This window comes from Strix aluco, chromosome 8 (assembly GCF_031877795.1).
Source record: "Strix aluco isolate bStrAlu1 chromosome 8, bStrAlu1.hap1, whole genome shotgun sequence".
NCBI classification, from domain to species: domain Eukaryota; kingdom Metazoa; phylum Chordata; class Aves; order Strigiformes; family Strigidae; genus Strix; species Strix aluco.
The window spans coordinates 16,709,724-16,831,619 of NC_133938.1; the positions used below are offsets into that span (position 1 = coordinate 16,709,724).

The 121,896-nt window shown below is 44.6% G+C and overlaps 4 protein-coding genes and 1 long non-coding RNA gene across 6 annotated transcripts; 1 reads left to right on the plus strand and 4 right to left on the minus strand.

The window, feature by feature from the left end:
- Positions 1–4,712: 4,712 nt before the first annotated feature.
- Positions 4,713–7,386, minus strand: C8H1orf52 (chromosome 8 C1orf52 homolog). The gene is made up of 3 exons (XM_074832413.1): positions 7,030–7,386; positions 6,629–6,836; positions 4,713–5,421 (listed from the first exon to the last, which is right to left on the minus strand). The coding sequence occupies exons 1-3, from the start codon at positions 7,288–7,290 to the stop codon at positions 5,339–5,341; spliced, it is 552 nt and encodes a 183-aa protein (XP_074688514.1). The 5' UTR covers positions 7,291–7,386; the 3' UTR covers positions 4,713–5,338.
- A 560-nt stretch (positions 7,387–7,946) lies between these two features.
- On the minus strand, positions 7,947–16,165 carry BCL10 (BCL10 immune signaling adaptor). Its single transcript, XM_074832414.1, has 3 exons — positions 16,036–16,165; positions 11,483–11,771; positions 7,947–10,388 (listed from the first exon to the last, which is right to left on the minus strand). Exons 1-3 carry the CDS (start codon positions 16,117–16,119, stop codon positions 10,021–10,023), a joined length of 741 nt encoding a protein of 246 aa, XP_074688515.1. The 5' UTR covers positions 16,120–16,165; the 3' UTR covers positions 7,947–10,020.
- Positions 16,166–19,530: 3,365 nt separating this feature from the next.
- Positions 19,531–78,884, minus strand: DDAH1 (dimethylarginine dimethylaminohydrolase 1). Its single transcript, XM_074832415.1, has 6 exons — positions 78,473–78,884; positions 39,725–39,824; positions 38,486–38,559; positions 37,770–37,889; positions 24,519–24,662; positions 19,531–24,083 (listed from the first exon to the last, which is right to left on the minus strand). The coding sequence occupies exons 1-6, from the start codon at positions 78,776–78,778 to the stop codon at positions 23,967–23,969; spliced, it is 861 nt and encodes a 286-aa protein (XP_074688516.1). The 5' UTR covers positions 78,779–78,884; the 3' UTR covers positions 19,531–23,966.
- A 2,198-nt stretch (positions 78,885–81,082) lies between these two features.
- Positions 81,083–118,183, minus strand: LOC141926515 (uncharacterized). 2 transcript variants are annotated; one of them, XR_012624139.1, is made up of 4 exons: positions 117,930–118,183; positions 117,164–117,343; positions 114,802–114,896; positions 81,083–85,231 (listed from the first exon to the last, which is right to left on the minus strand). It is a non-coding gene; the product is annotated as an uncharacterized LOC141926515 (long non-coding RNA). The 2 variants fall into 2 exon arrangements; XR_012624140.1 differs by having other exon boundaries at positions 114,802–114,975.
- Positions 118,184–118,816: 633 nt separating this feature from the next.
- CCN1 (cellular communication network factor 1) lies at positions 118,817–121,373 on the plus strand. The gene is made up of 5 exons (XM_074832416.1): positions 118,817–118,931; positions 119,072–119,288; positions 119,633–119,980; positions 120,128–120,330; positions 120,439–121,373. The coding sequence occupies exons 1-5, from the start codon at positions 118,872–118,874 to the stop codon at positions 120,736–120,738; spliced, it is 1,128 nt and encodes a 375-aa protein (XP_074688517.1). The 5' UTR covers positions 118,817–118,871; the 3' UTR covers positions 120,739–121,373.
- The last annotated feature ends 523 nt before the right edge of the window (positions 121,374–121,896 follow it).

Consider the following 121,896-nt stretch of genomic DNA (forward strand, 5'->3'; position numbering starts at 1 on the left):
GGAATTATAGAGAGAAGAGTTGGCATCTCCTCCTGAGCACACCTCGGCAGTCATTTGCACTCTGCTGCTGCTAGAGCAACTAGGCTGTCAACAAACTCACCTCCGTGGGGCACCGCTACAACCATGCTTGTGCCCAGGCCTGATGGTGCTGGGATTTTCCCAGCTATTTGGAAACCAGCCTTTTAGATTTTTCCGTAAGTGTGGATCTCCTTAAACATTTTTTCCCAAAATGGAAATGCTGCACAGCTGTAGCCATTGCCACAGGTCCCCTTCAACTGGTACAGCCGTTGATCCTTGAAGAACGCACACTTAAGCTGTAATCAGCTTCCATGCTTTTAAGACAGTCCTGCATTGTTCACACATCAAACCCACACCCAAAGCAAAAGCACAAACGTCTGTGACCAGTAGTCAAAGGGGTCTGGAAAACAATCAGCAAGCTAAGACAGAAACAGTCACAGGAGCCTTTCAAGCTTGAAAAGAAAATCCAAATTGTATCCTGCTGGTGGCTGAAAGCATTACATCTTTTCATCCAAGTTCTGCCATGATTTTGCAAGATTAGCAAATGGGCACATGAGCTTCCTGTCACCAGAAAAAGAGAGTCAGCCAGCCACTACACAGCTTCTGTTTCTCTCCGTTGATAAAAATCCTCCTTCTGCGCTGATTCCAGGTTCATAACAAATTACTCTGTGTGGAACACACTACATTTCCCTGGATTCACTTTCAGATTGGCAGCCTTAAGGTTATCACAAACCATTTGTAAATGAATCAGTTCTTCAATAGCATTAGTATGCATCAAGCTGTCACATAGCAATATCGGACCAAGGGAGGGATGCTTTGCAACAACCTCTCCATTAGCATTTCTGGAAGGAAGCTCTGCCTGCCATGAAATCATTATCCTCAATGGCTGTACTTCTACACCGATGTGAATTCTTTCCCTGCCTTTCTTGGAAATCAAAGTAATGTAGCTGCTATTGTGTCAACATCTGGAAGCAATGCAACGTGTTCACTGCAAATCACTTGCCTTCCAGCCACCGTTTTTCTAAGAGAATATTCTCAAACTTGTACGCATTTTATACTGCCTTTTCCCCCCCTGTTACACATAATGATCATAATCACATTTGATTCATCATAAAAACAGTGCAATGATGAGTTAATAGAGGGCTAATTTTCAGAGCCAATCTTTCCCATTTGTCAGCGGGGGTGTATGTTCACTGTCACCATCTTCTCTTGAAAGACAATCCAGGATAAACTGTTCTCTAGTTAAGAGATTTTTTGAACATCTGAGCTATCAGTTTAAGTTTAGTAAGTGTTCACTCACGCATTTCACAGATCCTGATGCACAGAGTAGCCAATTTTTCATTATCAGCTGTCCAAACCTGAAGAAAACCTAGAAGTCTGTTTCTTGTTCCAGCTTCTTCTACTTTCAAAACAAATGAGAAAATCTTCTTATTGCTCATTTCTTCACACTTACCTGATCTGCTTCCTTTAAGCACTGCATTATTACCAGTTTTTCCTGGTATGTATATCTGTGCCACTTCTAATCATGCAAAAAGGGGATGGAGAAGACTTGAATGCCCTTTTGGGGATTGTTGGATGCACGCCTATAATTGCAAGGCTTATCATGACCACATCTTTCCTGGTAATGCTCTCTCTAGTGACTTACTGAGGAACTTGAATGACAGCTGGTAATTTTACAGCTTCATAGCTATGAATGCCATGGATGTGTTATCATTAATCTCGACCTAGAAGCCCAACTCCAAATGAGCATTCATAATTTAGCCTAGTACCCATTTTTCTTGGAAGCTTTTCATGGTGTCTGAATAAGATCTTACAGATCCTTGGCAAAATCAGCGGGCTTCCTCTCCTTTTCTTCCTCTCCTGGCTAGTAGCTACATTCTATCTATCTCAGTCCAGCCATTTTCAAATGGCTTCTTTGTATCAGCTATAGGTACCCGTGCTTTTTTCCCCCGCAGAAGCAACTACTGCTTAGTAAGTACCATACTATCAAAGCCGATCACTGGAAACATTTTGTGCCTTTCCAGCCATTTTCTCACCAGAGTTAGGACTCTAGCATTTTTTCCACTGTGAGGAATTCTGTTGATGTTTTGCATTACAAGTCACTGATCATACAAGCATAACATTTCTTTTATGCAATCTCATTTACTTACAATAAAAGGCACATGCTCTTATCTCTAAACTGAGAAAGGTCAGTCCCCTCCCTGCTCTGGGGTTTTTTGTATACCCTATGGCAAGAAATCTTCTGAGTTGCTTCAGAACCTGCAGCACTAGCATTCCTCTCATCATCTTCTGAAGATGATGCACTGAAGCATCTCCCCCAAAAAAACTTCCAGCAGCAGAACCAGTCCACCCAGATAACTCAGCTTCAGACAGGCTCTAACAGCCTTGTTTCAGATGTCTTACTTAAAAAAAAGAAGCATAGTTGCTTTTGCCATTTCTCCTGAATAGGGAAGCTGCCATGGTCACTGCTTACAATGAAGATTTCCTCAACCTGTAAATAATACAATTAATCATTCTTCTCCGAGATTAGCCACACTGGTTTTCTCCTTGGAAACTGAGTATCAGATGGTGTTAACTTTAAGACAACTGGATACCACGTATATCATATGATCTCAAAACAAAAGGAATGATTAGCATGGTAACTTCCTGAGCTACCTGGCAGAATAGCAGAGCAAACAATGTAAGGACAAAAGCCTCCTTGGTCACGGCAGTCGTGGGAATGCATCCTATTTCCAGAGCTGGTGACATTAACCTTCAGCTGCAATGCTCTTCCAGGAGCACTTCAGTAGCAAACAGAACTATTGTAAGACTTGAGAATTAGGCAGTCCATCAAACTGCGTACCTCATGTCAAATCCTTCACATTTCAAGAAATGGTACCGTTCATTCCACATAACCCTGGAATAAATTCTGTACATATAGGACAGCAGAGGCAGATTTCTCAAAAAGTGTCTTGCTAGACATACTATAATCTGCAACTCGCTGCCTGGACACAAAATGAACCTTTGGGAAACCGACCAAACATCTGATTTTCATATCTGAACAGGAGCTTGCTGGTATTCCCTACCCTCAGCTCTCTGTGCCAGCTAAAGTATAAAGACATTCCTGTTAAAAAAGGAGCATAAGCAGGCTTTTCTTCTACCACATTCTCTGAAGATTAGCACCTTCAACCTAGCTACATTAGGACAGCAGGTACAGAAAAAAAAGCAGATCAGAGTGAGCCTTTTAAATCAGAGACTCAAGTTCAGCACTTCAGGAAAAACATCCTTCATTTCTTTGCTTACAAAGCTCACAGAAGCCATTTGATCTCAGACAACTAGGACCTAGAGACCAGCTACCCGAGTAGCTTGTGACAACCCACATCCAGAAGTGGATGATGTAAGGCTGCATTACCTGCATGGAGACAACTATTCCTGTAAGAGAACTGGTCTGCATTAGATGGTAATTTTTAGTGGAAGTTTCACACACTATTGTTAGAATGAAGGAGAATTTACATTAGCATTCTAGACAAAGCGAAGTACAGGCATTTATAGTCTCTCAACTCAAAAAAATGCAGATACACACAGTTCCTGAATTGTCATGCTACACTGGCTGTCCACCTAGTCGAAGCTCCATTTCAACAAGCAGTCGTATTTGACTGCTGCAAAGGGGTCTCCATCCCAGCTGGAGCTCAGCAGGGCTGTCATTAAGGGTGTGGGAGGCTTCCCCTTGCATCCCAGCAGCCAGCTCCGCTCTGCTCCCTGCTAGCCGAGTCCCTGTTCCAGCCCAGTCACAGCAACCTGAGATTCTGAGAAACTACACAGATCTGGCACTTTGTAAGTTTTGCCTGCGACACTGTCCCTCATCTTGGAGCTTGCTACGACAGTGTCAGATATTTGGGTTTGTGCTAAGAGAGCAGGGGCACACGGAACCCTCAGCTGTGTACAAGTACCATTTTTCAAATCGTTGCCAGACTGGCAGCACAGAAGGGGTGGAATATATCCCAGATTTGGCCTGGCAGCCTGTGAAACTGGCAAGGAGCAGTTGCGGAGTCTGCAGGTAGAGAAGGATCCAGAGAAAGCATTATCACACTGCCAAGGCTAGAATTGCGTAACTTGTTGTTAAATTCATGTACTCACTAAAAATGAGTAAATTTTTCTATATATCGAGGTTCAAAAGAATTGTTTCAAAAATCACTTTAAAAAATATTAACATCATATTAGCACATATGCATGCAAAACCTGTTCTGTCAAATTAAAGCTAGTCCAAGACAGAAGGAAAATAAAAATTACGAATGCTTACATTAGTAGTTTAATTACATAAACTTCTATCAGTAGGCCTAATCTCACTGCAGATTTCCTAAGGCACAGAAGCTTTATTTGAAAATCAACCTAGAGCAACCCTCCCTCCAACCCAGTTTTGCTGGTACTTTTTCATATACAGACCCAAAAATCCATGCAGCAGCATATCACAAATGCAACATATACTGACTAGCACTTTGAGATTACCAACTGTTTGAACTGAAATAATACAATTTGGCAGTAAAGACTCTATCACAGCTTTGTCATAATTTTTTTCCACATAAATATCTAGATTCTATTTGCAATTTTAGGAAAAATACATTAAATACTTCAATTCTCCCTGCATCAGTTAGTCTCATGTTTCACTGATGCAGATCATATAACATCAAAAATTAAACTCCATTACTAGGTCCGTGTTTCTTCAGTTTGCAGTTGTATATTTATTACAAACAAAACCCTGAGGAATCTGTTGCGTCGTAAGAAATACATCACTGAAATGCATATGGTACAGAATTCATCCCCCCTTATTCACAAAGCATGCAATGTAATATTTATACTGCAGATGTTTTCAAATGTAGTTTTATTCCAGTGACCTATTTGCAGTCTTTACATACATTTCAAAACAACATTATGCAAACATATCACAGGACAGTACTTAAAGAATCTTTAGTATATACTCCTTTATAAAAGGTTTTGACACAATGAAAGTCAGTCCAGATAAGCTCACGTTACTAGGTTTCTTGATAAACAAAATACCATGAAGCCCTGTAACCCGCATGAGCACAAGTATCCATTAAAATGGATCCCTCTTCCAAATCCCTCTTTTAAATAAACAGGTTTAAATTTTGTTCAGTAGATGAGTTTCTATCACAACACTGTCCACTTAATTTTGTGCTTTCCAAAAGGCAAGCATACTACAGAAATAAAATTCCCTACCCGATAGGAGAGAGAAATTCAGTAAACATGTATTTGTTTCCCATTCCAGCAGAGGAATCCAAGTTCATTGAAATCCTCATTATGGCTAAATCCAGCATGCCCTGCTTTATAACTTCTTCTTCTTTGTCTGCTCCCCAGAGTCTAGTTTACGTTTCTTAGCAGAAGCTGGTTCATCATCTTTTTCACCATCTTTAAACAAAAGACAAGAGTTAATCAAAGTCAGCAAAGCCAGTATCTGTCTTAAACACCATCCTCATCTCAGAACAACTGACTTAACCGCATCTGAGATATCTGGTAAAAAGACAGTAGTATTAACCAACATCATCATTTTTGGAATGTGGACAATATGTGGACAGAACAGGAATGATTACAGAGACCATTGAGGATAACTAAGAAGAGGCCTTGTTATGATACTGTACAGTACCTGTTCTAAAAAAATGTTATTTGGATAAGACAAAAATCTAGAAGATGACATTTTAGAAGCAGGAAGTAATGTCAAGGTCAATTAAGTTTTATTTTTTTAGTTTTTGGATGAAGATTGACTAAGAGAAACAGGGGGGTGGGGGGGAAAGCATACAGAACAAATGGAGCAAGACAGAGAGGAAAACTGTCACAGGAGAAGGAACACTCAGAACAGAAAAAGGAGCAAGACAGCAAAAAAAACCCTTCCTTTTGGAAAGGTTTGCTGACAGCTTTACTGGTGAACCAAAACGTTATTGTGTGTCCTGAAAGCCCAGAATTTCTTCTTCTGTTTTTTCCCTCTTGGTTGTTACTGGCTATTCTCTTTCTCCAGCAATTTTTTAAAAAAATAATTCTTCCCTCCTGTCAAATATTTCTTTACTTCCTAGATTACTATTACAGCTTGTACCATGATTAAAAGTGAAAAGGATAGTAAATATTTTCTTCAGTAATCTGTCACATGGACATTTAATTTAATTCCTCTCTTGGTCCCCATGTTTTGCACACATGATAAAAATAACCCGACCTACATCTACACCTCGGGTCGAGACAGCAGTGCTTGAAGAAGCTGTTGTACCACCTTCTGTTTTAACGGCACCATGACCAAACCTGTTATTTCATACAACCACAGTTCTACAGACTCTCTAATCGTTCCCTGCTTCCGCTAACGCCAGTGGAAGGGGAGCAGAGAGGTTGCTGGAGACTCTCGGTTGATTCTAGGAAAGCCCGAAGCCAGGGGCTGAGGCCGAAGGGTGCCTGCAGCGGGCGGCTGCTCTGCCCTAGCGGGGCCAGCAGAGGCCGGCGGAGCTTCCCGGGGGCGGGGGGCAGGCAGGGCTCCACCACGGACCGACCACCCACCCGCTTCGCCTCCCTGCGCTCACGAATTTGAAACACACACGCCGGTGCAAAGCACCGCTGCCTCACGCCGGCTCCTCACCCGATTCCAGCGGCTCCTGCTCCTCCTCCGGCAGAAACCTGGCTTTGCTGGCCTGCCGGGGCGCGTCCTCGCCGTTGTCCTCGTAGATGTTGGACCACTTTATGGCCATGTCGAGGGCAGGGGGCGGCGGGGGCTTCTTCTCGGGCGGGCTGTAGGTCTCCGGCGGGGGCACGGCGTTGCTCTTCCACACCTTGAACTCCTTGGGGGGCTGTAAGAGACGGCGGGGCACCCGTCACGCCGGGCCTCGGCGCCCGGGGCGGCTCCAAGGCGGCGCGGCCCGGCCCGGCCCGGCCCCCCCGGCCGCCTCGGGCTGCCCCCGCGCCCTTCCGGCCCCCTCGGGCTGCCCCCCGGACACCCCCGGGCCCCTCGGGCTGCCCCCCGCGCCCCCCCGACCCCCGCACCTCCTCGGGCGCCCGCAGGACGCGGCTCTCCCAGTCGATCTGCTTGTTGAGCGGGTTGTAGAGGAAGGCGGGCGGCTGCGACACCCTACGGAACAGCTCGTCGGGCGGCGGCAGCCGCGGCCGCCGCCCCGGGCTGCCCCCCGCCGCCGCACCGCCCCCCGCCTGGCGCTCGTCGTGCTGCGGCTCGTCGGCCTCCGAGTCGGAGCTGGAGCTGCCGTAGGCCGCGAAGTAGCCCAGCGGGTCCTCCCCCTCCGCCGCCATGGCGGGGCCTGCCGCCGCGACACCGCCCGCACGGAAACCGGCGCCGCGCCGAGCGTTCCGGCCTGCCGCCGCGCCGGCGGGAGCCCGAGCCCCCCCCCAGCCCCGCCGCGGCCGCCCCTGATGCTGCCTGCCCGGGGCCGGTCTCCGCGCTGGCCCCGGGAGGCGAGACCCACGCGCGGGTGAGGTCCCGGTTTGCACTGGCAGGGGCTCCGGCAAGAGGAGGCGGTGGCCAAATCGGCGGCCGCCAGGGGAGGGGGGGGCAGGGCTCGCCCCCAGGAACTCGGGGATTTTTTCCCCTCTAAGAGAGCAGAGACAGACACAGAAAATCAGACATGAAACCGAGACAACCTCCATTTCTCCTTTTTTACACCTGCAGGACTATGTAGAGAGAAAACACGTTTTCCTTAGTGTTCGAGTGTAGTTAAGCAGCTGAGGTCTTAATGTCACATGCACGTTCTCCCTCTGCACTGCTCTTGTCCTGCAGGCACAGGTGTTTCACAGCAAGTCAGTCTTTCCACCAAAGACAAACCTCTCTTACAAAACAATGAGAAGGAACGAAAGCCTCCCGCACACACAAAACCAAAACCACACATCCAGATACGGGCATGAACTGCTCTTACAACCTATGCATTTTAATAATGAGAGGCAGACAGGAAAAGAGGCAATTATACAAAAAACTTTATTCCAAAAGTGATAAAAACATTTCAAACTTTTAAAAAAAATGTATGCTATAAACATCTAGTAAGATAATACATTCATTTAAGTCTCAGGTTGATAGGCTCCGCTGCAGCAGCCATCCCTGCAGAGGCAGGCTTCCTGCAGGATGCGTGGCACTGTGGCAGGCAGCACACCTCAGGGGCTGAGATTGAGATCTGCAAGGCAGTCTACACCCTGCTCTTTCTGAGTTATGGCCAAGCTTGCTCAATCTCCTCCATTTACAGGAGCCCAAGAAGGGACCCGAACTCAAGCACAGCTCTAGGTGGTTACTGTGGGCATTTAGACAAATCAATTTTCAGACATCCTGAGTATGTGTAACTACAGTTCAAGTTAATGGAAGAGAGGGATTTAAGCCTACCCTTAATTTCATGTTAGAGAGCAAAATTTTGTTTGCATATTTAGGCACTTAACTTCAAGAGTGCCTTCTGAACCAAGCAGTTTTGTTGAAAAGCATTTTCACCATCCTGACAGCCTATGACCTTAGATGCATACAAGAAAAACAAGGATTTGTATAAACACTAAACAGAAGCCCACATCTTTATCAAATGTAAGCTATTCATATACTAAAGTATGGAGTGTAGTTGAACATTGCAGTTTATTTTAACCTACCTCCAAAACCAGAGTAAACATGAAAAAAAATTTAGAGACTGTACTGAGGTCCTGCAGATGGGCCTGTCTCCACAAAAGGAGTTTATGAGTATTACCTGGGTTTGAATTTCATTGGAATTACATGGCTATAGCACTGTATGAGAGCCAAAATAATTTAAAGCCTTAAATTCAAACCTACGCTTTGATACACTGAAAGCATCCCCTCACTTTCAAGTGTAGCACTGCAGAACACAACTGTACACATTTCCAAGTAAGAGTTTGTCTTTGCCTAATAATTTCAAAGTGATTATAGGCCAACTTCATAAGAAGTAGATTGCAACTCAAGAGTAGAGTATGAAGGGCATACAGCATGTTACACTGTGTCAAGAAATGAGAACCTTCCCATGTTGAAATAGTTTAAAATGCATTTGACTCGAGAAACCATTTGAAATGTAAACCTGTGCTATCTGCTTTGAAGAGTAGGTATCTGAAGTGCAGCATTTCCAAGAGTCCTTCAGGTATGGATACTTCTTGCTACAGGACTCCTCCTCTACTTACCTACTGTAACAAAACATACAAGATTTGCTCCTGAATAGCATTATACAGTAACATTTTCTTACAGCCCACATGATGCTGTTACAGCAGTTTACATTCCTTTTCCACTACAAAGGCGAATTTATATTTAAAGTGCATCTCAAATCAGAAACCTCTAACTAATATACAAGAATAATATGCTAAGACTTGTGGAAGTGTATTTGCTAACTCAAATCACTGCAATACCGAGTGCTTTCTGATTTACTAGTAGGACAAAGTTCAAACAATTAAGAGACTTCTCGCAAATAAGCATAGCTACAGATCTGGCCAGATTCAGGGTTTTGGGGTTTGGGGTTTTTTTTTGCAAATGGAGCTGCACACACATACATAGAGGGCAAAATTTATCCTACAGATAAACATTTAATTTGGTAAATGAGTAAGCTGTTTGGTAAGTGAGCCTAAGCTTTTAGTTCAGAAAGTTATTTTTCAATACTCACTACTTCTCCTAACCATCATTCCCAATTCACCCATCACAGAAACATTAAGAAAAGCAGGTTTGTTAGTTTCTGTAGGAAGAAAAAACCCATTTGTTCTATAACTGCAGCTTAATTATCTGCAGCTTAATGTGCTATCTTAAATACATTGGTTTAAAAAACAAACCATTGCCGCTATAATAGCATGATCTTTTGAAAAAAGCTCTCTAAAGAACATAAAACCAAGCAGCTCCAGAGTCATTCAATTACAAAAAACCCTACTCCTTAGAAACAGTAAATAGCATATTGTTTCCTCTGATTTTGCTAATTAACGGTTTTACAACTTTTTTTTTAACCTTTATAAGACATTACACAAAATTTCAGTACTATTTGGATGAACAGACAAAAGTCACTATGTTCACTGTGGTTGAAGAGAACGTGATCTTAAAGGCAGAAAGCAATTGTCACTTGAACTAGTACACGGTTCTTGCTGCTCTGACTGGAGCTCTGGGGGGAGTGGGGGTGCACCGGGGTCTCCAGGCCCTGGAAGGGTGGCTGAGAGAACAGCACTCTCTGCATTTCCCATCTCTGCAATTGGCAAATTCATTGAATGAAGAGACACAGCAGACATAAATGCAGCAGTGCTATAATCTTCTTCTGGATGATGTATCTGGGTAGATTCTTTGTCTTTTGATTTATCAAAAAAATTAGATTCATCAGAATATGATCTGGAAAGATTATTCGTTCCTCCATACAGTGAGGTCATACAGGTGCTGCAGCTTAGACCTAAGACAAAAAACAGAGACTGGATTTAATTACAATATGGTGCAGTCTTAAAACTGTGCTCTGATTTAATATCAGTAAGATTGCCAAAGATCAGTTGTATTTTTAACAGATTAACCTGTTCATCTCCCCTGTGACGTCCCAATATTCATGACAAATTAAAAAATACATGCAGGCTATCTAGGCTGACGTGAATGATTTCTCTGTATCAGCTATTATTTGACAAAGATGCACCATAATTTAAGCTTCATTTTAAGAAGTCACTTTAGCCCTCTGACCCATCTTTTGATAGATTTCTCTCACTGTGTTCTTCAAATTTTTAAAAGCTTCAGCTACATGGTTCTACTCTAAAGCGGACTACATTTGGAGGCTGTTTTACCTGAAGCCAGAGAAAACTTCAGGCCTTTCATCTCTAGTGTTAAAATATACTTCTTCCTTCTTTATTTCTCTTTTGGTGGGTGTGGAAGGGGAAGTAAGGGTTTTGGTTTAGAAGGCTTATACTTTCTTTATCTGCCTTAAAATATGAGTATATATGGTCACTTCAAGCCTTGTGTGTCAACAAAACCTCTCTGCCTGTATGAAACAACATATGCATACATTCACAGTGTCTAATTTTAAGTTTTGGCATTGACGGCATACAGAGAAATTCCCCTCAGGTTGCACTTGCTGGCTTATCTTCTGCTGAGGTGTAAAGTTTAACAAAACCAGAGCATCCTGCCACTGCAGTAAATTGCTTCAAGAGAAATGCAAGATGGAAGATAACCACCTATTCTGAGTTCTGAACTAGAACCTCGTAGAAAGCAAAACTGAAATGTGAAGAAAGACTTACCCATCATAACAATACGATAGGGTCTTCTTGCAATTTGTTATTTCTGATGTGCTCAGATAGTAAAAAGACAAAGCCAGGATACATGCACTAGGATCTTAAACCCAAACTGGTGATATTTCCAAGAATGTTGTCCTAAACACTAGAGGAAGTAAAAAAAACCCCCAAAACCTGTACTAAGAAACATGATTTAAAGAACTGCTGGAGTTTAATTTTGCAGATCCTCAAAATAAAACTTATGTCTTACAAAATGTCATTATAAACTTCTCACCTTTGAGAGCTTCAAGTTTTTCATTTTTGACTTTTAACACTACGTCAGTTATCTTTTGTAAGAGGAAGTTTTGTGTTCTTTCTCGTCTGATAGATTCAATCAAAGCATCTAGTCCCTTTGGGTTTTCTGCTAAGTAGTCCAATAACTTCCCAGTTTTTTTCCTACTGGAAGATCGAGAAGAAATTTCTTCCGTGTCCTCTCTAGTGAGTATTTTCTTTGAACGTAGGTAATCAAAGTGTCTCTCAGCTATGATTTTATCACACAGGTAAGGACGCATCCTTTCTAAAGCCTGAAAAACAAAACAAACTAGTATTAGCCAATCTTTCAATTTATTTAGAAGCCTGTGTTTAAAACCTGTATGATTTTGATACAGGTTAACGAAACAATTTTTAAAGCTGCCAGCATGTTACCTAGCAGAGATTTTTCTCAGTGTAAAAGAAAAATTAAAAAGAACAACCCCACACCTTATCGAATTTACTTATCCCTTTCATTTGTTTTTCTTTGAGTGAACTTAGGAGTTTTAATACATGTTCAAGTAATAAGGTGAATACTTACTGAAAATGTTTACATCAAGTCTGTGGTTATCACATTTCAGAACAGTCACCAAGTAAAAATGAAGAGAAATTATACCAACAACACACAACAGCACCTACTCACTTTGTGTACAGATACACTCATTCTCACTGACTACCCAGCTGCAACATTTCCATACTATTTGCATTCATGAGGCACAACTTCAAATTATTGCAATTACTAATGTTTTCTGTACATTAAGTAAAAGCAATCTTGGAGCAACAGCACGAATACACTCACTGTTTAGAAGGTTTGTTAAATAAACACCATTATTTACAAATTCAACAGATTACTGGCATCCAAAATACCTGCACTTTCATCCACAGATGTACCTGCTCTCAACAACTTTACTGGCTGCTTTTTGTCTTCATCAAACTGCCTTCTTTTGGTTTAAGATTTTATATTAAACACCTGAAGCAACTTGCACACCTCTAACATGCTGTACAGACCACTGAAAGTTAGCGCAACTGGTGACTCTGGCCAAAGCAAAACGATTACTCTCTGCAGCATAACCTCAGCTTACAAGGGTAAACCGGTTAAGTCCTCTCTACAACCAGCAAAAAGAAAGAGGTGGAAGAACCTGCCTATGGGATGGGACTCCATCCATCATCTGAAGACCCTAACATGCAGTCAATTAACATGATGAAGCACAGACATCTGCCTTGAGCACTTCGGCAGCAGTGCCACTCTGCATCTTCAGGAACTGTAACACTTCGTATGGGATCATATTTCCTCAGAGATCTTCCTGGAGAAGCATGCTATCTTTTGTAACTATATCCAATTCTAACCTGACTACCGATTTATTTCAGGGGAGTTTTATAGGAGCCACGTCAGAACTGAAGACTGCCATGTCACCACTTTGATTTCCTCCTTGGAAGATCAAGTGTCCTCTCCTATACTGACCAATTTATTTTTACAGTTATCAAACCAAAAAACAAGCTTCCTCCACCTTGTTCAGAAGGTATATACAAGCACAAACATCACCAAAATGTAAATGATATTCATCTTATTTCAATCTGTACATTAACAAGGCTGCTTGATATCAACATCAAAACAGAATTAATGCATGTGCTCACAACTCTCTGGTTTCAATATCTACTACTCTGTGAAGATGAGAGTCACAAATGACATCTCTGTGCTTCAAAAACAAGCTCTCATTTTATATAATACTACAAAATTGGCAGTTTCCCCCACCAACACTTTTCACTGTGCAGAATTACAAAAGAAGCCAGATACCCACTACCTGAATATTACTGATGTGAAAAAACTACACCCCCCCAATCTCATTTGATTCAAAAAAAAAGAAAAAAATATTTGACAGTCAGAAGGAAAACCACCTTTAAGACATGTGGAGATGGAAAGAAACAAAAACTTCTTTCCTGAAGAAAGTTTTCAAATATCCTCCTGCTTTTTGAGATTAGATTCCATAACAGCAGCATTTAAAAATTAAAATTTGAAAATGCCCATCTGCCTTATAGCCATTTACTATCTCAGCAAATAGAAGCAGAGGAAAAGCTAGATATAAGGATGCACTTTAAGACATTATTTCAAACAGTAAAGTTCTGTCTGGCATACCGGTGCTTGGGAAAGCACCAAGAACTCTTAAAGAAAACACTTCCTGGACTGCTCCTCTAAGTACAGCAGAAGATAAATGTGTTCTTCTAGTTGCTCTTTAGGATTCAACAAATACAAATCAATGAACAGCCTGTGGTCACACAGTTGTTAAAGAAAACATCAGATGAGCATGCATGGAAGATAAAGAAAGGCTTTTGGCAGTAGACTATGACCACTAGATTGAATACAACATAAACCCAAACATGTAAGGGTGCAGCCGCATGGTGGCCAATTTAAGCGCAAGGAACACTCCCCCCCACATGACAGCTGCGTGCTCCTACCCCTTCCCTTGTACTGGTGGATGAGAAGATCATCAAGAAACTGAATTGGTGTCTTTTTTCCCCCCTCCCACAGCCAGATTAATTACCTGATCTAGTTTAAAGTGCAGTCACATCGGCACTAGTGGTGGCATAACAACTGTGATAAGAGCAGAAAAGTGCAACAGCGCAGCTTATACCAATTTAGGAGGCTCTGGAATATATCTCAAGAGTCCAGCTGCAACAAGCCCATGCCTGAATGGTTACGAATGTAGCAGGCAATACAGATTTCTTCAGTTCTCATGGAAATCTCATCCCATCACCAGAAGGATCAATCAACAATCAATCAACAATGTAAGTCAGTCCACATTTCAACATTACAAGAATAGAGTGAGTTGTTACTGAATAGAAAGACTAGTGTGTTTTGACTAACATCTTCCTGTAATGAGTCTTTCACTGTATAAAGTGTATCAGTTCTGAATTCCCCTCTGCACTGTCCTCATAGGTTAACAGTTTATGAGGAACAGAAAGAGTAAACACATTAGAACAGAAACTTTAAATATACTTTGCTCTGTATTGATGATTTTGTGTGGCTCACTGCCTCCTTCCCAGCTTTCGAATTAACGACTCCAACCTTTATAATTCCTCAAGACAGATTTACCCAGACCTAGTTATCCTTGCAAGTTAGCTTCCTGAGGTATGATGCCACATAGTATACACAGAACTTCTGGTAATGCAGCACTTCTGTTTGAAGTGATCCTATCAAAGTTACTTGAAGAGGTTTGAAACAGCTAAGCGTTCACACTGAACCAGCACTTTGTATCATGAAGCCGCAACATTTAAAATCCCAGAGAAGCAGCTCTGAAGTCAGATTTATTGGATCGTATTTTGATGATAAAACTAGTGTTACTTCTTTCTACATACTAGGCTTCCATCAAGTCCTCAAATTACTGTAGGAGACCCTGTAAGAGTAAGGGCTGAAGCAACAAACATGCACTTCTGTGAGATGCAGCCATGAATTCAGTCACTGACACAGATTAACATATATATCATGTTATATATATAGTCTGACTTAAGTAATTCTTATCTTTTTTTTGGTGTAACTACTGGATGCTAACTATTGCAGTATTACCCTGTGGTTCCACAGAAGCAAGTAATAACTTGAAAAACATGCCTCACAAAACTATGACAAAGCATTTAAAGAAAATTATGTATGCATAAAGCTAGTTTGAAACCAAAACCGAACTGCAAGCGCTCTTTATTGTACTTTAAGGGAACACAGAAAAAACAAATAAGTCAACACACTGTAAGTTACAAACAGAAACTGATTTTGTTTTGAAATTAACGAATCACTTGAGTTTAGTTAGCACATTGCTTGCTTCCCAGTCTAGCAAAGAGATAAGTAAATCCAGACTGAATCAGGATGAAGTCTTCCCTCAGATATCAGACATCAGTGATTAAATATGGGGAGAAAAAAATCAGAAAAGTATAGAATAAAAGGCCTAAAGAAAATTAGTATTTAATCCAAACACTCATTCTCTGTAAGAGAGAATCTTTTAACACCGAGAGAAGCATACACATTTGCAGCTAACCTTCGGATGCCGTATTAGTTACTCATCACCTACTCCCTCTCCTACGCCTCATCGCGGTACAGAGACACCACGAACACCAAACCCTCGCCACTCCGGCCTTGCGACGCGACAAGGGAGCAGAGCGCTTAGAAGAAACCAAAAGAAAACGGAACGCTCAGGCGAGTACCTGGCCGCAGGCTTCAGCTTTCGTAAGTCACGGTCAGCCTTCTACCGGGAAGCCCCCCGGTGGCCGGAGCCGCGGGCTGTCGCCGCGGGGCCCCAACCCACCGCCGCGGGGCCCAGAGCTGGGCCCGCCGCCCCCGCCCTACGGGAAGCCGACGGGGAATTCCAGGCAGCGCGGCAGGGGCCCGGCCCGGCGGCCCTCCCGCCTCCACACCGGCCTCCGCTCCCGGACTCTCGCTCTGGCAGAGCTTCCGCCTCCCCCGCCCGGGCCCAGGCCCGGGCCCCACCCCGCCCCAGCCCCAGCCCCAGCCCCAGCCCCGAGCGCCCCGGCCTCTCGGCCCAGCCCACCACTTACATCCTTCTTCACCTCGGCCATCTCGTCCTCCGTTAGCAGCCGCCCCGCCACCCCCGATCCCGACCCCGGGTCCGGGCCTTCCATAGCCGACACGCCGCTGCCGGGGAGAGCCGCTCGGGGCAGCGCTTCCGGCTCGGGCCCCGCCCACGCGCGCCCACGCGCCAATGGGCCCTCAGGGAAGTCACTCCGCCCCCACGGCGGCCCCGCCCGGCGGCGCGTGCGCGGGGCGGTCCCGCCCACCCCCCTGGGGCTTCCCTCCCGCGGGCCGGGGAGCGGGGAACCGCCGGGCCTGGCGCAGGGAAGGCCCCGCCCTGCTCCAGAGCTGCCGCCGTGCGCCCCTCGCACCCCGCCGGAGGCCGGACGGCCCCACGCTCTCGGGCTCGGCTCCAGAGGGTGCCGCGGAACCGCCGGGAGCCGCCGCCGAACCGGACCCGCCCCAGCCCCCGGGGCCGCCGCGGGGCCGCCCGGCCCTGCCCCACGCAGGAGCAAACTCTTAAAGAAAGAACAGAAGACAAAACTTAATCGGTATTGTCTCAGCTGTCAAAGGTAAAACTCGGGCTATTGCTGCAGTCTTGAAAACTTCGTTTCCAGCAGATAAACACGAAAGTGTGTAGAAGTAGAAGCAATCCATAGTGGGTTTCGCTGTCAGCAAGGCCAACTGCCAGTTTTGCAGTATTTTGCAAAGTCCTTTTGCTCGATGTGCCCTGTTTATATGCCTAGTTCGAATAGTAACTGCAACGATACCTATTTTACAGTGATAGCATTCCCAGATCTTCTATAAACACATTGGAAGGCAAAGGTTTTGCCCAGAACATTTTAAAAATAAAGGACTAGTCACTGTTCTTACCTGGTGACAGCGCTGATTTCTGTAGAGCTGGGTGTTAAAATCACAGCCAGTCCTGGCTGCCAGAAAACACCCAACCAGCTGTGCCCCTGCCGCTGCTACGAAGGACCCTTCTGCCCAGTGAAAACTTCAGACTCACCCTCACCATCCAGCTCTACAGACCTGACTGATGGTAGTTTGGCAGCACACACCTTTGCTCACAATCCAAATCCTTCTGTGCTGTTAGTCCCACCCCAAGAAGCCTTTGTTTGCTGTAGTGCATTTGAATTTCTCAAAGCTGTCTGTGTATCTCTGGATTAAACATCTGAAATACCAAATAAATGAGTATTTGTCTCCTGTTTTCCTGCTCAGAGGGCTGCAGGGCAGGCCATTCTTTTCAAGTCCAAGTGCCTGCGTGGATTCTCCCTCATAATCTGTGCTAGGCACCCAAATACATGGAAAGGTTTTAGATTCTCTGATGCTTTCAGTGAGCGGATGGTGGCACTTCTGAGACAGAGCCAGGTGTCTTCCCAGCCCCTGACTCCCATCCTTGCTAATTAAACAAATGCCTTCTAGCTCCTCCTCTTCAAGGTGAATTATATTGTAGACTTTGCTGGCTCTGTACAGTACTGCTGATAAAAATAGCTATCATGCATTCTAGATTTAGAGCATTTGTTAATAACCTTGCTCAAAGCCATGTGATGTCTGGAGGGCTAGGCTTCTGGATTCCTGAGCCATGTATGAGACAAACTGAAATGAATTAACTTCAGCAATCAGGAAAAGAGCATGTGGTTAGAGAATACAAGAATAGAATATATTTTAGTAGACTTAATGCCAATAAACCTTAACAGGATTTAATGGTCCAGGCAGCTGGAAGACTACTCTCAGCATGAAACTCATTGTAGGAAGTTAGCATTAGTTCAAGATTAAGAAGTGTGCCTCAATGAAGAGCAAGTTAATTTCTTTCAGGGGAGCTGGGAAGATTTTGGACACTGTATTGGTTTTATGAGTAGGTACTTATGTAACATCCATCTAGAATAAGTTTCTAGAGTAAATTTCCAGATAAGTTTTGGAAACTGCTTATGACCCAGAGCTGTTAAAATCTTTCACAATATTGGTCCTAGAAAATGTTGTAACACTGTCACAGTTTGTGAGAAGGGGCTGGTTGGCTTTTCAGAGCTGTGACTGGCTCCAGGTTTTCTTCACCTTCTGCCCTCATTGATCAACCCCTCTCCAGGCAGCCTGTCCTTACTGCAGAGCAGGGCCTCTACGTGGGAGCTTCATGTGCTCCTATCCCATTCTCCCTCCTGGTCCTTACTTGAGGGTCTGGGTCCTGCCTCAGGGCAACCCCTTTTTGAATCTGGCAGGACCCCCCACTCCCCCTGCCCCAGGCCCCTGTGAGAGCATACACCCAAGTACAGAAGTCTTTACTTGCTGAATATTCTACATCTAAATTTTACAAAGGGCACTCCATTTTAAATGGCTGTTATGCTTTTGCTGTTGAAGGTTTTGATATCCTATGAAGAACTTCTTAATGTGGCAAGGCAAGGAGTGGCAGCTTGTATAGTTTTTGTTATTTTTAATTATTGCTACTTAGAAACAAATTCAAGTAAATTGGTACCAACTCTCTCCTGTAGATAGGGGTACACAAAAATGCATGTAAATGCAGTAGTTTGCTACATTAATTGCACCAAGCTAAATGTATCCACATTAGATGTAGTGCTGATATAAAAATCAGTATAAAAATCATCCTTTTAAACAGTGTAGTTAAATTAGTACAAAAGCTGTATTTAGATCTGCCCTAATTAAATCTTTCCTTATTCCTGTTTTTCCAAAAAAAATAGTATTAGATTATCGTTTATTTCAAGTCCTATTACTAGCCAATCTGTACAGTTTGGAAGTGATGTAATTCTTTTTCTGCAGTACTGTTAATTTATGTTGGGTTTCTTAAAAAGTTGAAGCAACAATATTGAGGACTTGACCAGTTGAATCTTGGATTGCCACAAGGTGGCACTGAAGGCCCATGAGCACTTACATGTCCACGAAGCATGGAGTAACTGCACTGTCTCCCGAGATCATTAATCCTAACATCATATCCTGATGATATCAGAGCACAAGGGTACAAGCAGAGATTAGCCCCACACGCACTGCTTGTAGCACACAACAAGTAGTATTTAGATATAAAACATGCGACCATCTGTCCTGTTACCACAAAGCAGTGTCTGAAATGTAGTCACCTCTCCTGACTTCCTGGGAGAGAAAAGACACAAGAGCTACATGAATAATTTAACGATAACAGTTATGCCACTAAACCTTTGTAGTTTCACCATTTGTAATTTACAGTAAATACAGGAACTACTGAGAAAATACTGTACTACAGTAACATCTGTTTAGGTATCTTGGACAATAACAACATTTAGTCACAACTATTGTATCTAGAACACACAGGTAATAGCCCCTGTCTATACATTATTCTCAAAAGTAGAATCTAAAATCATGAGTTGTTTTTAAATAGTCAAGATTTCTTCTAACAGGGTTAAAGGTTTCAGCACTAGTGTCTATAATTGGCTTTATTTCTAGGCATGTAACAAGCTTCCAAGTAAAAAGATGGCATGAAACAGTATTAAATGCATGTTTTCAGTTTCAAAACAAGAGGCAAAAACTACACAGTGCACAGTACAACTGACACTTTATTCCTTCGTGATGGGGATAGATAGTATTGAAACTGCAAGAGTCACAAAAAAAAAAATCAAAGTGCAAACCTCTATTAGAACAGATTATGGAATGTATTGACGTTTTTGGCACAAAAACTGGGGAACTAGATACTGCAACAAGATTTTAAGTTTAATGAAATGTAACACTTCTGTGTTCAGTAGTCATATTTGTGCACTGCAGAACAATACAATGTAAAACAGTGACTAACACGATTCACATGCAACTCTATACAAGTTACATCATACGTCCAGTTAAAACTTTTCTGAAAATACAGAGGTTCAATGATACTTTGTTCACAATCACTTAACAAATACCATTCTTTAAGCAGTCTTATCTTTTCAGCTTCCTTACTGATAAAAGAAAAAACAGACAATCTTAAATAGTAAATTATTTTCCCCAAATGGTTCCATGTGAATGTTGATATTTTCTGTCAAAGTAATTTGGCTCTGACTTCTCTGATATAATGTATAAGAAGCTGAATGAAATCAAAACCTCATTTTTTCCCCATAGTTCATCCCCAATTTGCTGTCAACAAACAGCATCCTGTGCACTGACTTTTTGTTTTTAAAACTGGACGTAGTGTTGTCATCTATGAGCTCCGTACCTATCACATGGAAATCACCAAAAATATCAGAGCATAGCTTCATATAGTGGCATCTATTTAAGACTGAAAATGAGTATATTAGCATGGAAAAGACAAAAATGCAGAAATGGAAGAATTCAAGTTTATCTTATAAGGTACAGTATGCATTCACATTTTCATTGCAGAGAGAGACACTGTATTCACATTCTGTTGAAGAAAGAAACCCACATATCACAGCTCTCCCTAAACTCTTAGCAAAGATAACATCATGAAAGATCTATAATGCACATAGTAGCACTTTCATTTGAACTGAGCTAAGCTGATTGCTCAAAGGAAAAAAAACACAAACCTTTCATGAGTAATTCAAGCCCCATTGCTGAGCTATTAACCACAAGAACTTCTGTGCTGGCCTGCTATGTCATACAGCTTGACAGTTGTTATCAAGCGTTTTATGTGGGCAGCTATTAGTGTTCAGTGTCTCATCTCCTTTTTTGGTTTGGGATTTCATTTTATTATTTATATTAATCAAGGATGATGATTTATATCAGGCATCTGAGAAATGTTCTGGTGACAAGATATACAGGATGCCCATTAGATGCATATGTATCACAGCAGAAATGTCCTCACAACCAAATTCTTCATTTGGGCAACAGAAAAAATAGCAAACAGCAAGAACAAGAAGCATTTGGTATGACTTTAGTTCTTACTACCATACTGCAAATGCACAAATTGAAATGCTCTTAGTGTTTTTGCTTTATGATGCCAGAATAAAGAACAATGCTAAAAGCAGAGAGGTGAGGGCAATCCCACTAACCAGCTTAGGTAACTTTTGACATCTGGCTAAGATATAATTTAGAGCATCTGTTAGGAAGCTATGATACCTACTGAGACCAACAGAGAGAAAGCAGGTGTGATTTAGAGCACCTAAATTCTGTGCCTGAAGTTAGACAGTTTGAATACAACTTGAAATCATTACCTGAGGGAATTCAGGTCTCTCAGCCACTCCCTTGCTCTTTCTGTATACCAAAGTGCAGCCCTGAAGCCAAGGAAATCTAAATGGCAACAACTTCTCTGTCAATGCAGATGTTTCTCAGCTCTGAGATCCCAACTTCCTCCCTTGGAGAGCCACGGGAATTCATTGTCACCTATTCTATTGCTTTCAGGGACACAAGATACAACAATGTCCACCACAAATGTTTCTCTTTTCTGGAGTAATTCTAAAGAAGAGGAGTCACCCTTGCCACTCTCTGGATCTACAGCTTCCGTTGACAGTCATCCTTCCAGCTCAGAAGTAGTCGCTCAGAGCCAAAGTGGACCCCTCAGTTTCTCCCTGCTCCTGGCAGGGAGAGAGTGAGTTTAGGATAGTCCACTGTGGGTTGGGATACTTTGTAGTGCACAGCAAAGAGGGAGGAGTACAGAAAAAGAAGATTCAAGGAGGAGAACTGAGGCAACAGAAGGCAAAATCACTTGGGGTTAAAAGAGGAAAGTGCTCATCATGCCATAAACTAGAAATGAGAGTCTGAGGAAGAGAGACAGGTGGAAAGAAAAAAAAAAAACACAACAGAAAGTTTAAGAGATAAATTGAATTGAAATCCACCAGCCTAACGCTGTCCCATTGTAGCTGGATGGTCTGGTTCCCTAGCAAGAGGAGGGAAGAGGGACTGAAGGACATGGATGGGGGCCAGGCCCCAGGATGCACACGGACAGGTCAGGAGGATTCTGTTCCGGTTTTGTATGACAGCTCCCATAGCTGCACAGGTTTTTAACAGAGTACAGCTTGCCTCTAGAAGGTCACAGTTAAATGCTGCAGGGTCACTTTTTGGCACAAAATCTTTGCTTAACATCAAGTCATTTTAAAATGCAAGATGCTTTATCAGATATTTAAAAAGCATCAAGGGAAGGTAGAAAAAGAGGTTCCCCACTGCAGTGTTTACATCCTTAGAGCCTGCGTCAGGCTTAAATGATGGCGCATGGGAATGGAGGAGACAAAGGGGAAACATTAGGAGAACGCTTTGGGACAGCACACAGCCATAAAACCAGCACTTGCTGTTTGGCTGGCTAAAGACTTCCTTTGGGACATGCTCTCTTTTCACATACATTATACTCACTCGTCATTGCTCTCTCCCTTGCACTACCTTGTGTCTTCACAATGTACAGCGTGCCCACAATGCATCAAATGTATTCTGGTAGCTGCCAGGAGGTTTCTTCCTCAGACACTGAGATGAAGCGAGAGATATGCTGAGGAGTACCTACGGATATGAGTACTTGTGTTTCCTCCCTTATGACTGCACAAAAAAGTACGCAGGTTTCCAAAGGATATCCAAGTGTGTGCTCGGTTAATACTGTTTGTTTTCCTGCAGACCACATTGCCTGAGCCCCGCCGCTTGCTTCCTACTGTACCTTAGCAACACGCCGCAAGTGGTTCAGGAAAGGTGGAGGAGATGTCTAGAAGCTGATAACGTGTTCAGACTATTTGTCAGTCTCTGGAGAGTTCCTACTACTGCCTCTGTTTGGGAATTTCTCCATCCTTAGTTTACAAATGGTTTAACAAGAAGCATGTGAATACAATGGTGTATGCTTCACTTTACTGTGGTGAAAAAAGTATGACTCAGTGGGTAAACATGTTGTGGAATTTGCTACAAAATTTGTATTTGTTTTAACTGAATACCACAGTAAATATTCATGCAATTAAAAAAAATAAGATTGTTATTGTTCCAAGGAAAACTGTCCCAAGGGCAGATAAAGTACAAATGCCAATCTTTCAGGAAAAAATAGCTTCCCTTATTCATGAGCATAATCCAGGAATAGCTGTCCTTCAACTCCTTCTATCACCCTTTCCTTTTGAATTTTGCTAGTAAGTGGCCTCCAAAAGAGGAGAAAACAGAAAGGACAGACAGACATGAATAAAAACAGTAAACAAAGAGAATTTAAAACCCCCATATTTTAGATTACTTTTGTATGTTTAACTTTTCCAAAAGCATCTCAGTCTTTCATTTTTGTGGTCTGGGTGCTCCTGGGATCTGGCCTTTTTAAAAAATCCTCTTCTGTTCTCACCAAATTGAAAGTCACGGCATTAGCAGCAAATTGGGACCTGAACTTGCAGAACATACCTTGTGTGGCTGCACTACTCCATTTTTGTCATTCAAGTTTCCCAGGCAGACACTGCCCTTAAACATTCCTGTCGGAGGAAGCATTTTCCAAAGTTGCTACCTGGCCTCTGAAGCTGACTCCAGCCACATGCTCTGCCCAGCAGCAGCAACGTGAAATGGCTGAGACAGTAAGCAGAGTCCACTGCCCAGTGTTCCAGCTAGTGCACGGAAAGCTTCCCTACCACCCAAGACACCAAGTTCATGAGCCCACTGAGTTCTCTTCAGTCCCCCCCACTGAAAGCAAAGAGGACTAAGAAAGGAAAAAAAGATGCAGAGCAAGGAAGCAAGAGAAAAAACACAGGAGAAGATAACATTATAAAGACAATAGAGGTGCTTGAAATACTGAGAATTAGTTGGTTTTCCTAAAATTTTCACACAGATATGTTAAATCACTAAAGCTAGGGATTAGCCATTATAATTGTCTTCTGCTAGCCCATAGGACTAACATACTTCAGAGTTATGTGCCCCCCAAACCATACATCCACCTTATATACCATCTGCAAGGACATAATAAAAATACACAAAGCAAAAAATTTGTAAACAAGGGTTAGTAGCACAGTGGTACAGTAGATTGTCAATAAAAACAATAAAAGTGTGGATACAGATTCGTCTACCTTGTGTGTAACATTATTGCCAGTTACAAGGGAGGGACTCTGTAAACTCATAATTCTGAAGTTTTGTTAATAAGCACAGAGCAACAGGTGAGTGACCCATCTACTTTCTCCAGTTCTGTGTTGGCTATTGGAATCAGCATATGGTCCTTCAGTTTTTCAAATACCTGTTTAGGAAAGAAAACGGAACAGAAATCATTACAATTTATGCCTCTCTATTTTCCCTTTTCTCTAAGTATTTACAGAATGAACAGGCATGGATTTATCAGTGGATGCTAAGCCGTCCTGTCATTTGTAATCAACACTAACATTTACAGCATACATGACCTTCTGGCTATGGGATTCATGCACATCAATACTGCAGTCAGGGGAACTGTTGCTACATTCAGTTGTGCAGAAGCAGCACCAAGGGCACAAGAGACAGAGTAATTAAATCAGTAGTGGAGATGAGAACAGAGTCCGGGCCGCCCACCTCTCACCACCTGGTATTTCCATGATGGGATACAACAGCCCATTCTGGAAAGCACCCAATTTCAATTCCCACTGACTTCCCAGCAAGGCTGGGATGTCGGGGGTCCAGGCACCCTCAGTGCGGCTCTCACCTTTGCACTCTCTGGGTACTCCTCAGGGGCTCGGTGCAGCAGGACATGGCCTTTGCTGGGAATGTTTAAGTAGATGCAGTTTGCTGCGGCATCATCGGGCACTGTCAGCTTGTCGTAGCGGTGGTCACTCATCTGTTGCATGGTCTGCCAGGAGACAAAGTGCAGCTATTTAGACCAAACATTAGCAACCCCAAGAAATGGGAGAACAGAGCCTTCAAAAAATAGCTGTGACTGCCAAGTCAGCCAAGCGCCATTTTGCTATGCAGCAAGTAAAGAGATCTCTTTTCATCTCTGACCTTCAAGGAAAAATCTACTAACCCTAACTGAAATGAGCAGTAGAAAACCTTTGTGAAATGGTTCCTGCAAGCAGCAGGATTAATCAGGGCACTCAAAGTAAGGTCTTTTGCTCAAGGAATGCACATTGAGCATGCAAAACTTCTGCTCCCATTGATGGCAACTATAGGTGCTCAGCACCTTCAAAAAAAGCAGCCATCACTCAATATTTATAAAATGAGTGTGAATTAACATAAACAGGACAGGAACAGTTCCCAGCTTGGATATCAGCCCAATCTTAATTCTTTTCAAGAACCTCCTTTCTGCTTTCCAAGCAGTTACTCTTTCACTAAGCACCTGTGCCGGGGGAGCGAGAAGGCACGTCTGTGCTAATCCTTGTTCCCAAGGGGACAACACAATAACCTTCTCAGAACAGCAGAGCTGGTGGGTTTCAGAGGTTTGGTTTATAAATATAGGGCTCATATACAAATTTGGATCCTGGCTGGAATTTCAGAGACAGAGACTCTAAGCACATGAGAAGCCTGAGACCCCATGTTTTGGATCAGACTCAGCTTTTTAATAAAGATGGGAAAAGTTTGGAGACAAGATGCCCGACTCCCATTGTACCATTCCAGCTTTACATCAGCTTCACCCTGACAGAGACCAAGAATAATGCAGAAGTGAACAAAACTCTAAGTCAAAAACTTCAGTTCTACTGAAAACCTAAGCAAATGCAAGTGTTTCAGTTTCTCTCATAGCCAGCCCCCCTACGTTCCCATGTACATTGCAAATATGCAAGCAGAAAGAAGAGGCTTTTTTTCAGCTTAAAATGCTCACACTAATATTATCTTAAAAATAAACTGGTATTCTGTTAACAAATTTTTTCAACTAAATCCCCTTCTTGGGGAAACACCACAGACTTACATCGCATAGTGGAGAGCAGACCTTAATTTTAGGCACAGTTAAGTTTATAATTAAATTATTTGTAAGGTCATTAATTTGTACTACTTCTCATTCATAAAAAAAATACAATATAGAACTGAACTATAACAAGGATCTACAACATATTGGGAAGCAAAACAACTCATACTTGCACACACCTACAGTAAGTAATTTCTTTATAGGTCTGGATGCATTTTTCATGTTGTAGCCTGAGTCATTCACATCCCACAGAGAACATGAAATTCACAACGCAGAATGCCATGCATTCTTGAGGAAGTGTTATCAGATTGTCATTTCTGGTTCCTTCTGAAGTTATGAAACTTCCCAAGGTCACATCTACCTCCATAAAAGGTTAATGTGTTTTTCTGGGGGAAAATCCTCGCACCTTTACTTCACCAGATGTATTTTTATACTGTGCTTACCATGGTTGACTTTCTTATTTATAATTTTGTTTCTGTTATATTGCCAAGATATATTTTATTACGCTTTCCTTGATGTTGCAGACATCTAGCAGCAGGTGACATGTCCGCACTCAGTGCAACTCTTCTCCCTGGTAACCAGAGCCAGCTCGTCCTCTACCTGCAGCTTCTCTTTTCTTCCCTACATAATCTTTAAGTCTCAATTAAGAAAACATATTTATTAAATCGGCACTAAAATACATGTATCAGTAGAAGAAAAGTCACTGCGCCTGTATTTCACTCAGCTCCCAAACAACTCTTTTCTCTAGTCCTTGTTGGAAACAGAATCCTGATATTGTAGGTTTTCTGTAGGAACAAGTCATTCATCAGAAATATATTGTGAATCACTGAAACATTTCCATATGAAATTATGAATAAATTCTTAAGCAGAAGGATATGGACACATCTCCCATTCATTTGCTTCTGGAAAATGCTGAAGTGACAACAGCAGCAGCAAGCAGAAATGAAGAACAAGTGGCAGGGCTGTAGCTGTGCCTCAGGAATCAGCTTCGGGAAGCCTGGGAGATGGCGGCAAGAGCACATTAGAAGCATTGTTTTCAAGATTAAAAAGCACAGGAGTGGTGGCTGAATTAATTCAGAAACACATGAGAAAAAATGAGGGGGAAAGCGAGATGAAGCAGCATGGGAGTTTGAGTACACAGCTGCAACAGTGGGAATAGGATCTCAGCTAGCTTGAACAACACTGCAAGAAAGCATTTATTAATAACTGGACATTTGACAATACAAGATTACTCTCTTCCTTGGCTATTAAGGAGGAGATCATATTTGCAAGCTTTCATTACTGTTACAACTATGCCTGCTCGTTGAAGTAAAATTTCAAAAACCACTTTGAGAGCGCGCCCAGGCAATAACTCAAACCTGCCCCATAGGGAGGTTTCTGTACGCAGCAGAAATGCACCAATATGATCCAACCAGGTTATTTTAAAGACCTGTGGGGTTTTCCATGTTTCTATTACGTAAAGTCAGTGAGCACATGTGCCTAGCCAGACAGGATTCCAGGGCAGAGAAAGAGATAAAAGCAAGGTCCTTTGATTATGTTTTCTATCAGATACACCCCAAAAATACCTATTTTTTTGGAAGTTTACAAAGACTATAGCACTCGCACAATGCGTTTGTGGAGGGCTGGCTTTCTGCCCACAAATGTTGTATGACCAGCTACGTTAAGGGCCAGGCATTTCCCGCATGCCTAGTTTTTCTGGGAATTTTCTTCAGCCTGAAGAGGGTAATTTTCATTGCACATTCTCTCAGCCCTTAGTCATGCTTTCCTTATATTGAAGTCATTCGCATAGCCTAAAATGCCTTTTCTATAGTTTTTTACAGTGTGTCCTCAGACAACTGAGGTAATGGATAAGCTAAATAATCCTAAATATGAAGCAGCATTAGGCATGAAGGAAAAATGCGTATGCGTTTAGGGCCTATTATCACTGACAGAGTTAAGATGACAGCATGCACTTTTAAATCAGGCCAAGCCTAGTTACAAGTTTTCCCCACTCCTGAGGACAGCTCCAGTCTGAGCCCTGCTGCCACCTGGGACCTACTCACACCCACATTGCTGCGGGACAGGCATCAACCAAACCCACCACACTTGCAATGCACCTTTGGATCTTCAACACTCCACAAGCAAAACCAAACATAGAGTGAATGTTCCTCTTGCTAACATGGCAACAAACACTGCAATTAAAAATGCCTGTGTCATGTTGACAGAGAAGCAGAAATGCCAATTTTCACAGTCTGATTTTTGTTTTGATTAGACCCCAACATTTAAAAGAAAAATCAAAGCTAAGGCCAAGTCAAATGCATGCAACCCTACACCCACAGGATCATTCTCTCACCAGATTTCAGCTACCCTTTCCTAAATCCTTCAAGTCACAGTATTCTTAAAAGAAAACTATTCACCTAAAACTATTTAAGATATTTTTTCCACCCACTCTCTTTTCCTTCTTTCTAAGCACATTAAAGTTTGGTCTGTTCTACACTGATGCTTAAGTAACATTTGGCCTGGGGTACAGAGCAAATTGGAATATTTTAATCCAAGAGGTTACAAATTGTGAGAAAAGATTAAGCTACATAAAAATTTTGCCTACAACAATGAAAATGAAGTATTTTTGTGGTGTGGGGCAGCTAACACTGATGAAAAGAGTAATTCAGCAATATGCAGCCAGCAGCCACATCCCCCCAGCATGGCTGGGAGTTTGGAAGGACAGCATGCTTCTCTTCTGCTTGGAGGAAGGACCACTTGTCTGGGAACAACATCAGGCTGATGCCCTTACACACTTAAGGCAAAAGATGAGGACGGGCACCTGACCAGGACATTGCCATCTGGAAGGAGGACAGAGAGAAAGGTAAATTATTGCTTGCTACCTGGAAAATAACCCTGATTACCAAACCTACCACTTTTTAAGGCTTGCAGAACCTGGAAGAGCTTTTTTTTCAGTGCTGCATGATGCGGGTCTCCAGTCCCACATGAGAGGTGACAATATCCCACTTCTGGATCCTAAGACAGGGACTGGAGGCAACTGAGATTCGATGTGTGGTTCCCAAGAACTCGTCAGCTGTCATACACAGCAATACCACCTACAGCACTGCCCCAGGAGTTTGTCCTGTTCACTTTTGAACCTGTAGCAAAGTAGCTTAAGGGTTCAGACACATACTGTGTGAGAAAGTATTTATTTTCCTTTCTTTTTTGAACTTACCCCTTGCCTTTAGAGCTCCCCTGGTTCTTGCACTGGAAGGGACAGAGGACAATTGATCCCTGATCACCTTTTCCACATAATTCCCGATTTTATAGGCACCTATGATCCCATCTTGTTGTCTCTTTTTCAGGTTATAGTCATAGCTTGCTTAGTTTGTCTTCTTGGGCAAGCTGTTCCAGATATCTGTCCAGCCTTATTGCACTTTTCTGAATCTTTCCAGTTCTACTCCACCTTTTCTGGAATGAAGGGATTATGCATACAAAGCACAAACAACAGTCAACACACAGATGCACCACAGTTTTAATCAGTGGCATAACTATGTTCTCCATTTGGTTTCCAGTTGACATGGCAATTTCAACAAGCCCAGGATCCTATTTCTGTGGTAATGATCAGTCAGAGCCCATTATTTTGTATGTGATGTTCACACTGTCATTCTCCCTGTCCCTGCTGCACATCACTTTACACTTACCTATACTGATTTTCATTCATTACTTTATTGCTCTGTCTCTATTAAGTTCCCCCCTCACTTCATATTTGGAGAAACAATTGGCACTGGAGAGAGAAAGCAGCAGCCTTAGGGTTCAACACAAGAAAGTGCAGGACAGAGTGGGGCTGGCAACGACGCTACGGTGCTATACACCTGGGTGCAGGGACTCAGCCTGCTACACAAACCACACTACTCAACAGCTTCTCAGAGTTTCCTTGAAATGCCGCAGTGCCAACAGTGACCATAAAGAGTTGGCCAGGGTAACCAGAGGGGACAGAAGAGCAGAGCTGGAAAAGCCAATGACCTTGCTTGAACGTCAAGATCTATCAGCAGTATCACTCCCAAATGCAGACAGGTGGCAGACAACAGCAGGGTAGACTCAGTAGGAAGGGAACAAGACAGCCACTTTGAGCAGCATAAATCGCAGTAGAATGATCTAAGGCTTATTGTTGGGTACTGAAAAGCCTGCTAGAGATATAAGATAGGATAGGATAGCACAGACCCTACAGATGCAAACTGCATTTGAGATCTATTTCAAACCCGCAATGCCCCAGTCTGCCATGGTCAATACACCAACTTTCTTAGCCTATACATAGCCAGAGCATTTAATTTCCACCTACCACCCACACTCTCAGCAGCTGGGCTTTTGGCTTTTCCTCCCTGCTGCACCCTTGCAGTCATGTTTTCCAGACGGCAGAGTTCCTTAAGCAACCTCTCCCACCCTGCTCCTCGGCTTTTCCTGGCGCAGGACACCTTTTGCATCACTGCAGATGTGATGGGTACCACGCGCCGTTCACGTCCACACCTGCGTGCTCTGCCTCTCTGAACCACCCTGCGTCATGGCCATGCTGTCACCTGCCTGCCAGCTCTGCCCAAGGGCCGCTGCAAAGGGAAACCATGACCTGAGGAGGGGAAAAGGAAACAGCGTATGTGTGTTGTTGCTTTCAGTCAAGAAGGCGAGAGAACGAGCATCCTGTCTTTTGGAACAGGAACGCAGGGAGAGAATAGTCAAAGAAAAAAAAGAAAAGCAAAGGAATAGAAACATGAGTCCCCATTTACGCAAGTCAAATGACATCTCAGTCAGCCTCTGACCCAGATCCTGTGGCCTTACTGGGGATGACAAATATGTATCAAAAGGGACACGTTCCTCTCCCTTAAGAAAAAAAGACTCACACAACAGTCTCTATTCTATAAATATATACTTTTGAGTCTGTATCTTCCAAAAGACTAGATTCTTCTGCATATATGCAAACTGAACAGCACTGACACTCACTTAAGCACAGTATGTTTATTACAACATCTAACTTTAATTAAAGAAAACCACAACTAGCTGCCTTTTTAAATAGCAGGTCATATGGTAAAGACCTACGTCCTCTGAGATGCTGTACAACCCTAATTCATAAAGTAATGGAAAATCAGAAGGAGCTAAAAGAATTTATAAAATTCTGTGCACTTTGACTAGTTTTCCTATATATAAGGCTGAGAGCAGCAAAGCCTCATTTTTTAATTTTTATTTTTAGGGGCAAGTTATCAATCATTCTCTGGATTTCACTAACCTTTCTTTGTTGCTGCATTACAGAAAAGTCAGCATTCATCTGCACTTTCTGCTAATTCCCTACCTGATGTCATCCTCTTTGGCTTATTAATATTAGTAATCATTTCCACAGCAACCCATTGTGATATCGTAAATAGGGGATTATGACTTCATGTAGGGAATAAGCAGAGGCACAAATGATGAATTCTTAAGGCAGAAGAGATAACGTTTTCATGCAAACTTATGCATTACTAGAGAAGACAGACACTATACAGACAAAAGGAAGAGCAGATTTAGCTGAGCCTTTTCATGCTGCCTGGGAGTACAGGCTGCTTTCTAAGAACACGAAGTTTTCCCTTAGGTGCCTGTTCTGGAAGCACTTCTGTGGCAGAGCTGGGAACCCCTCAGCTTTATGCAGGCACTATAACCCTGCTCTCATGCAGGGAAACAGTACTCAGCTTTTTAAAGCTGGCACACTGCAGAGACTTCAGTTATACAAGATGGAATAAGAACTAAAGGCATTTAATCACAGGAATGGGGGCAACTGCCAATGCTGGAACAACTCCTTGCACCCAAGTCTTTAAAATCACTGCTCTGATCATAGCTTTGGATACAGACCAAGGGCCTAGTTGCCCAAAAGAGACTCCTTTCTATTTTATCCTTAAGATGTGGTTTCAATAAGCCTCCCTTGACCTCTGTCAAAACAGCTGCATTTGCAACAGCATCCTTCAGGGAATAATTTAGGGGATGAATGAGCAGCTCCACTCCCAATAGAAGATACTGAATGGGAGAGTCAAAAACAAGGCAGAGAAATCACGGGCAATCTTTTATTGAAAGTGGGGAAATAAAGGTATTTGCTGAAGTCATGGTGTTGCACTACTGTACATATTCCAATACACTCCTGACCATAATGAAATCCCATTGACAAATGAGGTTGAAGCTTGGGATACCAGGGACAAGCTCAGAGGTGCAGATGTCACCACCACTCCGGGTCCTGCTGGGGCATGTCTGTCCAGGGAACACGAGGGGTTGAAAGCTTAGTTGTTACCTGCTCTGCCTTGCACCTTGCCTGGCAATGCCACTCAGCCCTGACATCTGCCATGGTCACGCTGCCTCTGTAATTAATATCTGTTCCTCTGAAATGACTAGCTGAAATCCCAGACATTTTGCATGCAACTCCATTATCCCATATCTCGGAGAGAATACCCCAGACACAGCTGGCCACACAGACCAAGCTCCAGCTGTACGGTGGGACAAGTGCTCTCCACGATGCAGCCCTCACCCCTAGGCATCATGCTGGGTTTCCTACCTTCCCTCCAGGTCCTCTGCTCCCTTCTGAGACCCACCAGCAATCATCAGGCACCCAGCATTACCCCAGAGCAGTAGGTTCACAGCAAGGTTTTCTTTACCAGTCCCATGGGGAGACCCTGGGGCAAGTCCTTTGGCGAGTGTCTGACATCAGAGCCTACTCAAAGGACAACCTCATTTCCCAAATTCATTAGCAGGCACTTGCTACAAATACAATACACACTGCCTGCAAGGGAATAGTTGAGCTTGCCAAAGCTGGGAACAACACACATAACCCTCAGATTTGAGATTGCTACTGAGTTACCCAAAGGGTATGACCATATGAGAATGGTTTGACCATAGACAAAGCTGCTTAAACTAAGGACTGTGTCCATCATCATCTGCCGCTGTCCAAGTCTTCACTCATCACAGAACGCAGAAGGGATCTGTGATCTGTACCAACACAAACAGCCAAAGGACAGAAGTGTGGCTTTTCAGGATTTAGTATAGAGTGAGAGAGTACAGAAAGGAGTGTGCAATAGATGCTGTGTCACGGTTCCCATCGTCATCTTGCCTAGCATTTGCCTGGAACCTGAACAGGATTACGTCCTTGGCCAGTTCCTGCTCTTCTGCTGTCCCAGCAAGACCCCAAGACTGTGTCCCTCATTATGGAAAAAGCAGTGCAGAGTGTTCGCTCACAGCACTGCCCTGTCACCTCCCAGTGCTGGGGCCAGCATTGTCACAGCCCAAATTCACCCTCATGGTAAAGGTCAGTGACTCCAACAGTGCAGGATCAGAGCCCAAATGTGACATGTTTGGAGGAAATCCTGGCCTCACTGAGGGAACAGAAAAATAATCCCAGGCTTTACTGGCTCAACATCCATGGCCAATGTTCAACTACGGAATTACGCGTATGGAATTATGAACGGGTTTAACTACAAGAAGGAATTAAATGCATGCTGAAAACAGCAGAGGGAAGTTAAAGTTTCAGATGTGATAGCCACTACAGGCCCCAGTACTTTCTGCAGTTCATTTGTCTCTCTTTTTCACCCTGTTTCCTCAAGTGCCACTTTTCAGTTGCAGCCCAAATAAATATTCTATACTTGCCAGAGCCTGAAGAGGATTTCATGGTTAAAATGTCACTTCTGATTTATTATCTGCTTCCAGCCTGTGCTCTATAATCCTAAACTCTGTGCACTCATTTCCTAGCTCACTTGCAGCACTTTACATTACGCACACCACACTAAACTCATAATCAATTGCACTCTGCCATATGTGAGCACCAGATTCAATTTCTTTTTCTATTTTTAAAGTATTGTAAGGATACATGAGTTGCGCTAGTAGAAGCAATCACAAAAAATTTCTCTTTTAAGCAAGATTGTTAGTAGGAAGATAAATCCTATTTTAAATATAAAATGTTAGCATAGCATGACGTAGCAGTTCACTTGTTGCCTAACAAGACACACTACAGCATGAAAACAACTCAACTATGAGGGATGGTTAAAGACAGTTTAATCATTTTGCTTATACGATTGCATTTCCAGACATGAAAAATGGGAACAACAAAGGAGAGGTCTAAAATAACAAGCTATCACAATAAAGGAGTGGCATGCTGGGCAGTGCCAGGCAAATGACTTGGTAGAAGCTCAGGGGACCGTACTGTCACACAGACTGCGACGAGTAACGAGAGGAGCAGCTGACAGCACTGCTATAGCTCAATCAATCTAATGAAATCTAGGGAGCAGCTTTTAATTCTGAGTATCAGTGCCTCATAGAGACCCTACTGCCTTTGCATGTCCACAAGACTGCAAGAAGCTGATCACCAACTGAAATTTTTTCTTCGGAGGCAAGTGAACAAACACAAAGAAATCACACAGGTCAAAAATCAAGAATTCAAATGTTAGAGGAAGCTAGTGATAAGCAGCACTGACAACTCTGACATTTCCAAGACAGAGACTTTACCTATTTGTTTTCCCGTAACGTCTCTGAAGAGATTTAGATTCCTGCAGGAACAGCTAGAGGTTCTCCAGAATGAGAGTGGAGTAGGATCCAATACACTGAGCAAGAAACACACTCTGGGTAACTTCATATGTTGGTCTGACTGTGACACAGTTGCCTGATGTAACCTGTCAGCTCGCTGGGAGCATGAGAAGGGCACATGCTATGGCACAAAACTGCTGCACCAAGCCAGAGTCCCTAACCTCAGCTGGCAGGGTACGAGCAAACACTACCATCACACACATGTAAACATGCTGCTAAATGTCCAATGCAGATAAACACACTAAAAACTGACATAGTTGATTTATTTTTTAAAAGATATCCACCAACAATCAAAGACTGCTGGATTATCTTGTTAATTACCATCTTCTTTTAAAAATGTATCTGCTTTTTACTGTACCTTGATTAATGCTGGTATTTACTTGATGGCTAGTTACCAGCAACATTTAATCAGCTTATCCAAAAAATATTTTTGGCTACAATAGCTAAATTGATGCACTGCAACACGATTAGCCGAGCCATGCAAAAGGCTTTAATCAAACTGATGAGTTCTCAGATTAGTCCTGGCTCAAGTTCAAATTGCAGCTCTGAGCAACCAGTATTGTACTTGAATTTTGCTCATGTTTATAAACACTCTATGCAAGCATAGGGCTGTCTGGATATCTGCAAACTTCATCAGGCTGCTGCTCAAGATGCATTTTGAGTTTAAGCCTGAATATTTGGGATAGTGTATATTTCACAGGGAAAGATGCAGGGCACTTTCCATCCCAGAATAAATCAATCTCACAGCATCAGGAACATTAGACCTTTACAGATAAAACTGTTTCTCATAGGTTTCTCAGGGGAGAAGACATGGGTGATAAGCTGGGAATGTACTCCCAGAGCTTCACGTAGTGATTTCTAATAAGAGAGTAACTTTGACAGCTTTTTCAAATGAATGAGCAAACTTAAAGCCACTCCAACCTATGTGGTAAGTCAAGGGATTGTCCTCTTGTTTAAGAGCTCCCCTAAGCTCATGCAGAGCAATCAGGCTGCTATCCTATTCCCTTAATTGCTGCCAGGATGCAAGTCTAAGCCAGCCAGGACTGCACTTTCCTGGCCTCCATAATTCAACTATGTCCAGCAGGGGAGATTCTGAGATTTGAAATGTTGGTTTTGTCTTAGCTGGGGACTGAGACATCTTAAATCTTGAAGTGTCACAAGATAAGAGAGGAAAAAAAACCACCAAATCTCTGCCAAGCTCTGATAGTAAAAATAACGCTGCTGGGAAAAGAAAAGTCCTAGGATTATGCCCACGAGGAAAATGTATAAGATACAAAAAGCAAATGTGTAATGAAGCACTGCAGCATGACAGTAAGGACAAGAAGTCTCTCAGGCCTCCATCTTGCAAATATTTAAGGATGTTTTAAAGTAATAAATATCACTAGCTTACTGAAGCCAAGGAGATGTACAAGACATGCAGAAGGGGTTCCTAAGCTCTTTGGGGGCCAGGGATGTTGATTTCAGAGTTACATACTATTTCTGTTATAAATGTTCTGCCTGGCAGATTCAGATCAGTAGCCTTGGGCACCGATAGCAGTGCTGTTCTTAAAAATAATTCATGCTTTAGAAGCAGGGCAAGAGATACAAGCTGGGTTGCATAAGTAGCATTTAAACTGAGCAGATTTCAGAGAGCTTTCTCACTAGCACAGCAGAGCTATCTTCACTCCTCCTCATTTATTGCAAGGGACACACAGCTGGCTTCCTCCATGCATTAGTGATCATGTTGCAAAAAGGAGGCTTCTGCAAAGCCAAAGAGCAAAGCCTGCACTTAGGTTCTTATTTATTGGCAAAAGAATCAGTATAATCAGAAGCTGAGAATTTAGGACTTGCTGCTATCACTGAAAAGTAAATTTTGGTTTAATCTTTTGGCCTGAGTTTGGCTAGGATAAAGTTAATTTTCACAAGAAGCTGGGAGGGGACACAGACAGGACAGCTGACCAGAACTAGCCAAGGGGATATTCGATACCATATGACGTCATGCTCAGGATATAAACTAGGGGAGCTGGCCAGGGAGGGACCCTCCTATAAACTAGGAGGGATCATGGCTTGGGAATCTACTGGGCATCAGATTCCAGATGGTGAGCAATTGCATTGTGTCACTCACTTCACATACTCTTTTTTTATTATTATTATTCCTCTCCTTGTGTTGTCCTATTAAACTGTCCTTATCTCAAACCACTAGTTTTTACCTTTTTCTTCTGATTCTCCTCCCCATCCCACCGGTGTGGGGGAGGAGTGAGCAAGCAGTCACATGGTGCTTAGCTGCTGGCTGGGCCTAAACCACAACATCTTTGAAGGCAAGTTCTGATAAAAATGCATAAGACACTTATCTGTAATGCTTTCAGACATGCTCTGGCTTACCTCCATCTTCAAACCAAAGTGTGCCGGATGGTAGGTCCTAATTTATCAAGAGGGACAAACTCCCTCAAGCTTCACGTCAGGTAAAGTCTCAGTTGCACTTTGCTGTTTTGGTGCCCCAGCCAAAGTTTCTGCTGCAAAGCATCAGTGCCTAAAGCTGTGTTACCATGCAGGAGCAGAGATGCTGATCTCTTGAGTGAGCTGTCTCATTGCCTATATGCATAATGAGATTCATGGCCTCAGGTGTCTGCACCCACATCTCTGAAAAAGCTTGATTTGGTAGATTTGCTCTGAACACACCCAGCAGGCAGGAAAGCCGCTGAGCCTAGTGCAACCTGCAGCAGCAATAAATATTTCCTATTGAGGATGATGGTGTAGTAGAGGGATGACCTGCTACACAACAGATTACTGGTGTGCAAGTCTGCCAGAGAAGAGACACCCAGATTCATGAGGCTTCTTAGCCCGAGGGTTCCAACCCACACCTCCCACTTTAAAGGAAAATGTTCAGAGACTCAAATTATTACCAGGTTGGGTTGAGACTGCTCTCCCTTCTGCTGAAGCCATGCTGTTATGAGACCCTCATGGGACTAGAGAGGAAAAAGCGTGACCAGGAAGGAACTTGACTTTGTAGCCAGGTGATAGAGGAAGGCAGGATGGGGAGTCCTGGCCTCTGGTCCCCATGGCTGGAGTTACTTACTGATTTTATCCAGAGAGTCAACACTGCAAAATGCATACACAGGTCATCTTTGCAACAGGGATCAGACCCCTCTCCCTCTTCCTTCATGCCGAAACTTTTTACTTCCCCTCCATCAGTTTTAAAAGCCATATTTCCTCATGGAAACATCTGAAGTAAGTATCTCCACTGGTCTGATGATATCTTCTTCCTCCCTCCTATCACCAAGTTATCACCTTTTTAGTCAACAAAGCTGTAAGTAATAACCTGCATAATCTGTTTATTTCCTGAAAACAGCTAAAGCTAAATTAACATCACTATTCTCTTACTTGATAAAAACTTTATGGTTTGCACATACAGGAGACCCTGAGGTGATTTCCTCTTTCATTGATCTATACCTATTTTAAACTTCCAGCATCCTTGAGCAGAGATTAAAAACAAAAAACCCAAGTTTGTTGATTAGGAAATTTTCTTATGTGCTTTACCTTGAGGGCTTTCTGTGCAGCTTCACTTGATCCGATAGCAATCAAGTTTGGTCCAGCCATGCTGCAAAAGCTCTTCAGATGCAAAGAATCATGAACAGGGACTGTGGAGACAGCATAATCCTGTATGGGAGCAAAGAGTAGCTGCTATATATATTTTTAAGTTGTCCTATTTCCATAATTATATTGAGACATTCCATAATTAATTTTACTCTCTGCAAATTAACTATAGCAACATATCCCAGGGCACAGTGTCAACTGCTTAAGTATGACATACCCCTCTGGACCAGCTTGTCTTGTCTGGTGCACTGGAGTAAAATCCAGAACATGTTTCAAATATTACTATTGTTGCAACTGTAAAGAAATACATTAAAATGAGTAATGAAAGAGTACGTACATAAAACCTCTCCAGGGACCAGCAGTAAGAACATAGCCAATACATTAGAACATTAAGAACATGAGTGTTGATATGTCCTCAAATAATAAGAGCCTCCCACTATCCAAGTTACTTTCATGCAGCAATCTCACATTTCAGATCCAACTTCAGCATCCTGTAAAGTGACAGATGCTCAAACCTTTTCAGTAACTTGTACCCTTTTTTCTTTAATAAGTCCTAAATAAAGCACTTGAGTATAAAAATTATACTGGCCAAGACATTTGTCAAATTGATTCAGTGGGTGATAGCTTATATTCCCTGTGGCAGGAATGAATCTACAAACCTTAAATGTGTCAGCCAGAATTTCGGCACCACGTTGATTTGTCCGCCTGGAAAGACCCACAAAAAATTCTCTGCCTAGAATGAAAAAAGTTAAGGGCAAAACAATTACAGCATTCTTTTTTTTAAGCCATCCAAAAAAATCACCACATTAGCTCCTTCATCAGAACATACACATTTTAAAAACAGGCCTGCTTTAGAGACATTTTGAAGCAATCTTTCATGAATATCGTTTTCTAGCTTTCTTTTCTTAAGTGGAGTACTAAAACTGAAAATTCAGCATAGAAGAATGCAACCTGCAATTGTGAGCTGATAATATAAAGCAATTATCTTTTTCCAGAAGACACATTTCACCAGAAGCATAAATAGCTTCCTCTTCTAAAGCTCTGCAATGGTCATTGAGTCAGGAAAGAGAACAGCTGAGCTGGATTAGCACAGCACTGATTGACCATTTCCCTCTCCCTCTGAGATTTCCTCAGGTCTCAAAGGCAGCTCTGCAGCCACTGGATCCTCCAGCTCAGAGAAAATCAGTGCTGGATCTGCACTGCCTTAGAAAGGCCTCCCTTCCTAGACTGCCTCTTTTGAGACCCTTCTTTCCCCTTGGTGAACTAAGGCAAGCAGCCAGTCTACTGTGATGCTGATCAAAATAAACAGGCTCATTCAGCACAGGCAGGGAGCAAGCGTGTGTGCAGCCGATGTGAGAAAATGCCTAATGGGTTTAATGACATAAAAAACACAGCCAGTATCTTCATCTTTGAAGTCAACCATGCATATAAGTTGTCTAGCACATGACATCTGGCAGGCAACTCCACCACTTTCTCCATAAACTAAAAATGCATTTTTTGCATTTGATTCATTGAACTAGTGACAATTGTCTGCATCAGGCTTTTGTAAGTCCTGAAAATGAGTCTGGTGAACGTAGCTGCTTGTAATAAGAAATATGAAACAACTGCAGGCAGTTGACTACTGAAAACATTTTTCTTATTGGCACTTTACAAGCTAAAATAAAATTTACATGCACAGTGCTGCTCTTTGTACTGTGTGTACTGCTACTTCATTTATTCAGGCATTAGGCAGGACATCAAGGGTTGCATTGAAAATTCATTTCAGGTACCTTCATAACATTTAGTAAACAACTGATTTAACAAACCACACGAATGACATTTTATGACGCAGACGACAGATAACATGCAGTCTTCGAGGCAGTCAGAATATGTAAACAGCAAATTCACTACCACTATACCTGTAAATAAGACGTCTCCACCATCCAAGGTTGCGTTTTCATCTACCATCTCTACTATATTGAGGTTGAGACTTTCTAGTACTCTCTTCATGGTTTCAACCTGTTTAAAAGAAAGTTGTTTAGAAAATAATGTATCATTGAAAAACTTAAAAAACTACCAGAAATACACATCATTAAGATAATTAAAAGTCCTTTAGCACGCCTTTAGCAAGACAGATGGCAGGGTCCTTTGTGTCCCTGCCCATTGCACTTCCCCAGCTCTCTCCAGAGGCCTTTGTGGTCTGGAAGGAAGGGGTGTCAAGCGGCAGTGATCAGGCTCTTGCCTTTGCATGGGAACCAGGCAGCATCCAGGGGAGCCAGACGAGGAGTCCAAAACACATGTTAAGTCTGATCCCTCTGCACAGTAACATCCTCTCACAAACGTTATCCCTTGGATTTGAGAGGGGAAAAAGCACCAGCAGAGGAGTGACACTCTCCTTCTGCACTGCTCAGACACAAGACATGGCTCTACCAGCCATGGAGGTGGCAGCTCTACCCCATGCCCCTCTTCCATCAGGGAAAAAAACAAATCCCCAAATCAGTAAATGTTCATTTTCTTTATAGTTTTGCAACTTTACTAAGCACTAGTTCTCCTTGTATTTCTGAGCTACCTTGCTACAGAATTACAAGACCTTTCACGTCCTTGCATGTTCCACTGGTCATTTATCTATTTAATGTGATAAATTAAGCATTTCTAGAAGAAACACAGGAAGCTAAAGCAGGTGACACCATACTTGTCTTCCAGCACCATATACCAACCGAAGCAACTCTAGCAGCCTTACTCTTGGGCTCTGTTCCAGGCTTTGAAGATATTTGTAAGATGCTCAAGATGTTTTTCCCTAACAGTTGAGTTCATTTTAGCTTATGAAACCAAATTTAAACAAATAAAATGACTGCCATATAAATAGCTGGACCTTTTTTCCATGATGGGTGTTAATGGATTCAAGTCTACGGTTCAATGTTTTGCAGGGTTTTTAAGCAACCAGTAGAAATTCCTAGAGTTTTAATTGGAAAGTGCTGTTCACATGTCTGGTGACATATGCTAGGAATATCTTTCAATATCCATTGCTTGTGTGAAATAGAAGTCTCAAGTTACTGTTTGTTTTCTATGGGCAACACCAGGAACTTCATTCGTAAAAACAGAAATGAAAAAAGGAGCACAAACTGAGATGGAGAAGATCAGAGGGAAGACAACATTATTAAAAAGGCAACTGGAAAAAAAGAACTTGTAGATAAAGGATTCTGGAAAAACAAAACCAAAAATTAATAGCCCATCTGCTTTTGCATATAGCTGAGTTTCCTGCATGGAAACAGACTTGCATTACCCTCACCACATCATCTTTAAAGACATAGTGCAGCAGTCCTGAGTAGTCTCCAACATAGCATGTCCACAGTATGTGTTTGACACATGACCATCTTGGAAACAGCATATTGCATCATTCAGAGTTTGGGTTAGTTTGTGGTAAAGTCCACAAGTAGCTGGAGTCTGTATCTCATCACTGCAAAAGGGAATCAAGAGCGTGGCTCCATCCTTAAGCCTTCCCACATCAGGAAGGACTGTGCCACTTTCCAACCGAGCTTCTATCCCGGAGAGAAAACAAGATACAATCTCTAAGGAGGAACATCCTCAAGTAAAAAGTTAGAAGTAGGGATGCAGCAAAGGTGTTTGATTTTACAAAGCCTCCTATCCTCCTCACATTTTATCCTCACCAAACAACTGATATCCATTTTTCTGAAGCTCCTAACACATACTGGTAAGATTTTATAATGAATGAAAGACTAATTCACAGAGCTAGCTTTGATGTATGAACAAATAACCACCTCTTGGCTTTTTTTTTTCCTCCAGGAGAGAACTGAAAAAAAGTGGGAGAAAGTCTTCTGTGAAGCCACAGTTACCCAGGAGACACCACTAAAATACACAAAGTATTTGGACATGACCTGATTACAAGCATATTCACTATGAAGACGACTTACTGCTTGCTTTTTTCATAAGTAGCCGAGAGAAAAAGTCACCTTCCCTCACTTTATCTCCTTTATATGAAAAGTAAAATCCCAGGTAGTCAGAATTGTAGCACACAAAGGAAACACTCATCCGTGTCCTTTAGATTTCTGTATCGTATTATCTCAGGTCAGCTTAAGGTTTGTAACACGATATTGGGTTTTATTGTACACGTACCCATTAGTACATCAGTTGAGTGTTAAAGCTTGTATGCTTTGTGTAGTGATATTTTTTCTAATAAGCACATTCCTGGTGTGAGACGGGATGTGTCTAATCCATAGCAAAGCTGATTGAGAGACAATGGGCTGCAGCCAACTCAGCTCTGTTTCAAGGAAAGAGGACAATAACTGCGTTTGACATTTATAAGAATCTAATTTCCTCGTGCTTTAAAAATGGAGCTCATTACCATCCGGACTGGTGCCTTCCACCAATTACTGTAACTGATGTGCGGGGATTTTTTCCTTCTCTATATTAGTATTTGATGCACTCTAAATGGAGGCTGCTTCCTAAATTATTTACTGGGCTTCTGTGCACTAACCATATTATGGGATTTACGTTATTGACAGTAAGAAGGAAATTATCTTTTCAAAAGACAGTGGAAACAGGGAAATGATTTTGTGAGCCATGGGCTCACCTCTGCCAAGAGCAGGGCAGCTTTTCCACCAGGGTGCCAGGGCTGGGTGGTGGGACCGTGGGCAAGTCACCACTGAGGCTCTCAAATGCCGCATGGGCAGGGCACAGCTGGGGCTCGGCAGAAGTTGTGGATGGTACCAAATCAGGCGTCCCCTAATGACTGCAATTACCCGTCTGCCTCTGCCTCTGAGCTCTCGGTGAAGGGGAGACAACGTCTGCAGACCTGTTTCGGATGAAAGGATGCAGACAGATTCAGAGAGCTGAAGACCATCCAATGAGCCAGAGATTAAATGAGGTTTTTAAACCAGCAGAGCTTAGCTCTAAGCGCTAACAGCTCAGTTCTCCAAAGACTGACCACAGCCCTAACAAAAAGGACTCTCAGCCCAAGACACACTACCACACTGTCTCCTAAAATTTTACATCCAGCACCAATTTCTCCGGTGTTGTAAATCACAATTATTGTGTTTCAGTCTCCACTTCATTGTGTTTTAAACTGTCATTCATAGCTGTCCAAAGCAAATGTCAGACTTAATATATGCAGAAGTTAGACTATGATATCTCTGAGGTGACTATTTCTGGAGCCATTAGATCCGAGTTCACAAAGTGCCACTGTCAATATATAATGCATTTTTCAGCAAGACTCCAAGAGAAGGCTATAAATAGAGATGGGCAAATCTGGGGCCAGGAAAGGGTAGACTTCAGTTTTGCAAAACCAGATACCAGTGTATCCAGATACCACAATCCAGGTTCCTGCCTGTCTGAATCTGCTCCATTTGGAGATGAGGAAAGTTTGTCTCCTCTTGACAATAAGCACTGCCCTTCTGGGCTTGCAAAGGCTGCAAAGAAAATAAAGCAGCACTGTAATATTTTTGAGGTTTTTGAGAAGAAAAAGCCACTACTGGTTGTTTTCTTACTTTAAGTAGGTCAGATACACACCCTTGTGTATATTGATCTCGGAAATTTGTGGGATGTGGGTTGTGGCACAGTTTCTGACTCCTGCTCCCTGTGTTGATACCCTGGCTCTTGAGAGGTCAATGGGAAAGTCGTTGAAGAATAAGATGATCCAGCACTGCTATTCAATGCAGATCATGCTGTAAGAGTGGGTTAAGTGCAAGACAAGTAAGGTCAGCTCTGTCCCACAAACAGCCGCCAGCACAGCCTGGTAAGGACACCCTGTACCTGCCATTCCCACCCCATCAGCTGATGGACCACAGTTAGCTTTGGCAACCAATCCTGTTTTCTACCCACACAGGGCCTTTGTGTCTATCCCACTGCCTCTTTCGGGAAGGGGAGAGAAGGTGATGACCGGCAGTAGCCTGGCTACGAAGTGAATCACCAGCCACTCAGCAGGACACTCCTGAATCATGTGGGTGGAAATGCTGCTTGCTCCCAAGGCACCTGGACAAAACACATCCAGACTGCTCAGTTCAGAGCAATCTGAGCATGACGTCAAACTAGGCTGCGCATCACAACACATGGAAAACACGTCAGAACACCCTTTTGGGGAGTTTCAGTTGATCCTACCCTGCTGCTCTGCTGACACGGAGCTCCAGGGACAGGTCCTTACCCAATGGTGGGGCAGTTGCACGATAGCATCAGTCAGACTTGTAGTGCCTCAGTGGCTGTGCCAGACTACCCACCAGCTGACAGCCAGCACTGCGCTCTGCTGGCAGACACAGTGCTCCTTCCACCCCACTCAGCCAAAAATACCATTCAGAACAGCTGGTCCTCAACCACTTTTCATCAAACAAGGCCACAGGAAGGCCAAGAAGGAACACCGAGGTACACCCAAGCCATGTCCTCAAGCAGAAGATAACTTGTTAGTTGCTCCCGATACACAGATCCCACACCATGGCTTTCAGGTTGCAGCTCTGAGAGAGTTTCACCCTTACCCAAAGCTTGCACCAAGCAGGCGCGGCTTTTGGCAGAGTTTGGGTAGTTTATGAATCATGGAGTTCAGAAAAGGCCACACGGATAATTACCCAATTAGTTATTCCCCACACACTGCTAATTATGGATCCAAACCCACTTACTGCCCTACTACTGAAACAGTCACAAACTGTGTGCCTAGAGCTGATGTACCCAGTGCCAAATGTCCATTGTCCCTAGAGAGCAACCTGAGATTGGGGCAAGTACAGCACCATTAGGGATTAGTGCAGAAGGGGAAACATGGAAAGAGTTGGACCAGGGACAGCACAGAGAGGGTCTGGCACATGGAAGAGGAGCAGAAAGCAGTAGGTGGCCCCAGGACTTCTGGTCCCAGAAAAGCTTCTCCGCTGTGTAAGAGGGGAGTGCCAGCCTGGCAGGTCTCAGGAGGTCAAGCAGCAACCCCCTCTTCCAGTTACACACAGTGAAAAACACTATTAATCTGGATGTCCTTGGAGCATGTTGTGTTTTAATAGCTAAGCAGAAGCGAAGCGCATGACAAGAACTCTACACAGCTCACCAGCAGTAAACCAGGGCTGGGTTTCCCCTTCCCCTCTTCCACCACTTAGCCTTTAAAATGCAGGGACACTATTTCCCACAAAACAGGAGCCAGCAACCTGCTCACTTGCTACAAGAAGTTGGGCTGAAATTTCAACCCGCAGCAAGTTGAAAAAATTTCAATCAGGTATAAAAAAATTCACAGAAAAAAAAAAGATGCTTAAAAAGATGGAGATTTAAAGTCACTAGAAGAAAAGGCTCACTAAGATCCAATAAGCATAAAATCAGGTTAGTGGAAAAGTTTAAGCAGCATGAATGCATTGTTACAGAAAAACAGTGAAGATTTTGCTGGATAAAGACGATGACATGAAATTTAAGTCGTATGCAGGCATGCTGAGAAAGTAACGTTCTAAATACTTTCTGCTTACAATTACAAAATGATCAATTGTTAAGTGTTGGACAGAGAAATATATTCCATTCTGCCTGGACATGCACAGCGGGCCAAGAATGCACCTGGATAAGCCAAGCATTCATTATCTCTCAGACACCCAATATCCCATAATACCCCCAGTGACTGCCAGCTCCTAGTCCACCCTTGACCACACGCCATGTGCCCCATTTCACAGCTGAAAAGTATTTAAAATTCATGAAGCCTGTTGAAAGCTCAACTGTCACATTCTGCTCATTCCACAGGGTATGGGAAAACTGCGCAGAAGGGACATTTCAACCGGGGCTATTATGGCTCTTGAATAACCAATATTCCATTAAATTGCTAATAAACCCACTTGAAGATAAGTTGATCACAATCGAACCATACAGTAGCATTCCTTTCCTTTAACACCAAGTTGTCAGGTTTCACTCTGTACTGTACTACTGTTTCTGTGCTGTTTGTTCGTGCCTTGACACAGAGCATTCAAGATACTCACTTTGTCCCCAGTAATCTAAATGCCCTATTCTAAAGAGGCTGAAAGATCTTTGGCAAGGATAATACTCTGCTTATTTTAAGGTAGGGAACTCTTTTCAAAGGAAAATCTATGCTAAAGAAGTGAAAAATAATTATACCTCAACCAGGATATCTGGGGTTTTGTAACTTCTGGAACGGGTTGCTCACAATTTGAACATAATGGTAAATGGTACTAGCACCTCCCAGCTTCCCTAGCGCCCAGTCAACCTTGGTATGGTCTGAACTTTCATTTGAGTTTGTAGTTCTGCAACGCATTTCCTCCTCCCGCCACCAAATTTTAGCTTTATGAACCAAACTAAATATAAAAAACTTCTGAAAAAAAACCCTTCAAGAGTGTTTGTTTTGCATTAAAATGGATTTTGGTAGATTCCTTGCAGTTGTCAAGCTGCTGGCATGCTTGCTGTTGCCTTCTGATCTTGCTGTGTGCACATGTCACTGTGCCAAGAGGACTCCAAATTTTGTAATTTCTAACACTGAAAAGCATATCGGTCTTCTCAGAAGGGGATTTAGAAGCTTTAATTTTATATTAACTAACCTGATACTGCTGAAAAGCAGCTCCCACCCAACTCTACCCCAGCAGGGAACCACCATTACCACCCAGCTCTGAACTCTTCCCATCACCTCTCCAAGGCACGTGGGAAACGGCCTGCAGATTTCAGCTGCTCAAATGGCCGAGGATCATCATCGGGAAGATTTGGTCCCATCTAGTCTGTCTGGTTGGGAACCACGGACAAGACCCAGTGGTTACCACCAGGTCCCCACTGTCCCACACCAAGGACAGGCAGGGAGGAGAAGCAATTGCTCCAGCAGGGACCTTCCCAGAGCCCTCTGAAGCCAGCCCAGCTCAAGGAGCAATGACCATCATCACAGGCAGCAAGGAGAATATTTTTCTTCACATTGAATTCACTCAATAACTGGCCTTTCACTGAGGAGCATCCAGTTGCTAGCATGTTATTTTATAACAAGGGCCCCACGGGCAGAGGTTATACTAACCCAGCATTTTTTCCTCTCTAATAATAGGTTTCATTCATGCCTTCAGAGAAGTTGACTTGTCTGTCTTATTTTAGCTATGCTAACACATCCTGTAAGAGTGCCCTGAAGTGTCTAGACATATATAACAACAATAATGGCAGAAAATGTAAATTCTGACCATTTTCTGTCTCCCAACTAATTCCAGTAAGGTTTCCATTGCGGGTAAGAAAAGTATCATCCCAGTAGGATTACAGAAGTTTGCTGGTATACATGAAATGGGATTAAATCCTTGAAGACACACCAAGAGTTTTAAGTAGTCAAAAATACATCTCAGTACAAATAAGCAAACTGAGAGTGATCTATTGAACAAATTGGCCATCACAGTGCCAGGTGGGACATTTCAACCTGAAAATAACCTTTACCAGTCTAATACTATACTGACGAATTTTAATAATTTCTTACGCTTTAAAGAAAAATATGCAGTAAGCATAAGCACTGTTCCTTGAACTCAAACTGACAAAGGCAAAGAAAGAGCCAGCTTTGCAAGGCCTGCTTCTGCACCAACTTCCCATTCGAGGCTTACAGTCCCAAGGAGGAAATGAGAATAAAGCAAGGACTCAAACATGAAGAGCACAGCAAGATGCAACAGTGGGTACAGTCCCTCTTTAACCGCACATTTTTAAGAGGTAGAAACTTTTGTATATGCCTTTCCTTGCACGCTCACCAAGTGTGTTCAGGCAGCTGCCTGCAGCGCTGGGCTGAGAAGAGCCCCTGTTCCCCCCCCAGACGCTTGCTGTGCAGCCTGCAAACGCAAAGAGGGTCGGTGCTGCCTCCCGGGCTGCTTTGCCAGGACATCCCTCACCCTCCTGTGCCTCTAGTGACAGAAGGACTGCAGTACAAGCTCTCTTCTCGCCTTTTGCATTTTTAAGCCATACAACTCAGAGACAATATTTCATTTACAAACTTCAACAACTGTAGGCAGGCTCCCTTGATTGTAATGTACGCTACATTAACATGATACTAACAAAACACAGCTCCTAGTTTTAAACCAGCCTGCTCACACCCTGCCTCCCCTCCTTCCCTCACTAACACCTTGGCAGACTTGGGACACTGTTGCTCAGTAAAATTACAAGACCAGAGAGTTATAGAACAGGAAGTTTACGGCAATTAAACTTCCTAAGTGACAGCACTGAGACAGTCCTACTGCCCACGAGAGGACAAGGACCCACCAGATGCAGACCCATGCCCTCAGCCCCAAGGAGGGAGCATGAGAGCCTTCCCAAAGCTGCTCCAAAACCTCATCATTAGAACTGCCGTGAGAGGCACCTGTCCACCCTGTGATCGAGCACCAACTTCAGATATAGGTGATACATCACCAGAAGTCCTGAAAAATTGTGAATTTCTTGTTAATGACAGACATCTAAATACTTGGAAAAAGGAAACAGCCACCTGCCCTTCGTGCAGTCATGTTTCACCCAGACAGAAAGGGCACACATACAAACTCTGATCTACAAAGCCCTGATCTATGCAACAAATACTAACGAAGTACAAGCCAAAAGAAACTCTTTTAAGGCCTCACTGCATTTAATTACCTTGAAGTCTACATGAGTTTCAGTGCATTGACATTCACACAACTCCCTCAGACAATTTCTGCAATATAGGCATAAGGACAGAGAATTTAAAACATTTTATAAAGATGCAGCACAGCAACATGCATTCTTTTAATGCTCAGTGATGGATGAGTACTGATCAAGTTTAAAACCAAAACCTAGATTAGAATACTTTTTTTTTTTTAAACAGAAATTGCTTAGGTGTTTATTCTAAGTTCAAAGTAATTTCAAATCTCGGAGGACGCTGTTGCTTTTATCACTTGCAAATATCATCAACACAACTCCACACACATTTTCCACAAGAGCATTTAGTAGCGGGAGGAAATTAGGAGAGTCAAACCTGAACACAGGAGCTGAGCTCTAGGCAGGCAGCAGAGGATGAAATCCTGGCCCCGCCCAAGCCAGAACTACCCCCCTGCCCCCACCTGAGATGTCCCTTTACATTTTATACAATAAATGCAGAAACACAAATGTCAGCGTGCCTGTAAGGAAAGCACTTTAAGAGCACTAACAGCTGCAATGTGGTTCATTGTTTTGCTCCTTTCCCTGCCAAACAAGCTACTACACACTTTTATATATGCTGAGACCATATTCTTTCAATAGAGCTAAATATTGTGTTCAGCTAACAAGTGCAGCGAAATTGGGGGTGGGGGTGTTACATTTTCAAAAGAAATAAATCTCCTTGACATGCCTGCAACTCTGTTACTCTGTGCTTTGTTACTGTATAAACATCTTCCACTTGTATATGCATAAAATACGAGTGGATTTAAACAAAGGGAAACTCGTAATGCCCAGGGATGGCCAGGAAATGAAGACAAGCAAAATAACAGCCAAGTAAAGAGTAACTGTTCAAAGATTCTACTTAATTAAAGCTCTTCTAGTAGAAAGACACTTTAGATGCAAGACTCCTAACTCAATCATGTTCCTTTAGCAAGGTGTGCTTTTGCAAACTGAGCCATCTCCCCTCCACTCACACACTCACCAATCCCACTCACCCAGCACTGTGCTGGAGATGCAGCTTCTTTGGTATCTTACTACTTTGTTTTGCAAACAGTTACTTTGGGAAGGGAAATATCTCTCTGTAGGCTTTTAAATGCACTTTAGAAATTAAGGTTTCACTTAAGGTATTATTTAATAACAACTACTCTGAAGGGGGAGTAAATCCAGTAAGAACTCTTCCTGGCTACACTGCACTGGGCTAATTGAATTTGGTGACCTACGTTTCCTAATTACACCTCCTCCTGTATCTGAGGCAGCAGCACATGCCCATGTTTTGCTGCATCCAAGCCAGCGGCCTTCGCAGAGCAGCAGCGATGCTCCCAAGGGGTTACATACTGGAGCATCCGAGCTCTGCCCTCCTGCCCGCTGCCAGCCCCATGTACAGGAGGCACTGCTTTGGGGAACACGGCAATGCCATGATCCTCCCGATAGGTCCCTTGTTTGGAGCAACACCTGCTTCGCAGGAGCCTGGCCCAAACCCACCGCTGCACAAAGCAAACAGCAGTGGCACAACTGACCGACACAAGGCAACAGCAGCCCGTTCCCAGACTCATGTGGGAATAGGGAGCACGTCTGCTGGAATAACAGCCAGGAGTCGATGATACAGCAGACTCCAGTATTACTTTATAGCCAGCCTAATGGCTTTTCCTTTCTCCACACAGTACTACATAACTTCACCACCATACAGAAATAAAGGGAAATGCTGAAATTTATAAAATTATAACTAAATGGAAACTATTACCTCACCAGATGCTATCAACACTATCAGAGGTGTGGAAGTAACCTGACAGATTGTAACTGCAGTGCTCCCAGACAAAGACAATGCCAGAGCCCGCAGGTACCTGCAGGACCTGCTGCAAACAAAAGGTGAGCTTGGGGCTGGAGCAGCAGCCAGTCATGAAAAAGTTCAATGAAAACCACTTAATGCACCCCACCACTGAGGAGCTGAACTGTGTATTTCCTTAGCAGCTGTTTTTGATTTAAGCTGCTGGGGGCTCCTGCCCCACTGGGGAGGACGTCACTGCTGCATAGCGTGGCTAAGCCTCCCCAAGGACCACAGTCCCAGCCAGGCAAGCCCCAGCCCTACCAACAGGGCTCAGCTGTGGACATGCCATGTCATCCAGCTTGGGAGGAGAGAAACAGTGCCTGCACCATGTGGCAAGCATGGGGGAAATTGTCCTGAGCGCCTGGTCTATGGACAACCACCTTTGACTGAAGCATAAAGCCCTTGGTGGATCTCCTGCAAGCATTCTGGAAAAAATAAAGATGCCCTAAAACTTGCCAGTTATGTACCCTCATGTAAGGAAGACAGCTCAAGAGTTCCTCATTCACTCCTCATGATCACTGAATTACACTTAGGAAGACCAGGGGCAAGTATATATTGTACAGCAAGTTTTTTAGCTTCTTCAGTAGGAAGGGTCTTCTGCTGGTTGGTGTAACTCCACACTGTGTGTGCTTATGGATCCGTTGGACAAGCAATAAAGTGGAAAACTAGGAAAATGATGACTGCTATATTCTTTGTAGATGTTAGCGTTGTTTTTAAAACTTGTCTCCATCTACTGCTGAATGTGTTTGATGTCCTGCAAGTGGTAAGTGCTCAAGGGGAAAGACAGAAAGCCTGTTTTCCTACCTGTTCTGACTGGTGAAAGGAAGTTAGCTGTAGTTACACAACAGGGAAGAGAAGCTGCAGAAATGAATACAGTCTGCAAGGGCAGAGCAGAAGGAATATGGTATTTTGTTGACCTGTTCCACATTCATCTTCCACTTCAGCAGAGTAACAGGCTGAAAACAGGATGAAGGTAGGAAGCAACCTCCAATGCACTGGAATACACCAAGTCTTTTCAATACTCACTTGGCTCTAAAGGAAGAAATAAAACTTCTCCTTCAGATTCCACTCGTTACAATGACCAGAAGAAAGATGATGCTCCTGAAAAACCTAACGCACAGTTAGCGTACATTAATTTATAAAGGCACAATAATTTGTACAGAATACAGATAACACTCCATGCTCTTTCAGTTACAGATAAAGCAGTGAAGCTAAAATGCATGAAGTGACAGATTTCATAGGCAAAATGGATGTCCCTAATAAGTAAAAGCAGTTACATAATGAACACACAGAACTAATAATTTTCAAAAGCTTTATAGTCACAAAGCTGAAACAGTTAAGCCAAATCATTAAACAGCTAATTCGCATGCTAAAAATAAGTGATGCCCAGGAGCAGTTTTAAGAAAATGTCATTAAATGTCCAGAAAGCCCACTCTCACATGTGAGAAAGAGCGCTGTACTAGATTAAGGATCAAAGATAATGGCTAAGTTAATTGGTGTAGAGGGGAAATTAAATCAGATATAAAAGTCAAAACAATTATAACAAGTTTTAGTGCAATACATCAGAAGTTAAGAGAACTTATAAAAGCAAAAGGAGCTAGTGAAAATCTCTGAATAGCAGAATCAAGATTCACAAGGGCCTTTTTTTTTTTTCTCCTTTGCTTCCCTACCTTAGGAACAACAGGAATAGCAACAGTGGTGCTGATTCACTGCTACCTAGAAAGGGTGAAATTTTCAGTATTCACACCGAAAAGGTAAAAGTACCGAATATTTCTGCTCTGCATGGGGAAAAAGCCAGTTAAATATTCAGATTGTATTACAGAGTAATTTTCATCCCAACTGTAACACAGGAGGACATTAAATAGCAGTTATTGAAAACCACTTTTAAAACAGCAGGTCAGGATGACTTCCACCTAAGGAAGTGTTCTGTAGTGTTCATAACCCTTCACAACCTAATGGGGATGTCAGAAAAATTTGCAAAATTACTCACAGGGGAGTAATAAGGAATTGAAGGACAACATAATTAATACCAATCAGTATGTGTTTACAGAAAGTTGATCTTGTCTAGTTTGATACAGCTTTGGATGAAAGGATAACTCCAGTCAATAGCAGTGACAGCACTGATGCTATTGTATACAAGTGGACACTGCTGCTGGTAAGCAAACAGAATGTTTTCACACGTCTCAAGACCTGATAAGAATAGAAATCATTGCTGAATAGGTGTGTTTCAAAGGGATTGGTGCAAGGTCACTCAAGCTTCACACAACCATCACTGGTCAGCAACCAAAGGAGCATTAAACTGTGAGTAAACCAGGTCACAGACAGGGAGGACGGCACAAGAGGTACAAGTGGCCAATCCACACTGCCATATGGCCACTGTGAAGGCTGCGTAGCTGGCATGAGGGCCTGAGGCCACAGCCAGAGGATGGGCCATCTGTTTAGTTTTGTAAACCAAGTCACCACAGAGGATCATCGTCTGCACTTGGCTCTAACCGCAACCCTGCGATCGAAGGGAGACCTTCAGACGGACAAGCAAGGGAACACTGTGTAGCGGCAGAGACATCCGCCATCCCAGCGCGTGCCGTTGCCACAGCTGCCCTCCAGTACCACTTCCACTGCACGGAGAACGTCCAACAGTCACGAAGGGCTTGGAGAGAAGCCACCAGGAGGAAGGCATCATTTCCAAAACCTCAATCAAAGCAGCATTCACAGAGCTCAATCTGTTTTGTTGATCAAAGAGAGGATTATAAAGGCCTTCAATCATGTCTGCAAAGACCTACACAAGGAACAGGAATTCAGTAACAAGCTCTGACAAAATACAGCGCCTAGAAGCTGAATCTAAACCAGAAGCCATGACCGATGCAGGGATGGTGTTTTTATTTTTAAAAGGAAGATAATTTATCATTTAGGTAACTTGGCAAGGACTGTGTTAAACTCTTTCCCTTCTTTGCAGCCCAAGTGGAGGGCACCCATGTCTTGGCAGTGAGCAGCCCACTCCCAAGGCGGACAGCGTGGGTCTGGGAGAAGATGATGGGTGAAAGGCTGAAGCCGGGAGTCTACTGCTAGTCTGAGCACCAGAAAACACTGATGTACAAACCGTGACTTCACTGAACAAGGAAGAAAAGTCATGAAGGGCAAGAAGATACAGAGCCTGGTGAGAAACTAAGGCACTTTTCAGACAGTGGCTAATGCCAGTGCAAATGATGTAATTTTAGGAACAGATGAGTCTGAAAATCTTGACTAAAGAACTTTTTTCTTTTACTTTTTTTTTTTTTAAATTGCTGCCACACACCCCTGCGCATGCAGGAGTACGCTCACAGAAACAGATGACGTACTTGGTTTACTACCGACAAATGGATCAATTTTCTCTTTGCGGGTAGTTAAAGGCCTCCCTGGAAAAGCTTGTGGCTATTTAGGACAGACAAGGTGGTTAAAGATATCTTACAGTCCCACTTACTCACCACTTCTGCTGGTGTACTTAACAAACAGGAACATTAAACAGTACAATCTTGAATGAAAGCACACAGCATCTGCAGTACGTATTGCAGCACGTCCGAGCAACGGTATAACTGGGGAGGAGCAGTGTGAACAGTCGAGTTCACTTGGGAGGGGGCGGGGGGTAAGGCAGCTTGGGAAACACTGACGTATTGTCTTTCCATTACTAAAAATTACACTTTGTGAAATAGCATTAGATCATTTTAAGAGGTTTATATAAGGACACCAAAAAACAAGTCCTTTTGCAAATTCTATTTTTTTTAATGTCTCCCTCCCCTATTTCCACTATGCATCAGGCTGTGAAAATCCAACATGCAATAAGTCTAGTGTTCCCAGACAGAGGAGACCAAAGTTAAATCTTCCAGCTGTTCCCAGCTCCTTCTCTTCTCTCCATCAGACAGGCTCATAGCAGTGCCTTAATTACTTGTTTAGGAAGGATGTGACATGTTCCAATTTAATACATTTAGCCCTTCTTAGAGCAAATGCAGAATTAAGCCTCACTATGCACTTGACAGATCTCTTAGCAACTAGAGTGCAATCAGCCAACAATGGATGATTCACAGTTTTAGCAAGAGTGTGCAGAACTGCCTGCCAAAAGTCTGAATAAACTCACATTGCTAGACACTATGGTAAAACGTACCCTGATCTCTTAAACTATTATATCATAGAGGAAAGTTAAACTGCATGCATTCCAGCAGCTCGCCCGAGTCTGGAAATACAATTGATCTGCAACATCTTGATTTTGTGATAACTGTGACTTTTTGGTGGTTATTTTCACTTAATTAGGATAATGGTACCTTTCAAAGGAAACTGCTAAAATCCATCAATTTGTGTAAATAAGGGACGATTTCTTCCGTTTCTGTTGCTCTGAAATGGGAAAAGGAAGAGTCTGGAGGATGCTAATGGGGGTAATCTATCCAAAGTCACATCGATTAAAAGATGGGCTTAATCTCACGCCTACTGCTGCAGGGCCCACTGGCATTTAAAATATTTAGAGATCTCTATGGAATCCATGAGTCAGAAATGAATAGCAGGAAGCAGCACGAGAGAGTGCAAATATCCATCCTGACACATTGCTATACTCTCTTTATTGCCCACCAAAGCCCAGTTGAGGACCAGGCTGCCACAATAGAGACAAGATTGATTGTATTTCTACAGGCAAATTTCTGCCTTCATTGAGCAGTTTCACTGCAAGCTTCAGTTTTTACTTTGGAAGAGTTTCCTCTATGCTCTCCATGCGGATATCTTCCTACACAAAAACAGACTTGAACAAATCCTTTACGAAATACTATTGAAAAAATAAACAAAACCAGAAAAGCACTGCTGGGATTAGTCCCACACAGTGAGGGCATCAAGTGACAGAGGATAAGTCATAGACCCTTCCCTTTCGGCTACAACCATGAATCACAACTAGAGCTTTTCCTGTGGCACACTGGACACCAGAGTGAAACCCCTCATGAGTAACAGGGTCTGGTCCCAGGAGACAGGGCCAGCCCTCCCCCAGCATTCCAGCCTCATTTTAATGTCATTACAGTGAAGAGTCCCTTTGGATCTCTAGCACAAAATTCAGCTTCAGGGGTCTGAGTTGCTTTTCAGTCTTTTAAGGCAGTTTATCCATTGCATCTGCTCATATCTCACATTTTGGACTCTGTTATTCATCACCCTTTCCCTGAGACATCAATATTCACATCAGGAGAGGGCTGACACCGTTGTCCTTTTTGCTTTAACTGCCTCAAGCCACCGCTCGCTTGCTATCCAACTGAACAAAACCCCATTTAAAAATACAGACATCTTAGCCACCTTTCTTTGCCACCTTTTCAGTAGGTCTTGTCCTCCAGCTCTCTCTGGAGGCGAGGACAACTTGATGGCACTTACTGGGAGACCCACCCTTAGCTCCATCCAGGCATCATGCAAATGCTCTGACCCCGCATTGCTCCCAGGAAAGAACGCCATGGTCCTTACAGACCAGGCGCAGACCCAAGACAATGAAAAGCTGCAGCGTGCTAAATCTGTTTACCATTTCAGCAACATGCCCTGGCAGCCCTGTGCTGCCCCAGCCACCAGCAGCCTGGGGATCTCTCCCACTGCAGGCAAGAGCCTTGCTCCAGCAGCCTTGAGCAGCCCTTTTCCAGGTAAAGCAGATACGCTTGGCTAAGTAAGTAGCTTTCTTTGGCACGGAAGAGCGGGGCGCCCGAGTTGGTTGGCAGACTTCACCTCTGAAAAGAAGGTTGTGGTCAGGGAAAGGAATTTGAACACATTGAGCTCCATGCTGTCTTTAATACTAGGGTAGGCACAGGTTTCCACTCATATGAGCTGATGACCCTTCAAAACGGAACAAAGGCAGCAGTGGAGGTACAGCAAGTGTCAGGAAGACACTTAAGTGCAAAATACCATAGCTGAGAACTTCTGTAAATGCACAAAGACAAAAATTAGGCAGGTAAAGAGAGGAGCAGGTACAAAGTAGAAGGTGCTTATACATTGTATAGAGAAGCTATACAATGTGTACATTGTAAAGAGAAGCTTCCTATTGACAACACTTTTCAATAGACAAACTAGAGCCTAAGAGATTTTTTTCCATCTATTACCATAAGGATTAGATCAAAGGGCTGACAAGAATGCGAGCAGTGGGGCCACAGGGAGCTGGGGCACAGGCGCCTTGGTTGGGGAGGGAGCCACGGGTGGGAGCGGGATCCAGTGTGTGACTTCAAACAGCAACGTGTGATCTGTGCCATGTACCACCAGCATCATCACATACCACCAGCTAAAAAAAGCACTGTTATATCTAGAAACAAAATACACCGGGGACTGATTTTGCCTCTGCTCTGAGCAGGCTATCCATTGCCTGGATGGAGGCAGATGGGATGTCATTTTTTCCATCCCGAGTTGCTCTGCTGCAGCTCTTTTGGGAGCTCTACTACCGCCTCGGCTGCAGAGCGCGTGTGGTGGTATTTCTGCTTTGGGGAACTCGGTGTTACTCAATGGCTGACGTGAATCCCCACGTCGTACGAGGCAGCAGAGCAGAATTCCCTCACTCCCTGTTTTACCCTATAAGGGCATTCGATGATGGCGCTGCAAACCTGTGCCTTCGCACAGATTTTCTGCAGCTGCTGCAGCACGGCGAAGCCAAGCCCAAGTTTGGATTCTTGTGTGTTGTGATAATCAGCTGGGGTTCGGAAAATCCTTCAAAAAATCTAATGTTCTGGCAACTTAACAAGGCTTCTGAAAAAATAACAGTTTAACATCTGGAACAAAAATACTCTGAGGAAGTCCAAGACCAACACAGCACAGAACATTTTCCCCCCGTAACTGTTACTGTACAGCACTTCCTTGTCCTCAGCTCAGTGAAACTGGAACGTTTGCATCGAGATGCTGAAACATTTTATTGGAAGTCATGCAGGAAGGTAGAAAGATAAAGGGCTATTCATACACTTGAACATTTTTTTTAGATTTTCTTGGTTTTGTTTATTTTTATTCCTGTCCCATGAATTTCCTCAGTCTTTTAATACATCTTAATCTTCATCAATATTTAACTCTGCAGCAGAAATACTGCATACTTTGTTTTCCCATTTAACTTGAGAGTAGAGGGGGGAAAAACACATCTATGGGAAGAAGAAAACCAGCCAGTTCTAAAGGAAATGACTTTTCCTTTTTCCACAAGATGTCCTGGAATAGAGTCAGGGAGAAGGATGAAAGAGAAAGGTGGGCAGCAAGAACACCACGCTATTTCAGAGACTTAGCTAGGGTCATCATTTAGGATGCTTCTTCATACCTCTGGGTCCCAGGTTTAAGACCTGCCTAAGATCAAGATGGAAAACATTCCTCAACGATGGACTTAACTCTCAGCAGACATTACTACATAAGAGCAATTCCCTGCAGTAATAGAAAACTGCAGTATCATTCACAATGAACAAGTAACCATATATAGAAAAAAATCACATACACTATGTATATATACACAGATCTACACATATATATGTATGAGAACCTTTCACCTGGGGATGGGAATGCTTAGTGAACTTTTGCAAACTAAGGGAGATCTCTCTTTCAATGTTTCCCAGAACAGCAATTTCCCGTGGCACACAACAGACAGGTCTGTAAGAAACTGCCTAGCACAGAGCAGAACTGATGTAACCCTGTGCTAGCAGAGATGCTCCACAGGACACTACCTGGCTCATTGTACCACAGTAGAGCCTCCAACAGAAAAACACTATTTTTGCGTTTCCTTTGACTGTTACTGAAATCTTAAGTTCAGATACCTAATTTTCCACTTGCCTGTTCTGCCAGGGAGCAGCACCCAGAGCAGCGCTTCTGCCTGGGACACCAGCGGTCTCCATGCATATGGTTAAAAATGAAACGAAGAAAATCTCAGTTAAAATGTATGGAGGGTTAAGCTTTCCAACACAGTGTTTTCAGTGTTGGCTATGAAATGCTACATGTTTTTTCCTAGAAAAAAAAAAATAGTTGCTGTGTTTAGAGAAGCTCATGCTCTGCCCTCTATCAGAGTTACTGGGGCTTGTGCTACAGCAAATCAGACCCCACACACCAACTACTGCAGCATTAAAAACAGTGTGGAGCTCCCTGCACACTGTCACCCACCAGTGTCCAAAAGATCCTAACGCCCCCAAAGAACCTGCACACCCTCTCAGCTCAGCCAGAGAAACCAGGTACAACAGAGCTGCTCTAGACCTTGGATCCAACAGGAAGCAAACCCAAACCCAGAATACATTTTTATTTCCATATATTGCACACAAAGTTCATACACTTTAATGCTGGTGCATCAAGCTCTCCTGCAAAGGGGACCTGGATCTAGCAGAGCACAGGAGCTCAGCACTTGTATCATCCCTCCACATGATTATTCCTAAGGAATTTCGCTAGCGTAACAGGACAGCAGAAATGGGCCCTGTAGTATTGAAGTTTACAAGTGTTTGGATGCAGTCTGGCTCAGCAGAGGGGGACAATGTCATGCAAAGCCCTGTGGTGCAGGAAGCCATAGAGACTACAGTGCCTTGGGACCCCTCTATTAACTGCAAAAACAGACAAATCAACCTAATAAATCTCATGTGCAGGTACACTTCCCAAAAAATGTGGAAATACTGAGAAGAGAGGAGCCCTGACAGAGCCACCTGTGGAAGGCTCAGATTACAGAACCAAGATGTAATCGTGTGTCTCCTTTCCCACTTGCAGCTGAAATCTAGGGTCACATCAACAAACACTTGGCACATAAAACAACAGCTTTCAAGTGCTCTTACAGAAATAAATGAGTGCTTCCCACACCTCTGCAGCTCAGGAGTTCATTATCTGCTGTGGATGGACAGAAAATGGCACACCTCTGCCCAGCTGGCTCAGCTAAGGGAAGCTCCTGAGAGCCCCTCTGGGAGCAGGGGAGCTCCTTCCCCATCGGTGCTTTGCCACCACCCGGGGTCCCGGCACACAGCATATGGCAGTGCCAGTGCACAGCTCCCTGGTGGCACAGCTCTGCTTGAGTGGAGCTGGTGAGGCGGGGCCTGGCCACAAACCAGTGGTTGCAGCAGGTAAAGAACTAAAATGCCTTCAGATGCTAAGGAACCAAGTGAGAGAGTGCCACAAAACTCAAGCTAGAGAAGAACCTGCACCCACTGTTTTTTTGCTCTGAATACAGAAAACCCTACCCAATTTAGCAAAAAGCAAACCTGAACAGACAGGAAGAACTAGGACCAGAAGAAATAAGAGCTGGCTTTCAGTAGGCTCCTTGCAAACAGCAGGTCTGACCAGCGATGCTAGGTTTTCTGATGGTTTATTTGTTCATTTAAGATCTTCCCTCTCAATTGGAGCAAACAAGATCAACAGGCACTTCAGAAAGAGTACAAACAAGCTTTTTAAATGTAGTCTGGATTTTTTTCCAGGCTCATGAGATTTATACTGAAATGCCCCTCTCCATCTAAGCTATTCCACTTTTCAAATAAGACCCATCAAATCTCCTCTCACTTCAAGCAAAAACAACCTACCCCCTAAGCCCCCAAAAACCTAATACACAACTCTTCATCCCCACCATGAAGCACAAGTTGGATCTACAACTTAATGGCCTGTGTGGATGCTTCAGTGGCACCACTGCACCACTTGGGGGAATCACAGAAGCATTTCTCCACCACAGAGCCAAATGCCACCAAGGACCCTAGCACAAAAGGTTTTCAGTGTGTCTTTGGAAGCGTTTGTTGCTGAACAGCTACTTCAGAAACCACTCCTCTCCCTGTACACACACACAGCTGCGATACAGGGACAAAACCTAATCCAAGCAGCTGGGGTATGGCTAGTGCTCCTATCTCAAACTTGGTGCATCATTTTATGGACTTCCATTCTCTGTCTTCTGCATTGCTGTCTCCTCATTCCCTAGTGAGACCCATATAACTGCAAACCAAAACAGCTTTGCAAAAGGTTGCAAGAGTCCATCTGCCACTTTTGTGCTGTCTACACTAAACCTTCTTAGAGGGCAGCAGAGGACAGCAAGAGGTCTACCCTCCTACCCACAGATGCACACCTACCCTGCTCTCCAGGACTGGAAAGCCCCCAGACACCCACACAGCCTATTCTAACACTTCGCTATGCCTCCCATTTTCCCCTAGTGTTGAACATGTATCTTGCTTACTACAGTTAAATCCCACAACTTCTTACCCTATCTGCCATAGCTAATCCCTCCCTTTCAGCAGCTGGCTGCCCAGGGGACACTTCTGGATTTTCACTCTTACACTATATAGAATGTAATGAATCTTTAATTAAATGGGCTTGATGAGGAAAGTCGTTCAAATTAGACTTCATCAGCAAGACAAAACCCCAGCTGTCTTTCCTAAAGGATATAATGAAGCACAGTTTAAAATACCTGGAATCCAATTTTAGCACTGCAGAACAACAGTTTGCAAAACCAGCATTTGTTAGGTAAGCAGGGAATGGCTGAGAGGTAAATCTCTAAGATCTTAAACAATCAGGCACGTTTTAAGCCACGCAGCTTTTATGGCAATTCCTTCAAAAACCAGGAGCTTCTAACAATCTAACAGGCTTAATGCAACCAGTAGCAAGAGTGCAACTGGTTTCACAGGGGTTATCATTTACACATCCAGTGTGTTACAGAAGAATGGTGCAAATGCCTCTGAGAAGCTTATTGTAGCTCCAGGGAAATGGAGTAAATAAAGCACGCATCGTCAGCACATCCTCAACATGCTTCTCATCCCTTTAGGATGAGAGCAACACCGGGAGCTTCTCTTGTTTAATCTGCACAACAGGATTCATGCGCTTGGTGCTGAATGACTCTTCACATTGACTTCAGGGGGAATAAGCTACCCTGGATTTCAGAAGAAAAAAGCACTAACAGAAAGTTAATGAGGTACAAACCAGGTTATGAATGGACCAAAGAAAGAATTCTTCTAAAGCTATTTCCTGCCCTGCTGTGATCGAATACATGCCTTTTAAGGCCTCACCTTACCCCCCTCCTTTCTTTAGGCAATGCTTTATTGTACCCCAAGACTTTCTCCACTTTTCTAATCAGTTTCCATTATGTCCTTTTCCTTTAAAGTCTCCCACTGTTACAGCTCCACCAGGAGCAATAATGCTGAAAACGGCAGCATAGACTAGCTACATCCTTTTAAATAGTCTTGAAATGGAGCCAAGGTGGAATAAGTCTACTGGACAGTGGGGTTAAAGCACCAGGGCTCTTACTGCAGCGCCTGCATCCCTGCTCCTGCCAAGGCAGCTCTGCACACGACAACATGGAAAGTTTTAGAGCAGACTCTAGCCTAGAGTAAGAAAAAATTCCTGACCTACAAGTTTTAAAAAGGATGTTATGAACCAGAGGGCTGGATTTGGCCCCCTTCAAACCTGAGGGAGACCCAAGGCAGAGCACAGAGGCAGACCAGCTCTGGCAGAGGAGCACTCAACCCATACAGTGAGTTTTCCCTATTTCCTCCTCCACTGGAAGGAGGGTGGTGATGCAAGTTTGCTTCATGTATTTACTTCTTGCTTTTATGTTCAAAACAGAAAAACACCACCCCCATGCACACATACTCTGCTATCACTTCTAACGAACCATTTTACCCACCTTCAAGTATTTCTCTCAACCACATTCCCACCTCACCAGCTCACACTCACAATGAGCAACCGGCAAGGCTCAGAGCTGGCTGGCAATCTCATGAGACAGGCTCTCACAAGAATTTCCTGCTTCTGGTTCAGCCAGACATACTGCAACAACAGACGCTCTTGCAGTATTTTGGCACCTCCACTCCTCATTCAGGCCAAGACCCAGGAATGCAAGTGAAAAACACACTTTTTAATTTTTAGAATTTTAAAATAACTCAGCTCTTCCCTCTGCTGCCGTGGGTGTCTGGTTGGCTTCCACGCTAAAAGACTGCTTCCACTGAGATTAACTGAATTTAGAAACTACAGTGCTGAAGGTATCACCAAAAAATTTGCTTCCCAGAAAACAGCTTGATAAGACACCACGACAGTAGGGCATCAGAGCAGTTTACTCCAGAGAAGCAAGTGTTATGGAAAGAACAAATGACTGACCCTCCAAGTATACTGAATTAAGTTTTCCACGAGTCCTGGGGTACTTCCAGCAAGCATTTCTATCAAGATGACACAGTTGGTGAAAACTCTGCGTAGGAGCCTCAGACAAGACCTACAGATCTTTCATGCATGTTCCTAAAAGTACAACTCATGATGGACTGAGGAAGCCAGCATTTCCATGTTTTCTTGTCTCTTCTACTAATTACCATGCAAACCTGCACTACAGCTGGACAAGGCCATTTCTCAGTTTGACTAATGTCTCACAGTAAATGCTTCAGATACTTGTAGGCTACTACAACTTCAGGGAGCATCTTTCTAGCCATCACTGCTGGGTCAATACAATTCCTACTGACAGATCAGCTTGGGAAAAAGCCTTACTGGAAATTCAAAATTTGGGTCACATATAGATGCACTCAGACAAATCCCCTCTCCTCATGTCAGGTCTCACTTCATAGGAGAGCCTGAATGCATGCCCATGCCCACTGGCATGAAGTAAGGATCACGCTGGATGCCATGGAGGGTCCTGTCTCCTTTCAGGAGGGGTGACCCTCAGATGTTCTAGTTGTTCACTGGTAATGTAGCTTCCCACATAGCTTAAGATACTTTCAGACACACCTTTCCTACCTCCTGCATGCTCCTCTGCCTCATGTCAGGCCTAGCTTTCTTACAGCAGCAAAAGCAGGGGAAGTGGGGGCAAAAACACCTTTTGTGAAAAACAGAAACCCCACTCCTAGCATATAGGCAGCTCGAGTTTTAAGGATGAGTTTAGAAACAGAAGCCCATACTTCTCAACTGTGAGTGCCTATAGCTGGGTTGGCTTCCTAAATCACACATGGGCTCAGGAGGAAAGAGCCTGCCTTTCAGAGACACTGAGCCTGTACTTCCCATTCAGGGCTTTGGCCAGGGGTCAGAGGACACATACCACAGTGTGAGCAGTTATTCAGGCATGTTAAAATACTTTAAAAATATTCTGCTGCTGATCTCATCTACAGGAGTTATCACCTACGCGGGTGTCTGTGCAGTGCTGGGGTTAATGCCTTGCACCAGACAGGGTACATGTGACAAGGAAAGCTGGCGTCAACAGAAGCTACCTCCTCATCCTCAGCTCCTCTGGAGTACCTTCCCAAAAAGCTTAATGAGCACATCTATTTTCAACTAGGTATAAAGGGGCAAACCTACAGAAAAATCTCATTACTAGAGCAGTCAACGCATATGGGAGGCATATCAGATGCTTTATGCATCAACAATGAAGAGACAGCTTTCCCAGCCCTGGAGGAGCATGCAGAAAGCAAGGCACAAAGATTAAGCATTCTTTAAAGATCCATGCTCCACATGGATTTAGCTTGTTCTTAAAACTCATTGCAGGATATATTTAATATTGCTACACTCTGTATTTATTATTACTATACATGCAAGTTCTATTGTGCTATTAACCACACACTTTCACAAGCATCACACTACAGTCTAAAAATTTAAATTTAAAATTTAAGGTAAGAAACACTTTAAAGCTAAAGCTGTATCATCTTGACAAATGTCACATTACATCACTTTCCACTCATGAAAAACATGATCATGAGATCAGCTCAGAGAGATGGTAAGCAAGCAGACACAGGGCAGGAAACAGTTTAAGTGCTTTCAACTAAGAAGACTGATTACAGGCTCTGCATTAAGCACTGACACCTTACAGGATTGAGCCTCAGCTACTTATATACTTGCGTCACAGGCACAAGCCTTAAAGTTAAAAGAAAATGTCCCTCTCCTTGAATCCTAACATAAAATATAGAATGCATAGCAATTGCCTGTCTTTATCCTTTCACTCCTTCCTGGACTGAAACCATCAGCGAGATCTACATCCAGCTCCCCCACACTCCTCCCTGCTCCAGATCCCACAAGCTTCAGAGCAGGCAGCCAATATTTGCAATTCTCCGATGGACACCTCTAGGCCGTTTCCCATATTGCATACCTCCTGTTATATCAAGGCTGCAGTCCATTTCATGTGTTTAAATATTTAATGTGACTGTCGATACGTATTTTGTAAGGCTAATAAAATTAAAATGGGTTTTCAGTACTTTTCATACCACTCCTGAGAAGTCCAGTTTGTTACCCGCATAGCACTTCATGGCAGATGCAGGCATGCAGTGAATCTGCTTTCAGGAATGCAAAACAGGGCACTATTTTTAGACATGGTCTCAAGATTTATATAAATCTGAATAAGACTTTACACACTGTTTTATTAGCAGCCCTTTGTTTACATTCCATCCTGGGGAAATACAAACCAGTTTCTTAAAAAGTTTTGGGCATCCTGCTGCGCTTGGAGGGCTGGCAGACCTTTAGGAGCTCTCGTTATGCTTCTGGTTGTGTGCAGCAATTTTATAAAGAGGGTAAGGAAACTAAGCAAAGTGGAAACTAGGTTAAAATCAGAGAAGCCTGGTGCAGAATTACAAGCAGTGCCTTTAGTCCTTAAGATGAAGCACAGACAGAGCACATTTCAACTGCACAAAAGCTTTTGGCGGTTTCTGGTGGCTGCTGACATCTGTGCCAAGGTTCCCCTAAGGATGGAGAAATAAGAAAGATAAAGTCATGCTCAGGAAATATCAAAGCCAGGACATGAAACAGCAAGCCCCAGGAGGGACAGGACACACTTGCAGCTAGCAGAGGGGACAGTCATGGGAGTATTTTCCCACCAGTACCACAAACGCAGCTGCCTTTGTCAGAGCCTGGGTAGCAGTCACACTTCTTTGCATTAGTTTTACCTTCCCTGGCATTTACTTTTGCTACTCTTCAGTCATCCTGCATGGCCAGGACACAGTGCCACAGCAATCCATGCTGCAAGGGAGCCATGGCTCCAGCTACTGGGTCAGGCAAACCCATTGGGAGTGTTACTGCAGCCAAGAGACCATCACCAAAGCAAACAGATGCAGCACAAGCGCTCTTCTTCCCTGCCCAGCAGGCTGTACTGCCTACAGGTCCCAGGCTCTCATAGTCCCTGTTTGATCAGGGCATCAGCAATGCCATGGGTCCATGCCAGGCTTCCACGTAAAGAGTTGACAGCTGGGAGGACTTTAGGAAACATGGCTGCAGAAGAGTGCTTACCATCCAACACTGTCCACGCCAGTTCTAATTCTGCTTCTGTAAAAGCTCTCCCATCAGGCCTGCACGACACAAGGCTGGCTTGATGCTCTTCTGTCAAAAGTGGCTTTCAGGCTGCTCGTGGCATTATCTCAGATAACAAGATGGATGCCACTCCTGGCAGCCTGCCATTCAAACCCACCTAGAAAGGTCTTCAGCATCTGCCATTTGCAGGCAGAGACCAGCAGTTCTGCTTTGCAAATTTTTAGTGATTCAATTAGCTGAGAAACAGGGGCATAAGCGCAGTGCCTTTTCCAAAACGCTCCTTGTGGGCTGAAAATGAAAAACTATTTCCTGTCACCAACACTAGCATTTTTAGGTTCACTCAATCTATATCAGGCTATTCAGGAAAAGCCTGTCCATCACCTCCATGGTACAAACTGGCAGGTTATCAGCTGCTATCAAGTGCCCCACAACAACATAGATCCCATGGCAGACCATCCTCCTCATTGCATCTTCCTGCAAAGGCTCTTCTAGGACACTGTCTTCCATAACATTAAGCCTGGCTCTCAATATATCAAACCTCTGCCTGCCAAGTATTCATTGCTAGGCCTTTCTAAGAATCATTTTGTAAAGCTTGGATGGCAGTATGTTTTCACAGCTGATGTGGAAAAGCTAGAAACAACATCTCCCAATAAGAAACTTCTGTTTTACAAAGTGTGCACTGTTTCTTAGCGTTAATCTGACTTGCTAAGGGGAGGGTGTGTGGGGAAATATCTTTTTATGCTGTTGACATAAAATATCTCTGACTGTCTTAACAGTGGAACCATTACATTTCCTACTATCTGTGCTAGGATGGATATACTGAGGCAGGGAAGAAGAAAATAAATCAAGATCTGACCTCAGAGCACCCATTCCTGGTGCTAGTGATGGTCCATCTTATGCCATCAGACACTCTGATTAAGCCTGAACACAGGTTCCCCTTGCCTGGTGGGACAGAAACACAGGCAAGATCTCTGCAAGGTTAAAGCAGGTCAGCTGCCTCCCAAACGGCAGTCCTTGGACAACTCATGACCTTCAGTATCACAGCAAGTGACTCATTATGAGTCTGCTAAACAGCTATCAGTATTACAGCTTATTCATAATACATGAACAGCTTAAGTGGGTCACAGAGACCTGTATATCCAAGTAGCCTGTCTCCAACAGCGGTTGGTACTGGCAGCTTAAGGAAAGAATAACAGAAAGAGGACAAGTATAGAGTGCTGCTGTCTCCAGTATATTTTCCCCAGCTTATTGTAAGAGGCAGTGTACATATTCCCAAAGCCAGATATTGCATCTGGATCAAAGTGTTAAACAGCTATTGATGGATCTCTCTTTCATTAGTTGATGCCCAGCTGTACTTTTGGCCCCCACAACATCCTGGCAATGAATCTGACAGTTCAGTTCTACGTTGCATGACAAAGTACTTCCTTCTGCTTGAATTTGCTGCCTGGGTATTTCTCTGGATGTCATCAAGTTTCATACTATCATTCTCAGTTCATTTTCTCTGTACTACTTGAAATATAGTAGAGGTCTCCTATTTCTCCCCGCCCCAAAATAACTTTGAGCTGTAGGCATTTATCTAATTAGCGTCACTTCATGCAGAAGCAGTCCTACACTGCAGCAAGGTCTTCTCGTCCACCCCTACCTTTTCTGCTTACGCTGCATTTCCAGGATGGGTAACCAGAACCTCACACAGCATTTCAGGTCCAGATGAATAATCAATTTAAGCCTAGTCAAAAAAATGGCCTTTCAGCAATACCAGAGGCATACAGCATTTAAAAGAGCTTTGGAAATGCTCATATAGAAGGGACTGTCATAACCCAAGAGCCCTTGTGGTCAAGGCAAGCTGGTTGTTTTACTGTGTGGCAATAAGGTCACATCTCAGAACAAGAAGATTAACAGAAACACTTTGAGGGTCATAAAAATAAGAGATTGCTGTATGGCACTACTGAAGCTCCATTTTCATATGGACTGGGGTCAGTGAAGATGTGGCATCCAGCACGATGCTTAAAGTGCTGACAAAGGCTCTCCTCTACATAGTCTGGTCATCTCCCTCTCCTCTTCTTCATACCAGCTTTGACAGCATGTCTTTTCTATCTCAACTTCTGCCCTGACTACTTTTCCTACATTGGTGGGGTTTTACCTTTCAGACAGATTCCTTCCTTAAAAGCAGTGCAGATCAGTCAAAAGGATCAAGAATTACTGGATAAAGATCAGTAAGGCCAACAGCAGGGTAGTATTTGCCCGATACTGCTAGAAACTACACTAAAACCAGTTGTTCTTTGCACACATTTTGAGCTGCTGCAGCCAGGAATATGGAAGAGGGTCTATCAACCCTGTACCACCTTCTCCTCCTCTAACATCCTCTACTCCAGGAAAGCACCACATTTCAAAGTTTCTGAATACACATGGCTACATGAGTAACCTCATTTCACTTTGAGAAAAAAAACAGGAAACTTGTAGAGGACTTCAGTGTTTGCTGGAAAAATACAGTATCCAATCCATATCATCCTCCACCAGTATCTATTGTTTCTATCTGCCTCTCAACAGCACTGCTCACTTCAGCCCTTGCTACCACACTTCACCAGCACAGGCACCAGTATTCCCATCAGAGGCTTGTAACAGATACCAAGTCATGAACTAGTGCATTGAACTTCAGTGAACACCTAGTCACTAGGAACAGCCACACCACCTCTCCTCTGTACAGTGCTAGAACATGAGATACTTGAGATTCATCACTTTTAAGCACAGTGATGACAGGCATGCTCAGCCATCTGGGTAGGTGAAACTCTCTAAAGCACTTGTACTGTTTGCAAAATTAACTCCTGCAGGACTGGTAAATGTCTCTCACCTTTACAGAGAGGCATGGTCTGGAGCTTACTGCTAAACATTTAAAGTATTTTAAAAAACATAGCTTGCTATTTCTGGACAGCAGGCCAAAAACTAGCTCCATCTCTAAAACACTTGCCTTTCTAGTTTGGGTTTGCATGGAGATGACCATCTTCATGGCTGCTGGTCTGTGACACAAAGGACATTGACCAGACTGAAGTTCAGAGACACATGCACAAGCAGGATTCTTGTCATGTAAGATCACCCTTTCTATGAGGTATGGGATTCGGCGTCCCTGACAGCGCTTACATTAAGCTTCAGAAAATGAAGAAAGAAATCCAAAAATCAATCACAACACTGCCAATAGTGTCCAATTATGTGGCAGTCTTGTTTCAGTTTGCTTCAGTGGCCAGCTGGGACTGAGCTGAGACAGACGATTTTATCTTGCCATAGAACTTCGGTCGGCATCCAGAGACAGACATGGACAGCCAGTTCCTTTACTACTAACGTACATAAACCTTCCAGAAACAAATTACCACGATTATTTTTTTAAAGATAGTGCCAAATACTGAATCTCTACTGAAATGAAAGTGAGTTCTGCAAGTCCTGAACAAGCTGTTTTTGAAATAATTGTTTGGTTTTGCTATTGACTAAAAATGACAGAAAAATGGCACATTACAGTGTGGTCAGCTGACTTGTATGTGATCAGTGGCCTTGGATGAATCCAAGATATGACTCAACTATAAAACACTTAATTTTTCCTGAAAGAAAAATTCCTAATACTGCTATAAAAGAGGCAGCAAGAAGGTGCTGCAGGCATATCATTTATCTTTTCCCTAGAACTGTGACTGCCCAGATCTAATACCAAGACTGAAGCTCTCCACCATGAACGTGATTGATTAGACATATGCTCCTTAAAAAAACCAGGGTTTTTTTTAAAAGCAATTAATAATCAGTAATTACTGACAGTAATTTCTTTCTTGGTAGGAACACATTCTCTGCAGCCACCAATCTCTACAAGCCTGTCATAAGCAGTGACTTCTACACAGGTGTCTGTATGGGATAACTCACAAGCCATGAAGATTCTTTGTATAGGTGACTTGTGTTTCAGGTCAGACATTTAATAATCAGGTCTACATTTTTGATCCAGGAGACTTCTGACAAAGACAAGAAATTCTTTGAAAACTGAACAGCACAGAAGCATAGACACTGTTTGCCTTGGCTAATCTGAGCTGGTAAGCTCGCAAAATACTCAGTATGATTGGAATATTGCAAATTAAAGCTTGCTATATGGTCACCTTCCACAGCACCCTCAGGGAAGTCATGCTGTGTCTGCAGTGGAGGATGAATACCTGTTCCAGAGTCACTCCAGAGAAACCAGCAAGGGAAGAATAACCAGTAATAGTGGTAGAAATTAAAGTCTGTATGTGTTTATTTTAATAAAAAGTCAGTGTTTAGACTAGTCATGCTTGTTGAAAACTTGCATGCCCTGGTCCCCTCACAACAAGGACAACTGGAGGCAGTGAGTTTAAGGACACAGCTGGCCTTGTTGATCAAGTGTGGGTTTGGGAGAAATAGTAACAAACGAGAGGTTTTGCCTCTGCCACATTTATGTTTCTACATCAGCAGCAAGTATGTTTTACAATGAACCAGCCTGTCCACTGCCAGAGCTGAGACTCATGTTCTTGAAATAGCATCAAGGGAATCACACTGGTTTATATGCAACATTAGGAGTTTTGTACAAAATAATCAGGACCCTAGAACTGGAAGAAGCTTGGCAAGATGCAGCATCAAGCAACAAGTGAACACAATGAACTTGGCACCAGAATGTGGAAAGTACTGTTCTTATAAAGCCAACTCCAGAAGGGCCTGCAAAGAAATACAAACACTTAAAGGGTAATGGGAATAAAAGATTAAGGAATATCTGTTCCACTGGGTTATATACATAGCTAGACAAATAACATCGTGTAAAAACATAAGACATGTCTCTTTCTAGAAAGTAAAGGACGTTGAAAGGAGCATTGTACATCTTGTCTCAAGGCAGAGTGCTTTATAACAAAAGCTCCATATGGGCTAAAAGACCTGGCATCACGCTGCTCAGAGGAAATACTACACCACTATACAAACCTATAATGCATTAGTTACTGAAGAGTTCAGTGGAAAGGGAAATTAATCAAGTTTTGAGAACTTTAATGACTTGACAGACAGACATGTCCACACACTATTGACAGCAAACAGTTGCACCTACCTTTGACCACAGCACAGCCCTGCAGAGGTGCAGTCAGAGGTGTGCCCTGCCAGTGGAGGTGCCACCCCAGCTCCCATTCTTCCCATGGGAAGTACAGTACAGCCGTGCAGCGCTGCAGCCCATGCTCTGCACAGGAGCATGGCAGGCAGGGCACACCAGGACCCTCGCTCAGGGGACCAATACACAGGGGCTATAGAAGGCCAATTTGAAGACATGGAGGGCAGAAGAGGGGCCCAGGTGGAGAGACATGGGACTGGAGGTAAATTTGCAAGTGGAAGTATGTGGGAGGCCTAGGAGGGAAAATGAAGATGCATGCTTCTTCTGTGTGTATGTGTGTCCTGGCACAGCGCTGGGAGCAGCTGCTGCTTGTGCCATTGGTACAGCACAGGAAACTTCAGCTGGGGACTTCACTCTCCATGCTGGAGCATCTCAGAGGCCAACAGGCAGAAGCAGAGCATGCAGGAGCTCTTCTGCGTCACACACTCTGCTCCGCCACTCTCTGGAGATGCTGTCAGATCCCACGATGAGCAAGGCAGCACTGCGGTCTGCATGCCAACCCTCTCTTTTGCAGAGAGTGTAGGGTGTTGCAGGTTTGCAGAGTGTAGGGAACATAGGATTAAGAAAAATATCAGGCAACCTACACTGGGTATGTAACAAACCCACCTTTGAATCCCAAAACCAAAATTCCAGCAGTGACTGTGGTAAACTGTTTTTTACAATGCTTTTAAATGAGGCAGTCACAAAAGAAAGAGATTTAGGTTCAATTTTAAAGTCTGAGCAGAAACCTCTTGGGGAAGGAGCAGGGTAGCTCCAAGCCATATGTATAACTCAGAGCAGCGGAAAAGGCTCTTTTCACTTTTTTGAGGAAATGCTTACAGTTATTTGGAACCTTTAAGCACTTAGCATTTGCACTGAACCGTAAGCTCACCAAGGGCTATTTATCACAGCTAAAGGAACAGTGATTAACAAGGTACAAAAGCTGACATCAGGCTTGCACAATAATAATCAGTGTCCACAGGAGATTAAAAAACAGGCATTTAATTTGGGTTCTGCCTTTGTTTAATCTTCTGGTCAGCAACTTGGGTATTCCTGAGAAACTTGACATCACAATTTAACAATGAGGTCTAAATATTGCCTCTGCTAGAAAAGCGTGAAACCCAAGTTGCTCCTAGACTGTCCTCAAAGATTGTTTTACAGTGCTATAGATAGAAACCAATTACAATGAATACAGTTCCCTTATATTGATCTGACTAGAAGCTACTTCCTAAAATTTTCATTAAATCTGTGATCACAGAAGCAAAATTGAAAACGATAAAATAGAGTTCTTGGTATAGCCAGTTTGCCCAAAGTGTAGCTCTAACCCTACATTAATAGGGATGACATCAGCCATGAACTTCGAGACCAAAGAACCATCTACCCTAACCATGAGGCAGCACCCAAACTGCAAAGCAGATGGAAGGGGCAGAGCCACAGAAACAAATCAGACTGCTTTTGAAATAGTCTGCTTTTAAGAGGCTAAAACATCCTTTCTCATGTCTACTGATAATATCATTATATAGGCTCCTGATACAGGTCTACCTGATACTGTCCAAAGGATTGTTTTTTAAACTTCTCAATACTGTTCAAGAGCAAACTTAAGTACTGTTTAAGAAGCTTTTCTCCTCTACTGGGTGCTTTTCAGTTAATTTATATGCTAATATGGAAACAATGAAAGTGAAAGCTAATGAAATATATTGAAGAAAACACTGATGCAGGTTCTGAGGAGAGTTACTTCGTTGCCTTCTGATGGGCATCACCCATTCTCTCGTGGAGAAATTCTCCGAGTGATACACTTTGTGGAACATCATTACATTTGGTTCTGCCAAGTATATGCTCTGCAAAAGACAACCAAAACCCACTTTAAAACTCAGGTATACATCTTATCTGAAGTCTGACTGGTACTTCTCAACTTTTTTTCAGTATAACTGAAAACACACTGACAATATCTTGCATGCTTTAATTTTGAAGTTAGACCGAGGAGATGGTGAAAAGGATAGGCTAAAGGCAAATATGTATAGCTCAGTGCAGAATGGGAAGGGTATTCGAGAAAAAACAATCTGACAATGGGGTGCAAAGGTACCTAGTGCCATTCCTAATTTTTGTCAACCTTCGTGTAAAGTTTTTGTTCATGTTTACTCGCTGTTTTAAGCACTAAGCAATGACACAGTGGTAACCTCTATGCTTTCTATCATAAGCTTTCTAGGCAGAACACCAAAGTTAGTCTGTAACATCAAGCAAGGGTAAAGCACAATAAGGACATGCAAAGGGGTCACTGCAAATATACATGACCTCCACAATTTGTTATGTCAGTGTAGAGAACTATGAATTATTTAAAGTGTTAATAAAATGTTTCATCTCTTGCCTCTCTAGTGATCAGCAAGTGCTAACCCTCCACAGAAATGAGACAGATCTTTGCCAGTTGTGCAGAGAGATGCTGGTTTAAGTGATTAGTCAGCAAATACAGGTTCTTTTCTACTAGCATGTACTATAAAAATAAACCTCCATAACCTAATTAAGCTTAGGAACTAGCAGAGCCTTGAATCTGTTTCTCCTGAGCCTAGCTTTTCTATTACTTTGCAATAGACATCATTATCCTACACAACTGTCTAGGTCTACAGAAGGAGTGGAGGAAGTGTCTAGCATCTAGCAGTAGCTATGTAGTATTACCTGCATCTATGCAATACATACATAACTTACTAAACTCTTTTGCCTTCTATTTTCTCAGAAGCCTCCACCAACTGGTCCGAGAATCATTCCTGCAAGCAGTAAGCTGCAGCTGGGACTGCAGCCCAGCACAGGGTGCAAGCTCTAGCTCTCATATGGCTGCACAGCCCTGCAGAAGCTGTACAGGGTGGGAGGAGGGTGACAGCTGAGGGTGCTCAGCACTGAAGAATAGGTTACCTGGCCCAGCATGGCTGGAAGCTCTGCAGAAGCACTGCTGTGGACAAGACCCTGCCACTCAGCAAGCAGATTTGGGAAGAAGTACCCAGAGATGCTCAAAAGGCAATGAGGCAGCTTCCCCAATGCTTCTTGAGAGGATGGGATTTGCCAAACATACTTCCTTGCTGCTCATCCCCTGTCCGTACCACTAAAGGACCGTCTGTCCTCCCACACCACAGGAATGCAGTCTCACAAGTTGTCCCAGGTGGGTCTTGGGTGAGTAGGGAATAACAATACTCTTGGGTGAAAGTTTCCTCTTCACAGTCAAGGAAGGAACTACATCAATCTTTTCTGCAGCAGCTCCTGAAGCATTTTTCCCAGCACCAGCTATTCTCCCTTCCCTACGCAGCAGCTGAGAAGAGGTCAGGTCATTGTGGGTGCATTCTGCTGAGCTTTTGGGTTTCCATCTGTCTGCATAAGCACAGAAATGGTGGAAATGTTGTTTTGTGCTATCCCAAGCACATTAAGACAACTTGGGCAGTAAAAGCAATGTGCTGATGAGGGCTCTTCTCAGCAACTAACCCTGTTGTGTTCAGAAGGTGACGTGAAGAGTTTATACTAAAGGAATAAACAATTGAGAACATACTGCTGGAACAAAAGGTGCTGGAACTGACAATCTGATCAGTGATCACAACATTTCCATTGGAGTTACTCAACTTGAACATTAAGCACACTGGTGACTGCACACAGCTAAACAAAACATCAGCTTATCCACATTAGCAATCTACCTCTGGCTTACTTCAAAAGCCTTTACCTTTCTGCCAAATCCAAAACTCCTCAGAAACTATGAATTTTCAAATAAGTTCAGAAGTTGATAACACAGAAACATAATGCCTTGAAATAAGTCTGACTCTTGCAAACAAATCATTAAATGCATGACTAATTTTTCTACTTTACTAAAAAAATACTGGGCTCTTTCCCAGTACTGACTGAACATCACCAAATTTAATTCAACTCTTTTTTCTCACTACAATAACTTGGAGCAAGAACAGTCATAAGCCCAGATTTTATTTTGTTTTGTTCCAGACAGACAACCAGTAAAGAATCCAATGGTTCTGGAGGGGTAAGCAATAGTATCTATAAAGCCTGAAAGCTCAATCAATGCTATTACAAACTACTGCAGAAATTTGCCTACTGCATACAGTGTTACAGTAATTGATGACAAGCCTTCCTAATAAGGAGTCTAGTCAGTGAAAGAACACACTGCATCAGTTCTTAAATATTGCATTATGGGTTTTCAGTAGCATGAAACAGGGGAGATGGAGACAGTGCTGCTCAGTTCATGCATCTGGCAGACAGTTTATCAGGAGGCACAACACACCTGAAACACTACTGCTTCAGCTGTGTATTCAAGCAGGCTGTTGTCTTTGGGATGCGCCTTGGCAGCCCCTTGTGCCCTTCAGCTTTCACTGATCTGATCAGGCTTCAGAGCCTGACCTACCACATGCCTCTTGGCAGGTTTCCTGGACACAAGTCTTCTGTATTAATTCTTTGCAGAAATGGCACCCTATAACCCTGTTTCCCTCATCCCTTCCTTCCTCCACTGCTCCTGCCTGCTCTGTACAGAAGTCCATTAAACAATGAAGAGAGCAGCAAGACAAGCCTCACTGAGTCCTGCCTTACAGGGAGGCTCCAGTCAGGAGTGCATGCTCAGGAGTTAGGCTTTACATTAACTAGGTTAAGTCAAGCGTACACCAACTGTACTGCTAAAATATTCATGGGTTTGTGATTACGTTACATAAAAAGAATAAGAGATGGCACTATGAGAAACTGGTGCTGTACATGGACTGTATCCACTCTCTGTCACCCAGTTGACCTTACGAATGACAAATGCACTACAACAGCCCTTGTTCACTTTCATACCAGCTGAGGTAGAAGTGCAGTCTTTCAGAGGTAGCATGAAGAAACTGGTTTCACAGGGCTTCATCCTTCTGATTTTCTACCAGTGGATCCATCAGACCAGGAGCAATCCAGATTTAATGACTGCTGTCTCGACAGTGAAGACTTCATGGCAGTTCAGCTGACAAATGCCCAACTCCATGCATCCTAACATACAACTGGTTTCATGCTCTCAGAATAATTCAGGTTGGAGGGGACCTCAGGCAGTTTCTAGGCCAACCTCCACTCAAGGCAAGGCCACCTGTGAGAACAACCCAGGCTGCTCAGGGCTTTATCCAGCTGGGTCTTGAAAACCTCCAAGGATAACAACTGCACAGCTTCTTCAGGTCCTTGTTCCACTGCTTGGCTGTCCCCACTGAAAAGCTTTCTCCTTATACCCCATTAAAGCCTCATGCGTCAATCTATGTCTGTTGTCTCCTGCCCTCCTGTCACACAACTGAACATTCTGGCTCCATGTTCTTGACAAGACACAGTCTGCCAGTGCCATGCAGAGAGGGTAATCACTTCCCTCAGTTTGCTGGTTCTGCTCTTTTAATACAGCCCAGGATCCTACTGGCCTTCTTTACCACAGGGACATGCTGCTGGCTCATGGCCACTGTGCTGCCCCACCGGACCCCCCACAGCGGTTCTTCCACAGACCTGTCCCCCACCCACTCAGTCCCACCTAGAGATCCTTCCTTCCCTGAGGCAGGACTTTGCACTTGTCCCTGTTCAACTCCATGAGGTTCCCATGGGTCAGCCCCTTTCTTCAGCCTGGCAAGGTCTCTCTGAACAGCAGCCCAGACCTCAGGAGTGTTGTCTCTCACTCTTGACCCCTTGCCTTGGTTTGGGGCTGTTCACAGCTCAATACAGATGCCCCCATCTCCTCCAGGTCACTGATAAAAACATTTAACAGCACAGATGCTAGGTCAGTCCCTGCAGCAGCTTCACTTGCCACCAGCCTCCAGGAACTATCTCAATGGGGAATTCAGCAACTGCACACAATCCTCCAAAAAGAGCTTGGGAGGCTGCCCACAACCACCCACCGGGATGAACAGCAGGGTCAGGACCAGGCGCTGGGCTCCCTCAGCTCAGGGTGGCCGCAGACCTCAGTGCCCAGACTGCCCGAGCACCTGCAGCCAGTACCTCTGGAACCAGAAGCAAGAATAGAGAAGCTCTCATGAAGCTACAAGAAACACTGCTGCTTCTTGGGGGCTCTTTATGAAACCAAGGTTATCATAGATGTTTGCCAAGACGTCTAAGACATACGCCAAGCCCTCCACCAAGGCATGCAAAGCTCTGGGCAAAGTAGTCAGCTATGCATTTCTGCTTTTTAAAGCCCTGACCATCTTACTGTTTTCATCCTGGTCACTACTCAAAGCAGGCTCACTAGCTAAACACAACTGACTCACAGACACTGTGCCAAGGAGGGGAGGCTGCCCCAGGGAATGTCTCAGAGGGAAGAGGGACCAGGAGCAGACAGGCATCCCACAGAAACGAGCATCTTCTCCCCCTCTCTGCAAAGCACTGCTGTAATGATGTCCCCAGGAGGAAGAACTGTTGTAAATAATTAAGAGTTACACATTCAGACAAGCACTACACTGCAGTGTCATGCATTGTTATAGCTTTAAGAGGATGCTTGTTCAATTATTTTTTCTTCTTTACTTCACAGAAAACTCAGGGGAGAGATTGCTCCATCATTTAAGAAAACTAATAAGGTTCAAATTATGCTTCAAAGCTTTTTCCCTCTTCTTGATTCAAGACTGCCTGGACAAGTCACCCATGGAAAGAAGCAAATCTGTTCTCCTACAGGGGTAATTGTGCAAATGGCAGCAGGAGTCACATAGCTACATACCAGTGAGTAATGGGAAGGACCACCAAAAACTCACTTGGACTCTGGCTGAGAAACAGCTGCTTCTGAGAGTAGCATGAGGCAAACACACTTTACTCTGATGCTGTCACCTTTAAGAGCATTCAAACGTGCTTCAAAGACTAAATACACATGCGTACGCGCAAGGAAGTGCACACGTACAAGATGTGTGCAGTTTCTCAACCTGTTACGCTGGTGGGCAAAATTCAAGTAAACTTTGTAATTGCTGAAAGAAGGGTACTATATCAAAAGTACCAAGTGAAGACATCCATTGCACTCGGTGGCCAAGAGCAGTTACTGCTACACTACAGCCAGTGGCCTGGCCCTGTCCCACAGGCACAGCAGTATGTGCTTGTGGATCACAAGATGAGCTATGGTACCACAGAGAAGACGGGAACTGGAAGAGACAAGAAGATGGTTATGTTAAAACATGCTTACAGGAAGGCAGGTTGCCAGTGTAGCAGTTTTGCAGCTTCGAACAGGGTAAGGTTTGTTTAATTTGCTACTCACGACTCATTGAGAATGAGATAACTGGGTGGCACTTCGATGCATGTACTCTCTGATGAACTAGTTTATGAATGGGCTGACCATGTTAAAAAAGTCCTAAGAATATCTAAAGTAAGGCTCCTGCAGCTGTGCATCCTTCACACCTCTCTCCAACAAGGCAACCTGTGTCCCCTGGACATCCAGGTACCTCTAGCCCACAGGGCCCGCAGTGGCTGCACAGGGAAGGCAGCATCAGGTTCAAGGACATTCAGGCTGACACCGAGTTCACAAGGCAAACACCAGCCCTTGCACACAGGCCAGCGGGTGCAGTTCCTGCAGGTATCAGTAACCCACTGCCTGGAACAGAGCGCAAGTTGAGCGCGTAATAAACCCGGGGTTTGGATGGAGTAGTGCTGCAGCACGGACACAAACCTGCACAGGCGACCAGCGATCCACCTCGCAGCACCGAGCCGGGCAAGTCCGCACGGAGCGGGAGCCCGCTCCCCCAGAAAGGACGTGTCACAGTTTACACCGTCCACTTATTTCCAGGAGCAGGAGCACAACCGCTCCCCGACAAACCCCCTCCGCGGCCGGGCTCCGCGGCACCAGGCGCTGCCAGCCGGGGCGGCAGCGGGAGGCCGGGCAAGGACCGGTCCCGCCGAGGAGCGCTGCTGCTCCGTCAGCGATCCCTGCCGCCGCCACCCCCCGCCCCGCTGCCGCCGGGGTTGCGGGGTGGGCCCAGGGACACGCCCGACGGCGCGGCCGCCCCGAGCCCACCTGCACGGCGGGGACAGCGCTCCCCCCGGCCCCGGCCCGGCCCCTACGGCCCCGCACCGCACCGCACCGTACCGTACCTCCTTCCTGCGGCTGGGCGCGCCCGGGCGGGTGAGGAGCGCCGTCTCCTCACAGACCACGGCCGCGTCCTCCACGAAGACGCAGTCGGGGAGGCTCTCGTCGGCCGGCAGCTCCAGCACCTGCAGCCCCAGCTTGCCCCGCAGCACGCCCACGTACAGCTGGTGCTCCCGCTCCGCGCGGGCGAAGTCCACCTCGGGGCCCGCCGCGCTGCGCAGCGCCTGCCGGCACAGCGACTCGGGCAGCGCCCGCACCACGGCGTGCGTGCAGCGCCCGAAGGCGGCGGGGCCGCCGCCCAGCCCGGCCATGCTGCGCGGCGCGGCGGAGGGATGGATGGAGGGAGGGAGGGGGAGAGAAAGAGAGAGAGAGAGGGATAGAGGAGAGATGGAGGAAGGGAGGGAGGGCTGAGGGACGGGCGGCCGCCGCCGGCCCCGGCAGCTGATAAAGCGCCGCCCGCGGCCCGGCCGCGCCCCATTGGTCCCCACCAGGCACATTTCCATGGGGCCGCCGCCAGGCGCGCTCCCATTGGCTAGCGCCGCCGGCCGGGCCGCGCCATTGGCCGCCCCCCGCGGGGCGCCGCTTACCTGGGCGGCGGGCGGGAGCGGCGGCGCCGCCCGCGCAGCCCCGCGCCGGGCCGGGCCGGGCCCCGCGGCCGGGGCGAGCCCCTCAGGAGCAGCGCAGCCCGGCCGGGGGGAGGCGGTGGGGCCTCGACCCTTCGTGCGGCGGCCCTGGCGCTTGCCCCAGGCCTCGCCTCTCGGCAGAGCGTTGGGGCTGCCCGAGCCTGCCGTGGGGCTCCGGTACCACAACGTGGCTTGAGGCGCAGTGTGGTTTCACATAGTAATTTCACGTATAAACACACAACTACGTTGACAGAATTCAAACACCTGCGTCTCCCCGCATTTCTACGCTCGTTCAAGCTGGGCGTGGGCAGCGGAGAAGGCTGCTTACCCCTCCTGCTCGAGGACGCGTCGGGCTGGCTGCCTGCGTGCCTTGGCGGCCACCTGCGGCTTCCCCGGCGGCGGAGCGAGCGGCCAGGCCCTCTGCCCGCACGGCCAGAGGAAGCGTATCCCACGACTAAGGCAGTTCCAAATACAAACCCAAAGGAAATAAGCCCAGCCACTGCCTAATCTCTCATCATGGCTTTCTACGGGGCCATTTACCAGCAGAGCGTGTCCACCTTCTTCCACTCCTTTACGCTGTCAAAGTTTCCACCTCTGCAGGGTAGAAGGGACAGCAGCATTTTGCTCCACTTCTGCCTCAGGGACTGAAACAACGAGCATTTTCCATCCTTTCCCCTAAAAGAAACCCTTACTTTCCCCCGTTTCATTTTCCCCAGGTTTTATCCCGACTTGAGGTTATCCCAGATGAGGGCCAGGTCTTTCTGGCGCACACCTCTGGCAGGAGGTGAATAAGGCTTCGGGCAGGCCCTCACACCATGGGCGACCTCCTCGACACCAGTTCCGGGTTGCACTGGTTCTGCTGCCGCCCTCCCAGGTACCTCCAAGTCCCTTCTCATCGGAGCAGATAGGAAGAGAGGAAGAATATGAATTCTCCTTCCAGTTCTTCTTTTCCTGGCAAGGCTCTTCCAGGTGTCTCTCTGATCATGGAGGGGACCTCACCAGCACACAGCTTCGTGTTCTCCCTTCAGTGCTCAGACAAAACCCAGGCAGCTGCCTTGGCGATGCTGTCACGGACATTGGCACATGTTCAGCATTTAGGAATACAGTTAATGAATAGCACAAAGGAAATATCGAAATGTGTTTCCAAAATGGCAGCTGACTGGATTTTCATCTGCATTTTGCACACATTCTCCAAATATCCTGTAAAGGCTGCCTTTTACTTAACATGCATAGATGACGTTATTTGAATAACTGTCATTCACTGAATAATGTGCAAATATGATTCTCCTTAAACAAATGGACAGGTAATTGAGTATCTATCATGTAGGACATTTCAAATTCCTGAGAAACCATTACAAATGGTGTTATACCAGCTCTGGTATAATGTGTGATCCTTCCACAGTTGTTAAAGCCTATTTATACTTATTACAGATTTGGGATATGGTCATTGGCACACTTTGGTTTGCTTTTTGTTAGTGTGACTTTTAGTCAAAAGAAAAAGTGCTACTATTCTTCTGTAATTTAAAAAAATTGCTAGGGTTCCTACCTGAAAAGGTATTGAAAATAGTTGTTCTTGCAGTCAACAGACTGGAAAGTTCTAGTCAACACAGATTTTTCTGATATCCATAAATACCTTATGAATTTATAAATTATGACAATTTTTAGATCTCACTGAGATTACAGGAATATGAGATATGAGGTGATGCCACACAGTTATCTCATACACACATCATACACTAGGACAGTGAGGTTTGCCCAAGAGGCACTGTCACCAGCCCAGGCTGACCTTAGGTGGCCACAGCTGCTCCCTGGGAGCTGGCCAGGTATCACTTCTGACAGCTTCTCAACACCTTTCCATGTTATGGGAGACAAGGCTGGAGGAAGGAGGATCTCTTTATGATATGCAGTGGTATGAGATAGTGGTATGCTACAAATACAATGTGGTTTGGGAATATGTTAGCTATTTAGACAAGGTTACAGAAGTAATGACTACAGTTAAAAAGTTGTCTGTATTTCCATAAATGTATAAATTGGTGCAGTTTAAATACAAATGACGATCTGTTTACTGATTGTGATTGTACTATTATTTATGTTAAACAGAAAGGCATCATTAACAATCTAGGAACAGATGCACCCAGAGCAAAATTGTGCATATTTATAATAAGATTAACAAAATATCAGTTTACTCACAAATTAACATTACATAATAGAACGTGTTCACACAGTCTTGTGGGAGTGATGTTAAAATTCACCATATGCAGTAATACAAAATGGGTCAGCTACAGTCATTGACTGTAGTCAATGTAGTATTTATTGTCTACCTTGCTCTATATCCAGTATTTTCCTGTAATTTTGTCCTGCTGGAGAGACTAGTGTAAAAGGGCAAAGCTGCCCCCCAGCAAAGAAAAAAGCTGTGTCACACTACAGAATTCATGTAGAACGATGAAAACGATGCTTGCAACAGAAGATGGACTGCAGACCACTTAAGTGGTATCACAGAAAGCTGCATTTGGAAAAAAGAAAATGTTTCATACAGAAAAGGATGCAAATCCAGGGGTTTTGTGACTGACACTACAGAGAGTAATCTGCTGGCAGTGACAGTGAGAAGAAAATTGCTTTGCAAAATGTACTTGAGCATGCATATGTGAATAGTGCATTTGCTTTCAGGAGAAAGGAACAGATATTGAAACAGGAGATGTGGTTTAAAAGTTATGACAGAAAAGTCATCAATACAGAGAGTAAAATTTCATCCATTTGACAAAATCACTAGCAGCATATTGATAAGATTTTTATTTTTTCACAGCTGTGACTTGAGAACAGTCTGCAGTTATGTAAAAAGCTGCCACAGAGGTGAAGGGACTAATTCCCACAAGGTAGAAGGCAAGAAACAGACGTAAATTATTTCAAGGAAAAGTAAGGAAAACTTTCTAACAATAAGGAGCGGAGAAAAAGATTGCCTGGGAAGAATGCACAGCCACTATACCAAGTGTTTTTAAGAAGAAATTAAAGAAATATCTGCCAGGAGCAGAAAACCAGAGCTGGGGAAGAAGGATGGATGAGGAGAGGTCCCTTTCCAGTCCTATGATTCTATTATCATTTTTACACTGAAAATGATTGTTTTAGTGAAAACAGCTACATAAGGATGAGTCTAACATCCACAGTAGCAAATACACAACCTTTATGTGCACCACTAGGTGACTGAAGGTCACGGCTGGTCACTGCTGTTGAACTTTGTGTGACCATGACAAAGGAAAATTTGGATCACCGCCGAATACAAATGCATACCACACGGGCTGATTGCTCGGGTGTGCTGGACGGCTGCAAAGTTTGAACACACTTCCCATCACTTGCAGATGCTGGAACAACACGACTGGCTCCAAAGCCTTATTGGACATCTCTCACGCTATTAATGAAATGCTTCTTGAAACTTGAGATAGTGAAAAGCCAGGACAAGACGGCAGCTGAGCCATTCAGTCACCAGCACATCCCGCTATCGCAATGGGAATCTGTACCAGAAAGATGGAGAGACAGAGAATTTAATTTTTAAAGAGGAATACAGATTTAAGTGATTTCTTCAGCTCAGTAGAAAACCATGAAACTACTGCACAGCCAAATGCCATTATTAATAGAAGCAAACACTGCTCTGCAGGAAAAGCTCCCATTATGATCAATGGGTCATGCTCTTAGTGACGATACAGGATCAGGTCTTAACTCACAGCCATAGAAGAGAAAAATATTACTTCAATCATGCTTTAGATACACAAAAAGTGGCTCAGAGGGGTTTTCACCCAGATAATTGACAGAATTTTTCAATTTCTGCTCTAGTACTGTAATACAGTGAAGCAGTATTTTTACTAAATAAGTGTCTGGCCTCCTTATTCAGAGGAGCTAAAGACGTTAAGCAACAAGTCACTTCACTCAACTTCACCCCACTGCATGGACAAGCTCCCAAGTGTTTTTGCATTTTACAAATGCTGAACAGATTTAGATCACCATTTATTCTTTATGTAACAGATCACTCCCGGAAGAGGAGACCAACCTCTTCTGGATGGTGTAAATCAACAGTGCATCTGCCAGTCTGTAGAGAAATCCTTTTGGGGACCAGCGTTTTCCCTTGCCTGAGTTGAACCCGAGATAGCTCACAGAGTCTTAACAGGGTCAGATTAATTCTATATATAGCTGGTTCATGGGAAACACAATATTTGTTTTGTCTGCTATGGGATAACGAACTGAGAATTTTCTCAGCCGGCATTTTGCATCCTCCAGAGAAGGAGGAATTCCCATGAGCTGACAGCTACACAGTTGTTGGGAGACAAAGCTGTCAAAGGGTGATTCTTTAAAAGTCAGCTTTGGCAGCATTGTTGCCATGACACATGGCACCAAGGAGCCTGGACAACACGCAGAGGCGCAGGACATTCCTCACATTTATAGTCTTCCCACGTGTTTTGTTACAATAGGTTGCACTAGTACAATCAGGATCGACTTTTGGATTCACTTGGCTGAACAAACAGAACATTGGGGGGACAGCTGTGCTCCTATCTCCCCACTTTCACCACACCTTAGGTCCACTTCTGCTCTTCTTTCTCTGAAGGGGAAAAGTCACTTGTTGAATTTTTAAAAAAGCATGGGTTAGGTACCACAGGTACAGAGGACCACGACCAAAAAATGAGATTAGTACTCTGTGGAAAGTTATGCTAAATTACACTAGTTGACATCTCTTTTACAGAAAACTATAGAAAGACACCATTTGTTTCCCTGATGGACATACTTCCCAGAAATACTACACCAGCCAGGAGAGAAAAAGGAGACAGGGCTAGGATAAGTGCTTTGTAAATTGTTCTTGTTGTGGCTGCCCTGGGAAGATTAGACAATAAGACTTTTCCTGCTATCAGACAGCATTTTTAATAAAGTATGCTATTTTATCAGCTTGGCAAGAAAGCATCAGCTCCAGCAGTAGAAGGGGGATGGCTCACGCCATTCACACTTACACAGCTATTGTTCAGTGGGTCTCATGAATCCGAAACCCACTGCTGTGAGGTGCTGCAGGTGCCCCTGTGAGCAGCACAAAAAGGCTCCCCTACAAGTCTTCCACCAAAACTACCTTTTTTCCCTAAAAAAGCAAAAGTTTAAAAATGCTGATTGATGCAGGTTAATATTTTCGAAAGGACCCAAGCCCTTTGCAATGTAACTTGAGATGCTTTTTAATGTTTCTTCTGTCTCCATTTCCCTTTTCTATGGAGCCAGCTGACCAGATAGCAGCACCCCGCAGGTGTAGCAGGCTGTCCTTCCCTTTCATTGCCTGAAAAGCCCTTGCAAGCTCAGCAGTAAGATGCTATGACATTTGGCTGTAGCGTTTCTTGCTTTTCTAGCTTGCATTTCCCATTTGTTCCAGGAGCCAGCTGCCTGAGAATGAATTCCCAGCCATTCTTATCACTTAGGCATCTTTTGCCTTGATTGGTACATGCTTGGTGCATTTCTGGTGTTGACTTGGTCAATAACTTGCAAATGCGACTATGAAACTGTATATTTACATGAAATTTGTTAAAGTGGAATTAGGTTTTGTATCCACAAGAAAGAGAATATGGAGAGAGAGAGATATACACATCTATATATGTATATGTATGCACACAAGTCAACAACTTTGTGGTTTCCCTTGTGTGCCTGCAAAGGGCAAGCAGTTCTTTTGCCAGCTTCCTTGGCATTAAGATTAGTGCTAGAGACAGACAGATTAACACATCACAAATCAAGCTAAGAAAGTAAAAGATTTCCTATAGGCTTTTTTACTGAGTTTATTAATATGCTGTCCTAAGTGTCAGAGTTAAGAAGCTGTAAAACATGGAAAGATACATAGACTGGCTTCAGTATTAATATATCCAGGCTGGTGGCAATAACTCTTGCTGTAATTCATCACAGAATAGATATGAAATGATCTTTTCTTCTTCAAAAGGAAATGTTCAACAGCTGTTTGCCCCTCTGTAGGGGAACAACAGGTAGGTGCTTCCACAGGAAGCAGGTAGTACACAGGGAGTGACACCGGTAGGAAGGATTGAGGGGGCAGCGGGTGACCAGTTTGTTCCATTTGAACTTGTGCTGCTCCGTATCACTTAACCAAGAGGTTTCTGGATGCCTCTAACTCACCAGCTGAAAAAGAATGGAGAAATAGAGCAGTTAAGGTGCAGTTCAGAAAGGGACAGAACTCCTATGCCCCACAATTTCCCTGACAAGTAGTGCCACCGCACATGATGGGGACCAGAGGCAGCACAGAAGGCACTGCCTTTAGCAGATAAACCAGCAGGAGATGAGGCACCCTTGATACCACCTAACATCTGATTCTGGGGGAATGCTGAGCTGAAGCATCTGTGGGACTTCAAGGTCTGTTTTCTGAACGTCAGCAAGAAGATCAAAGCCTATCTCTGTGTATTCAGTGTTAGGATCGTGTACCCTTGTAGCGCAAAATCTTCTCTTGATGTTCAATTCAAACCTCTCAAGGTGCAACTTCTGCCTGACTTATCCTCTGCATCTACTGAGAAGATTTTGTCTCCATTGTGTTTGTAACTGCTATTAGTTCCTTCTTAGCCTTCTCTTTTCCAAACCAATCAAGCCTAGCTCCCTAGATCTCTCCTCCCATGCCATGTGCTTCAGTCCCCTAATTATCTTGGTAGTCCTCTGCAGGGCAATCTCCAGTTTCTCAATCTCTCTCTTGACCGAGGAGCCCCAGACTGGACACAGCATTCCAGATACAGCCTCACCAGTATCAACTACAGGGGGATAATAATTTCTCTCAATTTACTGGCCATGATCCCCCTAGTGCAGCCCAATATACTATTTGCATATTTGGAGACTGAACCCAGAGCCCACAGTAACCCTCAGATCCTTTTCATCAGGGCTCCTGGTCAGTTGGTTCCTATTTTGTACAGATACATTCATTTGCAAGTCTCTGCAGTTCTCCTTGTTGACCTTCATGATGTGGCTGTTAGCCCAGTGCTCAGGTTTCACAGGCTTTGTCTGAATTCTCCCACAGACTGGGACAACTCAAAATGAAGATTTCCACCTCAGCATATTCCAAACACAGAGAGCAAAAAGGTAGACCAAACTGAATTCCTGCTGTTAAAAACAACAGCAACCTTTGATACATAATACAAACCCTCATATCCTTTCACTTGATTACCAAAAATCAGCTCCTCCCATTAAGTTCTGTGGAAATCACACATCTCTAGCTGCAGGGAACTATGTCTAGTTACAACAGTAAAAGGTCTCATTCATCTCTTCTTGTGTTGTCTTCAAACTGATGGTTACAACTCTTTTTTTCCCTGGAATCCTGAGGACTTGTGATGACCTGTAAATTACTATTTGCTATGTGCTGCAGATATTCTGCACCACTGCTCACACTTCTGTCTGACCTGTTGATATTTCAAAATCTCTATCCTTCTACATTTGATAGCAACTTAATACTTTGTGGAAATACCACCGCTTTAATTTTAGGTAGACATACAAACACTGCCAGCCACTTTATTGGAAAGGAATGAATGTTGTCTTAATAAACTGCTAGAAGTCAGTTCACATAGTGAATATGTTTGCCAATAGCTTTGCTGACCACATAAATTCAGTTCTGTTTGAAATGTGTTTGTGAAATCAAGTGAAGAGGACCAGTTATGCTTTTCACAATATAACTGCAAAGACAAAATCAGCACTGAAAGCAGATAGCTTTCATATTGATTTCTCTGATAGCAGTAACAGGAAAGTATATTTCATGCATTTTGGCAGTTCTACTCCTTACTGCTATAAATACATATAGACTACTGCCTCAAAATGCTCATATTCTTATTCCATTCAGGATCAGAGAAGAAATACCATATGGTAATGAGCACAGTAAGTGGGAATGGAAGAAATTTTATTGTGCATCTAGATAAAATATAATTATTTAATGATTATGGTCATAGTTTTACAGGATATATAGATCTAAAGTATAATTACCTGTCCTCTATAACAGATGCATTAATGGTAGGAATGGAACTATATACTTATTTATTCCTTTCAGTTACAAGTAACTTAAAACAACTTTTTTTAGGAGAAGAGGAAAAAGCAGTCTTTTATTTATTTTTTACAAGAGAACGTAATATTTTTAAAGATAACTAACGGTTTCAGGCACTTCCACTTACGGGTACTCTTCTTTCAAGACCTGAAAGTCAAAGGTTTGGGGAAGCACCTCGGAAAAAGCAACATGTGAAGTATCCTAAGTAGGGCACACCACACCATGAGTCATTTCTCAAAATCTCTCCAGAAACAGTGAAGATGACAAGACAGTGTCATGTGGGAAGTATTTTGTTACAAATGGTAGAAATACTCTGTGTATAAAATGAGACTATAATCCAACACTGAATAACAAAGAGGATATATCAATAACTGTTGTATTTTAACAGCTGTCTGAGGTACCAGATGACTTTTGCTGCATATATTGTTATCTGTCTCCTGATTAGAAAGGGAGATATATATACACACACAAAAAGAACGCAGCAGTGACATCATGATTTAAAAATACTCTAATAGCACAAGATGGAATTCAAGATATAACCAACCAACAGAAAATGCATCATTTTCCTATTTTAAATTTGGCAAGTATGAATCTAAAACTTGCCCTTTTTATCTCTACTATCTTGTCCACATAGAAGGTTTGCTTTCCACTACAGGCTATTTTAATGGGATTAGTTATTAAAGTCAACAGGAAATAAATCACTGTTTCCAAGCGGGCCTGTTTGAATTTGGAATTATTTTTTTTCCTACTGCATCAAGTTAAATCTTTCTTAAACAACAACAAACAAAAAAAATGGAGATATGACTAGTCAATGACTGTATTAATCCACTGTTAGGCATTTATTTCCTGGTAAGTCAGAAAAAACACTTTTAAAATATAAAAATTATTAGACAATATTAGATGATTACTTTGTAGACATTAGTCAAGTATACTGCTTTCCTTTCCTTTTATAAGCTTACCTTACCTTAACCTTACCACACTTACTCAATATATAGGTATTTGAAGGCCGATTCCACTCTATCACTGCTGTCAGTGCAGAGTCATTCTAGCAAAGTCATTCCAGATCAAAACATAAGCAAAAGGAAAACCAGCCCTGTATGCATTTATGTTTCTTCCTATTTGATGTACGAATAATTTTGCTACAGTTGGGTACATCGAACAATTTTTACTATTGACCACTGACTACTGATTATTTTTACTGTATAATGTCCAATGTCCCTGGGGCACTACATGATGGAATTTCCTACATGAGTAAGTTGCATCTGCTGAATATTACCATTTGTCTAATTATCCATTCCTCAACAGAAGGGAATTAATTATTCTAACCTTTATTTTTTTAATTTCGGAAAATCACACACACATGTCTACCCTGCACGGGCACACCAATCTCCATTACACGCACAATGTTAGATTGATTAGCTGTATAAAAATCTGTTTGTGCCTAACAATGCTATTTGCATATTGTAAATTGCAGCAAGTCTGTTTTTTTGATCGCTTTGCAAAGGTAATTCTACCTCCTCTTTCTCTCTTCTCAAACTTTTTCCCCAAAATATCACTTAATTTTTTTTTCTAATTAAATTGCTACATTTTGTGTCTACATATGAGTTTTCTCATTGTGTCTCTGTTTCAAGATCATGACCTGCAGCAGCTATGTGCCCCTGGAACAATGAAACTGTCAACGACAGGGCAAAAATGTGGCATTTAGCCCATGAAATTTGGAAGCCGCCCCCAAAAGAGAGCATGTTGACTATGGACATCTGTGTCTTCAAAGTGAAATGCAAAATCCACTTCTTTGATCTAGTTCTCTGCTCAGTAACACCACATTTATAAACAAATATGCATCATACAAAATAAACATTGACTTGCTCCTGTTGAGCAGAGAGAGAAGAAGGGTCTTTCTGTGTCCATTTTATTTTTGGGAGGCAACTGGACACTACAGCAAAGAGACGCTTTATATACGGACCTAGAGATGTGGAGATTTTCCAAAACTAACAGCACATTGTGCACCGACAGCGTGTAAGTGAGGCCGTTTTTACCATTAACGCCTTGCAATTCTAGCCACATATTCAACTGAACCCCCACCTGAAATCTGCCGATGAAAGCAGCTTTAGCTTGCACACAGCAGTGACAGGGAATGAAGATACACATCAGGCTGATGAGCACTAAGAAGCGAATTGTTCACCCAGATGGAAATCAATAGCTCGCTTCACTCTCTTCATTCTTTGGCAAGATCAGGAGCTTGGATGGCAATTAAAGCTTACCCAGCTGCCAAGTGTCCTAATTACACACACAAGAAATCCCACATTTCACCTTCTACCTGAAACATCCCTTGCGCCACATTCATTAAGCTCATTACAGTCAGGCCTCCTGCTGTTATAGCACTGATGTATTTTTTTAACAAAAAACCCCTAAAATCCTTGCTTGCACCTGGCTCCACCAGTCAGCGATCCTCCCAAAGTCCCACGGATGCTCCACAATGGCCACCAGCCCTGTGCCACGCAGGGATTTTCACAAGACCCTTCCAGGCTGTGTCTTCCCTCTTCCACTCCATTTTCAGTGTTTTTCACCTCCCATTGGATTTTGCAGCCCACTCTCCCCTGCCCATGGCATTTTCCAGTAATTATTGCCTTCCTGCCTACTTGTTCATCAGCCCCTTGTTTCTTTTAAGTCACCCTGAACTTCCCCGCATCCTCTCCAGCCCTCACCCTGGCTGCTCGGGCTCTGCACTGCCGGCCACGTTCGGAGCGGCATTTATAGGCAGTGAGAAGCAGGACGGGCCGTGGCTGAGATGCAGTGCTAACTAACTGCATGTGGGATCCTGCACGCAGACCACCCACCAGTGTTGCCTCTGAACGCTCCCCTGCACGAGCAGGTAACCGGTTGTCTGGGCAAGCACGTCATTAGCTGTGTACACCACCGAGTGCATTCACAACAGAGCGGAGAGCGGTCTCATTTTGACATCCATGGACTTGTCTGATTCTCTTGGAAATGAAGCCTTATCTTTTATGTATTTTGTCATTACAGTGTTCATCCATCCTTTGTGAACTGAGGCAGGTGTGGATTCTGAGAGGAAAGAGCATATTTTACTTCCCTTGTAAAGAACAATATAGCAAAAATTTCTTGTAGAACTTTATAATCTCTTTAATTTTCCTGGCACATTTTTGGTGCTGTATAAATAAAAGTAACTAATGAGCTTGAGCAGTGCAAACGGTTTCCAGGAACTACTCCTAATTGTCCTTGACCAAAATAAGTCTTTTTTCAGAAGTCTTCAATAATTCAGGTCTGAATCTAATGCAATTAGTGAAGCTGTGCAAAGCATACTGAAGAAAAAAGCCACTAAAAGCTCAGGCCTCTTATTTTATCACCATGATTATCACTTTATTATGAATTAGACTGGGAAAACCCATTATGAACCAATGGATCCAAGAGCAAGAGATCTAAAAAGCTCTAAAAAGACAAGGTAAAATAGCATCTCACTTAGCCTGATAGCTCAAGACCACAATGCCCAAAAAAGTGTGCTGTATAAATCACCTTGTGTTTGCACAAAATGATTAGTTATCTTAATTAAGCCACAAGATTAGCTGAACAGGGTTCAACTATATCCACCAAAGAGCAAATAAGCTATGGGATACATCAAGGGAGAAAAGAATGGGTAAAAGGGAATCCATCATTCCCCTTGAGCCATCCATAACCTTCCAATTTATATGTGAACTTCTACGGAGGAAGAAGGTTGAAGAGAGTATTATGAACATTAAAGAGTATTAACTTGTGTTATGCTTTTTTTTGGTCCCTTTAATAGAACTTTGGTTCTCATTTATTCTCAGCCTCTGCTGCACTGCTGTGGAAGGGCAGAGAGGCCTTAGAGGCAGGTATAAATGAATTTACACTGCCAGAGAAGCACAAGGGCGCCTTAAAGCTAATGAAAATGATCTCCATTATCAGAGAAAGAAAAAATAACAGCTGGTACTGTTGTTGATACCAAGAAATAGTTAAAATTTTCACTTCATCTCAATGCATTGTAGTTCGTCAATAAATGCCATATACATTCTCTTTTAATACAAATAATTCATATGCACATAAACTATGGCAAATAAAGCCTGATGGGAATTCTCCTTGAAGGAGAAAAAGACCATCTGTCCTTCATCAGCCAGGCACAAAAGGGATGCCTTGCTATTTTATAAAAGCTGCCAGTCAATTCTAGGTGTGGGATCATCTATCACAATAGGCAATGTGCCATGTCCCACACTGGTGAAGTGCTGTGTAATTTGCAGCACTGTGAACACGGTTTGTAATTATATTTGATAGGGCCACAGGACGTAAATTACATAGTTTTTACATTTAGCTGCTACCGCAAATGCTTGCCTGGCATTAGCTCCTAGGGGTTTTTAGTAGGGATAAGGAGGAAGAGGGGGAAAAAAGACATGTTCTGAACTTCTTAAGAGACCTTCTTTTTTAAAAAAGAGTTTTAGGGAAAAGATTCATGATATCTATGTAGGAATGTTTTATTATTATTATTATTATTGTTTTGCTGTTAGTTCAGTTGGACAACATCCCAATAGGACTAGCAAGAGAAGAAAAAAGACACAAATTTTTTTTTTTTTTTTTTTTTTAAAGTTCAGGGCTGGCAGTATCTGTCTAGGTATGTCACAGCAAGACCAGTTTTCTTCTCGTATTAGCAATGGTTTGTAAGAACAGCTGTCAGGCAATCTTCTGGTCTGGAAACCAGCTCCATAAAAATGATAGCTTATAACCTGTCCTGTACATGTTGGGTGAAATACTTGGTCATACTTGACTATCGTGACAGATACTCTCCAGGACACAAAGCAAGAAGGCCCCTCCTGCAGAGACCTTAATGATGGAATTTGAGGAGACAGATCCTAATCATAGCACATGAGTACATACTCAGTGATTCCCCAGGATTTACGGTCATTAAGGATCCGGAGGCTGAAACAGCGGCACAGCAAGGCCATCCTCAAACACTGATCCCAGGAAAATGCTGGATGATTGAAGATTAGCAACTATTTAATCCATTTTGGCTGGAAAGAATTTAAAAAGAATGAGAAACTTGAATCAAAACTTGAGTAAGCCTGAAGCTATCCTGACATGTTTGTGAACTACATTCCCTCCCAACACTTTTCTATTATTTCTGTTCTTGGATCATCATTCTTTGCATGCTGGGACCAACAATGCCTTTTATTGTAGCCTGCCCCATTTTCCTCTTGCACACAAAGGGAAAGCTCCCTTGGTGAATGCCAGAGGCAAATACTGCTTTCTCAAAAAGTTACAGGGAGAAGTATGCTTCGGCCTTTGTTTGCGTACAGTAATCTTCAGCTGCACTGAGAGAAGGCTGAGCCATTCATAAATATGGCCTTTGGACTTTAAAGGTCAGCTATGCTTTTCATAATAAAAACCTGTTAACACAGAATCATCCTGGCAAACCCAAACATCAGTTTTAAGTAATGTATCACAAATGACCCGCCATGATAAACACTCCACCCATAAACTGCTAGTCTGCAGTCTACAACAAGCAGTACCAAAACAGGAAAAAGGGATGGAGATAAGAAAGTCTCAGAAAGGTCTAGGAAAATCTGTGATGTTTTTCACATACCATAGCTTGGTGAAGGAGTTTACAGAAGTGCCTGACACAGCTGAATATGAGAATTCGTAGACTTCTGAAACAGGAGACTAGCTTAGGAAAGAAGCTGTGATGTTCAAAGGATCAGCTCATGAATGAGAAGCCTTGCAATGAAACGAAAAGGGCCAGTTGTAAATAAGAGAATAACATTTGAGAGACAGAAAAGAAGCACAAGCTATTTTCCAAACATAATGAAAAATTCAAACTCTTTCAGGAACTTAAGGGTATTTAAATGTAAATGAGCTTCCTTCACCCAACCCAGAATCAAGAGCTGCTTAGAAATTGTTGCATTATTTTCTGTTGAGTAATCATAACTTTTCAGTATCCAGCATATTCTCTGACAAAGAGCTGTGAGCACAGTGTCTGGGTGTGCATGGGATTGTCTCCTGAAATAGAGTAGATGTCTATTCTAAATGATGTAGCACCTTCACAGCTGGGTTTTGTGTGCATCCATTCACTTGAGAACAATTCCCTTACACATGCGCCTGAACTCCAGCACTCACTGTAAACTTGCTATTTTTATGAAAATAAGTTAGCAATATATAGAAAGAGTGGCATTGGGGTTGCTTCTGCATGAGAGCCATAATATATTTTAAACTTTATGACTGGATTTGGAGCTGATGAAAGGCTACAGGTTGACAGACAGAAACCGAAGTCCACTAAGCTCGCGCGAGCGGTAGCGGGAAGCAGCTGTCCCCAGCCCCTTGCACATGCTCTGGTCGCAGCGGCCGCCCCTGGGGCAGCCAGCTGCCACAACCCTAACGGCCTCGTCTCTCCCCAGCCAGCGCCAGCAAGGATGCAGCTCAGCGCCAATTGTCACGGAGATGTCTGTGTCCTGGAGAGCTTCCCAGTGAGACGGCAGGAGTGAGAGCAGGTAGGCTGCGCAGAGTGCTCATGTACGACAGACTGAATCCTCATATTCTTCCTAAGTCCCCTCCTCCCGACCCGTTCATGTCGGCAGTCCCACCACCTCTCTTTCCACTCAAGCGCTCAGAGTCAGATAACTTTCAATGCCTCCATTTCCTTATCCCTTCTGTCCTCTCAAAATGTGTCTAGGCTCCGATATTTCTTTCTTTACAACTGTACTGAGAAGTCCGGGCTGATCTGGTCATGACTGCAGCATGGCATACCTTCTGCCACCCTGGTGCTCGGTCGCCCCACCCTGCTGGCTTATAATGTTTCTTTTGAAGTCGCCCAACTCTGGGATCCCTCAAAACCGTAGCTCCTCATGGTCCTTCATCAGGTTTGGGCTTCTCAGAGCAAGCCTAAAGCTGGTGAGAGTCACTCTAGGTCCCTCTGACCTCAGTATAAATGTTTTTACCATCTGCAGATCTACTCCTTGCTCCTCCTTTGAAAATCCAGCCCTGGTCTCATCCGACTCTAATACCATCTCTTACATACACATCCCTGGTACTCCTTCCAGGCTCACACAGACTGATGTTTTCTTCTCTTTCTTCTGCACCACCTCTCCATAAGAGAGCTCAGCTTATCATGGCTTGTCTTTTAAATCCCTCCTCAAACTCACTCTCACCAGCCTGCTCTCAGTGCAAACAAAGTAATGCCTGATTATTTACATTAGCTCCTCAAGAAGTTGTGTCACATTGCAGTATAACTTAACCCTTCTCCTGGGCGCTTGCAGGCAGGGCTGCCAAAGGAGCTGGCTGGGGGACAGAACAGGTTCCTGCACACGTGGGAAGGCTGAGGAGGAACAAACCACTTCCCCCAGCTGCCCTGCTCAGATGGTGGCCACCACAATCCCCACCAAAAGCTGGTGCCCAGACCCCAAAACTGTCTGTGGCTCTGACCCCCGTTCTCTATCCCCACTTCTGTCAGAAACACTCAGCTCTTGGTCTTGCTTAAATATGGATTATTAAGCTCGCTGGCCAGAGAATTCTCTTATAAGAGAATTTCCCTTAAAGCACCTAGCTAATTTCTGGGCACTGCCAATTTGCTAAAGGGAAGGCAATTTCTATTTCCAAATAGTATGAAAATGAATGGATTTAGCAATATTTGTTTCTAGTATTTGATAAATGTTTACTTGCGCTGATTAGGATCAACACTATTCCTATGCCCAGTTAATTCTGCAGAGTGTGATTAGCAGTATGTATCATTTCAGCTGACTGACTCTTGGACCAGCTTAAAAAAGCCAGAGCTGGAAGCCTTCAAGTGAGCATGTGAAGATGGAAAATGAACCAAGAAATAATACGCATTTTAAAATATTTGGGCTACTGGATTTCTACTGCAGATATCTAAATACTGAAATGCCTCACACCATATTGCTACCCTGTTTCTACATCCAAAAAGGCACCAGAGCTACTGTCACGGTTTCTACATTTAAGAGCTTGTTAAAGTTTGTTCTTGTAACCTCTGCAGGTTATAAAAAGGCCTATCCTTAGTGAAATGTGTATTTAATTTGTATTTAAAGTAATTTTTGGAAACTAGACCCAGACTTATTTTATACAGAAGAGTGCAAAGGCTTATGGCTGACATTTTCCCAAGCTTCAAATTGTACTCCAATGAGCCAAGATCTTATTTTAATTTGCTTATAAGGATTTCTGTTAGTAAGTGGCTGTAATATGTCATTTTATTTGCAGTTATTGTCTTAACTTAAAAACAACGTATCAAAGATACCAATTACAGAGCCTGTTTTCTCCTCTGGTATCAGAGCAGTAGTGAGGAGCTATGCTAGTGATGCCTGAGTGCATTTATGAGACAAACTGTCATGAAGATGGAAAATGGGGGCAGAAGTACCAGCAGAAGGAAGGTGAGCAAGGCAGTGCAGGAAGAATGCTCAGCGTTCATGCAAGCCACACCATTGGGTAGGTCTGGCTAGAGTACTGTATGACACGTATTGCTTCAGTAATGAAGAACAAGATGAGCAGCCCAGCCAGGCAACAAATGAGCTGAAATGGGATAACAACAACTGGATACAAATAAAATTTATAAAAGCACTCTGTAAAGCCAAGCAGAGAGGTACTGATACCATTTAGAGACCCAATCTAAGCACTCTGACCCAGATTAGGAGCTCTTCTGAAAGCATAGGTGTGTCTGTACTTGAACACACCAAAGAAAAGCTGATTTAGGGGATCACCTAAGCGCATATGCTTGTATCTGCGAGTAGTTTTTTTCACTTGCAAAGCAAGGGTGACTTATAGCCCAAGGATATGTCATTCCCTGCAGAGAAAAGCTGAGTTCAGGGAGAGAAGATGTCATGGTTTCTTTCACCTTTCTGCCTCGAGCCTACTCAGCCTGGTGTGTGCAGGTTCCAGGGTGTGAACCAAGGGAGACTTTCCTGGGAAGAACTGAGAAGGAAGGTGAGGGTAAAATAACAGGTGGAAGAAAAACTTCAGGGACAGGGTGGGGCAGTGTGGGTATGTTTCAGATGCCAGTAGGAGAAGCGGGTTAGGGATGGGTACCTTCTCAAGTATTAATATCTCTGCAAGAATCTGACCTGAAACGCAGAGTTCAACATTGCACTAATGCATTTTCTGCGTGTCTGGGTCTAGGGAGGAAAGAAGTCAAATCCATTTCTGCAAGAGAGCCAGGGTCTTTAGCTGGGATAGCCTTCTCACCCGTGCCCAGGCAGTCACCTCACAGCTCAATACACACAGGTACAGGATGGAACTTGTTTCTAAAAGTCAGATGTCAAAAGGACACCTTATTTTTCCTCCCAAAATGGAAAACTCCTTGTGCTGGAATCAAATAATTGAAAAGTTGCTGAAATAAGAGAGTAACAGTTAATCCTGCCCAAAGGGTAGATCTAAATTCTCCCTGGAAAGGCTACTGCATGTGGGATTATATATAGTGGTTAACCAAATATTCAAGGGACATTAGTAATTACCATAACATCCCACCACTTACTCTGTCAAATGCACAATTTATGCAACAAGCCCACAACTTCAAAAGGAATTTGTTTACTTTAAAAATAGTTGAAAATACATTTCCAACCCACAGTTTTTTCCCCAATACCTTCCTGTCCCCACCTCAAAAAATGCCTGAATGGTTTCTAGGTGTTTTGTGCAAACACCTTTCCCAGTGAATTTTCCCCCAGTATCATTTGTTTCTAATGCATGGTGTGCCAGGGCACACAGCTCCTTCACTTCCCTGCTCTCCTGGCAGAGGTGCGCACTGGCTGACAGCTTGAGATGGTTGCTCCTGATGTTGGCCCCAAGGTCCAGAGCCCTCCTGATGCCCCATGCACCCATCTTGGGGGATCCCCCATCAGCTTTCACACTCATCAGAGCATGGAAGAGGGTCACAAAGAAGGTGGCTGCACAGAGATCAACCTTTATGCTGCAATTTCCTAAAATCCAAGATTTATAAAAAATACACCACTGGAAGCAGAAATACACCAGGGAGTTATAGATGGGTGTCAGACGCCCAACAGTTCCCACCACTCTGCAGCATCATCACCATCACCCCGGGTACCAGAGGTGCACCAGGGTGCAGGAGAGTTCACACTCCTATTAGCTGCTTTGCTCCTGACTCAAAACAAGCTGCAGCCACAGCCCCCAGGAGGGCAGCCCCTGCCCACGGGGAGATGCCAGCTCTTCCACTGGGAGCCAGCAGCTGTCAACGGGAAACCTCCCAGCCCTTATCATCCCAGGCTGCGCTGAGTCAGGGCCCTAAAAATAAGAGCAGCCTGGTTCCAGCCCCTGCGCTCTTTGATCTCCTGGCCCTAATGCTGCGCTGACCCGTGGCTTCTGGAGCGCTTCTCTGGCCAGGCCAGTGGCTTGCCTGGACTTGTTGTAACCTGTAGCCCCATCATTTCAGTGATGTGTCAATTGAAAGCTTACTCTTTAAATCTGATACATGTTTTGGTAACTTACTTCTTTCTTACCTACATTCTGGGAGCACCAGATGCTTTTAGGGACAAGGGATCAGGATGTGCCCCTAGTAATGCCATGTTTTTATAGCAGTACTTCAGTTTCTGATGGGATTTTTTTAAGACTGTGGAATATTTATAGTTAAATGCAGCTGAGCAATGGAATAAAAATATACTTTATAAGTTAAGCTTATGCTATTAACTGACTTGGTACCAGTAACCAAGAAAGAAGTAGTGCTTGGTAATATAATTTTGCCTGATCAGTCTAGCTTATTAAACATGTTGAGCTGAACTTAACTGGTCTTCTGAGCTTGTGCTCCCTGCCTTTACCTGGACTTTGAACGCAGTTCACAATCCCTGCCTTTCCCCAGCGTGGGCATAGAGCTAGCTGCTCCTCGCAGCGTGGCACACTGGCAGGAGAGGACCTCGGCAGCAGCGGAGGCAGCTCCTGTGCCCGTGCACAGCCTGTGTCTGTGCCCCTGCCCCATCCCTGGGCACCACACCGGCACCTGCAGAGCTCTCCTGGGCACCCCTCTCCCACCCGCTTCCTGCTTCGTTTCACCTCTGACCTCGGTGGCTTTGCAGCTGAGCCTGCGTTGGCAGAGGCTCATTACTAAGCCTTACAAGATTATTTTAAAAAAACAATCTCACAAAGATATGGGAACTGAAAGCCTCACTTTGTTCATATTTGTCTTCCCTTGGCTGTGTGCATGCCAAAGGGCTATCATCTTGCTTCCCAGCTGAAATAGAAATTCAGTAATGCATACTTGGGCAGCTCTGTCACTGCAGTAATCACTTAATAGTGACAAATAAGCCAGGGAATAAAACAAACAGATGGAAAATGGTCATTCCCATCCATGGACACCTGCTCTGCAATACAGTCTGTAATGATCTATATACACTTCAGAGACAAAATTACTTTACCGCATGTTGGAGAGTATCTGTTCAGATCTGGGAATGAGTTAAGGAAAGACATAATGGGTACCAAAAATGGCATCAAATCAACAGTCTAAAAAGTACCTAGTTGTAGTTTTGAAAATAACAGATTATCTCATTCACAAAAAAGCTCTTGACTTGGGAAACAAAACAAGGGTAAAAATATCCTTTAACGAAAACCAATATGAGCCCCAGCACTATTCACCCCCAGGATGAGTCACCGACAGCATAAGCTTCCAGAGCTTTTTCAAATGTGGGTTACCAAACCTGATTTTGTTCAAAAGAGGCATTCCTCTGACTAGGAGCAAGGTGGAGCCTTCCATGTGTTTCATTTCCAGGCTCAGGCCTTAAGGCATTTAAGCAGAAGTTAAGAATTTTAAAGATTTTTAAGGCTCCTGAAGCTCATATTGAATTTGGAAAACCGACATGCTCAATACCTCCAAAAAGCAAGGCCAACCTGATTGTATGCCAAAACAAGATTTTAGGAGCGTAATAATACTGGCAAGCATCCCAGTCTAAGTGTCATTTACAGTAAAAAAGAACAACCTTTGCAAGAAGACCTTGTATCTGTTCCCTCAACAAAATTAGCTTTATTAGTTTTTTTCAAGAAGTAATGATGCAAAGAAAGCATACCTCTATTCAACAGCACCCTTCCAGCAAAAGTTTCCAGTCTCCATCCTTCTTCCAGATGCATTTTCATTCCTGCATTTTGAAAGTATCTCAAAATGCAGATAGCCAGAGCACTCTTACGTAATAACGATGTGGCCTCATGCTATGAAGTCACTACCTGGTAAAATTTCAGCTGTTTCAGTGCGTAAGAATTTTAAGACTGGGATTGCCAGTCTTTATTTGTAGGAAGGCCAGATTTAGGTTTCCACAAACTGAGTAGAAAGAATTCTTTTTCCTCGCTCTACCCCTCCCCTCTTGGGTTCAATGGGAAGCAGAGTAGGTCCTAAATATACATTCATTCATTCATTACCTTGTCTTTCTGAGTACATATAAATATGTTATACTAGCTCACCAGCTTTCCCCCTCAAAAAAAAAAATCCTAAGTAGATGACATAATGTGACAATTAACTTATTAGGACATCAATACTTTTGCACAGACAGAATAGATATTATTGCAGCTCTTCTTCTAACTGAATCCTTGATGTCCAACAATGTGTTTGGAAAACTTAATAATGGGAAGGAAACAAAAGCAGATGTAAACATGGAAAGAAAATTGAAAGTGAGTGGGCTGAATTTTGGTGGCAATTACATAAAGCAAGTGTGAGCACACAGAATATATATAAAAGCCTTACTGCATGCTTTAACATCAATTATAAACCATCATTCCAAAAATAACTTTCCCAGCAAAAAAACATATCCACAGGAGGAACAGAAGACTGTTATATAAAGGGAATCAGGGTCAAAAAAGAAGGTCTAGGAACAGTGATCTATTCACAAACCCTGAATTACTTCACGTCTTTCATGGAAAAATACAGGGCAAGTGTAGGCTTTCTCACTTCATGTGGTTACAACTATAAATACATCTTCTGCTGACCTGCAGGTATTTACTGATGCCAGGCAGACTAAAGAGGAATTCTTGGCAGCTTTTTGCTCCTTTTTTTGATAACAGGTACCTGTACACGGCCCTTAGCCACAGCATGGTTCAAAAATTACTTTGGGACTCTTACCAGTGAGGGTGGCTATTTTTATAATCCACTTGTCTAGATCTATGGGATTTTCCCCATTAGATAATTGCTATTTTAAGATTAACTTGTCAGCCAACATGAGCCAGAAAGATGAGATCCAAACTTTGCACTGTTTGTATCACCATCTTGAGTCAGTAATTGGTAATGCTGTAAAACAACTAATTTTAGGCATCTGAGGCATGTAAGCAACCTTTGGCCAAACCAGCACTGTGAGTAGACCTGGCCCAAATGGAAAACCATTCAGCGTGTTTCAGATGCTGCCCACTGCTATTTGGCAGGGAAAACTAATTAACCTTGTATCAAGATGCAGACAATATTGCTTCTAACCCATTGTATCAGCCACAGGGTCATTGAAAGCTTGGCGCCATACCACTTGATTTACCTTTGCTTGCAAAGGGCGTCCTGACAGACGAATGTCCCTGCTGCTGCTGGCCATTACTCAAGCTTTGAGCAATGCAGATTGTGAAAGAGTTTGGCTGTATGGGAAATAAATTGTTATTTTTCTTCCTGCACAGAAAGGAATGGATTCAGCATGTGCCAGACTTGCCTCGTTTGTTTTTTTTTTTTGACAACTTGCAGCCCATTGTTTATCAAATGGCACCCTGAATCTTCTGCGTCATATTTTCTTTGACTTAAATACTTTTCTTTAACAAACACAATGTGTATGATGGCAAACAAACAAATTTAAAAAAGCCGGACTTCTGTGGAAACGAAGTTTACCATTTCCCACACAGATTAGATGCTGATTTTTCTAACAAAACAAAACACTTGCATATAATTCTGCTGCTCTGTACTCCACATGAACTCAGAGCCTCATGCTGGATCTTTTCAGTGTGACAGCTGATTACAAACATGTAGTAACTGCCTCACCTTCCTACTTTTTTTTTTTTTTTTTTTTTTTTTTTGAGAGAGAGATGCTACATTGCTACATTTCCATTTGGTTTCTGACCTTTTTTGTTTCCTCCAACTGGAACAAAACCTTTCCAAAAAATACCTGTGTCACCCTCCCCACTGGGGAGTTTTGGGGCAAGACGATGTGGCCGAGGCAAATGACTGGCATCCCTGGCCCACACCAGGGTGATGCTCTACTGCATGTGTTCCTGTACCATCACCAAGCAGGGAACCTGCCAGCAACTCACTGGACATGAGAAGGTTTTGGCTGGACCCCAGCACACTCCAGGATGGCAACTCCTACAGTTTGTTAATAGCTTGAATAATTTAGAGCAGTCTTAGCACTGCTTAGCCCTCCCTGCTGTGCCGTTGTTGTGGCTATCGGAACCCATCTCCTCAGTCCTCTCCGTTAAAGCTGTTTTAATTTTTGCCTTCAAACAGGGGAAATAACAACAAGAAATTCCACATGCGGTTTGCAAGGGTGGCAGGGGAGCCCTGCAAGGGCCTGCCAAGGACAGGCAGCTACACAACGCCCTGCCAGCACCACTGCACCGCTGCTTTCTGTGCATCCCTCTCATCCCCTTCCACTCCTCTCCATTTGCAATAAATAAATAAATAAATAAATATCAACCCCTAAAATCCCTACCTGTGAACTATCAGACTATCCTGTGGGGTTTCAGATGGCTGCAGCCCTTCCAGGCTAACAGCTTTGCTATAAAGGATTAATGCACCAAAGGGTTCAAATATTTATGAGCATCATGGAGCGAGGCCAGAAGATGCACAGAGGGTACTAAGGCTGTTACACTCATTTAGCATTTTTAAATGGCACCATCTTCTCCTAAAGACAATATTCATGTTTAAAAAAAAAATATTCTTTTGAACTTAATTACAATTTTCTTTGGAGCAGCCAGGTGATCTGCACCTACAGAAGGTCTACCTTTGTGTTTTTCTTTAAGCAAGCTATAGTTGTAAATAAGACCTCTGATGACTAAAATGGCATGGGATCAATCTGTAAAGCTTTTTCAGGCTGTTTACTAGAACATCTGAGAAAGCCTGGTTCACTTTTTCCTCTGCATAGGCAAGTTTCCTCTGCCTCTGTGTACAGCAACAGAGGAGAGAAAAACACTGGGAAGATGTCGGAAAATATGATAGTAAAGCTGAAAACACTGACAGGTGGGCTCAGAGGAGGTAAACCTCTCCATCGTTTTGTTTTTAATGGACTAGATTTGATATCAAAGCACTGCCTTCCCCACCCATTTAAGAAGGAGCCTATTTACAGAGGCAGGAGGAAAGGATGAAGGGTCGGAGCATCGAAGGATGGTGTTGGCATTTCACTCGAATTCCTCCGAGTGCTGCGGATTCACTCCAGTCATCTTTGCTTACCTGCCTCCCAAACCCTCCCTTCCCTGTGGAGCACGGGGACCCCTCCTGCAAGCACGGGTGAGCTCGTTGAGCCCTGGGATGCGCATGGGTTCATCCCCAGGATCAGCTCAAATGCCCTTTCCAGATGTGATGTTTCTGGGCTGCAGCTGGCCACTGAGCTGCCAGCTGCCCATTTCAGCTGGGCACAGTGCTCAAACCAGCAGTGAGGTGGCCGACTGGAGAGGATGGCTCAGGCAGCGTCGGGAAGGGCGTTGATGGCACCTCCCCAGCAATAACCTGCTTTTTGGGGGATGCTGTGTTTATGGTGGCCAGCAGCTCCCTGCTGGCCAAGCCAGGGCTGTACCCACAGCCTCACCACGCTCGCCCACGATGCTGCCGGCTGTGCAAGGCCACGGACAAAATGAGCAGCGCAGTTTCTTGCTAGGAACATTTGAAAGCAATTTTAGAGAAATGTATCACATTTCGAAAACTCTGTGTCACAGGGCTGTTGCGTTCCTGGGGGGAGATGGGAGGTGGAGGTGCAGCATTACAGAGGAAGGAGAAAAAGGCTTGGCAGTGCTTTCAGCTCCACAAAATCTGAGCTGCTGTTAGCATGTACTGAACAGCGGCTGCCCAAGCATTCAGGTAATTTTTCCCTAGTGATGCTCTTGAAGAGCTATTTTTTTCTTTTAAGCTGTGTGTTGTGCCACACAGCCTCTCCCAGTGTTACCACCTCCCATCGCTCCCCTCAGGACAGCATGATGGAGTGGCAGCAAGTCCCCCAATGGGAGCCCAACCTCAAGAGGCAGCACCAACACTGGGCAGCACCCCTGGCCCTCTCCCCTGCCCAGCCCTCCTGCCTCTGCTGCTGTCATGAATGCACAGCCTCCCTCTGAAACGTTAACACCCCCCCACAGTTTCCCCTCATCACGAATAGGCTGCAAGGGAAGAGGAAAGGATGTTCCTTTAGATCCCCTGCCCCAGCCCCTCTTCTCTGGCAGCCAAAAGTGGGGCAGAGCCCGTCCCTCACCTGCAGCAGCAAAGGCTGCAGCAAGAGCTCACCCAGGGGCGCAGGGAGGTATCGGGAGCGGATCCGGCCATGTCTCCATGCCCAGGCTGCATGGCCAAGCTAACCAGCTGGAGTGTGGAGGAACAAGGACCGTTCAGTGGTTTTAAAAGGGGAAATTATTTTTCTGCCAGACCATCTCAGGCTTCCAGCACTCACCACACCATCTGACCATGGGCTACATTTAAAACATGCTCTCTGGCTCATTCTCACTGGGGAGAGGATAGGAATAACAAGCTGGTACAGCCTTCTTATAATGCCACATTCTTCTGGTTTGTAAAATCTCTGGCAAAAACACAAAGAAGATCCAGATGGATTTCAACGCACCAGCACACCAGAGGCAGGTTGGATGCCTGTAAGATGATGGACAGCTGGATGTCACCCCTCTAGCAGTGCCCTGGCCTGCGAAGCACCTTGACCATGGGGAGGTGGAAAGGCAGGGTGACTCAGGGAAGACATCTGCCCAGTTTCCAGTAGCCCTTTGACCAAACCGAACGCTTGGAAGTGCTGGTGGAGCCATAAGCAAGTTGTGGGCAGTGGAACTGATGAGACCTCATTTCCTATGGATTTGTGTCTTGTGGTTGGACTTTCTGGTGTCTGAAGACCGTAGGAGTGCCAAGGAGGCACTTTCTGTGGTCAGAGTGTTCACAGCCTCTCCCTCTGCCTTGCCACCGTGGATTCTACCTCCAGCCTCTAACTGGAGCCACGCTCAGGCTGCCAGCTCTCCCAGGGCATCGGCAGGGTATCCCTCTTCAGCCCAGCTGCTCGCCTTCCTGGGCTCTGCCTCCAGCTTAATCTCTTGGAAACAAATACCTTTTTTTCATGGTTGGCTGAAATTGAGCCAATGGACTCAAAAACAGAGGGAGAACAGGCAAAATTGACTAAAAAAAAATGCATTTAGTAAGAAAGCCATCATAACATTACAAAAACATTATACTATAAAAGTAGCAGCAGCCCACAGTCTTGAGTCTAGCAGCCATAAATGAAAACTTTCAGAAGGCCAGGAGGCACTGGGCAGGTACCACACACCTTTGGGTGCCGAGGACTGCGAGGGAGGGCGGGAGCTGTGACAGGGGCTCCCAGTCACCTTCTCAGGCATCAGCACAGTCACCTTCCCAGGCCCCCCGCTGTGTCCTCCGCAAGCCCAGCAGCGCAGGTCCAGCTCTCCCACCTCCTGCTGTGGGCATCCTGACCACTGCACAGCCCTGCCACTGGTCACCCAGCACGGCAACAGAGGGGGAAGTGGAAAAAAAGCCAGTAAAGTCCTCTGCTTGGTGCACACAGCTGGGCAGGCACACGTTGTGTTTCCCACATTAAAAGTGGATCTATTTTGCATGTGTGTTTACCCTCAGTGAGACTAATTATGTAGCACTGGCAAGGCAACACCTCTGAACATTGCTGACCTGCATGTGGTTCAGTGCCACAGATGGGCTGTTGCTGTGGTAAACACTGCTTCACACGTATCTTTTGCAAGAGCAGTAAGAGTAGATGTTTCTCCATGAAGATATGCAACAGAACAAATGGAACAAATCAAAAGCAAAACAGAGGCTACCCAGCTCGATTTACAATGTTGGAGGTGTCACATGCCCTAAAGCTATATAATTGTTTTAAAAGACTGCAAATGAAGGCAAGTATGTTCTAGTGACCACGGAGTTTGCTGGCAGAGGCAGTGGCAGGACCGCAGCACCACTCTGAACACACCATCACGTTGCCCGTTAAAGGAAACTCGCGATTCTCCCTCCCGCTGACAGCAGCTGCAATAGGGGTGAAGAGCGACGAAGATGCAGGCTTCCTGCGTGCGCACTGGGCACAAGCCGGCAGCAAAGATGGCCATCAGCATGCTGGGCTGAGGGAAGGGGGTTTGGTCATCCTGGAGAGGGGGAGTCCCCGGGGGGCCCAAGGGCAGTCCCCAGCACCTCCGGGGGGGGGTTATCTAGAAGGCAGAGCCAGGCTGCTCACAGTGGTGCGCACAGGATTGACGCTGGGCATAAATGGGAGTGAGAGAGGTTCAGACTGGGTTCTGAATTCCAGCCTGAATTATCCAGTGACCTTATGTTTTCCCTGTGCCTTGGCTCCCCACGTGTAAAATGCAAAGGCACATACAGATAGCATTTTCCGCTGACAGTAGTTTCATGAAAACACATGCACTAAGACTGTATGGCACCAGAGACCACAGAGGTTTAAAAATAAATACCTTTTTAAGACAATGAAGAATAAATACCCATCACATGAACAAGTGCAAAATTAGCTGGGAGTATGTTGTCTGCGGGACAGGAATTCACTTTGTTGTCGAGCTGGTTTGCGGCAGAGCTGACTGGGCACAGGGTGTGATCCGACAGCACATCTCCTGCTGCAGGAGGCGACCAGGACAGTGGGACACAGCCTTGGTCTGTATTTACAGCTTAGCCCATGCATCCCACACCTTCTCTCTTTGCGTGATAATTTGCTTCTCAAAATATTTTTCTTCCTAACACTAACACGAAAATGAGAGTAGAAGAAACTCAGCCTCAAACTGCTGTTTAAATAGCTCTGAGTTACTAAAAAGCAAAGAAAAAAAAAAAGCAAGCTGAAGATGCTTTTCTGGAGTAGAAGAGACTGACAGGCAGCAAGAGGATTCCAGATATGCTGCGGGAAAGATGCCTCCCATTCACATCAACAGCAAAATGTCACTCAGCATCTGGATCAGAACCCCTCTGCACTGGAAATCAGCTTTTGGATGGGAGCCGGCCACTCTTTTATATTGACTTGTCTGTGCCACAGTGACACTGCTGCTAACACATAATTTATTTTGTCCATTTAGGAGACATCTAGTTATCTCAATTATTTAACAATGTGTAAAATTACAAACATATTCAATTACAGTATGTTCCTCTTGCGTAAACCTCTCCTCTTGGCCACATACATAATGAAAACCCTGTTGAGTCAGTAATAAAATCCAGAAAGCTTTCAAGTCTCAGAACTGAATGTTCAAATTTTGTAGCTCACTTCCTTTTCTAACCAGACAGCAGGGCTGCCAAGAGAATTTCTGGGCGTTCGGCCCCTTTTGATATACATATACATACATACACACACACAAATATCTATATATCTGTATCTCACTCTACTGGGGCTGGCAGAGAGCAGGCACTAATTGTTTTTAACGCAGTTATGAACAAATGCATTTTAAAAAGAAATCAGAATACTACTTGTTTTCATCTGACGGAACAGACAGCTCAGACCTGGACAGGGAAAACGATCAGCTCCAGCTCTGTCAATAAATAAATATTTGCATTTCACTCCAGCAGAAGAAAAATGCAGCACTGATTTTAGGAACCAACCTCAAAAATTCATGTGTGGAAATACCACGGTTCTTTATGCAAACGGACCAGTTGCACATGCAAATGCCTGATCTGCATGAATAACGGCGCTATATGCATGTACAGGTCAGGCATATGATCCAGCACACCACATTTTTGGAGGCTAACCCTCACTCCCGTGAAGAGCAGAGCATCCTCATCCTGCACTGAAGCCAAACAGTAATGACTGAACTGGGCCAATCACAACTGGGAAGACTTCGATAGCTAAATACGAGAGCCTTAAGATTATATTACACAGAACACTTGTGATTCCTGCCCGAAAGGCTAAATAGCTTCTAAATCCTTTGCACTATTTATAACAACAACCAACACCACAATTACATTTATTTCTCTTCAGAAGCACTGTCTGCTTTTGTATTTATACTGTAAGCAGCATATTAAAAAGGGGACCAAATAGATTTCACATATGTCAATGCAATACAAGAGCAGGCAGCAGCCACGTGAAGGGAAGGACAAACATTCAACGAGTTTCATATGGCATGGAAATACAAAGTGAAGTTCAAGTCTGAGAGTTTTCCCACACTTCGGCTAAGTACATTACCAAGAGCCACTGAGGTACTCGCTGCCATCACGTGGGAGTGGGGTGATACAGGGCACGATACAGCATCCCCCCAGCACACACAGGCATTTACACTGGGGTGGGAACAAAGAACAACTGAACGTGAGATAAACTGGCAAATAAACATCGGCTGAGGAATTAGACCCTTCACTTGACAGGTTCTTCACTTGACAGGAGGAGGCGAGGTCATCCTAACCTACCCCACACTCTAAACTGGGAGATCTGTGCATTGCTTTCATGATGAAATCTTTCCACTGTCAGTGGGCAGTGAGTCAGAATAGGAGGAGGGATGCTGTTTACTGAAAAGCTCTTGGAGGGGCGAAAAGGGAAATACATAGGAGAGGCTAAGGATGAATTCCAAAAACAAGATAAGAAAAATAAAACACGGACAAAACATGGGAGTGAGAACGGAGGTGAAGGCAGAAATACCGAAGTGAAGGCAGAGGGGAGACATGTGCTAGAAGAACCCAGACAGAAAGCTGAATGCAGGTAAGGAATAGCAGAATGAACAGCAGAAGGGTGTGAACAGGAATGAGAGAGATGAAAAATGGGGGAAAAAAGGCAGCAGGTTCCTGAGTTGTGCACTGTTGATGTGCATGTACCCTTTTTTAAAGTGAATGCATAGCCAAGATGGCCCTAACATCATCAGGAAACCAATGACCCTATCAGGATAGCCAACTTGCACTGGCAGAGGTCTAAGTAGGGAGAATCCTGGCAGTGACTAAAATGACTGGGATCAAAGGGAAGACCCATCACCCCCCACCAAAATGCCATTCCTCCCCCTGCGAGGGGTCAGTTTGTGCACTGTAGCTGCTCTGCACGTGGCCTTGTCATTTGTAAACACCCATAGTACTCTCACTCATGAGTGTACTGAATGCCTCCTAGTCCTTAGCACACCTTTCTGACATCCCCAGGAATCAGGAAATAATGTTTATCTCCTCTCTACAGAGGGGCATTGAAGCACAGGGAGATGAATGATTTGTCCAAGACCATACTGGCAGGCTGTGGAATCCCAGAGCTTGAATCCAGCTCTCCCAAGTACCAGGACACAACTGTAGCTGCTAATGAGAACCAAGAAAATTCAAAAAATGCAAATGAACCATCTTGAAAGTTTTATAAGTGAAACTCCTGCTGCAGGCATGAATGGAGGAAGTCCAGACTCCAACAGGCAAATTCTTTGCCACCCCATCTCCCGAGTCCCAGAAATCCTGTTGATCTGGGCTAATAAATTTCCCCAAGCCCTAGACGTTCTCTTGGCCTTCATCCCAAGCTCACATAAGAAGCTATTTCATAGGCAAGGTTCTTATTTACAGTTACTCAACTCCCGTAATATTTTATCTGAGGTGGCATTTTTAACACTCCCCTCCCCAATACTGGATGAACTGTCTCTTTCTTTGCTTTATAGGTTTGTAACTAATCTAGTTAAAATCCCATAAATATCAGGATGTTTCTGTGCTCCCCATTCAGACAGGAGGCTGGCTGAGGAAAAAGTCCATTAGCATTAAAATGATGGTGACATCCAGACTGAAGCTGACAATTCATTCATTTTTTAAGTCTACTGTCATCAGGCCAGCTGCCCTTCAGGACCTGACTGTGCATCAACTGTGTAGCCTCCTAAATGCGCAATACTCGGGCAAGGGAATCCTGCCATAAAATCCAGAGTCACAAGTCCTTGCCAGGTCACACAGTGGGTTAATGTGCTGGTTTGCTACCCCTGGGAGACCCGAGCTGGAGTCTTTGTTTTACTGCAGACCTGTGTGCCACTAACAGCAAGAAGGAGGTCATAAATGCAGGGGAATGGGGCGCCGGGGAGCGGCCGCGGCGGAGCAGGGTGCCTCAGGCCAGCGCTGCTGCTGGAATCAATGAATCTCAGTTTGGGTCTAAGATGACTGGGTTTGCTTGAATCGGTGCTCACAACTAAAGCACAGTACAGAGGAGTGAGCGGGCCATGTTGAAACATGGCCTGTAGTTCAGCTTGCAAAGAAAGTCGCATTATTCTGCCACTTCTCCTGGATGTGCAATGGCCACTAGTGCTGTTGTGGCAATACCGGCGCTCAGCATAGGAGCCCCCTTCTCTTGGTCCCCTCCTTTCATGATGCTCCCAGGTGCAATGGGGTGGCCTATGCATTGTACTTGTCAGAAAAGGAGCTTGCAGACAAGGAAGCTGTGGCCAGGGCTCAAAGGCAAAGCAGCCCAGTGTCCCTGTGATGGAAGGCCCCAGTAAGGAGAGGTGCTGAGCTGCTTCTACCAGGACGATGCTGTCCTGCACTTAGCAGGTACCCACGGGATGGCCCCATCCCCTTGTATCACCAGGATGGCAGGTCACCTGCAGTCAGGGAAAGATGTCCTCTGCAGGTGAAGCTCCTGGGAAAGCAAAACCACCTCACTAGGACTCCTAGCTTTATTCACACACTGAGATGACTATTAAATTTTATATAGAGAGAGCGCTATATTTAATCATAGAGTGCTTAGCCAGCCCTAATACAGGCTTCTACTTCCTAACTCTACTTTCTTGAACAAAAAACTTTCCTGAGAAGTTAGTCAGCCCACGAATCCCTTTTTAAAAGTTAATCTTTTTTCTTCAAGAGTTAAAAAGCTGCCAGCTGTTTAATCAGATTATCAAAATAAACTCACTTCTCAGCCAAGCATAACTTCTGAGGAAATCGGAGAGAGGCAGATGCTGCCACCCATTCCTTGGGAGCTCTCCAGAAACTCAAGTGTCAGTTGTTTCAGTTAATTAATGTGTGCCAATTAATTAATGCCATTAATTTTGACCAGATAAATCAGCTTTAACATCAGTATAATCAAGATCAGAAGCTAGTGCTCAGATAAGACCTCAGCCAAGATCAAGGCTAACGCATAAAAAAATCTCCCTGAATGTGGAGGTGCTTTGCCCACCATCCCCATCACTATCTCACAGGTGTGGGAGGTATGTGCATTGCATTGTGTGGGGAGGGCTCTGCACATTTTGCTTTCCCCACAGCATCTGGTCCCTCTCACCTTTCAGGAACATGCACATCCAGGATCTCAGCTGTGGTCCTGAGCCACAGCTCTGAGTCGGTAGCAAACCACAGGCATGGCACACTGGCCTGTGGACCCACCTACCCACACTTCCCCATGCACAGGGTCTGCTGCCCCACTCTGCTCGCTCCTGAACTCTTCATTTCACACCTGACCTTTATCAGCAATAACACTCTTCTCCTGCAAGAACTGCCACCTTGACGGTCCCTTTCACTGGCTATGTAAGTGAGAAAACACTTCTTACCCCACATCCTCACCAACCACCATCTAGTCCTCTATTTTTGAAATATGTAAGACCTGAAATGTAGAATTTGGGGTTTTACACCAGCTAATATTAATAGAAACATTCTCAGGATTTTTTTCCCCCAATGTAAATGGAACACTTTTATTTTTTTAAGCATGCCCCTGCGGTGCTCGCAGGCCAAACACTGCAGCATTGTACCTGCCCGGGGAGCTCGCTATAAACACATCTGTCTAGCTGCTCTGTCAGGCCCACTGAGCTCTCTATAAACCAGGAAAAATAAACCTGTACATTAAATATTTACTGTTTTCAGCGTGTATAATCTAAAAGCGTTTTTAGCAGCACAAGTAAGGCGCACTTTTAATCAATGATTTTTATTTTGACATGGCACTGTTAAACACTGTATGGGTACATCCTGAAAAAGCCCACTCCTTGAAACCAGACGCTTTCCTCTCACAATCGGTTACAAACATGATCGTGCTTTATCACACACTGCTCACCTGAAAGACCCTCTTATCTCCCATTTTTCTGCTCTGATCCCAAATTATCACATAAGTCTAAAAGTTGAGCTTGTGGGGAGCTTCAGAAGCAAGACTCCAGGTTAGGCAGTGAGAGAGGACAGTGACAAACAGGTAGCTGACTGTGTACAACAGGATACAAATGAGTGCAAAGAGTTAAAAGAATAACAAGACAAAAGCAACATTTCTGAAAGTAAGTAGCTGCCAGCCAGCACTAATTTTCTTTTATGATTAACAAAACAGCTAGCTTTTAATGCTTGCTCCATGTGAAAGGGCTCCTGCCTTCATCTCAACACTGACAGTAGGAGTCATAATTTCTGTACAACAACAGGAAAAGAGACGTTAATGCAATCGTAAAAAAGTCTCCCAACCAAAGTAGTCTGCTGATAGCCCCTGCTAACCTTTTACTTCCTGAGGACATCGGTCCCTGGGAAAACACCGGGCAGCAGGCAGGCTTCCTGGCTGACTCACAGAGATGTCCTCCTCCCCAAGGGTCTGCGCAAGCCGCTGGGCTCCTTGCTCCTGACTGCTGCATGGAGCCCACACGAGGACCCTTTCGCAGAGGAGCCCACCAGCTCTTGCCAGTTGGCTCCCTCCAATTTTAATTTAGCCCCCGGCAGAGATAAGATGAGGAAGAGATTCCATTCACATAGTTTATTCTTCACTCCCCTAGAAAAATCACCCCAACCAACTCCACAGCACAAGACACATCTTTTGGATCTGGATGCTAATCAAGTTTAGAGATGGTTTAGCACTTCTCCCTAATTGCAGGCATGCAACACTGGGATGGGCAGCTACTTGCACATTCTTGGATCGTAACTCTGTCTCCACAAACATTCTTAAAGCAAATACATGATCTGTTGGCTGCCTGCAAGTCCTCCCTATCTGCAAGGATGACATCGTGTCTACTTATTTGTCTGCTATTGATTTTTTCACTACACTATCACAAACTAGAAGTGAGGGGCACAAGCCAGAAAACGGTGCAAGTAACTGATCTCCAGGAGCAGAACAGCACTGGAGGAGGTTGTGGCTGGCTTCCTTGCATCGGTTAGCTCGTGTGTGCCATAAAATAAGCATGCACGACAGAAGAACAGAGCTAGCTGACGCTGCAAGGTGCTCATGTAACGTACCGGTTGGCAAAGGGCAAGAGCCCAGATGGAACAGAATGGAAATGAACACTAACGCAGCAAACACAACTAAGGTCTCACCGTGTTTTAATAGGCTTGTGTATGTAGCAGAGAATGAGTAATAATTCCGGACAAAGCCAACAGGCACCTCAGGGGATTCTGAAATTAATCCTGTGACATTTCCAGCAGCTAGCCTGGAAAGCACAGTAAGTGACAGAATTCACTGCATGGCAGAGCACGTTCAGCATCCTGCCAGATCAGGCCTCCCCTCCTATTCGCGTGCAAAGAAAAAAACATATTAATACTCATTTTCCAAGAGAATAGCTACAAAAATATGTTCTTAAAATCAAAGGCTAGGCAAGTCCTTTGAATGCCCCTGTATCAGCAACAAGAAACTGTTCCATCACATCACGATCAGCAGGGAAGGAGGAAAAGCATCAGAAGGAAGGCAAAGAGCTCCTGTAGCTGTGACACAGACTTACCTTAAGGAAACGTAGCTGTGATTAACTAGAATGAAACACAATACCTTTGGGGAAAGAAGAGTTTGCCACGTATTTCAAATGTAGAAAAGTAAAACAAACAAGTAAATCTGAACACGCAGAAAAGAGTCTATTCTGGGGCACGCAGTCCTGCAACACAGATAGAAGCAGGAGGCAGTCGCCTCTGAGGTGCAGTTAAGCTGCAGACTGAGGCAGACAGCAGCTGACAACCATTATGGGCCACAGCCTGGAAGTGTGCTTTGATCAAGGATTTCTCGGGCACTACCCAGCTGACTGCAATCAGGTTCAGCTAGCTCCGGTAACTACTTTCGATCATGAGCAATCTTGAGTTTGCTCATTTTGTCTTAACAGATGTCAGTTCGCATGCATTGCTCCACTGGGAAATCCTGCACTCTGAGGACCAAAGTTTGAAGTTAAGAAGTTTCTGCTGAGGTCATTTGGGATGATTAACTGTCTGGGGTGGGATGTCTGTCTGGGACCTCCCTCTCAGCTGACGCTGGGAAGGGACCTGTGTATGCTCCTGATGCCTTGGCCTCCTTCACCAAGCTCATGAGACACAGCTGTGAAGATTCTTTTTCTAGAATATATAAAGAAGATTTCAGGCTATATTGCTATCATTTGCAAGCTACATGACTACATGGAATGAAAACAATAGACACGACTAAGAAATCCACATGTGGCCAGGTGCTAGCTAGCACAACCTGAGGGGGGTTTTTTTGTGGCATGGAGAGCCAAAGCCTGTAATAGTCTTTTCATTGCAGACTTCAGCTATAGGGATGAGCTTGATGCAAGTTGCATCTTCTGAAAGTAATCTAGTGTTGAAGTACACATGCATGAGAGTAGGTGAATATATGTTATGTAATCCTCCTATCTCACTGAGGAAACAGTAAAGTTAATGCCAGATCCCTGAATGACAGTGACAAAGGTACTTTGAGCCTCTGACTGGGCAGGAGGAACTAAGCAGGAGCTGGCTGTAACTGCTTTGCATTTCTGCATCCAGCTTGGGGTGAGAAAGCCATGCAGTACGTACTGCCGGTCAGTGGTTCAACAGGAACACACGGACCATCAGCAGGGATGCTTCTTGCCTCTGTTACGCTGCTACATCCCTTACATCTGTGTAGCGGTGCAGTTCACACACTGAAGCAGCAATGAGCACAACTGAATACTACATCAAATTTTCCTTCTCTGCTTCCCTGCAGGGTTAGGAGGCTCACAAGTCCCCCTTCCACTTCCACACAACGGGAACCTCTGTGACACCTTGACAGCAGCGAGAGGAAAACGCAGCACACCTACAAAGCAAAGTGCCTGTCAGTGCACAAATGCTGCAAAGCAAACCCCCCCCCCCCAAATATTAGAAACCACAGGCAAGGCACAGACTATACAAAAACTGACAGGCATGAGCATAGCTGAAAGGAGGGCAGTAGGGAAGAGGAAGAAAACAAATAGGAAATGCCATACTCAAAAGAATTCAGCATAAACTCCGAGCAAATCAAAGCAAGAAAAAAAATCTGAACCCACTTGAATTTTAGCTGTTGAAGCCTTCTGGCTACTCGGCTGCTCTGCCTGCGCGTCGCTATGCTTAATTTGCCCCACTGGATTTGCACCTCCTGTGAGTGACTGAGAGGAGCCATTGACTCTGGGAGAACTGATTTAGTGCCGCAGGAACCAGCGGCCTGGCAGGGGCTGCGGGAGAGGCCCTGCCTGAGGTAGGTAAACACCAGAAGAGGGAAGGCCACAGGGAAAAAAGACTGGAACGAGGAAAAGGAGAAGAACGGGGAGAGACAGAAGAAACACACCGTAAAGGATGGGCAGAAGAAAAAGACAATGAGGAAGAGGAAATTAAACACGGTACAAAAAAGGGCTGGACGCTGGATTTAGTAAGATCTTTCTCCAGAATCCACATGATTGTAAACCTCTGGCGTGCTCCAGTTTGGTGCTGGATACTTACTGTCAGTGGGAGCACCAGCAACCAGAGGAGCCTCCATCCTATACAGCGCTTCTCGCTGCTCCGTGATCCCTACGCAACACCATGAAAAACAGACACTGGGTGGAAGGAAGATAAACCAGTTATTTTTTCTTGATTTGTTTCTCTGGAAAGTCCTTTCCCTGGAGAGACACAGGCCTGTGAAAATGACAGGATATACTCAGTAAATCTGTACTACCTGCTACATAAGCCAACTGTTTCAAATTTCTGCTTTGCATTAGCCAAGCTCCCAGCAGACTTTACCCGACAAACAGCGATTGCCTATGGCACATAAAGTGAGGAGCCAGTAAAATACTCCTAATGACGTAAAGCAGAGAGTATTTCCCAGTTCACTCAGGACAACAAAGGTCTGGAACAGTACGTTACACTGAACAAAATCTAAAAAAGGAAGATAATCCAAATTTTTTCCTGTTTCCTGACACATCCAGGAGATGCAGGCACAGCCTGGAAGGTAAACGCTGGGTCATGGGTTGTAACAGGGAAATGCGTGCAGGGAAAGCCTATGAAAGGGTCACAGTCTAACCTGAACTCCAAAGAGACTCAACCCATCTCAAGTGTTGTCAACTACTTGAAATTCAGGACAGGTTTGTTAAAAGGTGCTTCAAAGCTTTCAAAGTGACCTTCTTCTGAGCAAATGTAGGTTCAGTTACAGTTTCCCATCAGCGTTGTGTGGATGTGTGGTAAGACACAAAACCAAGTGAGAAAAGGCGCTATTCATTGACTTTTCCTGTGGCATTTGCTGAATGTTGTGAAAGTCATAGATCAAAGCAAAATGCTTGGTGCGTGTCCTTAAATTAGATGTAATTAAATAAACTAATGTTTGCATAAATCCCTGAAAAGCAAAACTGGCCAATTTAACCACGCACTGGTGTGCTAGCTTCTTCTGCTTTTTCAGAATTTTTGAAAATTTTTCAAAATTTTCATTAATCAAGGGATGTTGAATTGCAAACCTGTTCCTCCTGATCGCAATGCTGCCGTGTAGAGAGTCATCCTGGGAAAAAAGTACCAGTCAGATTCTCTATCTAAAAACCACTTTAGAGTTTTAAAACTAGAGTACCACAGAAAAAAACCATACACCTATAAAACCAAGGGAAGCCTGGCGTACTGGAGAGCTTGGAGTCTGGAAACGGGACCGAGCCCTGCTCCTCCTCGTCACCAGCTGGGGCTCAGCCAAATCAGTAGGGATGGAAAGTCGTTACTACCGTTACTGGCAGCCATCTAAGTTCGCCGGTGGTCTCTGTCCAATTCTTAATGGATGCATAAAATACCTCCTGTCATCAGAAATGGCACTAAATGGTATATATTGGCAGCCTCACGAGATAGCAGCATGTAACTAAAGACCTTTTCAGCTATTGTCCTTTCTGGTCAAATCTCGAGGCGTACAAGTGATGAAGAAAACCACTGCTGCCTTCTGAAGAGCAAGTTCTGGGCAAAGAGTGCCCGGAGCTTTCATCCCATCACCTTTCCCAAACCACAAAACCACCACAAAGTAAAACATCGATCTAATTTACTTGAATTAAAAGAAGAACACGAAGAGAATAAATTGGGGGGGGGGGGGAACCCACAACGGGAACCCTCCGTCGGGCCTGGCCTGGGCACGGGCCTGGCCGCCGCCGGGGCGGGGACGGTGGTGCTGGGGGCAGGTCCCTTCTGCCCGGACGGCCACCGCCGCGGGGACATCCCGGAGCGGGGGGCCGGGAGCGGCACCCCCGTCCCCTCCGACGGGACACCCATCGCACCGCCCCCGTCCCCGGGCTCACGGCATCACCCCGCGGGGAGAGGCCGCCCCATCCCCTCCCGGGTGCCGTCCCGGGGTGCCGGTGCCGCTCCCCCTGGGGCTGCTGCACGGGGCCGCGGGGGGTTTCTGCGGGAGGGTCGACAAAAGACGGGCAGCCTCCATCAGCCCGCTCCGTCCCGCGGGGCTGGGGCCGCTCAGAGATAGATGCGCGCCGGGGGAGCGAAACAAACCGGTGTGTTTTTGGACAGCCCGCCGTGCGGCTGGAGGCCGCCGCTGCCGCCCGGCCCGGCCCGGCCCGGCCCGGCCGCAGACAGGGGCTCCATTGTGCCCCGCTCGTGTCGCCCGCGCCGCCCTGGCAGGCAGCGTCCCCCCGCCGCACTCCTCCGGCCAAAGCCGCGTCCAGGAGCAACGCTCCCAAGACAACAACAAACCCCCTTTTCTGCGGCTCCGGCAAGGTCCAACAAGGCTGCCTTCTTATTCCTGCTGGTGCAGCAACACAGCCCACCACGGCACGGCACGCTGAGGGGCGCGCAGGCAGACGCGCCCCCGGCCCCGCGCAGGGGGAGCAGCGCCGGGAGCAGCACTTACCCGCAGCCATGTGCACAGTCCCCACTCAGTCCCCGTGAAACGTTCCTTTCTGTAGCCCCCTCGGCAGTGGCACCGGGCCGGCGACGAGACGTCTGGGCTTGGCTGCTCCGAGCAGCGGGGCTGCTGCTGCTCCCCCTCCCTCAATGCCCATCCTCGACGGGCGGCGCGCACAGACACTTACTGTATGGAAATGCGACGCAGACAGGTTAATCACATCCCCCTCCTCTTCGCATCCCCTCCCTCTCCACTGTCTCCCTCGCCCCCTCCCCCCCCTCCGCTTTTCATGGGCTTTGGAGGGGTTTTTGCAAGGTTTCGCTTCTCCTCGGAGTCTGCTCCTCCACCTTTCAGCCTTGAAGGCGACCGAAAAAAAAAAAAAAAGCAAACCCCAAACTTGTGTTAGGAACAATAATCTCATTTGCAAAGAAAAATCCCTGGAATGGGGACTTATTGTAACGCCGTTGGGTAGCAAACTCAACTGCTGGGCTTTTTTCAATAAGGGAGCAAACTGCAGTATAACGCCAGTTGGCTCCTCCAGCGCAATTCTCCTAAATCATGATAGACAGATTGCGTGAAAAACAGGAATTCCAAAGAATTTCCTGCCCTGGGAACACAAGTTAAGGCTATATTTAACAACATCTGAAGCTGTCAAGAATGCTTTGTGGTTGGATAACAGAGCAGAAAAATGTGAAAAATGCAGGCTACTGCTATACCAAATATGGAAATATTGTTACGTCTGGTGTCTAAATCCCCATCTGGAAATACTTACGGCCATGAAAAGAAAAGACGCCACAACAGAAGCTTAAACTCTCCTTCCCGGCCCCAAATCTTAAGCTTCAACAAGGAAATACTACTCGAGGCCGCCCAACCTGAGTGAGGGACACAGTAAAACTGGTGAAAGAGGGGCTGGGCTGCCCGCTGCGGGCCCGGGCTCTCCTGCCACCCCGTTCCCGGTCTGGAAACCGGGCACCTGGCTGGGCGCTGGGCACCGCCGGGCCCCCGGGCTCCGCGCCCACCCGACACGTTTTGTTTCTCCCTCCGACGGCGGCAGCAACGACAAAGCGCCGGGTGCCGCCGGGGCGCGGTGTGCGGAGCGCAGGGAGCCGCCCGGCGGTGCCCTGGGCAGAGGCGCCCCCCTCGCTGACGGCGGCGCGGGGGGCCGGGCGGCGGGGCCCACTCCCGCACGGCGCTCACCGGCGCGGCCCCGAACGCAGAACGCTCCGTATCTAACCGTCCCCGCGTCCGGGCGGGTAACGGGGGAAAGCCGACAGAAAGCCGCCTAACGGGGCAAGGCCTCCGCGGCCCCGGGGCGCGCCGTGCCCCGGCCTCACGCCGAAAGCGCCCGCCCCGCGGCCCCCGCAGCGCGCGGGGGAGCCCCGCCGGGGCCCGGCGGGCGGCGGGCCCGGCAGGGGCGGGCGGAGGAGGGCGGGGGGCGGGGGGACCCCCCGCGGCAGGGCCGCCGCCAGCGGCCGCGGGGCCGGGAGACGGGGCGGGGCGGGGCGGCCGCGCCGCGCGCCAGCCGCATTCCTGGGATGCCGCGAGCGCTGGACGCGGCCGCGGCCCGGAACGCGCGACGTCAGCGCCGCGGCGCACGCGGCGGCCCCGCGCCCCATATAAGGCGGTCGCGCCCGCCGCCGCCTCAGACCGCGCCGGCCCCGCTCCCGCTCGCAGCCTCCAGCCGTCCGCCGCTCCCGCACCGCCGGCGATAGACATGGGCTCCGCCGGCACCCGCCCCGCTCTGGCAGCCGCTCTCCTCTGCCTGGCCCGCCTGGTAAGTGCCGCGGCGCTGCCCGGACCGGGCCGGGGGGAGGAAGAGGAGGAGGAGGAGGAGGAGGAGGAGGGAGGCGGCGGCGCGGGGGGCTCCGCTCCGCTCCCGGCGCTCACCGGCCGCCGCTCTGCTCCGCTCCGCAGGCTCTGGGCTCGCCCTGCCCCGCCGTCTGCCAGTGCCCGGCAGCCGTGCCGCAGTGCGCCCCGGGCGTGGGGCTGGTGCCCGACGGCTGCGGCTGCTGCAAGGTCTGCGCCAAGCAGCTGAACGAGGACTGCAGCCGGGCGCAGCCCTGCGACCACACCAAGGGGCTGGAGTGCAACTTCGGCGCCAGCCCCGCCGCGCTGAAGGGCATCTGCAGAGGTAAGCGGCTCGCCCCCCGCCTCCCCCGGGGAAAAGCCCCGGTCCCCGTAGTGCCGAAGTTTAGTAATTTCGAGTCCATGTATGGTTATGCTTTGTTGTTGGTAGCTTGGCAGAAAGGCACATGACTTCAGCAGTCTGGAATGCGATTCAGTATGTCTGGGCTCCGCTAAACGCACATAAGGAAAAGTGATTCCTGACTAACTTATTGTTCTGGCCCCGCGTCTCCGGGGGATTGTAGGGAGCTCCGCCGTAAATTGAATTTAACAGACCAGCAAATACCTGCGCTTAAACCAGCGACTCCCGCCGCTGACTTCCCTCCTTTCCCTCTCTGTTGATCTCTGCAGCGCAGTCCGAGGGCAGACCGTGTGAATACAACTCCAAAATCTACCAGAACGGCGAAAGCTTCCAGCCGAACTGTAAACACCAGTGTACGTGCATAGATGGAGCTGTGGGCTGCATCCCGCTCTGCCCGCAGGAGCTCTCCCTTCCGAACCTGGGCTGTCCCAGCCCCAGGCTGGTCAAAGTCCCCGGGCAGTGCTGCGAAGAGTGGGTCTGCGATGAAAGCAAGGATGCGCTGGATGAGCTGGAAGGCTTCTTCAGCAAAGAGTTCGGCCTGGATGATTCCGAAGGCGAGCTAACCAGGAACAATGAGCTAATTGCCATTGTGAAAGGAGGCCTGAAAATGCTACCTGGTGAGTATGGGCTAATCTGTGTGACAGCGGCAGTTAAGGAGGAGGGAGGAGGCGGGAGGATGGCCACACGCTCCTTAGACCCCGGTGGAAAGAAAGTAAACCCAGTGAGAGGACATATTTAGGCTAAGTCCTCCTTTTCTTTTCCAGTTTTTGGATCTGAGCCACAAAGCCGAGCTTTTGAGAATCCCAAATGCATTGTGCAAACAACCTCCTGGTCCCAGTGCTCAAAGACGTGTGGAACTGGCATCTCCACAAGGGTTACCAACGACAATCCCGACTGCAAGCTCATCAAAGAGACCAGGATATGTGAAGTGAGGCCATGTGGCCAGCCTAGCTATGCCTCCCTAAAGGTAAATACAGACTCTTTAGTGCTCCTCTTCTTTCCAAACTGCTTTGGGTAGAGGGTGAAGGCTGGAGAAGAATCTCCTGCTAATAACATCATTGCCTCTCCTTTACAGAAGGGGAAAAAATGTACCAAGACTAAGAAGTCCCCATCCCCAGTGAAGTTTACTTACGCCGGATGTTCCAGCGTGAAGAAGTACCGCCCCAAGTACTGCGGCTCCTGCGTGGATGGCAGGTGCTGTACGCCCCAGCAGACCAGGACTGTCAAGATCAGATTCCGCTGCGATGATGGGGAAACCTTCACCAAGAGCGTCATGATGATCCAGTCCTGCCGGTGCAACTACAACTGTCCGCATGCAAATGAAGCTTATCCCTACTACAGATTAGTCAATGACATTCACAAATTTAGGGACTAAGTTGTGTTGGGGGTGGGATGCTAAACAGAATTTTGAAGTAATCAGCCATGGAGAAAGGACCTTTGACGGAAATGGTGCCTTGCCCATTTGAGGGCAACATTGAGATGTTACAAGAGTGCACTGTGCAACTGGACACTAATGCAACAGATTTAAGCATACTTAAAGCTTCATAGTACTGGAGCATCTTTACTGCTTCTTTTTGGAGCACCTTATCTAATTATATACTGTTTTCTGTTTGTAAGTGATCAGATAAATGTTTTGTTCCGGTTATGAAAACTTCTTCTATCCTGTTCAATTTAACACTATGCTTCTCCCCCTCCCTCCCATCTTCTCCCACCCTTTCCCAACCAAGTTGGAAGTTACATTCCTTCCTGAGGTGGGCACTTGTGGGGTGTTCACAGTGGCAGCTATTATGTACCAACTAGTTTAATGGCAAACAGAAATCAGTTGTTTTAAAGCTGAGTATTTTATTTATCAAACTGTAGCTTTTTGTGTTTTTCTTTGAGTTTTTTTTTTTTACCCCTTCCAGCCCCTGTAATACTGGAATAAGTTGTAAATGATTTTAATTTTATATTCAATGAATTAAAAGAATTTATTTATGGAATTAATCATTTAATAAAGAAATATTTACCTAACTACCCTTAGTAGAGCATTCTGATAGGCAACAGACTTAAATGCAGCACATGCAAGAGCCTTCTGTGAAAGCTTAGATTCTTTGAAAATTAAAACAAGCTCTACTACAGATGCAGCAATGTACTAGAAAGCCAAGTCTAATTTCTTGGGTAAATGATGTTTTTGAAGTGGTGTATGCAGTCTGCAACCCCCCACTCTAGAAAGTATATACAGAAAAAGCTGCTTGGCAGCGAAAGCAAATGTTTGATAGAGAGACTGAAATGTTAATTAGACTGTCAGATTATTCAAACTGTCCTGGAATTTGCAACATAAGGTACTTCATTAGAATGCAGTGCATGCATGGTAATGTTGAACATCGGGGTGGAAGTGGTCGTCAGGTCTCACATATTTCAGTGGCTGCTTTTTGCAAATTAATACATTTCTGTGGCAGAAGAATGTTTCCTACAGTCTGCAGGAGGTAGTTTGCTTTCACTAAATTCAAATTAAATGAGCTTGAAGCAATGACTTTTGTTAATCCTAATAACC

Bases quoted from the DNA above. Each gene is read 5' to 3' on its own strand.
- C8H1orf52 (XM_074832413.1), bottom strand. From the start codon at position 7,290: ATGGCGGCGGAGGGGGAGGACCCGCTGGGCTACTTCGCGGCCTACGGC. The intron at 6,837-7,029 runs GTGCGGGGGTCG...CGTCTCTTACAG, and splicing joins TCCTGCGGGCGCCCGAGGAG to CCCCCCAAGGAGTTCAAGGT. The intron at 5,422-6,628 runs GTGAGGAGCCGG...TTTTGTTTAAAG, and splicing joins GCAGGAGCCGCTGGAATCGG to ATGGTGAAAAAGATGATGAA.
- BCL10 (XM_074832414.1), bottom strand. From the start codon at position 16,119: ATGGAAGGCCCGGACCCGGGGTCGGGATCGGGGGTGGCGGGGCGGCTG. The intron at 11,772-16,035 runs GTAAGTGGTGGG...TTTGTTTTTCAG, and splicing joins TGGCCGAGGTGAAGAAGGAT to GCTTTAGAAAGGATGCGTCC. The intron at 10,389-11,482 runs GTGAGAAGTTTA...TTTTTGTCTTAG, and splicing joins AAAACTTGAAGCTCTCAAAG to GTCTAAGCTGCAGCACCTGT.
- DDAH1 (XM_074832415.1), bottom strand. From the start codon at position 78,778: ATGGCCGGGCTGGGCGGCGGCCCCGCCGCCTTCGGGCGCTGCACGCAC. The intron at 39,825-78,472 runs GTACGGTACGGT...TCTTTTAAACAG, and splicing joins CGCCCAGCCGCAGGAAGGAG to GTTGAAACCATGAAGAGAGT. The intron at 24,084-24,518 runs GTGAGAGCCGCA...TTTCCTAAACAG, and splicing joins AGTACCCAGAGAGTGCAAAG to GTATTTGAAAAACTGAAGGA.
- CCN1 (XM_074832416.1), top strand. From the start codon at position 118,872: ATGGGCTCCGCCGGCACCCGCCCCGCTCTGGCAGCCGCTCTCCTCTGC. The intron at 119,289-119,632 runs GTAAGCGGCTCG...TGATCTCTGCAG, and splicing joins GCTGAAGGGCATCTGCAGAG to CGCAGTCCGAGGGCAGACCG. The intron at 120,331-120,438 runs GTAAATACAGAC...TCTCCTTTACAG, and splicing joins CTAGCTATGCCTCCCTAAAG to AAGGGGAAAAAATGTACCAA.